Source organism: Moschus berezovskii, chromosome 6 (genome assembly GCF_049115385.1).
Source record: "Moschus berezovskii isolate FMDL1 chromosome 6, NW_MosBer_1.0, whole genome shotgun sequence".
NCBI classification, from domain to species: domain Eukaryota; kingdom Metazoa; phylum Chordata; class Mammalia; order Artiodactyla; family Moschidae; genus Moschus; species Moschus berezovskii.
Genome location: NC_142465.1, coordinates 31,803,028 through 31,941,840, shown reverse-complemented (window position 1 = coordinate 31,941,840; position 138,813 = coordinate 31,803,028). Strand labels below are relative to the sequence as shown.

Below are 138,813 nucleotides of genomic sequence, written 5' to 3'. Positions count from 1 at the left end.
GCAGTCCCTGTTCTCAGTGATTTTGGAGCCCAAGAAAATAAAACCTGTCACTGATTCCACTTTTCCCCCTTCTATTTGCCATGAAGTGATGGGACAAGATGCAATTTGTTTTTCGAGTGTTGAGTTGTAAGCCATCTTTTCCCTCTTCTCTTTCACCCTCATTAAGAAGCTCTTTTAGTTCCTCTTCACTTTCTGCCATTAGAGTGATATCATCTGCATATCTGAGATTGTTGATATTTCTCCCAGCAGTCTTGATTCCAGCTTGTGCTTCATCCAGTCTGGCATTTTGCTTCATGTACTCTGCACAGAAGTTAAATAAGCAGGGTGACAAGGTACAGCCTTGATGAACCCTTTTCCCCAATTTTGAACCAATCCGTTGTTCTGTGTCTGGTCCTAGCTGTTGCTTCTGGTTCACATACAAGTTTCTCAGGAGGTGGGTAAAATAGTCTGGTACTCCCGTCTCTTCAAGAATTTTCCACAGCTTGTTGTCATCCACACAGCCAAAGGATTTAGTGCAGTCAATGAAGCAGAAGCAGATGTTTTTCTGAAATTCCCTTTCTTTCTCTATGATCCCGTGAATGGTAGTAATTTGACCTCTGGTTTCTCTTCCTTTTTCTAAACCTCTGCCTTTTGTATATCTGGAAGCTCTCAATTCATGTACTGCTGAGGTCTAACTTGAAGGATTTTCAGCATAACCTTCCTTGCTAGCGTGTGAAATGAGTGTAATTGTATGGTAGTTTGAATATTCTTTGGTATTGCCCTTCTTTGGGATTGGAAAGAAAACTGACCTTTTCCAGTCCTGTGGCCACTGCTGAGATATGTATTGACAAACGTGTATTTCTTTTCCATTCTTGAAATTTGCAGAATTAGCTCAGGGGAAACATTAAACCTACTAAAATATGCAAAAAACGAAGCAGCAACTTCGCTGAGTAGCCAAAAAACCCAAAACCTCGCAATCCCTCAGTGACTGACTACTGGGACACCTGCTCCCCAAACAGCCCTCTCCTGGGTCCCTAGGCTACTGCATCAGCAGGGTCCTGCCCACTGCAGCTGGGGACACAGTGCTGGGGAAAAGGCATAGAGGTCCAAGGACAACAGAGTTTGGTGACTTTATGGACTAAATACATATTTATTGTATCAACAATGTGACAAAACCAGAAATTCAAGGTCATTCTCTCTTCTCTCTCCTCCTCCCTCTCCTCTTCTTTTCTCCAAGCTCTGCCTTCTTTCAGCCTTTAGGGTCTGATGGGAGGGGGCTTGGTGTTAGTGAGGTGTGGAAAGTATCCTGGTTTGCTCCTCCTCTCACCCTGAGTCTCAGAGATCATAGGCTTCTGAGCTCTTCCTAAATGTCCCACGCTGAGGTTCCTCACATAAGGCATGGCTGAAGCTGCCGCCCCAGCCCTCCCAGCCTCTGGTCTGATCCCTTGAGCTGTTTGCCCAACCCACGCCTGGCTGTCTGTCCCCAACCATCAAGACAAACAGGTTTGGCTGACCAAACTGGCTGCAGCCTTTGCTTTTAGTAAGATAAAGAGTCAGAGCTTTTGGCCACAGCTGAAATAAACATTTTGAACTTAATTTTCCTCTGAATCATGTCTAACTTATGGAAAGGCGGCAAGGATAGTACAAAGAATGTTTTTTTTCTCTGAACCATTTGAGAATGAGTTGCTGACTCCTTTACCACTCAAATATTTAATGTGTATTTCTTACAAAGACACTCTCACTCAACAACATTAGAGCCATCAAAACCAGGAGATTAGTATCGATACACTCCTGCCACCTACAAATCAGACCCCAATCTGAGGGGGTCTCAGATTTTACCAGTTGTTTCAATAATGTCCTCTGTAGGGAAAGTATCCAGTGTTAACTGCATTTGGTCATCACATCTTCTTAATCCCTTTTAATCTGAAACAGTTTCTCAGTCTTGATTTTCATGACCTTGACACTTTTGAGCATTATAATAAGCCAGTTATCTTGTGGAATGACCCATGATTTGGGCTTGTCTGGTGTTTCCTCGTGAGTATGCATTACATGCAGGAGTACCACAGAAGGGATGTTGTGTGTCTCCCTCCGTATCCTGTAAGGCAGTGTATGATTTCAACTTGCCCCATTATTGATGATGCTAACTTTGATAATAGTTGGCCAGGTTTCTCCTCTCTAAAGTACATTTTATTCTCTTTGTAAATAAAATGTATCTTGTGGAGAGATACTTTTGGACCATTTAAGTATCCTGATCCTTACCAAATTTCCTCCCACTAGGACCACTGCTGTTCCTTGGCTTCTTACTATACTGATTGCCATTTTCAGGATTACTTCTACATTTATTAGTTGGCATCGTCTGTATGGGAAATAAACCTTCTCTTCTTCATATTTATTCATGCATGCATTCATTTATGTTAGAGTAGACTCGGAAAAATGGCAACCCACTGCAGTGTTCTTGCCTGGAGAATCCCAGGGATGGGGGAGCCTGGTGGGCTGCCATCTATGGGGTCGCACAGAGTCGGACACGACTGAAGTGACTTAGCAGCAGCAGCAGCAGCAGACTCAGAAATTCCTATTTTAATTATTCTTTATTTAGAGGCTCAGATTATCTCAGCTTTGGCTGGTGGGAACCCCTTCAAGTTGGCTTCTGTGTCCTTTGATATAGTCCCTCCATTCTTTAAGCACTTCCCCAATTTCTGGAACGAGGTAGTCCTGACTCATCTTATGATTTATCTGTCCCAGCCCTAGAGCTTGTCATTTCTCCAAGGCAACTTAGCTTCCTTTAGTGGAGAATGGTGTAGAAACCAAGGTCTTGGCACTGGGTATGCTCATAGCTTTTGAAATGTTGCCAGTGATTTTCCAACTCTTCAGCCAGGAACAGAATGTTACCTTCAAGCTTTAATCTTCTGGACTGGGTGACTACGAAACCTGTTCAGGTGGTGGACAGCCTGGACATTATGAAACTTTTAATGGAAATATTGATGCTTTTGAACTGTGGTGCTAGAGAAGACTCTTGAAAGTCCCTTGGACTGCAAGGAAATCCAACCAGTCCATTCTAAAGGAGATCAATCCTGGGTGTTCATTGGAAGGACTTATGCTAAAGCTGAAACTCCAATACTTTGGCCACCTCATGCGACGAGTTGACTCACTGGAAAAGACTCTGATGCTTGGAGGGATTGGGGGTAGGAGGAGACGGGGACGACAGAGAATGAGATGGCTGGATAGCATCACCGACTCGATGGACATGAGTTTGAGTGAACTCCGGGAGTTGGTGATAGACAGGAAGGCCTGGCGTGCTGTGGTTCATGGAGTCGCAAAGAATCGGACATGACTAAGCGACTGTACTGAACTGAACTGAACGGAGGGGTTAAGACTTTGCTTTCCAATGCAGGTGGCAGGGATTCAATCCCTGGTCAGGGAGCTAAGATCACATAAGCCTCATGGTCAAAAAAACAAAGCATAAAACAGAAGCAATATTGCAATTAATTCAATAAAGACTCCCACTAGACACAATTAAAATTAAAAAATAAATATATATTTATTGAATAAACAACAGTTTACTGAATCTAAGACATCAGTGAACAGAGGTAAGGAATATATATGTATGTGTGTGTGCGCTTCAATACTTTGGCCATTGGCCATCTGATGTGAAAAACTGACTCATTGGAAAAGACCCTGATGCTGGGAAAGATTGAAGGCAGAAAGAGAAGAGGGTGACAGAGGATGAGACGGTTGGATGGCATCACCAATTCAATGGACATGAACTTGGGCAAACTACGGGAGATGGTGAGGGACAGGGAGGCCTGTTGTGCTGCAGTCAATGGGGTCGCAAAGAGTTAGACACGACTTGGCGACTGAGCAACAACAACATTCAGTTGAACACAACTTAAATCTATTTTTAAAAATTTATCTCACTATTTTGAAGGCCGAGTCCATATTTATACCTCAAATATCAATCCCAACACACCACACAGGTCATTTTAGTTTTCACACTTCTATCGTCTCTTATAGCCACTGCTCCCAGCAAGGATGCCCTCTTCTATGTAGAAACAAGCACCCCGCGCCCGTCCCTACTGCTCTTGGCATGGATGCCTGCTTCCTTTGGCCCCCTCTTACAGCACTGGGACTGAATTATACAGGCAAGTAAGAAACATTTTGGACTTCTCACTGACCAATGAATCATTACATTTCCCGATCTTTGGGAGGATTTTCTCAAAACTTGCCCTTCAAAATGAGTCTTGTTTTGCCATTGTAAGTGTTCCAGACTGCATGGTTAATATTTGGAAGACAGAAAAAAAGTCACCCATAATTTTACCACTCAAATACAGCCATTATGTAGTGTGTTAGCACATTTCCTTTCAGTTTCTCCCCTGCATGCACCTGTTTTCTCTTAAATATAATTACAGCTTTAATGTTGCTACACCTTTCAGTCTGCATGTTTACCTAAGGCAATAAGAAAAACATTTACTACTTATGAAATATGTGGTGTGTGCCAGGCTCTGTATGTGTTGTTTTCTCTTTAATCCTTACTGTATCTGTAAAGTAGATATTTTCCTGATGTTAGAGATAAATTGAGGCTCAGGGAGACTGTTAAAAGTTACACTTCTAGTAAGTGATTGAGCTAGGACTGGAAACCAGATAGCTCTGACTTCAAAGTCTTGTTTGCTACCAACCTCCCTGAAGATAAATATTTTCTTTTTACATAGTACAACACTAGTTCCATAACTCTGATGTTAAATGCAGGCATGTACTAATGAGAAATTCTTTCATAACTACACAACTGCTCCCCTCTTGGAGGATATGTGGGCCGCTGGCTCTCTCCCCCTCTCCTCACTTCTCCATCTCCCTCTTTCCTCATCTTCTCTCCCCCGTCCCCTCCCCCCCACACACTGCCTTAATGAACATCTTCAAGGATTTGTTTTTTTCACTAATTATTTTCTAAAGGTTTGACCTAATTTGAATGCCACACTGAAATGACACTGGCATATTATCATTTTAAAAAGAGAGCCTATAATTTAATAGGCAAAAAAAAACCCTTACTTGATTTAATTAGTGTATATTTGAATACAAGTTTGTTTTTATTCAAGGAGCATTTAAGGTGTATCTGCTGTTTACCAGACTGATGGCCGGAATGGAAACAACAAAGATATTTTTATTGCACAACTCAGTGAGAAAGCCAACAGCAAGGCACCTCAGTTCATTCAACCCATGGCTAAGTTGATTGTTTCAGGGACTTGGTCATTGCGCCTAAAACCAAGGGGGTATTGTGTGGGCAAATGCCAAAACAATGAGTTGGTTTAGTCAGCTCAGAAAAATGTGGTGTGGGCTAGATGGGATTCCCAGTTGGTGGGTGTAATCAGTTCAGTTCAGTTGTTCAGTCGTGTCTGACTCTTTGCGACCCTATGGACTGCAGCATGCCAAGCTTCCCTGTCCATCACCAACTCCCGGAGCCTACTCGAACTCATGTCAGTCACATCAGTGATGCCATCCAACCATCTCATCCTCTATTGTCCCCTTCTTCTCCTGCCTTCAATCTTTCCCAGCATCAGGGTCTTTTCCAATAAGTTGGTTCTTCTCATCAGGTGACTAAAGTACTGGAGCTTCAACTTCAGCATCAGTCCTTCCAAAGAATATCAGGACTGATTTCCTTTAGGATCGACTGGTTGGAACTCCTTGCATTTCAGGGAACTCTCAAGAGTCTTCTCCAGCACCATAGCTCAAAAGCATCAGTTCTTCGGTGCTCAGCTTTCTTTGTGGTCCAACTCTCACATCCACACATGACCACTGGGAAAACCATAGCTTTGACTAGACGGACTTTGTTGGCAAAGTAATGTCTGTTTTTTAATATGCTGTCTAGGTTGGTCATAGCTTTTCTTCCAAGGAGTAAGCGTCTTTTAATTTCATAGCTGCAGTCACCATCTGCAGTGATTTTGGAGCCCAAGAAAATGAAGTCTGTCATTGTTTCCATTGTTTACCCATTTATTTGCTATGAAGTGATGGGATCAGATGCTATGATCTTAGTTTTCTGAATGTTGAGTTTTAAACCAATTTTTTCACTCTCTTTTTTACTTTCATCAAGAGGCTCTTTAGTTCTTCTTTGCTTTCTGCCATAAGGGTGGTGTCATCTCCATATCTGAGTTTATTGACATTTCTCCCGGCAATCTCGTGCTTCATCCAGCCCAGCTGGATGGATCATTTCTCATGATGTACTCTGCATATAAGCTAAATAAGCAGGGTGACAATATACAGTCTTGACATACTCCGTTTCCTATTTGGAACCAGTCTGTTGTTCTGTGTCCAGTTCTAATTGTTGCTTCCTGACCTGCATACAGGTTTCTCAAGAGGCAGGTCAGGTGGTCTGGTATTCCCATCTCTTTCAGACTTTTCCACAGTTTATTGTGATCCACACAGTCAAAGGCTTTGGCGTACTCAACAAAGCAAAAGTAGTTGTTTTTCTGAAACTCTCTTGCTTTTTCAATGATTCAGCAGATGTTGACAATTTGATCTCTGGTTCCTCTGCCTTTTCTAAATCCAGCCTGAACATCTGGAAGTTCACAGTTCATGTATTGCTGAAGCTTGGCTTAGAGAATTTTGAACATTACTTTACTAGTGTGTGAGATGAGTGCAATTGTGTGATAGTTTGAGCATTCTCTGGCATTGCCTTTCTTTGGGATTGGAATGAAAACTGACCTTTTCCAGTTCTGTGGCCACTACTGAGTTTTCCAAATTTACTGGCATATTAAGTGCAGCACTTTCACAGCTTCATCTTTTAGGATTTGAAATAGCTCAACTGGAGTTCCATCACCTCCACTAGCTTTGTTTTCAGTGATGCTTCCTAAGGCCCACTTGACTTCACATTCCAGGATGTCTGGGTGAGTGATCACACCATTGTGGTTATCTGGGTCGTGAAGATTTTTTTGTATAATTCTTCTGTGTATTCTTGCCACCTCTTCTTAACATCTTCTGCTTCTGTCAGGTCCATACCATTTCTGTCCTTTATTGAGCCTATCTCTTAATTTTCTTGAAGAGATCTCTAGTCTTTCCCATTCTGCTGTTTTCCTCCATTTCTTTGCATTGATCGCTGAGGAAGTCTTTCTTATCTCTCCCTGCTATTCTTTGGAACTCTGCATTCAAATGGGTATATCTTTCCTTTTCTCCTTTGCCTTTCAGTTCAGTTCAGTTCTCTTTTCTCTATTTGTGCCTTAGCTCCAATGTGGAGTCAAGACCTGGTTTTTCAAGCTCGCTCTGTTAGGACCTGCCAGTAGGCGGCGCCAGAGGGAGACTGCAAGGTGCATTCTGCGGGCTTCCGGTCCGCACGCAATGCCCCAGTAATGTGTCTTCACGCTGGCAGCAGCTCTGTCTATCCTGTAGTTGTAGCTGAATCTAGTTGGCAGTTTTCCCAACACTTGAAGAATCAATCAACTTCACTGTGCCTCCTACTAGAGGTACTAGCGCCAGCCAAGCAGCACCTCCTCCCCAGAGTTCTTTGTTTCAGGGGCCCCTCTTCTAAGGTTCTGAGTTTTAACACTTCTAACCTCATTCCTTTGTTCCTTCAGCCCTAGTTACACTATCTACTTCTGTCAATGCCAGTTCCGTGATATCTTATGATACTCTTTCAGTCTCCCAGGTAACAACTCTACATTTAGTTAACAATTCTTTACATTAAATTCTTTCTGTATAGGTTTTCAGATTTATTTCAGAATTCTTTCTGTTCAAAAAACTAGTGTGACCCTTTTCTGCCTATTGGAACCTGACTGACAAACGGCAGGCCTTGAGCTCCTGAAGTTCAGAGGTCCTTGCTGTGCCTACGTGATTTCTTTTAAATTCTGTGTACACAGAGGTATGAGGAAGAGACAGTTCTCTGGCCAGTGGGGCTGTGGGAGCCATAGTGTTGGCTGGAAAAAAGTGGCCCCTTCCAGAACATTCTTGCTGTCTCTTGACAAGTTTCAAATAAGAAGTGTCTAGCTGCATTGAGCAATTGCTGGCTGGAGAAGTTCCAGTTAGAATGTTTGGCTGCTATATGTTCCATGGAGTTAAGGCATTTCCTGGGGATGAGAATCTATTTTAAATTGTCTTCATAAATTCACGCAAATATGTCGTCTGTTTGATGTATTAAATGGCCAAAGAACAGCTTTCATTTGAACTCTATTCAACTAACATTGCTGTTGCTGCTGCTAAGTCACTTCAGTCGTGTCCGACTCTGTGTGACCCCATAGACGGCAGCCCACCAGGCTCCCCTATCCCTGGGATTCTCCAGGCAAGAACACTGGAGTGGGTTGCCATTTCCTTCTCCAGTTCATGAAGGTGAAAAGTGAAAATGAAGTTGCTCAGTCGTGTCCGTCATTAGTGAGCACCTAATGAAGATCGGGGGGCTTCCCTGGTGGCTCAGTGTTAAAGAATCCACCTGCCTGTGGAGGAGGTACAAGAGACACAGGCTCTATCCTTGGGTTTGGAAGATCCTGTGGAGAAGGAAGTGGCAACCCACTCCAGTACTTTTGCCTGGGATATCCCATGGAGAGAGGAGCATGGTGGGCTACAGTCCATGGTGTTGCAAAAAACTGAGCAACTCAGCAACAACAGTGAGAATCAGATCCTGGGCTAGAGGCTGGGAAAATGGATATAGAGTTACTAGTACTTACCCTGGCAGGTCCCACTGTCCACTTGGGAAGTCATCATGTAAAGAAATAAATATGGCAGATTGAACACACGTCTTTACCTCTGTTTCCCTCCGAAACCCACAAAAACTGCAGTGAAGTTTGTTTCTTTGAATACAAACACAGTTGATTGTTTTGAAAATGTATGTATGTATATAGGTCTCTGCCCTTAATCTCCCATTCTCGGCACAGAGCTCCTAAAACCCTTGTAATTCCCTAAGTGATAGGAGCCATAGGAGCATCTTTCATTGTAAAGTTTGTTCTTTGTCTCTGTCTCTGACACAGGGCTGCTAAAGCCCTTGTAAATTCCTAAGTGATAAGAGCAGTAGAAGCATCTTTTGTTCTTTTGAGGAGACTCTGGGTGAGCTCCTGGATGTCAAGCCATGATTAGAAGCTTGGAATTTTTGTTTCTACCCCTCATTTTCCAGAAAGGGGAGAAGGGCTGGAAATGGAATTAATAATTGATCATGCCTATGTGGAGTCCAATACTTTGGCCACCTGATGCGAAGAACTGATTCATTGGAAAAGACCCTGCTGCTGGGAAAGATTGAGGCAGGAGGAGAAGGGGATGACAGAGGATGAGGTGGTTGGATGGCATCACCGACTTGAAGGACATGAGTTTGAGCAAGCTCTGGGAGTTGGTGATGGACAAAGGAGGCCTGGCCTGCTGCAGTCCATAGGGTTGCAAATAGTTGGACATGACTGAGTGACTGAACTGAACTGAATTGATGTGAAGAAGTCTGCATAAGATCCCAAGAGAAGGGTGTTTGGGAAACTTCCAAATTGCAGAAAACATCCATGGATGGGGCTAAAGGTGACGCAATCTAACTTCATGGGGACTGAAGTTCCTGCTCTTGGGACCTACCACACCTCAACCCCATGTGTTTCTTCATCTGGCTGTCTACTGTATTATTTTTTTTATCACATCCTTTAATAAACAGGTTAACATAAGTAAGTGTTTCCATGGGTTCTGTGTGTCACTCTAGCAAGTTAATGGAACCTGAGGGTGGAGTTGTGAGAACCTCAGATTTATAGCCAATCAATCAGAAGCATACCTGACGACCTGGACTGAAAGGAGGGGGCAATTTTGCGGGACTGAGTCCTTGATCTGTAGGACCTGATCCTATCTCTAGGTAGATTAAGTGTCAGAACTGAGTTAGATTGTAGGACTCGGATGGTGTTGCAGAATTGCTTGGTGTGGGGAAAACTTCCCACACATTTGGCCACCAGGATTATAAAAAATGAAGTGTCTGTGTGAGTAGTAGAGGAGACACACAGGAGGGGAACTCTAGGTTTTTTTAATACACTATCTTAGACCCAAGAAAGTTGACTGTTAAGGCAGCTGGGAGAAAGCAGAAGGGATCTACAGAGAGAGAGCCTCAGAAATCTGCAGGAGTTCTCCTTGAGTACATGGTTGAGTAACCAGTCTTGTATGTGTAGAGTGGTGATCCATGAGATTAGGCAAAGAATGACTGGGGAGTTGTAAGCTGAACAATTTTCAGAGCTCATTCAAGTTAGAACCAGTCAGAGAGGAGAATCCTTAATAAGCACCCTGGGCACTCAGTGGAGACCCCAGGAGCATCACACACTAGTGGAAAGCCTAAACTAATCCATAGTAAAGACTACTCTAAACTTACCCTTAATACTGAGCTTAATACTGGGGACTTGTGCTACCAAATTCCAAGACTTAATATAAAGCCACAGTAATTAAGACAGTGTGATATTGGCAAAAGGATAGACACACAGACCAATGGAATGGAATAGAATCTAAAAACAGGCCCATATATGTATGGTCAATTGATATTTGACAAAGACAAAAAGGCAATTAATTGGGGAAAGAACAGTCTTTTCAACAAATGGTCCAAAAAGAACTGGGTATCTGTTAGAAAAAAGGAGCTCAATGTATTACACAAGAATGAACTATAAATGGATCATGAATATTATCATAAAAGCCAAAACTATATAACTTCTAAAGAAAACATAAGAGAAAATCTTTACAGTCTTGGAGTAGAGAGAGAGAATTCTTTGATGAGACATAAGAAGCAGGAATCATAAAGGAAAACATTTGATAAATTAGACTTCCTAAAAATAAAACTTTTTGTTTTTCAAAAGATGCATTAAGAAAATTAAAAGTCAAGTCATCCTTGCAAATATAAACTATTCATAATCCACATATTTGACAGTGGGCTTGAATGTAAAATACAGAAAGAACACTTATTAATACAACTCAATAAGAAGACAAATGTGTGTGTGTGCTTAGTCACTCGGTCGTGTCCTACTCTTTGCATCCCAATGGACTGTAGCCCTCTAGGCTCCTCTATCCATGGGATTTCCCAGGCAAGAATATTGGAGTGGGTTGCCATTTCCTTCTCCAGGGAGTCTTCCCAACCCAGTGATTGAAACTGTGTCTCTTGTGTTTCCTGCACTGCAAGCAAATTCTTTACCTGCTGAAAACAAGTAGCTCAATTTAAAAATGGGTAAAGTATTTGATCATACACATCACAGAAAAGCTGCATGAATGGCCAATAATCACATGAAAATATGTTTTGTGTTATTAATTATTAGGGAAATCAAATTAAAACCACCATTAGACCCACCAAACCCCAGTATCACTAGAATTAGTGATACCATCAAGTATTAGTGAGTATGTAGAGCAACTAGAATGTTCATGCATTGCTGGTAGAAAAGTAAAATTGCATAACCACTTTGGAAAACCACATTGCAGTTTCTTATAAAGTTAAACATCGATTTACTTATGATCCGGTAATTTGACTTCTAGGTATTTATTCACCCAACAGAAATGAAAATGTATGTCCATAAAAATGTATATACAAGTATTCAGATCAGTTATTCAAAATAGCCCCAAATTGGAAAGAACTCATATGTCCATAGAAATTATGGATTGTGTTATATTCATATGATATAATGCTGTGTGTGTGCATGCTTAGTCCTGTCAGATTCTGCGACCCTATGGACTGTAGCCCCCGGGGCTTCTCTGTCCATGGGATTTTCCAGGCAAGAATACTGGAGACGGTTGCCATTTCTTCCACCAAGGGATCTTCCCGATCCAGGGACCAAACCTGTGTTTCCTGTATCTCTTGCATTGGCAGGTGGATTCCTCACCACTGTGCCATGATGTAATGCTACTCAGCAATAAAAAGAAATGAAGATTTATCCATGCAATAGCATGGCTGAATCTCAAAAATTTATGTTGAGCAAAAGAGGCTAGATACTAAAAAGTACCTGCTGTAGGATCCATTTATATGAAATCCTAGAAGAGACACATCCATTCCATAGTGACAGAAAAGAGATAAGTGTTTGCTTGGGGCCTAGGGTTGTGGCGGTTGATTATAAAGAGATATAAGGAAATTCTTTGGGGGTTGTGGGTATGTCCTTTATTTTGGTGGTGGTTACACGAGTAACCTTTATCAAAACAGATTCAACTTACACTTAAAGTGGATGCATTTTATTTTACTTCAATAAAATTGATTTGAAAAATCTGAAAGATTCAGTTCAGTTCAGTTCAGTCGCTCAGTCATGTCCGACTCTCTGCGACCCCATGAATCACAGCACGCCAGGCCTCCCTGTCCATCACCAACTCCCGGAGTTCACTCAAACTCATGTCCACAGAGTCGGTGATGCCATCCAGCCATCTCATTCTCGGTCGTCCCCTCCCCCTCCCTCCCCCAACCTTTCCCAGCACCAGAGTCTTTTCCAGTGAGTCAACTCGTCGCATGAGGTGGCCAAAGTATTGCAGTTTCAGCTTCAGCATCAGTCCTTCCAATGAACACCCAGGATTGATCTCCTTTAGAATGGACTGGTTGGATCTCCTTGCAGTCCAAGGGACTCTCAAGAGTCTTCTCCAACACCACAGTTCAAAAGCATCAATTCTTCGGTGATCAGCTTTCTTCACAGTCCAACTCTCACATCCATACATGACCACGGGAAAAACCATAGCCTTGACTAGACGGACCTTTGTTGGCAAAGTAATGTCTCTGCTTTTTAATATATTATCTAGGTTGGTCATAACTTTCCTTCCAAGGAGTAAGCGTCTTTTAATTTCATGGCTGCAATCAGCATCTGCAGTGATTGGTCGAAATCTATTCCATGAGCCATTGAACTTTGGAATTCCCTCTTCTGCTCAGAATGGCCAGACACTGTTCCTCCCCACCACCACGGAGGACTTCAGGTTTGTTCTCTGGAGGGTTAAACAGAGGGTCTTTGTAACAAGGCACAGTAGGGCACAGACACCTTACTGAAAAAATGATGAATGAAGGAAAGTTTACAACCAAGGGCTAGGATCCCCAGCCCTCTTTTCTCACTGGGTTTCCAGAATGCCAGAAGTCAGGCTTGTGGACTCTTAAGAGGGAATTTGGAAGATTTTTCTAGTTAACTGCAAAGGAAAGACCCAAACACGGACATTAGAATCTCTCCATGTGAGTAGCTTAGCAAACACTGCACAGAGAGCCTACCATTGACGTGCTTCACCCACACTCATGGAGTTGTTGGCGCTGCCCCTGGAAATGTGAGCTGTCAGCCATGGAGTGAGTGGTCAGTCATCTGAGAAGAGCCTCCACATAAACACTGAAGCTCAGATAACAAACATGAAAAAAAAAGTGGAGGAAGCAGAGACTCGGCAGATGAAAATATTAAAAGTGATTTTATTAGTGTTTTCAAAAAGAAAGAGAAGATACTTTATTCCTGAAACAAGAACAGGATACAATAAAAAAATGCATACTCAGAAAAGAAGCCAGCTCTCAGAAATAAAGACTATGATAACAGAAGTGAAAGCTCGAGTAAATAATGTTGAAGAGAATATGAAGGAAATATAGAAAGTAGAGAGAAAGGATAAAAATATGAGAAACAGGAGATCAAAGATAAGAAAATTAGAGGACCAATTCAAGAGGTCCAGTGTTTAAATAAGAAGAGTCCCAGAAAGAGAGAACAGGGAAAATGTCAGGGGGAAACAAAAGAAGAAACATTCCCAGAAAAACTTCCAGAACCGAAGGATATGAGTTTGCATACTGAAATGGACATGAAATCTCCAACAGATATCAAGGCATTTTACTGGGGACAGAACAGACTCTACAAACATAGCGTGGAGACAAAAACTTTTGTATAAAGAACCTAGAATCAGAATGACTTCAAACTTGTCAGCAGTACTATTACCAGCTAGAAGACAATTAAAACCGTCAAGATTTTGAGGGAAAACATTTTCCAACTCAGAATTCTATAGCTTTACAAACCATGAGTTACTCTTGAGCACAGGGAATATTCAGACATGCATTCCTATCAACACATTTACCTCACCTTTCTCAGGAAGCTACTGGAGAATATGCTCTATCAAAACTAAGGGGTAGGACTGTATAGCACTGGAAGCTACATTCAATATCCTGTGACAAACCAAAATGGAAAAGAATGTGAAAAAGAATACATATATATGTATAACTGAGTCATTTTGCTGTACAGCAGAAATTAACACAACATTGTAAATCAACTATATTTGAATAATTTTTTTAAAAAAAAAGAAAAAAAGAGAGAAAACTAAGGGGCAGGGGACTTCCCTGGTGGTCCAGTGGCTAAGAGTCCCTGCTCCCAATGCAGGGGGCCCAGATTCCATCCCTGGTCACAGAGCTAGATCCCATATGCTGCAACTAAGAATTCACATGCCACAAATAAAGATCTCGCGTACTGCCACAAAGATCAAAGATCCCATGTGCCAAAGCTAAGAATTGCCACAGCCAAATAAATAAATAATAGATAAATATTTTAAAAAGGAATAAAGAGGTAAACTTAAGAGGAAGAGACAGCATGCAGGAAACAGGGGTTCAAGTGCAAGTGAGAAAATAAGAGATCCATTCATTCTTCAATTTACCTATACCTGGGGCATACTGGGAAAGCAGTGGCTGGAGAAGGGCGATTTTCTTTTTCCCATTGTCCTTCTGGGAGACTCAACCAAGAGGATAAAAAGTGAACCAGTAATGAGAGTGGTTGGGGGAAGTTTGGCTTCTTATTGGATCCCAGAGGAGATACATCAGAAGATTTGAATACTTTGAGTTGTTAGAACCCTAGACCTTAGTAAAATTTCAGAACTTAAAAAAAAACAAAGAAAATCCTAAAAATCTCCAGACATAAAAACAATCCAACAATTCACAACAAAAACAGGTTATATGCAAAGCAAAGAGAATTGTACTAGCACTGAAGTTAGCACCTGCAACTTGGTAAGCCCCAGGGCCTTGGAAAAGACTCTCAGCTTCCAGGGGAAAGGAATCTTAGCCAAAATGTTGTTTAAGTGTGAGAACAGAAGGCAGATATTTTCAGATCTGCAAGATCCGTGATGCATTTCTCCGGAACCTAATCAAGAAGGTAGTTAAGACAAATGAAAGTTAAATTTGAATGAAAACAGAGACATCTCAAGAGAAGACAAAGAGTATGTCAAGCAGTGGAGAATAATGAATCTAGTAAAACCTATAGCAAATAAATGGATGATGATAAACAGACTTTTAACTACGTTATAAACCAGAAAAGACCTTTGAAATAGAAGACAGAGGGAAAATCCTTACTAGTGGGTTGAAATTAAAATGTCAGATTACTTTTAACCAAGCCCAGGATATGGGATGGAGAGACTGATGGAGTTGAGAGGGAAGAGGGGATGAAGAGGAGGAGACAGAAAGCCCAACAGGTGAGCACTAAGTGGAGGCCTCGTATCACGATTTAATTTCGGTGTGTTGATAGGGAAGTATGGGCTCAAATATAAATTGAAACCTTGGACTTCCCTGATTGCCCAGTGGTTGGCAGTCCACCTGCCAATGTGGGGGACATGGGTTGGATCCCCGGTCCAGGAAGATTCCACATGCCATGGGGCATCTAAGCCCATATGCCACAACTGCTGAGCCTGTGCTCTAGAGACCGTGAGCCACAAATACTGAAGCCTGTGTGCCCTAGAGCCTGTGCTCTGCAGCAAGAGAAGCCACCTCAATTAGAAGCCTGCAGATTTCACCTAAAGAAAGCCTACATGCAGCAACAAAGGCTCAGTGCAGCCAAAAATAATCAATTAATTAATTTAAAAATAAAGAGATACCAAAATATAAATTGAAATCTAATTATTAATAAACTTGAGATACATAGAAAAAAATTCCAAACACCAGGGAGGAGAAAAATGAATTTAAGAAAGGAAAAAACTGGAAGGACAGCCACTACTGCAGTGACCTACAGGGACGGGTCAGGGAGTGAGGCTGAGGGAAGTGAAGAGCGGACGCCCATCTTTCTCTGTGCTTCTTGAGTTTCTGAGTTGGTTTTAACAAGCAGGATGTGTTGATTAGCAGCCTTTGTAATTAAAGACAATGAAGTAAGAAACTGAAAAGTTAACAGTGATCAAAGGTGCAAGCAGATACCATCTGCTATGTTTTTGGAGAAAACTGTTCTGTCCTGATTCACCCTTTTTTAATACTTACTTTTATTTATTACTAATTAATTAATTAGGCTGTGCCGGGTCTTAGTTGCGGCACACAGGATCTTTGATCCAATCTTCATCATGGCATGCACGCCCCTGCATTGGGAGCTCAGAATCTTAGCCACTGGACCACCAGGGAAGTCCCCTTGACTCTGCTTTTCTTTCTCAGCATAACTGTTCATTTTCTACAAATGACTAAGGGATTTTGCTCAAGGAAAGGGCTAGGGAATGGTATGTAGATAACTCTTGAGGCCCCAGGGTGAAAAGTGAAGAAGTGCTATAAATGAAGGTGGCTACCTGTGTACTTACATGTTCTCGCTTGTTGCAGAAGGAGATGATCTGGTAGCCCTCTGGGGGATTCAGTGTTCTTGAGATTAGAAAATCAGACTCTGATGAGACTTAGGTGACCCCAGATTGGAAGCTACTGGAGGGGTGGCTTGGTAGGAAGATCTCTAGTCCAGATCTTCTTAACCTAGAAGTTAGGGTGTCTGGATTTTTGTTGCATCTCTGCCATTTTTGTGAGCCATCTATCTTTGTGTGAGTCACTTTACCCTCTCTGAGACTCATTTCTCACCCCGGAAATACTGCATTGCTACACAGAGTCAACATTCTCTAAATGTCTAAATCAGCAAATAAAGGAATGAGAGAAGTGACTTGCCCAAGGCCCATGGGAGCCATGCCTAAAGCCCACAGGTGTCTATGCGGTCCCATGCTCTACAGGCTGAGCACACAGTGAAGATGATCCCTCCTATCACTGAAAGTGGGAGTCTGGCTTCTCGCCAGTCAAAAGCCAATAAAGAAGTCAGGTGGATGGAAACAAAAGTTTGCTTTATTTTGGATGTCCACAACCTGAGGGTGCGGAGGGCAGACGCCTGTCTAAAGGCTGACTTCCTCCTTCTTCTCCCACAGTCATGGGGCAAGAGAAAGCTCTTGACAGAGTGAGGGGGTTACATGCAGAAACAGTACAGTCAGCTCAGACAGTCACCTTGGAATTGGTCACTGGTGGTTGACAAGCATTTTTTATCAGTCTGCTCTGTCTTGTCTCGGCTCTCAACACTTGCAGTCCCATTTTGGGAACTGGGGAAAGCTTTGCAAAGAAGGGCTTCCAGCCAGGGAGAGGTGGGCACACATCCAGGGTACAGACTGACCCAGAGATGGAGAAAATGACAGTATTAGTGGCTAAGTTGTGTCCGACTCTTTTCAACCCCATGGACTGTAGCCCACCAGGCTCCTCTGTCCACAGAATTCTCCAGGCAAGAATATTGGAGTGGGTAGCCATTCCCTTTCTCCGGGAGATGTTTCTGACCCAGGAACCGAACCTGGGTTTTCCACACTGCAGGCAGATTCTGTATCATCTGAGCCACCAAGGAAGCCCCTAAAGGAGGTTACTGCTGCTGCTAAGTCGCTTCAGTTGTGTCCGACTCTGTGCGACCCCATAGACGGAAGCCCACCAGGCTCCCCCGTCCCTGGGATTCTCCAGGCAAGAACACTGGAGTGGGTTGCCATTTCCCTCTCCAATGCATGAAAGTGAAAAGTGAAAGTGAAGTCACTCAGTCGTGTCCAAATCTTAGCGACCCCATGGACTACAGCCTACCAGGCTCCTCCATCCATGGGATTCTCCAGGCAAGAATATGGAGTGGGGTGCCATTGCCTTCTCCACTAAAGGAGGTTAGGGGGTAGAAAATGGAACAATTGGATTCAGGACTGGAGATGCTGCTGTGGCTGAAGAGTCCATCTGCTGACAGTGACAGTTATGAACGGTCCTGTAGTGTGAGATCAGAGTTTGAGGTTTCAGAGACGGAGCAGTTTGGGGTCTTGAGAGTGGACTCAGGCAGAGACAAGAGAAAAAGGATGGACATGGAAGGCACTGGAACTGGGGACCCTGGGTCAGGCTAAGTCGCTGAGTGGGTCATATGCCTGGAGATGAGGTTTCGGTGGGGGGAGGGGAGAGGAGCATCCAGAACCAGGATCCAGAGTCGCCGGTGCCTGTGAGGGAGTGGCCAGGGGATCAAGAGGTGACTGTGGGGCCTGCTGGGACCAGCCACAGGGTGGAGGGTGGATGTGGTGTAGCTGATGGTATGAGCCTCCTGAGAGTTTTAAAAAAGAATCACAGTGGTTTGTATGATCAATATATAAAGGTAAAATTTCAATCAGTGTACAAGGCTTTTATTCTTTTCAGTAGATAGCGTTTCTCTGAATGTGTTCAGCTCAGTGCATTGAATCAGATCCAACTGATGGGCATTTATATTGTTCCCTGTGTTTCGCTGATATAAAAGAATGGCAACAGAGACCGTGTGTGTATGTGTGTGTGTGTATGCACTTTTGGTGAGAACATCTATAGGATAAGTTCCTGGCAGTGAGTGTGCTTGGCCAAGGACAAGCATATTCGTTTCATTTGTTTCGGTTACGGAAGTAAAGGAAATGCCTTTAATTTTGATAGCTGTGGCCAACTTACCCTCTAAAGAAGATGCGCCAATAGATGACACTTAAAGAGAAGGCACCAATAAAGGACACAACAGTGTTAGAGGGTGGCCTAACACTGTTAGCAAATGATTTAGTCATTTGATAACTCAACAGGCACAAATGGCTTTTTATTGCTATTCTAGTTGTGCTTCTTTAATTTGAGTGAAGTTGAACTTTTTTTTTATATTTAGTATTTGATTTTGTTTCTTTCTCTTCTTTTTTGGAAGTAATCCAGCAGTTCAAACTGCCAAGGTTCAAACCCTGGCTTTTCGGCACACTAGCTGTGTGACCATGGACCATTTACTTAAATTCATTTGCTTTACCTCTCTTAAAATGAGGTAATAACATACACTATGCGAAGTGCTTAGAACAGAGTTGGGCCCAAATAAAGTAAGTATGGGGTAAGCACTGGCTGATATGATCCATATTCGTTGCCCACTTTTCTTTTCCTCATGGATTTGACTCTTTTGGAAAGTTGTGTGTTTTGTCAACGGACTTTATTTAAAAAAACTGTTTGGCTTTATTTTTAAAGTATTACATTGCATGTGGAAATGTTAAATGGCTTTTGTTATGATTGCAATAATTGGAATTCCAAGATAATGAAAACAAATTATGCCTTAAACATTTGTTTTCTTTAGGAATCTAAGGAGGTATTTGGAGGGGATAAACAATGAGTAATGGAGCCAGAAAGAATGTCTACTCCACTTCTCACAGAGCTCCAGTCTGTTCTACCTTTGAGGGCTGTGGGACCGCGGTTTCTGGCAGGTTTGGTGAAGCCAAGCAGGACCTGGGGCGGCTTGCTTGTTCACAGCTGTGTCCAGAGGTGCAGGGGAGGTCAGGTGGGCAGTGGGAGGACAGTGATGTGCATGGTGTGTGTGTGTGCATGGTGATGTGCATGGTGTGCGTGCGTGTGTGTGTGTGTGAGTGTGTGTGTGTGTGAGTGTGTGAGTGATAGAACACTACAGAGATGAAGCGATGGAGGAACAACTGGGAAAAGTTTTGGAAATTAATTCATCTCAAGATTCTACCCCGAATCTCCTAAGGGGGTCTCTGTGAGGCCAGCAGAGGCATCGGCTGGTGGGAGACCAGATCAGCTGGTGGGAACCCCTGGATGGGGCACTCTTGAGGGGCAGGAATTTGACCCTTGGTCTCTCAGTGTCGACAGCTCCATGTGAAGCCCTCCAGAAGGTGTCTGTGTGGACAGCCGGGCACTCAGTGGGCTCATGGTGCTGGCCTGGGAATGGAAGGACAGGAGGAGACTGGGGAGGGCTGGAGCAGCCAGAACACGTGAGGCAGGAGATGGGGAGCTGAGGGGCGAGTCCAGGGCAAGTCTGGAATGGGGAAATGTGACCAGAAGCCAGGCTGCGTCCTGGGCCTGAAAAGCCCACAGGCCTTTTCTCCTTTGTTGTGTCCTCCCAGCTCCTTCTCCCCATTAACCTGCGGGTTTCACCTCTGGAGAAGATGCTGTGGCCCAGGGTGGGGCAGTGACTTGTTCAGGGTCACCAGCCGTGCCCAGCCAGAGATTTCCCAGGCCAGGAAAGAAGTGGGGGTGTGGGGTATAGGGGGAAGAATTGCTGGCATGGATGGGGCGTAGACTCCAGAGGGCAGATCCTGGGAGTGGGAACTGCATCTGGGGGGGAGGAGGGGCCAGCTGTGGAACTTGGGTGGGTTTAGGAGGTGGAGGGATAGGGGCCTGGGAGGTAGTGGGGAGCAGAGTTGAGGGTGAACACTGAGGGATAAGGACTTTAGAGTGTGTGTGTGTGATGTGGTATACGTGTGTGTACGTGCATGTGCTCATGTGAGTGATGTGTGTGTGTGTATGTGTGTCTGTAGGTGATACGGTGTGCATGTGGGCGAATGTTTGTATGAATGTGTATGCGCGTGTATGTGTATATATGCATATATGTATGTGAGTGTGTATGTGTGTGTGTGTCTCTCTCTCTCACACACACACCCTGCAGCAGACACACTGAAGGTCTCCTTGGGCATCCCTTGGCCTGAGCTGTCCCAACACCACTATGGAAGAGCGGGAGGGGAGGAGGCCTGGGTCTCCACTGAGATCACTGAGAAAGGGTTGCTGCTGATTAGTCCTCCTTGTCTAATTGAAATGAAAACCAGGAAGGGCATTCCATGCCCACCCTCCTCCACCCAGGATGCCCCCAAGGGCTTGGTCTGAAGTGACAACTTGGCCTGTGGGGCTAGAAGTGGCCTAAAGATGACAACAGTCCTGTCAGTTGTCTTTTCCAAAGGCTTCTCTGGCTGCCTCTCTTGCAGAGCTAAAAGGGCAGCAGAGCCGTGCAGAGGGTGTGGCATGTGTGGCTGGAGACTAGGAAATGAGGCCAGTGCTTAGCTCCTTGGTCCAGCGTTCCTTGTTCCAGCACATTTATCCCCGTCTTCATCCTGGGTTTGGAACTGCTGGGGATTGTTTGGTGGTGGCTTCAGCTGTGGGAGATGCTGAGTGCTGGGGACCTTTAAACAGGAAAGTGGCAGGGGTGGGGAATAGGCAGGAGTGTCTGAGTGCAAATATAGGCATATTGCACAGATGTGCTTACAAAAGTGTGCAAGTGTGTATCCACAGACGCACCTATCCACCTGCTCGCCAAAATAGACTCCCATTTGTATAAGTTCATTCCCAATCATGCAAACACATATGTAAACACAAATGCCTAGAATGTGTATACAGCCCAGCTCAGGAACCTGCAGGCATGTACATACAAAACACACAAAACATTAGCGCCAAGTGTCTCAAATACACACAGGTGTCCCCTTCTTCTCCTGAGACAAATGAAGTAAGTGGACAGGAATGTGATTTGGGAGTGGGGGGGGGGAAGGGCAGGCCCAGGGTAACTATTATCAGGGGCCTCTGGGCTTCAGGTGGCTCCTGGGTGGGGAGGAGAGGGGCAAGAACTGGGGTCCCGCCACACTTGGCCTAGTCAAACCAGCTCTGGCAGGCCCACCTTGGTTGGGGTTAGCTGACTCAAGAAGTGAGCTGCTTGATCTCTTAAGTTGGAGATGAACTTGGTTGGGAATGATTTTCTGGTTTTCGTTAGCCTGGGGAGGGGACCAGGGTGGGTGGGAGGGCTGATTCCTGCACTAGAACATTTTGTTCACCTCTTAGCTCAATCTTTTATCGCTTGATATTTCTGCTGTCAGAAATCTGGATATTCTTCACCTTTTCCCCAAGCCTCCTCCAGGAAGCCTTCCCTGACTCTCAGATGGATTGGGCCCGCTGTCTTCCACCGCTTTTTGCATTCGCCTGCATCAAGGGGTCTGGGTGTCTACAGCCCTCCTCCCCAAGTCTGGACTGGCCCGGGCTGGGACCGAAAGCCTCGGCCAGGGGGACCGCGCGGAGGGAGGAAGCGCGGTCCCGGGAGGGGCCAACGGGCAGAGAAAGGTGGGGCGCGGCCAGCCCCGCCCCAACCTGTGTAAGGCGATCCGCTCGCGCCTAGCGGATAAAAGCAGCCCTGTTGCCCGGAGGTCAGCGAGTTCAGCCCCTTGTCTCTAGCCGCTCGTTCTGTCCGGACCCAGCTCAGCATGTCGCTCCACTTCGGCTCCCAGGTCTTCAGCTCGCGCTCCGCCGCCTTCCCGGGCCGCGGCACTCAGGTGCGCCTGAGCTCGGTGCGCCCCGGCGGCTTCGTCGGCAGCAGCAGTCTCTATGGCTTGGGCGCCTCTCGGCCTCGAGTGGCCGCCCGCTCAGCCTACGGGGCCCCCGTGGGCACCGGCATCCGCGCGGTCAGCATCAATCAGAGCCTGCTGACCCCGCTGCAGGTGGACATCGACCCCTCCATCCAGCAGGTGCGCCAGGAGGAGCGCGAGCAGATCAAGACCCTCAACAACAAGTTCGCCTCCTTCATCGACAAGGTGAGCTCCCTCACTGCCGGGAGCCAGGCTCCAGGCCCCAGCGGCCGCCCCCCGGGCCACACGGGAGCCCGGCGCTGGGAGGGCAGGTACCGGCTCTCTTTCCTCCGGGGACTGAATCCTCCCCATGAATCGTGTGGCTGTTTCGCCAACCTCAGCCTCTCTCTCCCGGCAAACTACCCAAATCAACCTGCTTTTTCCTCCCCGAACGTGTGCCGGGGGCTGTCCTGTGAGCTGGAGCTCTCGGGCCGCTTTTAACGCCCAGTTTTCCAGCTCCAAACGCCTGGGGCCAGGACTTCTTTCCTTGGGCCCCTTTCTCTGAGAGGGGGCTGTGTGGAGTCGGAGACGGGGTAGGCTGAGAACCTCACCCTCCCACCTATCCTCCCCAGTTATTATCTAGCAGTTGCTGGAAATAAAGGGCTGGAGAGAGGGAGGTTCCCAGCCCTGGCTGCCCCACCCACCTGGTCTTCCAACCCTCTGTTTGGTGGTGGGAAGCGAGGCTCTTCCTGCCCTTAGAGAGAGCCCACTGGGGGCCCTGAGTGCCCCCGGGAAGGGCCATTAGAAAGTGTTCTCTCCGTTGTTCAGGTCCCAAGAGAGTGACGGATGGAGATGGGGGTGCAGACTTGTGGGGCCGGACCCAAGAACTAAGGTCTAGTCCCCTGGAGCAGGGCCGGGGCCTCCTCCCTGGCAGGGAGCAGGCTTTTCCTTTCCGGCCTTGTGTAACTCTCCGCTTCTCTCTTCCCCGTCTCCTCCTCTCCTTCACCCTTCAGATCATACACATTCTTCAGGTTCTGGGGCAGCCTCCACAGGAAGCCCCAGGCCCAGGCTTCCTCCCCCTGCTACTTAGCTGCAGCCCCTGGGTCCTGCTGCCTGAGTGGCTGGTCTTGAGGAGGCTGGCTTCCCACCACCAGTCATACTGGTGCTTCTTAGGGCTCCTTTTACTCTGGCTTGATTCTAGAATCCTGTCCTGAGGCCTTGTTGGACAAAGATGGAAGAGGGGAAGGGAGGATATTGAGAGAGGAAGAGATAAGATCCCAGCCTGAAGGGAGGGGACCCAAGTCAGGCTCAGGGTGAAGATAGGAAGGAGGCAGCCCTTCCGAGAGGGCGGTGGAGACCATCACCTGTGGTGTGATGGGGAGCAGAGGAAGGAGGAGACCCTAAAGCATAAGCACCGGGACACGTCAGTGATCTGAGCCCTGGGCACACTGGAGACAGAGAGTCCTGGAGGAGAGGCTTGTTCAGGGTGGGCTTCCTGGAGAAGAGGGCCAAGGGCTAGGGGCCGAGCTTGGGGGAAGAGCCAGTGGGAATGTGGATTCTGCCAGGTGGCTGGAGACCCTCCCAACTGCACTGAGTGGCACAGTCTGCCCTTCATGAGTTTCCTCTTCCTGCTCCTTCTAGGTGCGGTTTCTGGAGCAGCAGAACAAGCTGCTGGAGACCAAGTGGGCGCTGCTGCAGGAGCAGAAGTCTGCCAAGAGCAACCGCCTCCCGGGTATCTTTGAGGCCCAGATTGCTGGCCTGCGGAAGCAGCTAGAGGCCCTGCAGCTGGATGGGGGTCGCCTGGAGGTGGAGCTTCGGAACATGCAGGATGTCGTGGAAGACTTTAAGCATAAGTATGGTCCCCCAGTGCAACCTGTGGGGATTCGTGCCCTGGGCCAATGTGACCCTCTCAGCTCAGCCCCTCATAATCCTTCTGGGGTCAGAGGTCAGCGGGTGCTGCTGCTCAGTACAATAACTCCCTCAAGGGAAAGAAGGTCTTGATTCATGGGTTCCCTACCTCTCCTCCCCTTTCTTCTCTTTGTCTCTGGGAGCCATTTCCAAGTCATTCTGGTCCTTTCTCCCTACTTTTTCCCAAAGAACTCTCTCAACCCTTTCCTGATCCACACTGTTCCCTTTGGGAGCCTAACCAGGGCCCAGGAGACAGCAGGGCAAGGAGCGTCCTATGACAGATGTGGGTCAGAACTTGTATGCCGCTCAGATTATTCTAGAACAACTCCATTTTGTTCCTGTGAGGATTAGAGTCCAGCAAGTTGCAGGGACTTGATTGAGATTGCAGCGTAGATCATTGGGAGTGCGGGGTCTTGTTTTGGGGCCCCTGACTCCCAAGAGGAGACATACATGGAGCCAAGTTGGGAAGGAAAGCAGCAGAGAAGATGATCACTGTGAGCGATGGGCTAGGTTGCAGAGGCTGGGGTGGGGGTGGGGATGGGGGTTCTGGTGGAGCAGGAACCAGAAAGGAGGCTATGGGGAGAGGCAGGGAGTGTGGAGGCTGGTTTTGAGGGCAGGTCTTTGAGATGCCGGCTGTTCTCACTGAATAGAAACCAAAGCCAGAGGCTGAGTGGGCATCCCTGCCCTGTGGGCACAGGGGTGGAGGGGTGGGTAATGAGTGAGTTCTGTGCTCTGCCTGGGGGTGTATGACTAAGCCAGAGCAGGGCCACTTCCTCTGACTGGAGGTAGAACAAACAAAGGCCTCTGAAGGGAGTGTCCCTTCCCCCCTCCCCCAGCTTCCCTAGGGCAACAGGATTAATCCCACAGCAGGTGGAACCAGACAGGTGCAGGGCAGGGGAGGCCTGGGACAGCCTGTGAGCCCCTGTTGTCCAGGCCTCCCCTGCCCTGGATGTGTGCACACATGCTCCCCCCAGCCAAAGCCCCAGAGCACCTTCCGGGGGGAGCCAGGCTGAGCTCCGGGCCAGGGCCAGGCTGAAGCAGGAGCTGGAAGGGGATGTGGGGAGGGGTCCTGATGCAGCTGCCCAGGGGGCCCTCATCCGTGTGCCCTCTGGGCCCTTCGGCATAGCAGGAATGGACAGACAGCCTTGTGGATGCTTTTCTAACTATTCTAGAGGCTGGGGTAGGGGAGCGGACTGTGGGGGTCTGGGCTCCTGCAGGGCCTCTGCCTGCCCGAGCACCCTGCTCCCCACTGGAGTTGCCCCACATTGCTCCTGTTGTTGGCCAGAAGCTTGTGTGCACTGCTGAGTTTCTGTTTCCGACGCCTATTTTGAATCCTCAAGTAAACACTGGGTCAGGCCCACCTGCCCTCTTGCTCTGTGCCCAGCTTTGCTACCCTCCTATGGCAAGGGGCTGGCTCCTTGAGAGAAAGAAGGATGGGAGTGGGGCTGTGAGAGTAGGGATAGGGGCTCACCACCTACTTGGGACCTGGTTCTTCTTCCCGAGTCCACAAGGTTCCTCTTCTGCAGGCCCCTTCTTCACTCTCAGCCAATGGGATTAAGCAGGTTAAGCTCAAGGGTCAGATGACCAGGCTTCTGGGCTTTGTACTTAACAGCTTGATGACTGCACAGAGTACTTTGCCTCTCAGTGCCTCTGTTCCTTTTCCTGTGAGTCACAGCACCATTGTTAACAGGATTGTTGTGGACATTAAATTAGTAAATGCACAGGAAGCACGTAATGGGGCAGGGCCATATGAAGTGGTCCATAAGCATGGCTGTTCTCTGCCTTCTCACTCCCAGGATATGCAGCCTCTGTCCTTTAATTCACATATGTTCCCTGCTCCCCCACCCCCCACCCCCTGCCAAGGCTCAAAGTCCTAGGAATAGCCATATGGACTAGTCAATTTTGTGTTATAAGTGAAAGCGAAAGTCACTCAGTCGTGTCTGATTCTTTGCTATCCCATGGACTATACAGTCCATGGAATTCTCCAGGCTGGAACACGAGTGGGTAGCCATTCCCTTCTCCAGGGGATCTTCCCAACCCAGGGATTGAACCCAGGTCTCCTACATTGCAGGTGGATTCTTTACCAGCTGAGCCACCAGGAAAGCCCAAGAATACGGGAGTGGGTAGTCTGTCCCTTCTCCACTGGATCTTCCTGATCCAGGAATCGAACCAGGGTCTCCTGCATTGCGGAGATTCTTTACCAACTGAGCTACCGTGTCATTAAGCAGGGAGTGAAGGTGATGCAGGGCAGACCTTCACACTTGGATATGAGGGGATGGAGGCAGAGTTGCACCAATACCACGCTTCCCTTCTTTGCTGCAGGTATGAAGATGAAATCAACCGTCGCACAGCTGCTGAGAATGAGTTCGTGGTGTTGAAGAAGGTGAGGGGGGCAGACAGGGAGGTTAGGGGACACTGTAGAAACAGAGGGGCCAGGGGACCACATGCCTCTCACCAAAGCAACCAATAGGGACCTGTGGTCAGAGTCTGGCTGGGTCTATAAGAGGGAAATGATGGGCTTGGAGAAGGAGAGATCTGAAAGCCAGGCCCTTTATAAGGCTGTAACGTGTGCATGTATGTGTGTGTGTGTGGCGTGTGTGTGTGTGTGTGTGTGTGTCTGTCTGGCAAGTCAGTAGACTTGTTTCTGTGCTTGGAAAGATTAGAATTAAGACTACAAGTTGGAGGTTAGAGAGGGCAATTTCAACCCCACAATAAGTAAGTGTTCTATCGGAACATTCAGTTACAGATGAGGGTGGCACATGGCAGGCCTGAAATATTGAATGAATGGATGCGCTGCCTTGCAGAGTGAGCCTTCCCACACCTGGAGGTGTGCAAGTTGAATTTGGAGGGCCTTAGGAAGAAGGGCTTGACTTAAGACTATGATTTAAAGTACACTTACTCAGTGTCCCAGGCCCATCCGCAGAAAGGTAACCTGCCCTGGAGTGCTGGGCCCTTGGAGATTCAGGGGTGAGTGTAAGTGAGCACCCCCCACAGGAGCCAACCCACAGCAGAGGATGGTACCCAGACATCATCGGGACCTGTGGTGTTATCTGTGGCCCGCCTGCTTCAGTATCACTCAGGTTGCCAGTTACACATTTGGGCTGGAGATTTCTCATCTCTGGGTGTGGTATCCTGGAGTCTGCATGATTTCATGCTCTCCTACTTGACTAATGAAAAGCTGAAGTTCATGGAGTTGCAATGATTTGTTCAAGGTGACATAGCCACTAAGGGGCAGAACCAGGGGTGTGTCTAAACCACTGAAGCCTTTAGGAACTGGTGAAGCGCTAGGTTTGGGGCTTCAGAATGCTCTGGGCTGTCAGTGCTGAGAAGGCACCTCCAGTCCTGGGGATGAGTGGAGATAATGTCCATCTCAAAGCCTAGGCGGGTCCACTGGAGGGAGCTTCCCGCTGTGGATGTGTCAGGCAGCATGCAGCTGCTGAGTGTTTCTTGGTAGGGCAGTGGGGCTTGGTCCTGGGGTTGGACAGTGTAGGCTGCCAAATATTTCACGTGCTGAGAACACGCTACCCATCTATCCCTTCTTGCCACCACCCCTCCCAGGACGTGGATGTTGCCTACATGAATAAGGTGGAGCTGGAGGCCAAGGTGGATGCCCTGAATGATGAGATCAACTTCCTCAGGACCCTCTATGAGCAGGTGAAGACCTCAGGGGTGGGAAGTGTGCCACATCCTATGTGTCCTAGCCAGGGGGCCATCTGGTCCACCCTCTGCCTCTGGGTCAGTCTGGGTGTGTGTTGGGTGCATGTAGGGGAGATGACTCTGCTCTTTACATTTTCTAGATTCAGGACTCTGTGGTGGGTGAGGAGCTCAGGAAGAGCTGAGGCAGTGCAACAGTGGGAGGTGAGGGTGGGGGGTGGGGGTGTGTCAGTCAAAATTGGCCTTCTAGAGACATGGGATGACCATTTGTAAGGAATGGGGATTGGGAGGGGCTGGAAGAAACCAGGAGGATGTTGAGGGATCTGGGCTGTGACAGGGCTTACTGGTGCGCTGGGTGGGCTGGCAGGGGAGCCAGGTCAGGAGAGACTGGAGTGCCTGAGGGTTTGCGCCCACCACCCAGCCTCTCTCTCTGCCTGTTCCTCCCATTTCCTTTCCTGCCCTGCCCTGAGCTTCCAGATCCTTTCCCTGAAGGGGGTTAAAAACCACTTCATCCCATCAGTGTGAGGCTCTGGCCTTAGGCAGAAGATAGTATGGCTGATCATCAGGCTGGTCTGGGACATAGTTACACAAGAGGCAAATTACAGACCAATTGTCACTTCTCTTCAGTCTCGTTTTTACCTGAACATCCAGCTTCCATTTGCATCTCTGAGAGAATTTCCACGTGTGTTAATTTCAGGGGCTGGGTGCTTGAAGCTGATTTTAGGCCCTCCTAGTCTCAGACGGTAAAGCGTCTGCCTGCAGTGCGGGAGACCCAGATTCGATCCCTGGGTTGGGAAGATCCCCTGGAGAAGGAAATGGCAACCCACTCCAGTACTCTTGCCTGGAAAATTCCATGGACTGAGGAGCCTGGTAGGCTATAGTCCATGGGGTCACAAAGAGTCGGATGTGACTGAGCGACTTCACTTTTATTTTCAGTCTCATTGTGGGCCTTTATATGTCTATCACACATTATATATGTGTGTGTGTATGTATATACACGTATATGTAATTATCTTCCTCTTGTTATGAAATACATACTCATTGCAAAAAATCTAGAAAATTAAGTAAAGCATAAAATTGAAAGTAAGCTTCTTATACCGGCTCTTATCATCTTAATAGCTACCTTAAGATACAGAAATATACATATTTAATAAAATAGAATCATACCTTTTTTAAATAACTGTATATCATGGATGTAGTTCCTTGTCCATAAATATGGCTGTATCATCAGCGTTAAAGGCTGCAGAGTGTTCCATCCGTAATAGGGTGGAATATGAGTTTTTACCCACCCCTAGTGATCCCCTTCATAATAGAGCTCAACCCACACAGCAACTCACAGCCAGGAGCCACCACAGCTCACCACACTCTGTCTCTTGTTTTTCCTCTGTGATCCCACAAGACCCTTTGATTTGACAAGTTGCTGATGGGCTCCTCTGGGAGCCAGGGCTGGTGGAGCCATTTAGCAGGTGCTGGATCTGTTGTGCCCTCTGGCTGCCTGGTGACTTGCTCCCAGTCTGGCCTCTTCTCCCTTTATCTTTCCCTAGTGCGAGGGATCCCAGGATGGGTGTGGGGATGGGAATGTGTCACCCAAGCCCTGATGCTCTGTCTGGTCCCTGCAGGAGCTGAAAGAGCTGCAGTCTGAGGTCTCAGACATGTCCGTGGTCCTGTCTATGGACAACAACCGCTCCCTGGACTTGGACAGCATCATTGATGAAGTCAAGGCCCAGTACGAGGAGATTGCCAACCGCAGCCGGGCTGAGGCTGAGGCCTGGTACCAGACCAAGGTGTGTGGTCACTGGAGCCATATTTTCTCTTCCTGGCAGGGTCCTGGGTGGTGGCTTCCCTCACTCCTCACCCTGTCTCGAGCCTTTGGGGCCTGTGTCTCACTGTGCTGACAGGCACCAGGGATTAAGTCTGTAGGGGTCTCCAGTGTCGTGGGAAGAAGAGGAAGAGAAGGCCCAGGGAGAGATTCCAGCCTGATGGAGGGGGCAGGGCAGAGGAAATGGACATGGAGTAATAATTATTATAGCTGAAATTTGGCGAGTAAGCACAGTGCTAGGTAACATTTCAAATGTTTTACCTGTTTTGACTCATATAACCCACAGAACAGCCTGTTAGGTAGGCAATATTATCCCTTTTTCACAGGTGGGGAAACTGAGGCATGGAGAGGTTAAGCGATTTTTCTAACTCCGCACAGGTAGTGAATGGAAGAGCAGAGACCAGATTCTGGATCCAAGGGCTCCAGATTAGGTTTAATCATTATATGCACCGGGTGAGGGCAGGGCAGGCACTGAGGGAATGGGTGGGGCTGGGGTGAGGTGGGGGGTGCTGGGGTAACTGAGGGAGGGAGCCTGAGGGTTTAAAAGTGGCATAGAGTGACGTTTCTGCAGACATAGGGGCTCAGCCATGGTGCACGTGAGAACACAGGTGTCAATAAGGACTTGCTGTGTGACTCTCAGGCAGTCCCTTCCACTCTCTGGGACTCGTTCTCTTAATCTGTGAGGTGGATGATGCTGATGAAGGGGTTAACAGGTGAGGATCTCAGACTTCCTGTGGTTCTCCAGCGTTAGGACGTGATGGAAATGGGAAGAGCAATGATATCAGTGGGGACAGGTCTGGGGAACCATCCTTGTCCTCCCTGTCCTGGCTGGGAGGAAGCTGAACCCCTGCCCCACCCCACTGACCAGGAGTCTGGCCTCTGGCGTTGGGCAAAGCTTGCTGGGAGTCAGACTGTCCCTCCCTGGCACAATAAGCTCGGAGGGCTCGTCGCTCAGAACCTGGGGCCTTCTTTGGGTGGGGAGAAGACGAGCCCCCTGTAATCATAGCCCACCCCTGCCGTGCCCTTCTATGTGGTCCCTCCAGTTTGAGACCCTCCAGGCCCAGGCTGGGAAGCACGGGGACGACCTCCGGAATACCCGGAATGAGATTGTGGACATGAACCGGGCTGTCCAGAGGCTGCAGGCTGAGATCGACAGCATCAAGAACCAGGTGGGCACCAGTGCTTATCCTTGGGGCAGGTGAAGGGCAGCCAGCTGGGACCATGCTCAGGATGAGAAGTAGGGGGCAGGGGCATCAATCCTGCCCCTGCTGCCCTGGGAACGAGGCTAGGGCAGCTCTAGTCTCTCAGACCCACCTGTGAGCTCTCCAGGATGAAATGTTCTTGGCCAGGTGCTGGTTTGGCCGAAGGGAGAACAGGAGTCCTATCAGGGCATACAGCTCGTGGAGGGAGCCTCAGGCTGCTGGCCAGACAAGAACCACCATTCATTACCACATTGGTCCTGAGCCCTCTTCTTGCACCTAGCTCTGGGTGCAATGTATACCTGGGAATGGGGGCCACAGGGTCTGGGGCCAACTCGCTGTGACTCCCAAGGCCCCGCCATATCCACTGACCTCACTCCCCACTGCTCCCTCTCTGGCCGTGCTCTTGCCACTTCCTGGAGATGATGTTTGCCAAGCATCTTCATGCTTCAGGGCTTTTGCACTCGCTGTTCCCTCCACTTGGAATGTGGTTCTCCCAGCTCTGCACATCATGCCCCTTTCTCATCGTCTTTTGTTGAGGACAATAGACGTCTTCTCAGAGATGGCTTCCTCAGCCACCTAGCCACACTCTCAGCAGTCTGTGGGAGAATCCCTGAAACACTTAACACTCTCTGAAATGTTCTGTCTTATACTGGAGTGGGTAGCCATTCTCTTCTTCAGCAGATCTTCCTGACCCAGGAATCAAACCTGGGTCTCCCACACTGCAGGCAGATTCTTTCTGTCTGAGCCACCAGGGAAGTCCATTGACTTACTAGGTAAGTCCTATTAATTAAGTGTAAGTAAATATTGTCCCCCACCTCCACTGGGATATTAAAAATGCCATAAGAGCTGGGCCACCCCTTCCATCTGGTTCCCTGCTCCTCCCTTCCCAGCACCTGACACACAGTAGGGCACAGGTCTCAGATGACAGACTGATGGGAGGAGATCCTGTAAACCTGGGGTGGGGGGCACTGATGAGAAAGGGTCCTCTAAGATCTGACGAAGGCATGGAAGTGGAGGAGGCGGCTACGCTTCAGCAGGCATCTGCAGTGGGAAGGTAAAGAAGCTGATGGATGACAGCAGGGGGATGGGATGTGAGGGTGACCTACCCAGAAATGTCCTCCCCTTGGAGCCCTGCAGGCCTGTTTACATGTGGGCAAGAATGGAGACTTCCTCCTGGCACAGATTCGGAGCCATGAGTCACTAGTGCAGTGAGCCAGCATCCAGGTCAGGAGGGGAGGCACAGAGCAACGAATGGCAGTTTCCTGAACCGCCCCCCCCGCCCCACCACTATATAGGCTCCTCTAATAGGGGATAGGCCACAAGAGAGCGAACACTAAGGCCAGGCAGGAAGTGACAGCTGATGCTCAGGTCCCTCTGGATCACCCCACCCCACCTGCACCGGGGGGGCTGTTGACTTGGAATCTAGGGGTTCCAAGGAGTGTTTCTGTGCTCCAAGTCTCCCTGTTCTGGGCCTGTTGCAAAATGGCTGCTGTTTTCAAGGTAACCTGAAAGGTGCCTGGTCAGCTGCCTGAAATTTGAGTACTACACTAGAATCCCACGGCCTTGGAGCTCCTCCAGCTAGGGGTTGGGTATGTGCGCATTTGTAAATCATAATCGCATTTACTCATAATAGCATTTATTAAGTGCTTACTGAATACTAGACACTGTGCCAAGGACTTGTGTATTATTTCATTACTTGAGCTATTCTCGTTTATATTTATATACTGTGATTACTGTTATTTTAGAAAAGAGGAGACTTTTAGGACTTCCCTGGTGGCTCAGACGGTAAAGCACCTGCCTACAATGCGGGAGACCTGGGTTCGATCCCTGGGTCAGGAAGATCTCCTGGAGAAGGAAATGGCAACCCACTCCAGTACTCTTGCCTGGAAAATCCCATGGATAGAGGAGCCTGGTGGGCTACAGTCCATGGGGTCGCAAAGAGTCGGACACGACTGAGCGACTTCACTTCACTTTGGCTTAGAACGGTTGATTCATACAAGATCACATGGCTTGTAAGTGGCAGAGCCAGAACTGAAAGCTAGGCATTGGGTATCAAAGCCCATGTTTTTAAAAATTAAATTAATTACTGGCTGCCCTGGAAGGCAGGGCATAGTTGCTGCATACAAGCTTTCTCTAGTTGCGACAAGCAAGGGCTACTCTCTAGTGGTGATGTGCAGGCTTCTCGTTGCTGTGGCTTCTCTTGTTGCAGAACACAGGCTCTAGGGCGCACAGGTTCAGTAGCTGTGGCACACTGGCTTAGTTGCCCCTTGGTGTGTGGGACCTTCCCAGACCAGGGAGGGAGCCTGTATCCTCTGCACTGGCAGGTGGATTCTTAACCATTGGACCACCAGGGAAGTCCTTCAAAGCCTTTGGGATTTAAACCCTTGGGATTTTAAACCCTTGGGATTCCCTGGTGCTTGGGGAAGGAGGCTGGTGCCAGTGAAGTCACGGTAAGCAAGTTGCCAGGTGCTCACCGCAGGATGGGGAGCAGGAAGGCAGTGACTGATGAGGCCTGCGACCCCGGTTCAGAGCCCCGTTGTTCCCCACAGCGCGCCAAGTTGGAAGCCGCCATTGCTGATGCTGAACAGTGTGGGGAACTGGCTGTCAAGGATGCACGGGCCAAGCAGGAGGATCTGGAGGCTGCCCTGCAGAAGGCCAAGCAGGACATGACCCGGCAGCTCCGGGAGTACCAGGAGCTCATGAACATCAAGCTGGCCCTGGACATTGAGATTGCCACCTACCGCAAGCTGCTGGAGGGCGAGGAGAGCCGGTGAGGACATACAACCTGGCTCAGTGGGGCTTGACACCCATCCACCTGCAAGCATTTCCTGTATCCCTCCTTCTGCAGGGCACTGAGGATGGGAAGGGCAGGGAGGGTACAGATAATGCTTGCTTCTTTGCCCTTGGTGAGATGGCTTTCTGGAGGGAAAGACCTTGTGGTATAAGCTCAGTGGGAAAGTTGAAGTAATAACAGCATTTTTGTGTGTTAGCAAGGTCATCTTATTTGATTCTCAGAACACATCAGGTAAGCAAGAGAGGTATTATTGACTTCTGAGTGTACAGAGGGGAAACTGGTTAGTTTTATTAACTGAGGGGACAGAGCCAGTATGCAATTGAGCTCTGCTGATTCCTGGTCCAACCATCTTCCTTGGCAACAGTCTGCTTCTCACTTCATAATTGAGGGCTAAGTCATGTGGTGTTGACTGAGCATAGTGAGGAGGTAAATTTCCCCTGTCCCCAGAGATATTTGCATGCTTACCTGCAGCCTGCAGTGAAGCTGGGCTGGGTTGGTCTTACAGGAAATTCTTCACAAAAGACTCAAAACTTATGTCCATAAAGTTGGGTCTTCATTCATACCTTTATGGCTTGATTGACTCATTTTGTCAACAGATAAGGGGCCTGGAAACTTCTTAGTGTCCACCTCTCTTGTCCTTGCCCTTTGCTCTATCCCCTTCCAGGACCTGGGGCTGCTGAGGTCAGCTGGGCTTCCTTCACTTGCTCCACTAAATTGAGGCCTTCCCTCCTCCCTGCAGCGTAAATTCATCCTCACGGCCAAGGGCTTGGTGACAATGGGGCTATGAGTCACAGAACAAACATACCTATCTATCTTGGATAGATTTTTAATTTCCAGTACAAGACCTGTTTCAGCTCCCCAGGCTGCTTAAAGCCACCACTCCTCCTCCTTCCCCTCACAGTTCCCACTGTAGCTGAATTCACTCAGTCAACACTTACACTTCATTAACCATTTCAACCCATATTAAGTAATTAGCATGTGCCCGGACCTCATTCTGGTGACTGGAGATGCAGGAATCAATAAGCCACAGCTTTCTTTGAGGATTTTATGACCTGGTTAAGGGAGGCAGCCATCTACATAAACAATAAGAGCAGCTACCATTTACAGAATCCTGTGTGCCCAGGGCTTTAGGTAAGTTATGAGTTTAACCCTCACAAACAACCCTGTGAGGTTGGGACAGGCCAAGACCGCATTTACAAGTGAGGAAATGGAGGCCTCTGAGACATTCCCAAGATTGTGTAGCCAGAAGTGAAAAGGCTGCAGGAAGGATGGATGTGTGGGGACACAGGAATGAATATGAGTCCTGCTTGCGGCCTGGATGGAGGGGTGCAGGAGTGCCTCCTCCAGTGCTGAGGAGACAGCAGCCCTCACAGGTCTCTCCTCTGCCCCCAGGTTGACCGGAGATGGAGTGGGAGCCGTGAACATCTGTAAGTCCTTGGCTGCAGCCCATCACCTGTGCTGTCCAGACTAGGCTGGGTCTATTAGATGGCACATTGGCCTCAAGTCCTGGCCTCATGGAGGCCCAGAGCCTCCTTCCCTTAAACAGCTTTCAGCAGGTGCCTGGAGATTCCATCCAGATAGGCTCAGCAGCCCAGCAAAGGCATGCATGAGGGCAGGGTCAGGCTGGGGCAGTGTGGAGCAGCCCTCACCTCTGTCTGAGGCTACTTCTGGGTTGGCCCCTGGCTGTTGGTGGGGGAAGGGTGGTGGGTAGAGGGAGGGAAACAGGCAGCTATCGCAGGAGGCTGGGGGCTCAGGTAGTGGGCCTCACACACTGATGGAGACCCTTTCTCTTCTCTCTCAGCTGTGGTCAGTTCCACGGGCGGCTCTGGTAGCCGGCTGACCTTTGGGGGAACCATGGGCAACAATGCCCTGAGATTCTCCAGCGGTGGTGGGCCTGGGACCCTCAAGGCCTACTCCATGAGGACCACATCCGCCACCAGCAGAAGTACCCGCAATTGAGCTCTGTGTGTGGGGAGATACATACTCCCTCCTCCCATAATCACAAGGGGACCCCCAACCCTGGAAGATATCAGAATAGCTTCCAATAAAGCAGCTGCTTTCTGAGGCCTGGATGAGTCCCTGCCTGGCACCTGGTAGCCTGGCTTCATTAGGCCTGGAGGGGAAGGTGTGGCGAGGGAGGGGCTCTAGAGAGCACCGGGAGAGCACACTGGTGACATGGGGGCACTGCTCAAAGGAAACTGGCCCTTACCCAGAGTGAGGCCGTGGCCCCTCTTAAGGATGGGGCTGATTCCAGCTCCTCTCCTGAACAAGCCAGAAAGCCCTGGAAGTTCTGGTTCTGCCAGGAAGTGGACACTGGACTCCTCTCTTGCTGAGGGGGTGGGAGGGCTGTTTGCACACCCCCTCCCCCTGCCAATGCCCTGTGCTGTCAGAGAACATTCCTCAGTGGTGAGAAGACCACAAACATTTAGCTGCCCCAGGCCTGGGTTTCGGGTGGATCAGCCAACTGGCAATTCAGCCCTTCCTGGTGCTGAGTTGGCCAGGCCCTGGGCCCTGGATGGTGTGTGTCGGAGGTCCTGGAGGGGTTCTGGGATTCTGTGGGAGTGATGGCAGTGGGAGGAGGTCTGTGTGCATTAGGGAGTACTTTAGGGTGAGGGGGTCCCAGAGTCTGGATCCCTGGTAGGGGGCTATCTCACCCTCCTCACCCAGGGACAGGCTGTGGATCTGGATCCCTGATGGGGTGGGGGTCGGGGAGGACATCGGTATGTTAAGGCTCTGCTTGATGGGACATCTGTATATGTCAGGGTCTCTGACGTGGTGTGTGTGCCTGTGAGTGTGTGGGGTGTTTGGGGGTCTGTGCTTGGGGGTATCCATCCCTGACGGACAGCAGCTCATATCTTGGGTACTGGAGGGGAGATAGGAGGTCTCTGACTGGGATTCCCTGCAGGTGGTGGTGGTGGTGGGTGTGGGGGCAGGGTTGGAGGGGACGATCTAGGGAGAGTGTTGGTTTGTGGGAAGAGGTGAAGGCTGTGTATTTGAGCCCATGGCCAGGAATTTTCATATACTGGGGTGGGAGTGGAGTGAGGGAGTAGAGGAAGTGGACCACTGGTGTTTCAGCGGCCACATGTGATGAGACCCTTCCCCTGCTGGCTACCACTCCTCCCTGCAGCCCCTCTCACTTCCCTCCCAGCTCCCCCTTATGCCTCCGTGTGTCTGGATTTCGGAGGCTGCAGGACACCCCCAGGCATTCTTCAGGATGTACAATGTGGTCCTAGGGGCAGGGTACCTCAGGGACAGCCCTCTCTCCCTCTTTGCTTAGAACAGTTTCTCTGTTCCCTTCGAAGAGGGCAGAAACGGAGCTGGCAGTCCACGTGTGCAGGGAGATTCTCAGAGAGCTTTATATTCGAGTCATGAGCTTAATTGGAAACTCGGAGACCAAGCACAAGGGAGAGAGTGGGAGGGAGGCGGGGGCATAAAATTATTCTCCCCACCCCGGGGACGCAAACTCCGGCACCATGGGAGGGTTTAGGAGGCACCCGGAGGGACCCTGGGGCCAGTCTGTCCCTTAGAAGCCACGGGCTTCCGAGCCCCCAGAGCAGCCCGAGTCAGGATGGGCTCTGCCCAGGGCTGGAGGAAACTGGTCATTCTGACTCGGGTGGGTGGCGGTGGGGGCGAGTAGCCCGCCCCTTTCCCTGAAAGAAATGAAGAGACAAGTCGGAGGAGAGATGCAGGAGGAGAAAGCAGCCGTTGGGGAAGGTCAAGCCGGCTAGTTCCAGAAGCTCCAAGACGCGCCGCCGCCCGGGGCAGGTACGGTTGGCTTGCGGAGCGGTGGATTTACAAAGCGGAAGGCGCTATGCAAAGCGCACCAGGCGGCTGTTGCCACTGCTCTGGCCGCACCGCCAGGTTCCCGCTGCAGGGGGCGCTGCAGACGCTGCCCGTCACCGGCCGCGAGCCCGACACGCAGAGGTCCCCGCAGACCACCCCGCCGCGGGAGCTGCTGACACCTGCGGGCCGAGGAGGATGTGGCTCAGTCCTCGTGCAAGGTCGTCGTCAGCGGCTCCTGCCTGCTGGCGAGTCCCCCGACCCATTCTTCTCTTGCTCAGAGCCCCTTCCCTTCATTCTATTCCCCTTTCCCCCTCAAACACCATCATACCCGGACATTCCTTCCTGGAGTCCAACCTCCAGCATCCTAGAAAAACCGTTAGACCAGGCCCTCCCTATAGGCAGGAACAGCTATTTAAGTAATTTCAATCATTCACTGCCACACCCCCCTCCTTCCTTTCAGGGTCTTAAGCTGTGGCCCCTCAAGGCCCTCCTGTCTTTGTAAATAAAGCTTTACTGAAACCTAATCACATCTATTACTTTGCCAGCCAAGGTCCGTCTAGTCAAGGCTATGGTTTTTCCCATGGTCATGTATGGATGTGAGAGTTGGACTGTGAAGAAAACTGATTGCCGAAGAATTGATGCTTTTGAACTGTGGTGTTGGAGAAGACTCTTGAGAGTCCCTTGTACTGCAAGGAGATCCAACCAGTCCATTCTAGAGGAGATCAATCCTGGGTGTTCATTGGAAGGACTGATGCTGAAGCTGAAACTGCAATACTTTGGCCACCTCATGCGACGAGTTGACTCACTGGAAAAGACTCTGATTCTGGGAAAGGTTGGGGGCGGGAGGAGAAGGGGACGACAGAGAATGAGATGGCTGGATGGCATCACCGACTCTGTGGACATGAGTTTGAGTGAACTCTGGGAGTTGGTGATGGACAGGGAGGCCTGGCGTGCTGTGATTCATGGGGTCGCAGAGAGTCGGACATGACTGAGCGACTGAACTGAACTGAACTGAATCACATCTATTAAGTATTGCTATGGCTGTGGCTGCTTTCACATTACAACAAGCAGAGCAGTTGAGCAGAGACGGCTGACCCACGAAGTCTAAAATGTTTACTATTTGGCCATTTGGTAAAAAGTTTGCCCACCAGGAACCCCAGGCTCTTATATTAGGACCCACAGTACAGATTACTTACAGACATTCAGAGCGCCGATGCCTTCACACAACCTTGTGGGGAGAAGAAAGAGACAAAAATTAGTTGGGGAGAGCAGAACCAGCAAATTCCCTCCTGCAAATAATCTTGATGCAAATTAGATATAAATAAGATGCAGACATGTTCCTGGCTCTGAACACAGGTTGGAGGGTGTCTGCACAGATGTGGTCCTCACCTCTGCTCCTCACCCTCCAGCAGGTGCCTGTAGGTGGCAATCTCGATGTCCAGGCCCAGCTTGGAGTTCATTACCTCCTGATACTCCTTGAGCAGGCAGGCTATGTTCTGCTTGGCCTTCTGCAGAGCCTCCTCCAGCTCTGCCAGCTTGCAGCAGGCATCGTTAAGGGCCACCTCACCCTGCTGCTCCGCCTGGGTCACTGCAGCTTCCAGTTTGGAGTTCTGGAGGGGAAGGTAAGGTTATTAAGGCTCCTTCTTTTGGACTTAGGGTCAGAGACCAGGTATCCACTGGCCATTGACTGTCAGGGGAAGAAGGGGCCTTACTGGTTTGTTAGGTCAGGGGTTGCAAATTAGTGCTCTTGGGGAATGTCTGCACAGTGTCCTTAACTTTTTGAAATTTAATGTATAAACCCACATTCCTGGCCTCTCTTGAAAAATCAGAGGATCTGGCCACACTGGGTCTGCTTTTCCATAGGGCCTGTCGCAGTTTGATCTGATGAGCTCTGCCCATTGTGCTTTCCAGTTTACCAAACCCTAGTGCCTTTGGTACAGCCTGCTTCACTCATTCACTAATCTCTGGGGACATCTCAGTGTGCGATCGCTGACCTAAAACAATGGGCCAGAGAGGTGAAATGCTCCCCCCTCCCCAAATCACGTGACAAGCTAGTGGCAGGGCTGGTTAGAGAGCAGAGGTTTCCAGCCCCTCAGACTGCTATTTCCTCTGCCTCATTCTGCCTCCGAGACCATGAAAGACCAGGTCATTCCATTCTCCTCCATAGCCCTCCCGCCACAACCCACATGCAGGGGGAATGGAGAGCATTGTCTATGGAGGGGACCTGCCTGAAGCTTCACGTTGCTCCTTTTCCCACACTTTGGCGAGGTGTCTGACTTCAATCTCCCTGCCTCAGGCCACCCCTGTTCTCTTTCTACACTGAAGGGTGGGCCAGGACCCTGTACCTGGCACTTGGCATTCTCGACCTCGGCCGTCAGCCTCTGGATCATGCAGTTCAGCTCGTTGATCTCCTCCTTGGTGCGGCGCAGGGTCTTCCCATGCCGGATCACCGTAGTCTTGATCTCCTCACACTGGGGGGAAGCACAGATGCTCATGAAACACAGGATATGTCATCCGACTGAACTCCGCAGATTGCACATCTGCACCCCATCCTGAAAGCTGCCTGTCCTTCCCTTGCCCACCCAGACAAAGGTCAACGCTTTTTCCGCATCCCTCCCCAGTCTGCTAATGCTTTCAGATTTTAGCATCCCTGTTCTGGGAAGGGAGTGCTGGACCACTCACCTTGCTGCGATACCAGGACTCAGCCTCGGCCCGGCTGCGACTGGCAGTGTCATCATACTGAGCCTTGATCTCAGCCACAATGCTGTCCATGTTCAGGTCCCGGCTGTTGTCCATCTTGACGATGGCCGAGGTGTCTGAGATGTGGGCATGGAGAACTTGGAGCTCCTGAGGGGAAGTGGGGGAGTGTTAAGAGCCCCTTGGACCATAGCCCCACTCTAGGCAGCCCACTTTCTCACCTCCTTTCCTGTCCCCTGCCCCTGCTTCTTCCACAGCCTCACTGTCTGAAACCCCAATTCAAAGGTGACATCTCCCCTTCAACCCTGGAACCTCTCAGTGCTCCTCAGGACCAGAGTCCTGAGGCTGAGAGGAGTCCAGCTCTGGGGCCTGTTTACCTGGCTTCAGTCAGGGCCTCCTGTCTTGACCCTTTGGATCTAGGACTAGAACTTAAAATCTGTGATAATTGTCACCACACTAACTGGGAGCACCAGCTTGTCTGGGCTTAGCAGATAAGACACGAAGCTATGCCTTTCACCTTCTGACAGTAAACCTGCCTCGGGTCCCTCAACTCTGCCCTGTGTCCCCAAACCAAGAGTTTCAGGAGCCAAATGGTGGCAAGTACTTTCCAGTGTCTAACTGCCAGCCTCCTTGCTGCATAGCTGCTTTGTGGCCCCTTACCTCCTCATACATCTGCCGCAGGAAGTCAGTCTCCTGCGTCAGGGCCTCCACGTTGGCCTCCAGCTCTGATTTAAGGAGGTAGGCGCCATCCACATCCTAAAGGGAGAGGGAGGAGCAAGAGTCTCAGTGGGGAGACAGCACAGAGCTCTCCCCACCAGGGAGGCGCACTCCCTGGACCCTCTTTAGCTGCTCATTCCGGTGCCTGGTGTCATGGTGTTAGTGAAGTCATTTACTCGTTTTGAGGGGTCAGGAGCAGGTCTGGGTGAGAGAGGGGGTCCCAATGTTTCCAGGCAATCCCCTTAGTACTAGGATGATCCCTCTAGAATGCACTATCATGACACTTAGGATCTGATGTAAAATAGCTCAGTTCTAATGGCAAGCCACTCCAGTACTCTTGCCTAGAAAATGCCATGGATGGAGGAGCCTGGTAGGCTGCAGTCCGTGGGGTCGCTAAGGGTCAGACACGACTTCACTTTCACTTTCACACATTGGAGAAGGAAATGGCAACCCACTCCAGTGTTCTTGCCTGGAGAATCCCAGGGACGGGGGAGCCTGGTGGGCTTCCGTCTATGGGGTCGCACAGAGTCGGACACGACTGAAGTGACTTAGCAGCAGTAGCAGCAGCAATGATGATCCACCTCTCCCTGCTCTGGAATATTATGGAAAGAAATCTAGAGATGTGTGGTCAGAAGTCATCCCAGGGATCAACTCTGCTCCCAAACCAATGTGACTCAGGACAAGACCCTTGCTTGGTCTGTGTCTCAGTGTACTGAGGGCGGTGTTGCTGAGTCGAGTCCTAAGAGGTGGGGAGCAACAGCTCTGTTCATGCCAGCATTTCCCAACCGTTGTCGGCCAAGGATGGAGCCGCCCCCAAGCATTCAGGTGCTCTTCCGTTCACACAAATTTATGCAGTGCCTATTTTCTGCCAGGTTCAGAGCAGGAGGAGGTGGGAAGCCATTGGGCAGATGGGAGTTAGCGTGGATGGTGGAAGACTGCCCTGCTTGAAGCACTGTGCTCCCTGGCCACCCAGGGAGCACTGGGACATTTGGAGAAAGAAATAGGGGAGAGGTTGGGCTGTGTGATTCCAGGGAAGTCACTTAGCTTCACTGAATCACAGAGTGCTCCCTCCACCTCTGTCCACGGTTCTGAGTTGTGGGATGTGTATTCTGGGGCCACTCACCTTCTTCATGGCCACGAATTCATTCTCAGCAGTGGCCCTGAGGGCCACCTCCTCTTCATACCTGGGGACATAAAAGGCACAAGTTTCAGTGGCTAGAGTTTCAATAGGCTGGGATTTGGAGAGAAGCAAAGAGAAGGAAGGCTCAGACAAACACATTCCAGGAACTGGATCTTTTGGACGTGGTCATGGAATCAAAAAGTGTCCATCCCTCTCCTCTGGGCACCCAAAGCAGCCATGTCACCCACTGTTCTTCCTGTTTTAGAGGTAGGGTGGGTGCCATGCACATTTTTGTAGGCTTCCTTTCTGTTCCTGAAGCTAATTCCCTGGTATGGCGGCACCCTGATCTGGTTCAGGGGTCCCCCTTTCCTGTCCTCTTGACTTTCTTATCCTCACCCCTCTTCAGGGCCCCACACAGCACCCAGAACACAGAATAAATGCTCAATACACGCTTGATAAATCAAAATAAAATAACACAGAGTGATGAGGTGGCTGGAGAAGCACAGACTCGCCAGTGTTTCCTCTCCCATCTCAGAAAAGAAAAAAATTTCCCCACAGGCTTTCTGTCGCTCTCTGCTTCCTAGTGGAAAGTTCTTCTAGGGGTCTAACCCAAATCTATCCCGCTTTGACTGCACCCCATTTCCTGTCTCCACAGCCTCCTTCCTGAGGCACTCACTTCTTCTTGTAGTCCTCCAGTGTCTCCTGTATGTGGCCGGACTGTGAACTCAGCCTCCCGCCGTCAGCCTCCAAACGCTCGGCCTCCCGCCTCAGCGTTTGGATGTAGCCCTGGTAAAGGGCCTCCAGGTTGCTCTCGCAGCACACGTGGTCCTGGTGGAACTGCAGCTTGGTCTCCAGCAGCTTGTTCTGCTGCTCCAGGAAGCGCACCTGGTGTGGAGGCGGGAGAAACAGTGAGAGGAGCCAATAAGCCCAGCCCTCCTGCAAGAGCAGGCAGAGTGAGAGAACTGGAGCTCACAGCGAGGTGTGCAGAGGCAGAGGGTGGGTGGATGGCATAGTCCTTGCTGGGCTCTTCTGGCCTTAGGAGGCAGCTGGAGACTCCTTGTTTCCTGATTGCTTGCTTGAATCTGAGTGAGGGTCTGTCCAGTTGGGCCTGGATGGGGTAAGTGAGACACTGAAGGGCATATGGGTTGTGCTGGGTTGGGTTGGGGTGGAGACAGATAGGGGTTGACAGTAGTGACAATCAGGGAAGGCTTCCTGGAGGAAAGCAGTGTAGAGGAGGGTTGAGAGGGTTAAAGTAAGAGGAAAGCCTTTCACTGTGAACTTCGCCAGTGCAGGGGAGCTCTGTCCTCAGTGGCCAGCCTGGGGCTTGAATGGATGGTCAGCCTGTGCAGGGCTTTCTAGCTGGGGAGGGAGGTTGGAGAGGGCAGTTTCTCACCAAGGAGGATGGCTGGGGTCTGAAGAGACCTGGTGGAGGATGACACACACTCCTGGGTGAGGAGACACACACTTTTATGTGTCTGGAAGTCAGGCAGGTAATGTGAAGGGGGGATGATTTTCAAAAATAGGGAGGGTGGGGGCTGTAGGGAAGTAAAGCATGCAAACCTCTGCTGGAAATCATTCAAACTGGAAAGATGTGACAGCAGCAATCACTGTGCTGCCAGAAAGGACTTTTCTAAAAGAAAAAACTTTCAAATCCTTTTCGAATCAGCTTTTAGAATCAGCAAACAGGACCAGGATCTTTGGTCTCCAGTTTTCCCCTTCTGAGATTTTTTTTTTAGCTGGATTTGAGACCTTGCCTTGCCTTTTATAGACCTGGTATCCTTTCATCCAACCCAATGAATGCAGCTAGGAAATCCCTGTGGAGCTCCCAGAAATGGGGAAAGGGGATGCTGATATTATGTGGGATCATTTTAGGGGGTCTTAGCTGGCAGGTCTTGAGCCATGGTAGTGAGTCGCTTGCCTGTCTTGATCCCTACGTTTCCGTTCAGAGTCATGGCCAGCACACACACTGCACCTAGCACAGCTTTGGGGCTAAGAGGGGAAGCCACCGGCCAGCATCACATAGAGAATCAGCGGAGAGACTGGACACAGAGCCCATGCTGCCTGCTCCTGGGCCAGGACCCTTTCTGCTCCACTCCCCAGCCACTTTTCCCGGGTGTGAGCTCCAGCACACAGCATAGAGTGCCTGCTGAAGTGGGCCAGCTCTCGCTCGAGAGGAGTGGGGGAGCTGGGCCCCAAGCTTTGAACTCTCTAGCCCCAGGGACCTGGAGAGCCTGGGAGAGCCAGGCTTGGACTCCTGCTCTGCCACCCACTCTCGGGGAAGGTGGGTGGGGCTGGGGCCGGTCCTGCCGTAACTCTCCATTGCCTTTCTCCTCTACGTGCACTCAAAGGACTGCTCTGGTGGCAGTGATTCTCAAACATGAACCCTGCACATGCCAACTTCAGGATTTTGTCTGTTTTACTCATGATTTATCTACAAATGGATTTGTTTAGCATTTTACTAAACACTTAAATGGGGCTTAAAGGGGTAACTTTATATTAGTATCATAGCTGTAAAACCAGTATCACTAGGCATACCCAAGAGGAAAACAGAAAGCATGAAATTCTAGCTGAAACTGTTGCCCCAGACAACTCTGAGCTGAGGCTCTCTCTCTTTCATTAAAAACATGAGAGTAGCAAGTATTAAAGGGATATTTCATGTATGGATGTGAGAGTTGGACTGTGAAGAAAGTTGATCGCCGAAGAATTGATGCTTTTGAACTGTGGTGTTGGAGAAGACTCTTGAGAGTCCCTTGGACTGCAAGGAGATCCAACCAGTCCATTCTAAAGATCAATCCTGGGTGCTCATTGGAAGGACTGATGCTGAATCTGAAACTGCAGTACTTTGGCCACCTCATGCGATGAGTTGACTCACTGGAAAAGACTCTGATGCTGGGAAAGGTTGGGGGCAGGAGGAGAAGGGGACGATAGAGAATGAGATGGCTGGATGGCATTACCGACTCTGTGGACATGAGTTTGGGTGAACTCCGGGAGTTGGTGATGGACAGGGAGGCCTGGCATGCTGTGATTCATGGGGTCGCGGGGAGTCGGACACGACTGAGCAACTGAACTGAACTGAAAGACATATTAATACCTCATGAGATTTCCCCCATTTGATCTTAAGGATAAAATTAAATAAATTAAATCAATAAATTAAAGAGATGAATTTTCTCATCAGGTATTTTGATGTTATTTAATGCTTCAATGGAACATCTAAAACTATCACATAAAATATCAACAGTCCTCATTCCCCATTTCCAGGAGAGTTCAGTTCAGTCGCTCAGTCATGCCCGACTCTTTGCAACCCCATGGACTGCACCACGCTGGGCCTCTCTGTCCATCACCAACTCCCAGAGCTTGCTCAAACTCATGTCCATCGAGGCGGTGATGCCATTAATCATCTCATCCTCTGTCGTCCTCTTCTCCTCCTGCCTTTAATCTTTCCCAGCATCAGGGTCTTTTCCAATGAGTCAGTTCTTCGCATCAGGTGGCCAAAGTATTGGAGCTTCAGTTTCAGCACCAGTCCTTCCAATGAATATTTAGGACTGATTTCTTTTAGGATTGACTGGTTTGAGCTCCTTGTGGTCCCAGGGACTCTCAAGAGTCTTCTCCAACACCACAGTTCAAAAGCATCAATCCTTTGGTGCTCAACTTTCTTTATAGTCCAACTCTCACATCCTTACATGACTACTGGAAAAACCATAGCTTTGACTAGACAGACCTTTGTTGGTAAAATAATGTCTCTGCTTTGTAATATGCTGTCTTGGTTGGTCGTACCTTTTCTTCCAAGGAGCAAGTGTCTTTTAATTTCATGGCTGAAGTCACCATCATAAGTGATTTTTTGGAGCCCAAGAAAATAAAGTCTCTCACTGTTTCCATTGTTTCCCCATCTTTTTGCCATGAAGCGATGGGACCGGGTTCCATGATCTTTTTTTCTGAATGTTGAGTTTTAAGCCAACTTTTTCACTCTCCTCTTTCACTTTCATCAAGAGGCTCTTCAGTTCTTCACTTTCTGCCATAAGGGTGGTGTCAACCTGCATATCTCAGGTTATTGATTTTTCTCCCTGCAATCTTGATTCCAGCTAGTGCTTCACCCAGCCTGGCATTTTGCATGATGTTCTCTGCATATAAGTTAAATAAGCATGTGACAGTATACAGTCTTGACGTACTCCTTTCCCAATTTGGAACCAGTCTGCTGTTCCATGTCCAGTTCTAGCTGTTGCTTCTTGATCTACATACAAGTTTTTCAGAAGACAGGCAAAGTAGTCTGGTATTCCCATCTCTTGAAGAATTTTCCACAGTTTGTTATGATCCACACAGTGAAAGGCTTTGGTGTAGTCAATAAAGCAGAAGTAGATGTTTTCCTGGAATTCTCTTGCTTTTTTAATGCTCCAAAGATGTTGGAAATTTGATCTCTGGTTCCTCTGCCTTTTCTAAATCCAGCTTGAACATCTGGAAGTTCTTGGTTCACGTACTGTTGAAACCTCGCTTAGAGAATTTTGAGCATTACTTTGCTAGTGTGTGAGATAAGTGCAATTGTATGGTAATTTGAACATTCTTTGGCATTGCCTTTCTTTGGGATTGGAATGAAAACTGAACTTTTTCCTGTGGCCACTGCTGAATTTTCCAAATTTGTTGGCATGTTGAGTGCAGCACTTTCACAGCATCATCTTTTAGGGTTTGAAATAGCTCAACTGGAATTCCATTACCTCCACTAGCTTTGTTCTTAAGGCCCCCTTGACTTCAGACTCCAGGATATCTGGCTCTAGGTGAGTGATCACACCATCATGGTTATCTAGGTCATTAAGATCTTTTTTTGTATAGTTCTTCGGTGTATTCTTGCTCTCCAGGCAAGAATACTGGAGTGTGTTGCCATTTCCTACTCCAGGGGATCTTGTCCACCCAGGGATTGAACCAGGGTCTTCTGCATTGCAGATGAATTCTTCACCACTGAGCCACCAGGAATGTATTTCCAGGAGAGACTGGCATGTAAATTCTCAGGTCCTGCCAGGACTTCCAGGCTCAGGAAGGGTGGGATCTTGTCTGTGTGTGGGGACCCTGCCTGTCTGGACAGAGGTTGTATACAGTAACAGTGCTCTATTCAGAAGCCCCTGCTCTAGACTCAGTTCTCTGGTCTGTCTGTGCCCTGGAAGTGTGTCCATCTCCTCCATCAGCCTGGAGGCTCACCTGGCCCACATCTCTCCTGCCCCGCTGACTAACCCTTGAGTGCCCAGCCAGGAAGGGAAGGTTCAGGAAGGGTGTGATCAAGGACACCCACCTTGTCGATGAAAGCAGCGAACCTGTTGTTGAGACACTTGATCTGCTCCTTCTCCTCTTGCTTCACGCACTGCGCATTGGGGTCGATCTCCAGGTTGAGGGGCGTGAGGAGGCTCTCATTGACTGACACGGTGGTGATGCAGGGAGGGCTGAGGCCGCCCACGCCGCCGGAGCGGTACCCGAAGCTGCGGTCGCAGGACCCGGCGCGGAAGCCCCCGCAGACGCTGCAGCTGCCGAAGCCCCCGTAGCAGGAGATGCCGTGGTAGGGGGCGGCCGTTATGCAGCAGCGGCCGGGCCAGGGTCCGCAGGCGGAGGCGCAGCTGAAGGCTCGGACCCTGCCGGGGATGCAGACGCGCGATGAGAGGCAGGCCATGGTGCGGTGGAGGCGAGCGGAGGTGGCAGCGGGCAGCTGGACCCAGAAGCCCACCATGTGCCTTATATCGCGGCCCGCGGGCCGGAGGGGGGAGCGCGCGGCCCACTCGTTTATGAGCTTGGAGGTCGGGCTGCGAGCCTCTGCGAGCCGGAATTACACAGCAGCAGGCCTCCCGGCTGCCTCCATAAAACGGCGTTCGCCTCCCGCCCGCGCGCGCTTTATGGGGCCGGGTAGCGCCTGTTCAGCTTTGCCGGCCGTGCGCTGCGGGCTTGGGGCCGGCCGCCCGCGGTCCTAGGCCGGGACGGGGCCGGGAAACTCAGGGGCACTGGTTCTAGTCCCAAACTGGGCAGCTAGGCACTCCCGGCCCCACTAGCCTGTGCCACCTTCCTGCAGGCTGGGAAGCTTTGGTCTTAGCTGCCTGTGCGGCTCTGCGAGGTCTGTGTGTGAGGGTGTGTGAGTTGTGTGTCTGTGTGTGTGTTGAAGGGGAGACATTTTAGAGGTCAGTTTTGGAGATTCTTGTTGTGATCTGGGAAAGGTGAATAACCTTTCTGAACCTCAGCTTCCTCATGTGCAAAATAGGGATCCTAACAACACCCGCGGCAGTGCAATGGACAGGGTAGTATTTAGGCCCCTACTTAGCTCTTAAGAAGAGCTCCATAAATGTTTGTTTGTTTGTTATGTTTATTCTACTATTAATTTGCCATTCATCCTGTTTCCCCGGGACAAAAACTCTCTCTCCTCTGTCAGAGCTCAGCTCATAGCCCATCACCCAGTAAGGTTGGATCCTCCACTCCCACCCCTCATACCTCTCTCCACTCTACTGGTGAGGAGAAAGGGAGTTTGCATTTATGAAGTATCTATAATGTGTGGGCTTCCGGGGTGGCTCAGCAGTTAAAGAATCTGCCTGCAATGCAGGAGACGCAACAGAAGTGAGTTCAATCCCTGGGTTGGGAAAATCCCCTGGAGGAAGGCATGCAACCCACTCCAGTATTCTTGCTTGGAGAATCCCATGGACAGAGGAGCCTGGTGGGCTACAGTCCATGAGGTCAGAAAGAGCAGGAGACGACTGAAGCGACTGAGCACACACCCACGTACAATGTGTGAGGAATTTATACTGCATTATTTCATCTAACCCCCCAGGGCATTCTTCTGAGGTCAGAATTACTGTGCCCATTTACTTGATTAGGAAGGTGAACTCAGAATGAACCTGTGGCTTATGTAAGATTAAGCATGGGGGCTTCCCTGGTGGCTCAGTGGTAAAGAATCCACCTGCCAACGCAGGAGACACAGGTTTGATCACTGGTCCAGGAAGATTCCACATGCCGTACGGCAACTAAGCCTGTGTGTCACAGTTGTTGAATCTGTGCTCTAGAGCCTGAGAGCCACCGCTACTGAGCTTACTTGCTGCAACTGGAGAGTAGCCCCTGCTCTCCACAGCTAGAGAAAGGCCCTCGCAGCAACAAGGACCCAGCACAGCCAGAAATAAATAAATAAAAATAATGATAAAAAAAAAAAAAAACAAACAAGGTAAAGCACAGAAGGGTCCATTAGGGGCAAAGTCAGAATCTGGAAGGAGGCTCCCAGCCCTCTGCCAAGACTCAAGTGTCTGAGTCTTCAGAACTGAATGAGAGTTAAGTTCCCCATGGAGGCAGGAGCCCAGACTGCTAGGCTTTGGGGTCTTAGAGAAATCAGCCTGATCCAAAGCCTTCTCCTCAGCTGATGCTTGCTCATGGCCACCAACCCTAGAAGGCTACGAGCCGTCATAATGGTAGTTAATTATGTGTCCAATTATGGACAGAGTAAAACAGAGTGTGAACTCAGCAGCTTGCATTAAAGAGAAATATGCAAATCATCTTTAGCTTCCTTTGCTTTTAAATATGACTTGTTATTATGCAAGGGGGTAATTAAATCCTGGAACACCAGAGGTCACCCTGGCCAGCCATGCCTGGCTTTGGCTGCCCGGTGTCCCATTTCTAGGGAGTGCCTCGTTACCCCATTTGCTGTCTTTCCCAATTGTCTTGTGGACCTGAATCCCTTTGGCCCAGCTTTGATTTTGCGGGGTTTCAGTGTAAACTTAGTGCCATCCTCTGTAGAAGACAGAGCCCACCTCCAGTGTCTGTGCTTCTGCTCCCAGCTCCAGCTGTGTGACTAATGGCTTCAGGATTATGAATTTCTACTCCAGTTTTCTTTCTTCTTTAAAAAATTATTTATTTTTGGCTCTGCTGGGTCTTTGTCACTGTGCGGATTTTTGTCTAGTTGTGGAGAGAGGGGGCTACTCTTTAGTTGCAGCAAGTGGGCTCAGTAGTTTGTGAAACATGGGCTTAGTTACTCTGCATGTGGGATCTTTCTGGACCAGGGACTGAACCTGTGTCTCCTGCATTGGCAGGTGGATTCTTTACCACTGAGCCACCTGGGAAGCCCTCTACTCCAATTTTCTTTAGGGAATAAGTTGGTATTGAAGAAGTTTTCCCTTGGTATCTCCCTCACAAAAGGAAATGGATTTACCCCAAAGTATTTAATTTCCTTAATTTAAAGTTTTAAATTAGATTTACAGAAGCACTTTCATGATGCTTGCTTGGATCTCCTTCTGCATTTTGGTGGATGGATGGAGCAGATTTTCTGTGCTATCACAATCAATGAGGAGGTTAATAATCAGCTTTTGTTCACACTGATAATTAAGTGCACTTAAAGTCCCAAGAGACCAGAGGGCTGCAGGCTGAGTTGTGCTAACATGACCGGAAGGATGGAAATGACAGGTTTGACAACTAAAGTGCAGTGGTCCCCCAAGTGTCAGTACCAATCCCTGACCCAGCTCCAATTTCTGATACATTCAAGGACAGACTTCCCCATAAAGACGGTTGGTGGTCACAGTGATGGGGAAGAGGGGGGCTGCTCCATTTTCAGCCAGATCTTCTAGAAATTGATCCCTTGCCCCCTTTATCTCCAACCCACCAGTCAACTGATGGAAAGCTAACTCTCTGTCTTGGTGTCGTGTCTCTTCTTTACCCCCACTGTAGGCCCCTGGAACCGATACAAGGCAGGGAGCAAATAGGTACCCAGCGGGAGCTAGGCTCAGAGTTGGAAGGAGTCTGCAGTCCCCAGGGAGGGCAGGCACACACTAAGGACTTTAATACGAGGTTGCAGGGGGTCTGACTTTAATGCCAGGGTACTCGGTGGGAGAGTCAGCCTCCAGGGCCTTGGGGCCAGAGGTCAGGGCATGGTCTTACAGGAAATGACAGCTTGGTTGGGGATGAAGAACACTGAAGAGCTGGATGTACAGAGAAGAGAGAGGGGAGGAGGGTTCAGGCAGAGGGAAGACACAAAGCGAGGGAGGCCGGAGGATGTGGGAGGAACAGCTGGCAGCGAGTCCACTTTGGTTGGAAAACAGGGGATGGATGAGCTTAGGGAGAAAGGAGGCAGGGGGATGGTGAATATGGTGGATGAGTAAGGTGGGCTTAGACTGTCAAGCTGAGTGTGAGAGGCAGTTGACCAGGAGAAGGCCATATTCACTGTGTGTGAGCAAATGGGATATGGGGATAGTGCATGGAGGGTGTGTGTGTGTGTCTACTTTTGGTAACCCAAGGCATCCTTATGAAACATCTTGAACATCAGCATGCCCATTTCAGAGACACACTTCTGTTTTCTCCGTGGTATAATGGTCAAAGTGTTTCTGGAATCAGACATACCTGGGTTCAAGCCTGGGCTCTGCACCCTGCAATCTGGGTGAAAATTCCGTAACCTCTCTGAGCCTGTTTCCTTTGTATCTAGAATGAAGATAATGAAATATATCTGGGGATGTGATATGAATAAAGTGAGTACATATGTAAAGCATTAATACAATGCCTGGTGCATAGTGAGTGGTCAATAAATATCAGCTGTTATTATTATTGTTGTTGTTATTATTATTTCCCCTCTATGGCCCATTGGTTGCCCCAGGTACCTTCCCTTCCAACCATTCCGGCCTCCCCACTTGCCTCACCCCCACCTTGGGCCTGCCTTGTCTTCCAGGTCTGGGAGCTGGGGCCTCCTGCCCATTGAAGTTTCTTGGAATGGATCCCAGGTCCCACCATTCAGTTCAGGCTCAGAGTTTATTGGAGAAGCTCTTCTGAAAATGCGCCAGAAAACAGGGAGGCCTTTGAAAGAGACTGGGGAGTATGGCCTTGCACGTAAGGTCTAGCTGAGGGAGACACTCTGTGTTAGGTGTGGGTGAGGAATCTTGAAGGCACACAAAGAGGGCTGGAGGCGGGTAGACAGAGGGGGCTTCAGGGATTCAGATACCGAACTCTCACACCGCGCTGCTCACACACATCTGCCCACTGCGTGGATCCCCCAGCATGAAGCAGCTAAACAAATACTTTTTTTGGTTGTGTGACTGGTGGAGTAAACACAGTCTCCTGGCCATGCCAAGGGTCAATTATCATAGTTTTCCCTGAAGAGTTGGCCCCCAAGACCCTACCTGTGAAGCCCCTGGAAGACTCTTGCTCTCAAAGCTGCCAAGGTCCACCCCCACCTTCCCACCCCAGGCTGGCCCATCCTTTGTCCCTGGTCTTAATGCATCTTGTGACCCATACTAAAAGTTGGAGGTTATGAGTCCAGCTGACCTAAAACCGTCATTCCAACCCAGCTTCGAATCCTCTCCTTAATTATCTCGCAAAATGCAGAGTCTCCAGGCCTTGGTTGACCTAGGCTCCTTGGCACCCTCAGGCCCTGAACTATGGAAAAAATTCTGCCAAGGCTTCAGAGTTGCCTGAGTGTAGGATTTTCCAAAGCCCCATCTTGATGATATTATCCCAGGAGAGGAGAAATGACTGAGAAATTCCCCAAGCCCATAAAGGTGACAAGAAGTTTGCTCCATGTGGCAACGCAGACAGCCCCAGATGTCTGGGATTATAAAAGGTGCAGACAGTGAGGGAGAGCTCAGAACCCTTCTCCTCTTCCTCTGGCTTCACCTCCTCCAGCCTTGAGTCACCATGACCTGTGGATCGGCTTGCTTTAGCTCCCGTAGTGGAGTCCGCAACTCTAGCTCCTGTGTGACCACTCAAAGGTACAGTTCTGGCCGCACCTTCAGCTGCGCCTCGGCCTGTGGGCCCAGGCCCGGCCGCTGCTGCATCACGGCCACCCCCTACCGCGGTGTCTCCTGCTACCGCGGTCTCACTGGGGGCTTCAGCAGTCGCAGTGTCTGCGGGGGCTTCCGTGCTGGTTCCAGCAGCCGCAGCTTCGGGTACCGCTCCGGCGGTGTGGGAGGCCCCAGCCCTCCCTGCATCACCTCCGTGTCAGTGAACCAGAGCCTTCTCACGCCCCTCAACCTGAAGATCGACACCAATGCACAGTGCGTGAAGCACCAGGAGAAGGAGCAGATCAAGAGCCTCAACAGCAAGTTTGTTGCCTTCATTGACAAGGTGGGTGTCCTTGATCACACCCTTCCTGAACCTTCTTTCCTGGGTAGGCACCGAAGGGTTAGTCAGGGGGCAGGCAAGATGTGGACCAGATGAACCCCGAGTCTGATGGAGGAGATGGACACATTTCCAGGGCACAGACAGACCAGAGAGATGTGAGCATAGTGCAGGGGCTCCTGGTATGATAGCACTGTTATAACGTGCAAGAGAGACAAGAACGGGCATGTCAGAGGGAGGCGGACACAAGGGGAGGTGTCCCCTTGGGACACATAAGGAATTTACATCAGAAATAGAAACAGAAGAAAAAAAGAAATAGAAATAAGACTATTCGCTCACACACTCTCACATTGAACCCTGGGGCCAGCTGAGGCTTCCCCAGTAATGTTCACTTCAGACAGGAATGGGCCAGCAGGAGACCTAACTGGGGAAGGTTTTCCAGGGGAAAGCTTGGTCATTTGGGAGGGGCTGATCCCTGGCACAGTGAAGTCAGACATGAGAAAGGACTTTTCCACTTGATCATGGATACTTGGACTCAGATCTGCAGCCATCTCAGTGACAGAGATCCTCATGTATGTGTTGGGGTGGGATGGGGGAAAGGAATGGGCGGAAGTTTTGGGGGATGGATCCTGTAGGATGATAGAATTACGGCTGTCTGGGTGACTATTCGTCTGGGTGACTATTCCTCTGGGCGGCAGGTGCGCTTACTGGAGCAGCAGAACAAGCTGCTGGAGACCAAGTGGCAGTTCTACCAGAACCAGCGCTGCTGCCAGAGCAACCTGGAGCCCCTGTTCAATGGCTACATTGAGACACTGAGGCGGGAGGCTGAGCGTGTGGAGGCCGACAGTGGGAGGCTGGCCTCAGAGCTCAACCACGTGCAGGAGGTGCTGCAGGGCTACAAGAAGAAGTGAGTGCATTTGGGAAGCTCCACTTCTCTCAGAAGGGTTGACATGATATGACATCTGGGGAACCACTGAGCACACTGGCCTTAGAAACTTCTTTCTTCATTAACCCACTTTTTGCTTTTGTCAGCTTTAAAGGCAGTGACAGGAAGACACATGAAAAGAAGAGAAGCTGAAATGTTAGCAAAGAATCTTTTTTTATTGCATTATGAACTTCTTAGGATAGGGACCATATCCCTGTTCATCCATCCATCCATCCATCCATCCATTCATTGACCCATCCCATAAGCCTGTTCTGAACACTTACTCTTTTGCTTTCCTGTGCTAGGTACTGGAGGTACAAAGAAATGACACTATGTCTTCTCCACTGTTCACAATCACTGGTTCAAGTTACTAGTTCCATCCACCATTCCAGGCAGTTTATTATACTTGAGTAATAACAAAATCAATATCTGTAAAGTAAATCATGTCTAAGAGAAATGTGTAATTAGGGATGTGGGTGAGTGGGATGTTTCAAATATCCTGGGGGTGGATGTGATGGGTCAGGTTGAGCCCTCCTTTCCATTACTAGCTAAATCTCTTGTTTCAAATTCATTCCCTTGTGGAGGTATGAAGAGGAGGTCACCCTGAGGACCACGGCAGAGAATGAGCTCGTCAAACTCAAGCAGGTGAGTAGGTCTGCTTGTGGGATAGTCGCCTGGGAGTCTGGTAGCCCTCAGGGCATCGGTATGCCCTTGATCAGTTAATAAACTTATATTTTATTCCAACTGATAGAAGGGCATTTCCCTTCTCACACTCTGGGAGATCTACAGGGCAGGAATTCTCTGGCTCTTTCTTTATAGGGTGGCCCAGAGAGATGGAAGGACTTTCTAAAGTCACACAGGATATTTTGCTAGAGTTGGTGGGAGACCTTAGTTCCCTTATTCTTGACTTCCTGATCTATGGCTGTGACTTGCTTTGCAGGGCTGGGGATGGGGTTGGGGGACGTGGCGCCCCCCTGGGAAGCCTCTGCAGTGACCAGGGACTGCTCTGTCTTTGTATCTGCAGGATGTTAACTGTGTGTATGTGCGCAAGGGAGATCTGGAGGCCAGCGCGCACAGCCTGGTAGAGGAGGTGGGCTTCCTGAAGACCCTGTATGAAGAGGTGAGCACCAGCAGAGAGGACAGTACTCAGCCCTCCTGATTCCCAGGCCGGCCTGTGTACAGAGGAAGTAGACGGGGGTGCCTGCAGGTGTCAGGGTTTTGGAAATTGTGGGCTCGTGTGTGGTTGTGTGTGTGTGTGTGTGTGTGTGTATGTGTGCAAAGGTGGAATGTCAACTCTGTTCTACTTGGCTCTGGATGGTGTATGTATTGGCCCCACAGGAGTTGAGAGTCATGCAAGCCCACATCTCAGACACCTCAGTTATCGTCAAGATGGACAATAGCCGGTACCTGAACATGGACAGCATTGTCGCCGAGATCAAGGCTCATTATGATGAAATCGCCAGCCGCAGTCGGGCCGAGGCTGAGAGCTGGTACCGCAGCAAGGTGAGTGGTCCAGGACACCTGCCTTGAGACGTGGCACTGGAAAGGATTCAAGGTATTTATTAAAAAAGGCTACTTTTGTCTGGGGAGTCTGATCCTTAGGGATGGTAAATTAAGTATTGACATCTCTCAGACTAGGGTAGAAAGGCAGGGCTGCCGTGTATGGTTGCACAGGCTGAGCACTGGACAACTTACAAATCATCTATGTTGTCCTGAATGTGTGGGAGGTCCCGTCCTGAGTTTCATGAACCTCTCTGCTTCCTCTCCCAGTATGAAGAGATCAAGGCCACGGTGATCCGGCATGGGGAGACCCTGCGCCGTACCAAGGAGGAGATCAACGAGCTCAACCGCCTGATCCAGAGGCTGACAGCTGAGATTGAAAATGCTAAGTTCCAGGTAGGGTTTTTTTGAGGCCCACCCAGGGTCCCACAGGCAGTGTGTATGCTCAGCTGGATTTCACCATTCACTTTCCAACCCATTTGCATGACTCGAGTCTTAGGTTATGGCCCTTCAGGGAGCCCCAGTTGATGAAGGGGAGAGGTCTGTTCCTGGGGTGATCTCATCTGGGTGGAGAGACTAGACACATCCAGGAAATGGACACACAGACCCAGAGGCCATAACCCACCTTGTTCTCTCCTGGGCCCTTAGAACTCCAAGCTGGAGGCCGCAGTGACCCAGGCGGAGCAGCAGGGTGAGGCGGCCCTTAAGGATGCCCAGGGCAAGCTGGCGGGGCTCGAGAAAGCCCTGCAGAAGGCCAAGCAGGACATGGCCTGCCTGCTCAAGGAGTACCAGGAGGTAATGAGCTCCAAGCTGGGACTGGACATCGAGATTGCCACCTACAGGCGCCTGCTGGAGGGAGAGGAGCAGAGGTGAGTACAGTCTGCACAGCTGGGGCCTCAGTTGCATAGACCTGGCCCATTTTTTTCCCTTTTACTACTTCCCCATTCTTTCTTCTGCTCGCATGTTGGAACCCTTTCTGGCTCCCTCTCTGCTCCGAGGAAAGGCTAAGGAGAACAGTCTCAGTTGAGCCCACTGTCTGATTTCCAATGGCCTTCTACATCATTTGGTTAGGGACAATAGTTTGATGGTTCTCTGAAGGAATAAAAAGTCTATGATCTATAACATTTGCGTATTTTAGTGGTATAAATACTTCTATCGTGGCTGGGCTCAAGCTATTACTGTGACTTCATGCAGAGTTGGCTAGAAATGTGCAAAACAGTATCTGTGAACTAACTGGTAGGAGCTAGTACCAGAACACCCTTGCTTAAGGGGCAGGATAAAAATGGCTTCAAACTGAAAGGGCAAATAGAAAAATACATTTCTATTAGAGAGATGAAAAGCTTGTGGCGCAGGGAGACTGGATTGTTCAGGATGGTAGAGCCAGTCAGTAGGAGTGGGGTAGGCAGTCTGAAGCTGGAGTCCTGGGGGCAGTCCCACTGTACTTCAGTAGGACCCTCTTCCTAGAGGGACCTGGGAGATCCTGCCTCTTGTGCTCTCTTGAAACAGAGCTGGGGAAACGCTGAGCCTCTAGGTGTGCTGGACCCCAGACCTTCTCTGACCTTCTGGGGAGGGATTTGGGTGGCTCCTTAGGTGACTGGGTTCAGCGTGGGTGACCATGTGACTTCTGGGGTCGTTGTCAGAAACTTACACCCAGTCCTAATGTTCTTTTCTCTCCCACAACAGGCTGTGTGAAGGCATCAATGCTGTGAATGTCAGTGAGTAATTGGGACCCTGAAGGGGAGACACTGAAGTGAGACAGTGGGAAGAATGTCTTAGCTCTGAGGGTGAAAAGACCCAGGGAGAAGAGTTCCATTCATTTCCAACCACACAGTTACAAAGAGGGAGCTGGTTGACAGGTTATGAGTGGAATAATACTTCACTCCACGCCTGTTAGAGTGTCAGTCTTATTTTCCCCATCATAGGAAGTTCTGACTTTCTCCTTGTCCAAATACACTTGTCCATACTCCAGTTGTCTTGTTCCAGATCAAAACAGGTATTTTATCAGTGTGGTTGTCCCCATGGAGGTCTTCCTGAAATCAGCTACAGAAGAATAGATTAAGAAAGATTGAGGTCATTCCCGTCCAGTGAGAATGGGAGTCCTGAGACCACACGGGAGTTCAGATTGTCTTTCTCCCTGGAGATATGGGTGATCTAGAGACATCTTCCTGGGTGTTAGGGAGGGAGTTATGTTTGGGACCAGCTCCCTGCCAGCCCCGAAGGTTCTGACTTACCATTATTGTCTCTGTGCAGGTGTGAGCCGCTCCCAGGGTGGAGTTGTATGTGGTGACCTCTCAGTCACCCGTGCCTGTGGCATCAATTCCTATGGGGTGGGAGCCTGTGGCAGCAGCTGTAAGAAGTGTTGAGCTGGCAGGACTTGAGGAGGCACCCAAGCCCCAGCCCATCTCACCCTCTCTGAGCCTCCCAGCTGGCCCGACTGCCCAACCCTACCATGTGCAACCCATCATTCTGACTCACCTCTGCTGTCCACCTCTCAACTCTTGTGTGGGAATCCCCTCCTCCCTTCCTTGTCTCCTGCCTGCCTCCGGCTGAGAAAGGCTGCTGGGAGGAGTGATCCGTGGATGAAATCTGTTTGAGGATTCCGGGCTCTCTGAGCCCACAGAGAGGGCAACACCTAAGCCCCATCCCTTCCCTCCTTTCTTTCCTTTGCATTCTTGAATATTTATCACTTCCTTGCCCAAATCTTTCTTCCTTGCTAACTGTGCTTAAAATAAAGTCATCTAGTTTCCATCATATGTGTGCATCTTTCTGTCCATTATTCCAGGCCTGGAACTTGTGGGTGGGATCTCCAGGAAGCGGGGGGTGGGGGTGGGGGGCGGGAGGGACAGGCCTGCTGCTCGGACCATGCTATTATGTTCTCAGGGCTGGGAAATTGAGGAGGGGTTCTCTGATGGCTCAGGGCTCCCTGAGTTAATTCTCTAGTGCTAGAAAGTGTCTGACACAGTGTTGGCTTATAAAAGGTGCTGAGCAGTATTAAGAGAATGAATGAGGTCATCTCTGAGGTTTCCGGTTGACCACAGGGCACCTCCATGTGAATGTTGCACTAACTGAAATTCAAAAAGCCTTAGAAACATCTCATCATTTTTCCCACCTACAGATGCCCATTCATCAACTTTCCTTCTTTCTGTCAGTTCTTTCTAATATCTCCAGCTTAAAACTCTTTGACACCTATTTCCCCTATCTAATGAGTCACCAAACTCTGTGAATTGTTTTCTCTGAAGAATGCCACCAGCAACTTCTTTTCTTTCAGTAAGTCAGACTAGGAACTCTGAATAAATTTTTTGTCATTAAAATTCTAGATAATATACTTAAAAAATATTTTAATGCATCATGAGCTAGCAAGAACACATGGGAGATGATCAGAGTTAGATACCAATAACAATAAGCATGACTCCAGGGAAGTATGTGAATGATGAAGCCTGATGGCATGGAAGGGGAATCTGTTGGTCATTGGTATTCAATGGATGGAAGCCCACTATGGTTAGGGGACAGGACACAAAGCCTAGGCCCATAAAAGGGAGAATTGGGTCCAAGGTCCATAATAGACAACTGGATGATCCTCAGTGAAGGGGGAAGCAGGAAAAGAATCCGCAAAAAGAGAGGAAAGAAACATGTACATCTTGATCTTGGCTTTGGTAAAGAAAAGTTTTTCCTGATAACTTTAAACCACAAGTTTGCCCTCATCTAGCTCTGGGCTGGAGTTCACTTTTTTTCCTTCTTTTGGTGGCAAACACCCATAGTACCGTACATGAGAACATTGTTTAAAATGAGCCCAAGTTGGTGGTTCTCCCCTGAATCTGGCAAGAGCAAATACAAATCCCTTCTAGAAGAATGCCATTCAAACTCAGGCTTCTAGGAATTCTTCCAGAAAGTGTTACAATAAGTGGAAGCTCACAATTAATCAAAAATCATGAAATGTGAACCAAGATGCTATCATAAGAGGGGTGAACAGAAGCATCTCACATCAGCCTAATCCCCAGGAAGATGACTTGTGTGTGTGCTCAGATGCTTCAGTCGTGTCCGACTCTTTGCGACCCTAGGGACTACAGCCCTCCAGGCTCCTCTGTCCATGGGATTCTCCAGGCAAGAATACTGGAGAGAGAATTGCCGTGTCCTCCTCCAGGGGGTCTTAATTGACTTTGATAAATTAAGGACGCTTTTTTTTTTTTTTGATCAAGTTGCATGGCTTGTAGTATCTTGGTTCCCCGACCAGGGACTGAACCTCAGCCCCACCAGTGGAATCAGAGTCCTAGCCACTGAACCACCAGGGAAGTCCCAAGGATGCACAATCAGTTTTAGCTCTAGAGCAATCACTAAAACAGTGTTTACTGTTAAAAAAAAAAAGTGCTAAAAAGCCAATAGAATAAATAATCTTGAAATATTTTAAAAATGTTTGATTAAATCAAAAGAAGGCAGGAAATGAACTTCAGAGAACAACAACAACAAAAAAACCAGACAAATGTGAAACAGACAACAAAATTGTTGACTTAAAACCAATCATATCAACGATTACATTAAATGTAAATGTAAATATAAAGAACTCAGCTCTCAATAAGAATAAAATGGAGCAGAACCCCATAGTCCTTACCCTTTCATGTCCTCTGCCTACATTTTGTCCACGGAAAAACTTTAGCCAAAGAATAAGTTTAATCAGAGAAGTCAGAAAATGCAGAAACAAAGGAAAGCAATCAAAGGAGACAACATAATAATAATGTAGTCATTAAGGATAATCAGGAACATTTAGTTCCCTCTCAAGGACTGTGGATAATATGTTGAGCCATATCCTGTGAACCATCTTATAGATACTGAAACCCTCACCAGGTGGAAGAAGTTAACTATATGATGACCAGACTGTAGCCATGACATGCTGCTGCTGCTAAGTCGCTTCAGTCGTGTCCGACTCTGTGCAACCCCATAGACGGCAGCCCACCAGGCCCCTCCGTCCCTGGGATTCTCCAGGCAAGAACACTGGAGTGGGTTGCCATTTCCTTCTCCAATGCGTGAAAGTGAAAAGTGAAAGTGAGGTCTCTCAGTCGTGTCCGACTGAGTGACCCCATGGACTCAGCCTACCAGGCTCCTCCATCCATGGGATTTTCTAGGCAAGAGTACTGGAGTGGCTTGCCATTGCCTTCTCTGAGCCATGACATAAGCTGCTGTAATTCCAAGAATTGGTCTCAAGGAAATGAGAACAAACCGACCATGGAACTGAAGATAAACTATACCTAGAACAGTCAAGTTGACACTGGTAGACCACTGATGACCAACCTCAGGATGACTGTCAGAGCTGACTGTGCTATTTCTGCATGTAACCTTCTCCTTCTGTCTATAAAAGCTCTTACCCCCTGTCAATGGTTGGGGGAGTAGGCTTTTGGACAGGTGTCGACCTCCCCCACCCCCCACCCTGCCTCCTTGCTTGCTGGCATGCAAAATAAAGCAAAGTTTCTTTCCACCAGCCTGGCCTCTTTAATAGTTTTTGAGCATTGAGCAGTCAGACTTGGGTACGGTAACAAGAAGACAACTCAATCAAAATGGGTAAAAGACTTCAACTGACAATTTACAAACCTAATACAAAGATGTATTAAGGTTCAGTAAGTATGTGAGAATCAAGATTGCTGGGAGAAATATCAATAACCTCAGATACACAGATGACACCACCCTTATGGCAGAAAGTGAAGAAGAACTAAAGAGCCTCTTGACGAAAATGAAAGAGGAGAGTGAAAACATTGGCTTAAAACTCAACATTCAGAAAACTAAGATCATGGCATCCGGTCCCATCACTTCATGGCAAATAGATGAGGAAACAATGGAATTGGTCAGGGATTTTATTTTTTGGGGATCCAAAATCACTGCAGGTGGTAATTAAAAGATGCTTTAATTTCATCCATGAAATTAAAAGACGCTTGCTCCTTGGAAGAAAAGCTATGACCAACCTAGATAGCATATTACAAAGCAGAGACATTACTTTGCCAACAAAGGTCCATCTAGTCAAAACTATAGTTTTTCCAGTGGTCATGTATGGATGTGAGAGTTGGACTGTGAAGAAAGCTGATCACCGAAGAATTGATGCTTTTGAACTGTGGTGTTGGAGAAGACTCTTGAGAGTCCCTTTGACTGCAAGGAGATCCAACCAGTCCATCCTAAAGGAAATCAGTCCTGAATATTCACTGGATGGACTGATGCTGAAGCTGAAACTCCAATACTCTGGCCATCTGATGTGAAGAACTGACTCATTGGAAAAGACCCTGATGCTGGGAAAGATTGAAGGCGGGAGGAGAAGGGGATGACAGAGGATGAGATGGTTGGATGGCTTCACCGATGCGATGGACATGAGTTTGAGTAGGCTCCGGGAGTTGGTGATGGACAGGGAAAGCTGGTGTGCTGTAGTTCATGGGGTCGCAAAGAGCTGGGCACGACTGAGTGACTGAACTGAAGTATGTGAGAAGCCGTTCAACATTAGGAGTCATCAGAGAAACTTAAATTAAACCACAATGAGAACAAACTTACCCACTAGACTAATCATTTAAAAGACTAACCATCAAGTAGCTGGTGTAGCTGGAACTTTCATGGAAGATAACATGATATAGTCACAGCCAAAAACAGTTTGCCAAATTCTTATAAATTTAAACATACATTTGCCAAATGGCACAGCAGTTCCTCTCTTGGGTATTTATCTACAAGAAATGAAAACAGGTCTACACAGAGACTTGTACATGAATTACTTAGGAGCTTGAATCATAATAGCCCCAAAGTAGAAACAATAAAAACATTTTATTAATAGGTGAATGGATAAACAGAGATATATTCATGTGATGATTATCACTCAGCAAGAAAAAAGAATGAACTACTGATTCATGAAACAATACGGATGGTTCAAAAACATTATGCTAAGTGAAAATAATCAAGTATGTACTGTGTGCTTCTATTCATAGGAAGTTCCCCAACTGGCGATACTAATTTCCATTGCTAGAAATTGGATCAGTAGTTGTCTTGGATGAGGTGGGAAGATTGCTGCAAAGGGGTATGAAGGTGACTACTGAGATGCTTGCTAGAATGTTGTTTATCTTTATTCAGTGATGGTTGAATGAGGGCAAACATCTATCAAAACTTGTTGAACTGCACACTTGAAATGTGTGTATTTTACTGTGTGTAAATTATCTCCCAGTAAAATGGATAAACTAATGACTAAAACCCATAAGATACTTAGAAATAAATCTAACAAATATGTGAGAGAATTATACCTAGAGAAATAGAAACATTTTATGAAATGTTATAGGAAATGAAAGTTAAAATGCAGACCTAACTAAATGAAGAGATACAGCATTGTTGAGAGAAAAGACATTAATTCTCCTTAAATTGGTTTACAGTATCAGTGCCACTACAATTGAATTCCAAACAAGGGTTTCCATAAATCTTAACAAGCTGTTTCTAAAATTTATGGTGAAGAGAAAAGTTTGAGAATAGGCAAGGCACTGATGTATAAGAAACAATGCATATTTGCCCTTTCAGAAAGCTACAGAAATTCAGTGCAGTATCTATACAAGATTAGACAAATTGACCAATGAGACAAAACAGAGAGCCCCTAAATTGATGTGTATTGTATACATTCGTATAAAAAACATATGTATTGCATAATTTATGCTTATGACATACTATATAATATATTGCATCATATATGTATATATGAAATATTTATATATATATAATACATACCAATTTGGGGGCTCTTTATTTTGTTACATTGGTCAATTTATTCTTGTGTGTATATATGATATAAATATATTAAATAAATATGACAAATAAAATTATATATAATATATAAAGTTAAACATACCTTATATCTATATCTATATAGATATATATCTACATATATATTTGATCCACAGATCAATAGCAAAGAAAGAACTATACATTGGTTATCCACATGGGAAAGAATGAAATTGGATCCCTGACTTCTGTGATACACAAAACCAATTTCAAGCAAATTAAAATTATACATGTCAGATGCAAAACTTTAAAACTCTAAGAAGAAAAAAAATGGAGAACACCTTTCTGATCTTGGTATAGAAAAGAACTTTTAAGCAAGTCACAGAGTGCTTAATATAAAAGCTTGATAAGTTAGATTACATTAAAATTAAGAACTTTTATTGATAAAAATATGCCATAAAGAAAGTAAAAAGATGAGCTATAAATTTGAAAGTGCTTTTTGCGATAAATATAAGTGATAAAATAGTAATATCTAGAAATATAAAGAACACCTGTAATCCAATAGGAATAAGGCAAACAACCCAATAGAAAAAATGGTCAAAAGAAAGCAAATCCATATGGATAATAAACATTTAAAGAGCTATTCAACTTCAACAGTAATCATGAAAATTCAAAACAAAGTCAAAAATAAGATTGATTATACCATTTAATTTTTTTTAAAGATATTTATTTATGTATTTGACTGTTCTGGGTCTTAGTTGAAGCAAACGGGATCTTTAGTTGCTGCATGAAAACTCTTAGTTGCAGTATGTGGGATCTAGCTCCCTGACCAGGGATTGAACCCAGTACCCTGGCATCGGGAGCATGGAGTCTTAGTCACTGGACCACCAGGGAAGTCCCCATTAAATTGTTGAAAACTAAGATATGTGGAGAATGTATGAATCTTTCATACAGTGCTGTCATGCCATGCCATGCCTGTTACTCAGCCGTGTCTGACTCTTTGCGACCCCGTGGACTGTAGCCCACCAGGCTCCTCTGTCCGTGGGATTCTCCAGGCAAGAACACTGGAGCGGGTTTCCATGTTTCACTCCAGGTGATCTTCCCAAATCAGGGATTGAATCTATGTCCCTTGATTCTCTTGCATCGGAAGGCAGATTCTTTACCACTAGCACCACCTGGGAAATCATACAGTGCTGACCAAAGTGTAAATTGTTACTATAACAACTTTGGCAAATCATTTTTGTTGTGTCATGTTGAACATTTGACCATCTTAAGATCCCCAAGAAGTGAAAGAGGAGAGTGAAAAGGTTGGCTTGAAGCTCAACATTCAGAAAACAAAGATCATGGCATCTGGTCCCATCACTTCATGGGAAATAGATGGGGAAACAGTGGAAACAGTGTCAGACTTTGTTTTTTGGGCTCCAAAATCACTGCGGATGCTGATTGCAGCCATGAAATTAAAAGACGCTTACTCCTTGGAAGGAAAGTTATGACCAACCTTGATAATATATTAAAAAGCAGAGACGTTACTTTGCCAACAAAGGTCCGTCTAGTCAAGGCTATGGTTTTTCCCGTGGTCATGTATGGATGTGAGAGGTGGACAGTGAAGAAAGCTGATCGCCGAAGAATTGATGCTTTTGAACTGTGGTGTTGGAGAAGACTCTTGAGAGTCCCTTGGACTGCAAGGAGATCCAACCAGTCCATTCTAAAGGAGATCAAAGTGTTCATTGGAAGGACTGATGCTAAAGCTGAAACTTCAATACTTTGGCCACCTCATGCGAAGAGTTGACTCACTGGAAAAGACTCTGATGCTGGGAAAGGTTGGGGGCAGGACGAGAAGGGGATGACAGAGAATGAGATGGCTGGATGGCATCACCGACTCTGTGGACATGAGTTTGAGTGAACTCCGGGAGTTGGTGATGGGCAGGGAGGCCTGGCGTGCTGTGATTCACGGGGTCGCGGAGAGTCGGACACGACTGAGCGAATGAACTGAACTGAACTGATCTGAAGATCCCCAAGTTCCACTCCTAGATCTTAGATGTGTATCAAAGAGAAATTCTCACATATGTGCATCAGGGGTCATTTAGAAAAATGGTTGTAGAACCAACTTTGTAAAAGGGAAAAATAAAACAGAATAAAAACAGAATAACATAGAAGTGTAGTATATTCGCTCAATAGAATACTATGAATGCTAGGGGAGGAATCCTAGCTAATAATGTTAAAAGACAAAATAAAGCAAGCCCTGTGTAACTGATACCCTTCTTATTAAAAAACAAACAAGAGACAGATATATTTTTAGATAAATGTAATGTATGTGATAAAACTAAAAAAAAAAGGGGGGGGGAATGTTGACACAAATTCAAGGAAGTGGTTACCTCCAGAGTGAGAGGGAGAGGACAGAATGGATTCTTGTGTCAGTAAGTTAGTTCATGGATATTTTATTTTCATTATATTATTTAACAAATAATGAGATTAACATGCTATTTATAAGAAATGAAACCTAAACATAAGGCTTGGTGAAAAAAACTAAAACATATGAAGACATAAACATGAGCCCTTACTGAAAACCTAGGTCCATAAATTGAAAGTGAAACATTAAAGTGGTCAATTAGAGATCAGAGGGCACTTTATAGTAGAAGTAATTTTTCATAAAATTTATTTCAGTTTATGTGTGTGGATATGTATATAGGTACCGATTCATGATATAAAATATATATTTTTAAAATTTATTTAATTTTTTAAAATTTAACTGGCTGTGTTGGGTTTTAGTTACAGCACATGGGATCATCACCGAGTCACGCGGGGTCTTTGGCTGTGGTGTGTGGGCTTCAGAGCCTGTGGGCTCAGTAATTGCAGCACTTGGGTTTAGTTGTCCCGTGGCATGTGAGATCTTAGCTCCCTGACCAGGGATAGAGTCTGTCTTCCTTGCATTGCAATACAGATTTTTAACCATTGGACCACCAAGGAAGTCCCTAAGATGTATTTTTTATAACTTGAGCTATGGCTACAAAAAAAGTTTGACAGTCAGTACCCTAAAGAAACTCTTGCCAAAGTTCACTAGCAAATACATACCCCAAAGTTCATAGCAGCACTGTTTGTTATGAACAAAAAAAAAAAAAAAAGCACACATGTGTATACCCCTAGGAGCAATAATCACACTGGGAGACTCTACACCACTGCAACACAAACTAAGCTACATGCAGCAGAATGGTTGGACCTCACAATCAGAATGTTGAGAAGGGAGAAGCAAGTCATAGAAGCCTGCATGTAATTCTATTTACAGAAAACTTAAAGGCAAAACTAAAACAGTTGCTTAGGGGTTCACACATATATGATACAACAATAAAGAAAACACAAGGTGGTGCTTAACGCAAAAACCCAAGATAGTGGTCACCTTGGAGACTGAACGGGGTCAGAGGGAGAGGATGCTGTGAGCAGGAAGGGCCGGTCCCACAGCAGGCTTTGGAGGTACTGGTGGGCACACAAGGGCTTGTTTTATTATGTCGCTATGTAAATCACTAAATGCATGTTATATATACTCTTGCACGTATGAGAAATTTGTCAAACAGAAGAAAATGCCGATCAACCTGTGTTCTCTGGTCCCTGTTACTCCTTCAGTTTAGAGTCCTGTCTTTCCTCAGATTTCCTACCTACTGGTGGAAATGGACTCCCAGCCGTAGTCTCTCTCCCTCCTATCTGTCTTCTGCATTGCTACCAGACAGGCCTTCCCACACTGCATCGTACATACACCAGGCTGCTGGCCTCTTCAAGCACCTTCTGTGGCTCCCTGTTGCCCACTCCCAAAGCCCAGACTCCCCAGCTCCACACGTTTCCCCCACCTGAAGTCTTTTTCCTTCTCCCACCCCACTTCCTCCTCCTCCTCTTTCCTTGCAGGTCCTTTCCAGCTCAGAGACTGTCATGTTCTCCTCTGGGCTCACAGGACGGCCGCTTCCACCACTCCCCCCAATCAGAACTCTGCAAATGTAACAAGATGAGGTCACAGAGCCCCCAGGAAGAAGAGGCTTTGTCCCTCAGAACTGAGCATTCTCGGAGCTCTCTGGGCTAGAGCTGAGCTTCAGGGCCCACGGGAGGCTTGGAGGAGAGAATAGCTCTACTCATCATGGTGAGACTTGTCTACATGGCTCATTAGTTCACACAGGAGGAGGGGTCTTGAACTCCACCCAGATCTGTTGGACCCAGCCAGGCACGGGCTTGCCTGCTGTTTCTTCAGCTTTTGGGAACGAGAGCGGGTGCGGGCAGTAAGAATAGGGCAGAGATTGGTGGGAGATGGAAGATTTGCAGTCTCTTTTCATCCATTCCCCACACCCTATATATCAATACCTTGGAAGGAAATTCACACTGGGCTGGAGTGAACAGTTCCTATTCTCTGTGTTGAAGGGCCTGTGTGACTTTATCTGTTCCTTGGGGAGTAGAGCAAAGTGCGTGGACTTAAGGTGCAGCCAGGCTCAGCCACTGACTGGCAGGGTTGGTCATATCCCTCAGAGTCCCTACTTCTCTCATGGTGGCTGAGCATCAGCTTGCCCGAGGGAAGATAATAGAGACAGGAACATCTCCCTGGCCTACTTCACAGGTGGTCCTGAGCCCCAGGGAGATGGTGGAGGGAAAATACTGGCGAGTGTAAGCACTGTGAAAGCATCGGTCACTGTACCCAACTGGTTAGATGTTGGCATGTACAGACAAGATGCAGGAAGGGTAAAGACCCGCTGATTTTGTCCCTTGTCATCCCATAATGTTGTCCCAGAGTGGCCTGGGGTTTGGGGAAATAGCTAGAAACTGGATCTCTCGTCACTGATTAATAATCTTCATCAAATTAGGAAAGTTTCTTCATATTCTTAGATTTGAAAGGGCATTTTTAAAATTCGGGAATGCTGAATTTTATTAACTGCCTTTTGTATTCAATTAGATGATCCTATGTAGTGAAGGATGCGAATTGATTTCCTGGGGTTAGCTACCCTGATTCTTGGGGTCAGCTCTGGGTGGCCTCAGTCCAAAGACTCAGACTGCTGCACTGTCACCCCTTGTGGCTGAGTTCACACTACCTTTGGCATCCTTAGGCCTGGTGGCCCACGTGCCATGGTGCCAGCCAAGTGCACTTCCTTCTGTCAGCCACCTCTGGGGACAGAAAGGATGACCATTCCCATCTTATAGATGGAGAAGCAGAGGCTCAGAGGAGTCAACTGATCCACCCATGACAGCAAGTGGGTGGGTGGGTGCTGGAACGGTCGTGCTGGTCTCCAGTGAGTGTACCCGCTGCTCCCTCATCTTCTTGATCAACCCCCCACCCCACTTGGCTGTCCCCACCTCACAGTGCGCGGAGACAAAGGCAACAGTGCAGAAACACATGCAGAACCCGCGACACAGTAAGGAGGAGCTAAACAGGCTGAACCAGGCCATCCAGTGGATGACAGTGGAGGTGGACGGCACCAAGAGCCAGGTGAGGGGCAGGCGGGGTGGGGGTGCTGAGTGGTGATGCTGGAGATGCATCCTAGACTAGTCTAGACCCCCCACCCCCATCCTTTGGATATAGTTTCTCTTCGTGAATGTCTGAGCAAATAGGAGTGTGGTTATGTGTGTGTATACCATGCTTCCATCTGCCCAGGACTTTGAGTTTTTTTAATGTGGATAAGTAATTAACATGGAGGTAAAAATCTATGCATATGGATGCTTGTTTGTATATCATTTTTCATGTATATATATATATGTCTGTATGTTTTGTGATTGTCCTACAGTGTGAACTTTGAGCCCACCTTCAGAAATGGCAAGATCGTACCTAGAAATTCAGTATCGTGGGTTCCCTCTAAAAACATGCAGATCTGGCAATATTAAACTGGTCTCACACAGTGACATCTGGTGAGAGAAGAGAGGCCTCTGTCTTCTCCTTCATCTTCACATGGGGGTCATGCTCCTGCAGTGTGCTGCAGACTCCACCACTCCAAATTGCATCCTTTGACATCGAGGCAGAGGGGTCTTTGCCATTTATCCTCACCTTGGCTAGTACTCTTGTCATCCTTGTCAAAGAGATACAGCTAGGCTCTGGATCCAGCTCTCTATCTAAGGTGAAGAAATGAAAGACTGAAAACAGGAAAGACATCCTTGTGATTTCAGGAAAATTAGAGTGTGTATATTTCTTTGTGGAGCTGGGTACTATCCATATGTAGTTTATATTTGGCCTTTATTCCCTCCCCCCTCCCTCCCCCCAACCCCGCTGTGCCCAATCTTAGTTACAGCATTCCTAGTTCCCTGATCAGGGATGGAACTGGGCCCTGGGCATTGGGAGTGCAGTCTTAACCACTGAACCACCAGGAAAGTCCCTGGCCTATACTTTTTGATGTCTCCAGCCAGGCTCTGTAGGCATTTGTATTTCTCAGGCTTTAGGTTCCAGAAAGAGAAGTTTCCCACATGCATGCCCTCTTTCTCCCCACTTCTTTCCCTCCCACTTGCTCCTCTTTCCTCTTAGCCGCCCTCTTGGTCAAGCTCCAGCCCTGGCCCATGCGCCACCCCGCAAAGGGAAGAGGTTCTGCTTCCAGTCAGTTCTTGTTTTCTGCAGAGACAAGTGTCTCAGGCTTTGCAGGATATTCATGGGGGTTCTCCCTTCTCCAGGAAGCCCTGACTTTGAGGAGGGACAAACTGTTCAGGTTCCAGGGGTGACAGAGTGGTGGCTGGGTGGGCCCATTGTTGGCAGTCTCCCAGCAGCCTCAGCTGCTCTGATTCCCCGACTGGTTCCCTAAGCAGCAAGTATGCCTCACCAAGGCAGGCCTTTATTATCAATATTTTTTCCCCTAGAGACTACAAATTCCAGTCTCTTATGAGGAAAGGATACTCTTCATGTTCATTTCCCTGATGAAACAATAACCCCAGAATGACATGGAAAAATGTATTTGATGCTTCCCAGACCCTAGCTCATTTTGGAAGTGTTACTATACTAGATGTGGGCTTCCCAGGTGGGCTAGCGGTAAAGAACCAGTCTGCCAAGGTGTGAGCTGCGGAAGACATGGGTTCAACCCCTGGGTTGGGAAGACCCCCTGGAGGAGGGCGGGGCAACCCACTTCAGTATTCTTGCCTGGAGAATCCCATGGACAGAGGAGCCTGGTAGGATTCAGTCCATAGGGTTGCAAAGAGTTGGACACGACTGAAGTGACTTAGCATGCACACACACATACTAGATGCAAAAGGCTCTCAGTCACCTAAGATGGCTGGTCCCCAACCTCCAGCCTGGGAGTGGGGCAGACACACCAACACAGATTTCAGAACAGGTACACTCATTCCTCTTAACCGTCTCTAATTTCTCTTCGGCCCTCCGGCTGTGGAGAAAGGTCTGGATCCTTGAGTGGGGAGGGGCTGAGGATGTCCTCCTGTCTGTGGTCTTCCCTTTTCCCCCAGCCCTGTGAAGCAGAGAGAGGCAAGGACCCAGCCACTCTGCAAGAGGAAAGTGCCTCAGGGAGCGCCAAGGGCAAGCTGGTCTGGCTGGAAGCTGCCCTGCAGAAGGCCAAGCAGGACATGGTGCGGCAGCTGCGTGAGTACCAGGAGCTCATGATCGTCAAGTTGGGCCTGGAGTTTGAGATCGCCATCTACAGGAAGCTGCTGGAGGGCGAGGAGAGCAGGTGAGGGCTAGGCGGTGCTTCAGATGTGGTCAAGGCGAGGAGTAGAGAAGCTTAGGGAGGATCCCGCCTGGGTCCTCGCCAGTTGGGGTGGGGGATAAGGTGAGGAGAGGTGAGCTGGGTATCCAGGGATCTGTTCTCCTGGAGTCAGTTTTTTCCCCTCCATCTCACAGACCTTTAGACCAAGGGTCCCAGCTAACAAGTAAACTTAGCACCTGTGATGACTGACTCTTTCACTCCCAGGATCAGAAAGCAGGAGCCAGTTTGTCTATTGAGTCTTGGTCTGAAAGGACCAAGGCCCAGCCAGGGGGGAGTAAGATCCCTGGTGTGGGTGCCTTCAACTCTGCTCCTCTCTCCTTCAGGCCTGGGGGAGGCAGGGTTTATGGCAACAGGTAGGGCCTGGCTTTTAACATTAGGCAGGTAGAAACCCAAGGGCTTCCAGCTCCTGGTGGGCCCACTAGGCTGAGGGGAAGGAGAGGGAACCCATTGTGCAGCAAACAAACTGCATTTATTGTCTCCTTTAAACTCCTGGGAGGGAGGTTCTATTACCCCCATTTTACAGATGAGGAAACTGAGTCTCAGAGAGTAAAAGATCACCTTAAGGACCCACAGGTAGCAACTGACTGCGTGAGGCTTGAACAGTATTCTCCAGACAACTGACCTATCTCCTCTGGGATCTGCCTTCAAAATGCTGCCATCATGGGGTCTAATTTCAAGATAAGTTTAGGCTATCAGTATAGATCTTCTGCCTTCTCCCTTCTCTAAGAATTCTTCAGTAAAGAATTATTTGAATTTGAGACAGGAGGGTTGAGTGTAAAGGTCCAGAAGGAGTCTTTACTCAAAAGGGCTGAGGGGATCTGAGAGACCCAAGTAGCTTTCAGAATGGAAGGATTTCTGCCTGTCTGGAGAGGGCCAGAAGTGCTTTGTTTTGAAGAATGGTGAGTATTCTGCCTGGTAGATGGATTCAGTCACCTGCTCCCTCCTTCTCCCTGCAGGCTTGGTCTGGGATTTGGGGCAGGAAATGTCAGTAAGTAAATAAGAGAGTAACTTGAGGTGAGAGGGGTCACATGTTATCCCCTCCCCACCCTGGGTACGTATCCTCTCTGGGAAGGGGGTAGGGAGCCTCTTCCTCTGTGTGTCTCCCATTTGGGAGGGCTGTTTTTTCTCTTGGGGGTGGTTTATTGGTGTTTGTGTGTATCAGGAAGGGGGTTCTGTGGTCTGTTCTTTGGCGGGGGATCTGTTGGTGTGTCCTGGGGTGTGGGAGGAAAGTCCGTGGGTTTATCCCCGTGGAAGAGACTGTTTTCTTCTCGCGTGGGGGAGAATCTGGGTCTGACTCCTGGGAGGGGACATTCCCGAGTTTGTTTCTTAGGGGATGTGGTCTGTGTATCTGCCACTTTGAGGAGTTTGCACGTCTGTCTCCTGGTAGGGGGAGGTGTCTGCGCATCTGTATATCTGTATGTCTGTCTGCTGGGGCAGAAAGGGCAGGGGAGACGATAGAGTTTTTTCCTCCAACAGCCGCTCTCCGCTCAGCCCTGGGAAGTGCTCCCACCGGCGGGCCGGGCTCAGCCTCAGGCCCCGAAGCACTGCTGCCGCCCGGAGCGGGTCCCAGAGCCGTGGAGACGGGCGCCCCTGGCGGCGGCTGTGCGCTCTGCAGCTCCCCCAGCTGTGTCGGGGGTTTACGCTGCAGCGGCTCACGTGGATGCTGAATCCTTTCTGCCCTACTCCGGAGAAGTCAAGGAACCCTAGCTTCCTCCCCAGTGACTTGGACCTGTGTCTCAGATGCCCGCTCCCACGGTTCCGACCCTCGTCTTACCTCTCCCTCTTGTCCCCCACCCTAGAGTATAAAGTCTCTGAATGTAGTTTACTGGACCACGGTAGACCCGTCCCCAGTGTGGGGATAGGCTGGACGCTGTGCCACTGGGAAGCATGACATTTGTCTTCCCTGGACCCAACACCTCTCCCCTCTGAACTGCCCCATCCCTTTCTTTTCCTGGGACTGCTCCTCTGCAATAAAAAGTTATGTAGCAGTTGGAGCCTTCCTGCTGTTTGCTGTTTGTGCCTAGATTCTTCAGGTTCTCTATCCCCAGAGCAAAGACAAAGCTGGCTGGATTTGGGGGAGGGAAAAGAAAAGGGGAGACATTACCAGGAAGCAACCCTGCTTTGGGTGTGTGGGTCCGCATGACTTCAGTTGATGGTGATATCAGAGGACCAGGATCTTAAGGGTTGGGGATGTTCTGTGTGTGTGTGTGTGTGTGTGTGTGTGTGTGTGCGCGTGTGTAAGGGCCCCTGGAGCTACCAGGAAAACCCAGTGAAAGGGAAAGAAAGGGTTGATTCATGCATGATGGTGGACTGATTCCCAGTCTGGGGTCCACAGGCAGCTGATCTTGCCAGAGTTGCTGAGAGCTGCGTTTATTGATCCACTCACTCTACAAGCGCCGAATGGCCACTGAGGGTCGGGCATAGTGCTTGGTGGGCTAGGCACTCTAGTCCCGGGCAGTGGTCTGGTGTTGGTGGGGGCGGGGCCAGGCCATAAACCAGGAAATGGAGCAGAAAGAAATTCAGCGATGGGATTGAAGGTGAGCCTCCCTCTATTGCCCTGGTGCGGGCACTTGAGGACAGGCCCTGGGGGAAATGACCCTGGCAGATTAGGGCTGGAGGACATGGACACAGTTGGGTGATCCAGTCTTTAAATGAACAAATCATCTGACCGTGGGCTGGGAACAACATACCACAGAGGAGGAAAACATGAGCTTTGGAATCAGAAGTTCCAGTTTGGCTATTTCCAAATCTCTGGTATAGTTTGGTCTGCATTTTCACAAGGCACCTTTGGCAGGGGGTGCAGAAGGTAGGCCAGTTTGTGGCAGTGGGGTGGCCTGAGAAAGGCTGGGTTTCTGGGTTCTTTCCGTGCCACACAGGCCTCAGAGAAGCTCCTTTCAAGGAGCTCACATTCTTTTCTGTTGCACAAAGGATTACATCACCAACCTATCTGGCGGACAATGGTCCCTGCTTTCTATGTCCCTGGGTGGGGCTATGGTGAGTCACTGGCCAGAGGCCCCAGGTTTACCTTTTAAGGTTTGCTAGTGCCAGAATGTCTGCTGTGTTTTGTTCCTGCCAGAGAACAGGTACCCAAAAGGCCTACCTCCTGGATAAACAGAGCAGTCTCATGCAAGAGGAATGGGACCAGAACTTGACTGGCAGCCTGCCATCTACCTGAGGGACAGGGAACAGGGCCTCACTGGACTCACACATCAGCCCCCTTGATCCTTTCTGACCAACACACCCAATGCAAAGCAACTGCCTGAAAGCAGATCTGTTCCTCCGCACACTTTTTCAGGTGGATTTTGTGTTCCCTGAATTTTGCTAGGTGATGAGATTCTCTGATATTCAAAGTCAGGTTTTTCCACCTTCTGCCGTGCTGATCATGTCAATGAAGGAAGATTATGGGAAGTGCAGAAGGAAGAGCTATGCCCCTCCCTGCTCCCCCCCTACCCCATGCACCCCAGGAGCTGTAGGCAGGATTGAAGGTGAGCATCCTGCATCCAGCATCACTGAGGACTGGTTGCAGACCACAGGTTTTCTTTCCAAATCCCAAGCCTGATGTCAGGCTAGAGACGCCAAGGGCCATGGGGTCAGATTTTAGTCACTTGTTGGGCCCAGGCCAATGCCTGTGGTCTGGGGACCAATTTTCTGAGTGACTTTTCTGGCCATGGGCCACATTCCAGCCTGGGGCATTTATGGAGAGTCAGTCCTCATCTATTTACAAAGCTTTGTGAGTCGAGTGACTTCTGAAGGGAAGAGAGGCGTCACCAGTTGCTTCTCATCGAAAGAGATCCTGAGGGGTCAGCCCCATCTGCCCCCACACCTGCCTCACACTCGATAGCAGCACCTGGAGTGTTGGATGCAACTTCATAGCATCCCTTGAGGACCGTAACCTATCTCATCCATCCATCTCCAGAGTCTGCCATGTAGTAGATATGAATGAGCTGAAGGCCTGTGGTCCTGTGTGGTCCACTCTGTCCTTGGATGAATTGGGCCCTGTTCTTCCACTATTAACCCTAGGGACCTCCATGGGAGTTTCTTGATGCATCTAAACGCTGTGATTCTACCTACAGTATATCAACCAGTCCAGCCTGGAATAAGAAGAAAGGGCCCAGATTCTGTTCCCAATCTTGCTTTTAGTTTTCGACTGTTTCTGGGCCTCAGTCCTGCTCTCTGTACACCTAATGAAGATTCATTTATCCCTTGTATTTTTCCTCCCTAATTAATCTCTCTACTGTTGATCTGTAAAATAAGAATAGTACCTAACACAGGGAGGTTTCAGAATGAAATATATTACTATATGTAAGGAGCTGAAAACATAGTAGGAATTCTATGAATATAATCAATATTTCATTTACTGGAGTTCTTGGGGAAAGTTTTGAGCACCTTTGAAGAAGGCTGTCCAACTTCAAGAAGGCCAGTTGGTCTCCCTCTGCCCTGGCTGGAGCTGCAGTAATTGCAGGGCAGGAGGGGTAGGTATAGGAGCCCAAGTTAGAGCTAGGGTTCCCCAGTCAGAGGGTACCTCCCCAGCATGACCCCCAGCGGCACCTGCCTATCACCACTCCCACCATAGTGTGGGGTCCAGTTCTTCATATGTGAGCCCGTCTTACCAAAACCAGTCCACTTGTGCACTCACACTGCAGTCATACCCTCATGTACCCACAAATGTCCTCTCTTCAGCACATACACACAGGTATACACATATTCACACACGGACATGTTTCCACACAGATGCCCAGACACATGCACGTACCTGGATGCAATCATTCTGTGCCACCCATAGACAGAAACCCGCAGAGAGTGAGCTGTGAGGGATGAGGCACCGCGCACGGCACCGTGGCCCTGCTTCCCTCCAGCTCCTTGTCCTGTCCCACGTCTACTAAAGAGTAACAGAGCTTTCACTGACTGAACGAGCCAAGACAAGGAAGAAACCCAAACGTCCATCGACAGGTGGATGGATGAAGATGTGGGGCATATATATACTAGAATATTACTCAGCCATAAAAAAGAATGAAGTAATGCCGTTTGCACCAACATAGATGGACCTAGGGATTATCGTACTAAGCAAAGTAAGACAAAGACAAATATGACAGCACTTTTATGTGGAGTCTAAAAAAGTGATCCTGATGAACTTATTTACAAAACAGAGTTAGACTCACAGAGTTAGAAAACAAATGTGCAGTTAGCTAAAGGGAAAGATCGGGGGAGGGATAAGTTAGGAGCTTGGGTTTAAGAGATTCAGACTACTATATATAAAATAAACAACAGGCCTGACCGTATAGCACAGGGAACTATATTATGTAACCTGTAATAACCTAGAATGTAAAAGAATCTGAAAAATAATATCTCTCTATCTATATATATACTGAATCACTTTGCTGTATACCTGAAACTAACCAACATTGTAAATCAACTATATTTCAATTAAAAAAAAATAACTGTAAATGGCTAAGGGACCTTAGCATCTATCTGGTCCAATCATTTTTTTTTTTTTCCCACTAATGAATACACTGAGGCCCAGAAAGAAGTGACTTGCTGAATGTCACACAGCAAGATGTTTCATTTTCTTTACCATCCTGCATCGTGGGCAATGTGTACGTGATTCATTCACCCTCATGCCTCTGCCTGAGCCTGTTCAGGACTGGGAACATAGAGGGAGCTGAGGATTGTGGAGCTGGAGTAGGTAAGAGGTCAGAGCCAGAGGGAGGGTGAGAGAGTGAAGTATGACAGGTCATCAGGGTCCAGCTGGGCTGATGAGACTAGTGAGACGCAGAGGGAGGGGTCAGCTGATGCAGCTGTCTCTCAGGACCGGTGGCTCCTGAACCGGGGGTGGGAGATGGAGCTGATACTGGGGCCTTGGATCTGGACTCCAGACAAAGTCTACTTCTGAGCTGTGTGATGTCATAGCACAGAGGGCTGCTTAGAACAGTTGTGGATTCTGGAACTCTCCGAGGGCTCTGTCCTCAGAATTCCATTGGAGGGTGGAGGGGACACATTGGTGGTCAGAAGACCTAGGATTAATCCTGTCCTTTAAAAGAGCCTGTGTCTTTCCAGACCTCTCACTTCTGGTCTCAATTATTTCTATTGGCCTTAGTGATGGCATGGGGACTTCCATTTCCGTTAGCTTCCTAGGCCCGCATCCAGAAGTTTTGAGATTCACTGTGCTGTACACGTGCATATTCAGGTACTCAGTTCAGTCTCTAGTGAAGCTGAGGGGCCATCGTCCCACTCGCACCAGCACTTGTAATATCCTCATCAGTGTAGGGGGGACAGTTTACTGCAGGGAGGAGCTTGATGGCCCAGAAGAGGTGGGGATTTCTCTGTATGCTTGCATCTCTGATCACAGATATAAGTGTAATGATAGGCAGGCCATGGCCCTTATCCCAGGAAGGATTTCTATTTTATATTCTGCAAAAGACTACTACTGACAATAAACGCATGTTGCGGTTATTTTGTGGCAAGCACTAACTATTTTACATATATAAAATTCTTTCATCCTACAACCCTAGGAGGTGAAAGAGAGGTGCTCTTTTTATCATTTCACTTTAGATGTATGGAAACTGAGGCACAGAGAGGGTAAGTAAACTGCTCAAAGTCACTCAGCTACGAACAGAGCCCAGTTTTGGACTCATGCAGTCTGGACCCAGGGTCTGTGTACTCACCTCTGGGCCACATAATCGTTTTGCTCCTTGTTGTTGTCTAGCTTTGAGGTAATTTATCAGTGATGGCAGGTCTCCAAACCCCAAAAGGACTCCATTTTTAAAAAAGGCAGTCATATCAAAGGCTTTTGGAAAGCTTAAGTCATGTTCATATATTCACTCCTTAAAGAATTCTCATGAATTACTCAGGCATGAGTCTTCTCCACCAAAGCCAAGAGTGATGTTTCCTTAAGCTCTGAGTGACTGGGGAATCTATTCATAAGCTTACAGATGTGCACAGAGGTGATTTCTGGGAGGCAGCTGTGGTTTAGTGACATGACCACTAAGCACGCACATGAGGTTCAAACCCCAGTTGTGTGCCACTGATCTCAGGGTAGGGCCTGGCCCCTGCTACTGTGGGTCCCTGAGCTCTAGTTTCTTCCTCTGCAAGACACAGTGTGAAGGTGGTGTGGATAAAATTACAGGATACAGTGGGCTAGCACTGTCCTTGGCCAAACCGGAGACTGCTGCGAGCCCAGGGACAGAGGACTCTAGTGGAGACCCCAGATCTGGGGCTTTCTCTGCTTCATGTTTGGGGACCCTCCCAAACCTCGACCCTGAGGAGGATAACAGAAGTACAGACAAGGCTCAGGGGTGGCTACATTGGTTTATTGGAAACACAGGTCTTGGGAGAGATGAACACAGCAGAGAGGGAAGGGAGATCTGGGACAGGGTGGGGACTCTGGCCATCGGCCCTACGACAACCCAGAGTAGGGTCTTGGCCCTCCCTGCCCTGGGGTCCCTTCCTGTGGTGGCCAAAGGGGCTTTTTTCTAGGGTAGCCTTTCCCAGAGCGGGCGGCAGAAGCCAGGAAGAAGCCAGGAGTGGGACGGACCTTTCGAAGTACCGTAGAGGTAGCCTAGGGCTTGCTCCACCCAGAGCTGGGGCGGGGGCGGGGCGATGCAGGGCGGGCGCGGCCGGGCTGCGCGGGAGGGATGCCCGGGCGGGGCCTGAGTTGGGAGGCTAACATTTGCGACAGACGCTGGCGCAAGAGCCCACGCCGCCCGCGCCCAGGCCGCAAGACGTGACGGAATTGCAAGGGCCGCAGGGCGCGCACAGGCCGGTGCTCACCGCCAGGTTCCCGCTGCAGGGGGCGCTGCAGACGCTGCCCGTCACCGGCCGCGAGCCCGACACGCAGAGGTCCCCGCAGACGACCCCGCCGCGGGAGCTGCTGACACCTGCGAACCCCAGAGACTGAGTCAAAATTCTGGGGGGCCGAGGGTGCCGCCTCTCCGACTATGACCCTCTCCAAGCATCTTAACAACTCTAGTCCAAAAGAAGTGGTCCTTCCTGCTGTCTGACCCCAAATCCCTCTTCCTGTGATGCCAGCCCACTCATTTTTAAGTGTCAGAGAAAACACTCCTTCCATCCTTTATAGGAAGCGAGTAAACCCATCCACACAGGGCCTAGGATACTCACAGACATTCACGGACCCAACGCCTTCACACAGCCTGAGCGGGAAGAAGAAAAAGGCAACATTAGTGACTGAGCCAGAGCTGCAAACAGAGCTCCACAAATTCTTGGAGTGGGGTCCACGAGTGGTAAGAAGGAGCAGAGTGTCAGAAGGAAGAGTCCTCAGAATACCCCACCTCAAAGTGATAAATGATAGGTTTGCCCCAGACCTGGCCATTGCTCAGCCAGGATCAAGGGAGGTATTTATGTAAAGGGTGGGAATGGGTAGTCAGGGCCAGGCTGGGATGGTCCTCACCTCTGCTCCTCGCCCTCCAGCAGGCGCCTGTAGGTGGCGATCTCGATGTCCAGGCCCAGCTTGGAGTTCATCACCTCCTGGTACTCCTTGAGCAGGCAGGCCATGTCCTGCTTGGCCTTCTGCAGGGCCTCCTCCAGCCCGGCCAGCTTGCACTTGGCATCAGTGAGGGCTGCCTCGCCCTGCTGCTCTGCCTGGGTCACTGCAGCCTCCAGCTTGGAGTTCTAAGGGCCCAGGAGAGAACAAGGTGGGTTATGGTCTCTCCACACAGCAGGGATCACCCCAGGAACAGGCCTTTCCCCTTCATCACCTGGGGCTCCCTGAGTAATCACAAACTGGGTCTCAAGTCATGCACGTGGACTGGAGCATGAATGGTGAGATCCAGTTGGGCACACACACTGCCTGTGGGAATCTGGGTGGGCCTCAAACAGCTCCTACCTGGCACTTGGCATTCTCGACCTCAGCCGTCAGCCTCTGGATCATGCGGTTCAGCTCGTTGATCTCCTCCTTGGTGCGACGCAGGGTCTCCCCGTGCCGGATCACCGTGGCTTTGATCTCCTCACACTGGTGGGAAGCAGAAAGGCTCATGTAACTCAGGATGGGATGTACCACCCACTCAGAACAACAAGGATGATTTTCAGGTTGCCCAGTGCACAGCCTGTGAAACCATAATGGCAGCCCTGTCCTGCCACTATAACCTGAGAGCTGTCTGTATATCTTTCACCACCTCTAGGAATCAGAATCCCCAGACAAAAAAAATCTTGTTAATATGTACCTCACATCCCTTCCATAATGTCTAGAAGGCAGGTGTCCTGGACCACTCACCTTGCTGCGGTACCAGCTCTCAGCCTCGGCCCGGCTGCGGCTGGCAATGTCATCATACTGAGCCTTGATCTCAGCGACAATGCAGTCCATGTTCAGGTCCCGGCTGTTGTCCATCTTGACGATGACCGAGGTGTCTGAGATGTGGGCTTGGAGAACTCGGATCTCCTGCAGATGGTGGGGCGGGAGGATGGAAGGGTCTTGTTTACACCATCGCTTCCTCCACCACAGCGTGTACCCGCCTTCTCAGCCCTTCCTGGTCTCCGGCCCCGGCCCCCTCTGACAGTCTCATGGACTGTAGCTCCTGCCCAAACCCCAACTCTGATCGCAGAACAATGCCCTCTCTTCCAGGCCAGCTACAGCTTTCTGCCTGGACCACAATCACTCACCTCCTCATACAGTCGCCGAAGGAAGTCGGTCTCCTGAATCAAGGCCTCCACATTGGCCTCAAGGTCTGATTTGCGGAGGTAGGCACAGTCCACATCCTGGGAAAATGGGGAGTCTTTCAGCAAAGAGGACCCCTGGTGATCATCACCTGAATTCCTCTCTCCTCACACAGTACATGGAGGTAAGGGGGAAGGATTCCCTGTGTTCCTCTTCCTGTCTTACCTCCATGCTGCCATTCCCTGGAGGCATCTCACAACCTCCTCCCCTTTTAAGAACAAATGCTTTGTGCCTTGGATGTGGACCACTAGCCTTTCACTCCACCTACCTGAGATCGCTTACCTCCCATGTCTCCTTCTTACCCTAAGCTTGCCAGACTGGCTCCCTCGCTCAACCACCTTGACCCTTCCCTGTTTCCCTTCAATCCTCCAAAACTCCACCTGGCCGCTGTTGGCTCTGCTCCATCCTTCCCCCAGACCCTGGGACTGTGCGCCTCCTCTTAACCAGACACCTGAATGAAACACCAGACAGGACAACAACCCTCAAGAGAGAGACTGAAGCTTGCAATGCCTCCATGGGACCCCAGCCACAGACTATCAACTCTGAAGCAGCACAGAACATCCAGAGATCAATTCAGTCATACCTCTGCATCAGATCAGGGTGCTACTGAATTTTCCAAGGTTACTGCCCTAGTCAAAGCCCTGAATGTGCCTTTCATGACCTGGTCTATGGGAATTTCCCATCCTGACTCGGCAAGGTCATTGCACCCCACAGGGAGGTTGAGAACATAGATCTCCCCAACAAGAGCCTGTCATTCTGATATCCCTCATGTCTGTGCTTCCCAATCCCATTTTACTCACCTTCTTCAGAGCCACAAACTCATTCTCGGCTGTTGCTCTCAGAGCGACTTCCTCCTCGTACCTGCGGGAAGAGGACAGAGGGAGGTCACCACCTTATAGGGGTGAAGGGGACAACACTAGGTATCTCCCCACACAGCCAGATCCCTGGCAGCCCTGCTGGGTCCTCTCTGGTTGGACTTGGGGTGTGTCTATGATTCTCTCTCCACTTGGAGTTGAGGGATCCAGGGGGTGACTCTTCTGGAACCTCACAACCCTGCTGCTCAAACTGCTCTGAGGCCATTTCTAGAGGAAAATAAGGACTCAGCACCAGCCAGGACTGGACAGCAGCCCCTCTGGGACACTGCAGCCCCAGCCTCCCCCCACCTGGGTGTCCAACCTAGCTCAGCTGGGGGAGGACCTATGAGTCTCAGAGGCCATCAGCACTGGAGCAACCTAGACAGTGGGAAACCCAGAGACCCAGGATCTGGCAGCGCTGAGAGACACTGAGACTCATTTCACATCCAGCTGCTACAGGTGGGAACCCGAGGGGCCAGGCCTGGGAGAATGCAGACACCTCCTCCCCACAGAGCACAGGGCGCTGTTGCTGGGTGATCAGGCTTCAAGAAGAGAAGCCTGAAGGAGGGGAGAGAGACCTCCTAGGGAATCACGGCCCTACTCATAGGTATCTGAGCAACAGCTGCCTGATGGGAAGATCCTGCTGCATACCACCAACTTGCCCTGCATGGTCACATCCCCTGCTTTGAAATTCTTCTCCAATCTCATCCAGTGGGTCAAATCCATGTCCATTTCCTGTGCCCGACATCACCCCCAGCCACACTCACTTCTTCTTGTAGCCCTCCAGCACCTCCTGCAGGCTGTTGAGCTCTGAGGACAGCCTCCCGCTGTCAGCCTCTGCACACTCAGCCTCCCGCCTCAGTGTCTCGATGTAGCCATTGAACAGGGGCTCGAGGTTGCTCTCGCAGCACTGGCGGTTCTGGTAGAACTGTAGCTTGGTCTCCAGCAGCTTGTTCTGCTGCTCCAGGAAGCGCACCTGCCATTTGGGGGTAGGAGGAGGGGTCAGATGGCTCCTACTGCCCCAAAGCCTATTTGGGGGATGGAGGGGTTTGGGGAGAGTGCTGATTGCTTTAAGGTAAACCCCAAAACCATTACTTTTTCTGACAAAGGTCCATATAGTCAAAGGTAAGGTTTTCCCAGTCGTCATGTACGGATGTGAGAGTTGGACCTTAAAGAAGTCTGAGTGCCAAAGAATTGATGCTTTTGAACTCTGGAGATGGAGACTCTTGAGAGTCCCTTGGACTGCAAGGAGATCAAACCAGTCAATCCTAAAGGAAATCAACCCTGAATATTTATTGGAATGACTAATACTGAATCTGACACTCCAATACTTTGGCCACTTGTTGTGAAGAGTTGACTCATCGGAAAAGACCCTGATGCTGGGAAAGACTGAGGGCAAGAGGAGAGGGAGGAGACAAAAGATGAGATGGTCGGATCGCATCACTGACTCAGAGGACACAAGTTTGAGCGAGCTCTGGGAGATGGCGAAGGATAGGGAAGCTGGTGTGCTGCAGTCCATGGGGTCGCAGAGTCGGACAGGACTGAGTGACTGAACAACCACCACCCAAACCAGGAGCTCAGCAGAGGTTAGACAGAGGGGACTGTGACAGACAAGGCAACTTCTGGATTTCAAGATAGTGATCCTGTTTGGATTTTCCATATTAGAGGTGAGAGCAAAGGGTTGGGAAAGATCATTCCCTCCTCAGGTCAACTGAGTTATCCTGACCTGCTGAGTCGAGATGGCATGTGGTCTGGAGCCAAGGAGAGCTCTCTTTGCATTTGGCTGCCCCATCAGTGTCCAGCCCAAGTTTAGTATGGGTGGGTTCAGGAAAGGTGTGATCAAGGACACCCACTCAAAGGCTGAACTGTGCTTCTGTTCCTATATCTTGTGTGCATTTCTTGAGTCTTGTTTGCATGTACGCTTCTCTGACAAGTGGTCCCAACCCTTGTCCTTTTCTGTGTGTGGGGACCTTGCCTGTCTGGACAGAGGTTGTATACAGTAACAGTGCTCTATTCAGGAGCCCCTGCTCTAGACTCAGTTCTCTGGTCTGTCTGTGCCCTGGAAATGTGTCCATCTCCTCCATCAGCCTGGGGGCTCACCTGGCCCACATCTCTCCTGCCCCCCTGACTAACCCTTGAGTGCCCACCCAGGAAGGGAAGGTTCAGGAAGGGTGTGATCAAGGAAACTCACCTTGTCGATGAAGGCAGCAAACCTGTTGTTGAGACACTTGATCTGCTCCTTCTCCTCTTGCTTCACGCACTGCGCATTGGGGTCGATCTCCAGGTTGAGGGGAGTGAGGAGGCTCTCATTGACTGACACGGTGGTGATGCAGGGAGGGCTGAGGCCGCCCACGCCGCCGGAGCGGTACCCGAAGCTGCGGCCGCAGTAGCCGGCGCGGAAGCCCCCGCAGACGCTGCGGCTGCCGAAGCCCCCGGTGAGGCCGCGGTAGCAGGAGATGCCGCGGTAGGGGGCGGCCGTGATGCAGCAGCGGCCGGGCCGGGGTCCGCAGGCGGAGACGCAGCTGAAGGCGCGGCCACGGAATCCTGATCCGCAGGTCATGATCCTTCTGGAGGTGGAGGTTGCAGAGTACAGGAGAGGTGAGCTGGAGTCTTGTGGAAACTCCAATGTCCTCCTCAAAGAGCCGGGGTCCTATTTATGCTCAGATCGGAAGGGGCTTGGCTATGCAGATGCGGTTGTGGCAATTTGTGCTTTATGGGCTTGTGTGGCTAGCTGAGTTCAACGCCTCTCTAGAGTGTGCGTTAATAGTGGCCCGCACCCTCCTCTGTGTAAAGGATGCCAGTCCCTGGGCTGTAAGGGACTCTGCATGTTTCATCTTCAAAGTGCCTTGCCAGCTGGGCATGCAGTCATCTGAGGAGACTGGAAAGAGAAGGGCAGGGCAAGAGAGCCGAGGGAGGAGCAGGGAAGTCATATGTGGCAGAAGCAGCTGACCTGTGTGTGCAGGTGTGAGCGGGGGGCCTAGGAGAGACTGGGTTATTAACAAATAACTTCTAGAAGTTTCCATCCCAGTAGTGGGCAAGGCCCCACTGTTACGTAAAGCTGTGTTTTCCCAATCTCCAGAGAGTCCAGTTGGCTGTTGAAAAACATCTGACTTTTCCTGCCATGACAGCAGTCAGCAGGTTATTAAATATTTTTATGTTTTCTTTCACTTTTATTATGAGAATTTTCAAAATTAGGAAAGTTGAAGAAATGGTACCTGTATAACAAACACCCTGATGTGCTCCACCCAGGTGCCCACATTCAAGAGTTACTAACATTGTGGCATATTTGCCTTCACATTTTCCCAGTTATTTGATGATTACAGAAAGCATAGCTTGGAACCCTTAAATACGTTAGCGTGCCTTTCTTACGAATAGAGACAGTACCATTTTTCATATGCAAGAAGAAGAATGATAATTCCAAAAAATCATTTACTGTCCATTCATGTTAAAATTTCCTAACTGTCCTGTGATTTTTAAAAATAGGTTTTCTTGATTTAACTTATGGCTAGATCTCTTGTATTTTCTATACACTGAAAATGAACTCTTGAGCTGGGTTGTTCAACATGGTAGCCAATAGACACATGTGGCTATTTAAATTTAAATTAGTTAAAATTGAATGCATTAAAAATCTAGTCTTTCAGTCACATGCCATGCATGACTAGCGGCTACATTATTGACAGCACAGAAACATTTCCACCATCACACCAGTGTCTTTCAGATAGTGCTGATCTGGAGGCTTGATTGGGTTTAACTGAAACACTTTTGGGCAGCATACATCATAAACAATGCTTTATAACGCTTACTGTATCACCCCAGAAAGCACAATCAAGTTGTCCTGTTACTCAGATCACTTGAGTATGTTTTCCCCTTTACAATTAGAAAGATCTCTGTAGGGCAATATAGGTTCTATTTTCTTTTTACTGGCCACCTCCTATGTTACCAACACTATGTGCCATAAATGATCTCTAATTCTCACATCCACCATATGAAGTAGGTATCATTATCCCCATTTTACAGATGAGGAAACTGAGGCTTGGAGAGGTTAAATAACTTGCCCCACACCTCCCAGCTATTACAAAGTGGAACTGAGGAGATGCCAAACCTTCTCACCAATAGGTTATGACAACCCTTGGATTTCCTAGTCCTTGGAGACTTTCAAGAGGGTAGAGAAACTTATTGGGAGAGGGTTTCTGTGGATATAGGGCTCCTCTTGTGGCCCAGTGGTAAAGAATCCTCCTGCCAAGGCAGGAGACTTGGGTTCGATTCCTGAGTCAGGAAGATCCCCTGAGGAAGGAAATGGCAACTTACTCCAGTTTTCCTGCCTGCAAAATCCAATAGACAGAGGAACCCTGACGAGTTACAGTTCATGGGGTCACAAAAGAATCGAAAATGACTTAACAATTAAACAACAATAGCAATCTGTGGATACAGGATTGAGGAGAGTCAGTCAAAGAAAACTGTGCAGAGTCAGGGGGTGTTGGAATGGTTGGAACCAGGAGGGCCAATGGGCATGCATGTGACACAGGGCAATGAGAGGCTGAGGAGAGGAGATCTGCAGGACCCTGTGGCTGAGAATTGAAGGAAAGGGATGGAGAATAGCAGTTTTAGCTATTTGCTTGCGTCTGGTATATTGTAAGTACCTTGATAAGATTATACCGTGTTCTACATACATGAAACACCCCATTCCAATAGAACAAGACTAGAAAAATGATCCCATAAAATTACAGGGGTTTGTTTTAAATGGATGGGAAGAAAAGAGAAGAGAAACACTGTAGTTGGCGGCCCCTGGTAGCTGGTGTGCTGTAGGGGCAAAGGGCAGGCAAAGCAGCTTAGGGCAAGAGGTGAGGGGGTTGGTAGGAAAAGAGGAGGAAGGAGGAGAAGAGGATGTAGAACATTCAGGAATGGGGACTTGCAATAAGATGGACATGGGGTCATGGACCATGTCAGCAATCTGGCCATCCCAGAGGAGGGTGTGGCTCGTGATGTCACTTTATGTGTTTGGGGACCTGGACTGGCTCTTTTGAGGCCCTTTATGCCCTCATCCACCACTCTGGGCACTGCCCACAATGGAGTTGTGGTGCTTCCAGCCAGCCAGTTGGCTGGGTATCCCAAGGAGAAGCCCTGTGAGTCAGAGTGCAGCTCACACACACTTTGCCTTTTCTACTAGTATAACTCCCTATAAAAGTGACACGCATAAACATAAGCTAATTACTAATGGTTGGTCTTTGCTAAGCAATTTGAAAGAAGCAATTTAAACCAGGATATAAAAAAATTCAAATGTGTCACCATTTAATTTAACTCAGGTATTACTAATGGCTGCTAATTTTGAAGACCTAAAAAAACATTGTATCTGTAGGTTTTCTTGGAGTGAAAAAAAGCTCTTGGTGAGGGAAGGCGAGAGGGGAGGGGGAAGGGTTGGCAGAATGACTGCTCCCTGGTCTTGGCTCTGGCAACAGTAGCTTTATGGAAGTTAAGCCCAGTTGTGTCCAACTCTTCGTGACATTTTGGACTGTAGTCCGCCAGGCTCCTCTGTCCACGGGATTTTTTCAGGCAAGAATACTGGAGTGGGTTGCCATTCCCTTCTTCAGGGTATCTCCCTGACCCAGGGATTGAACCCATATCTCCTGCATCTCCTGCATTGCAGACTGATTCTTTACTCACGGAGCCATCAGGAAAGTCAACATTGCTTTTATTGTGAAGTATACCACCCCTACAAAAGAATGTACAGGTGGTATGCCTACCACCTGTGGGAAGAAATAGAACATATGTATAACTTAGGAACTTTCTCTGAACCTCATTTTCACTGCACCCCCTTCCTTTCTGAACCAGGGTGCTTCTCTGGGATTTTGTGAATGATTCCTTTGCTTTTCTTTAGTTGAAGGACCAAGGAATGCATCTCTAAACCATACATTCCAGTTTTTGAACTTCATATAAGTGGAATCATATAGTGTGTATTCTTTTGTTCAACATTGCTTCCTGTAGCTGTATTGTGTTCATGTTCACTGAGGATTGTACTCTCTGTAGGAATATGTCACAGTTTATTCATCTTTCCATCTCCAAGGCCTCGTGGCTGGTTCCCAGAGTTTGTATTATGAACAGATCTGCCATGAACATTATTTCCCATGTCTTCTGGTATATCTGTACAAGAGTTTTTCTAGGGTATGTGGTTATTTAAAAAAATTATTCAGGTAGCATATACTTAGTGTAGAAACCTATTTTATGAACAGTCTTCCAAACTTATAACAACATCTGTTGATGTTCATCTTATTTCATAGTAGATACTATACTGATTGCCCCACTTGCATTAATGCATTTAATTTTTACAAATTGCCCTTTGATGCTGGTGTTATTATTCTTGTTTTACAGATGAGGACTCTGAGGACTAGAGGGTCAAGAGATTTGCTCTGGTTGCAGTTAGAGGCAGCGCTGGCACTCAGCCTGGTGTGTTTGATCACAATGGAAAAGCTCGATCATAGTCCTGTCCATCCACTGTCTTCCATCACTAAAGCAGCACATGGTACAGGGCACATTCACACATGCTCACTATTCCTCTCCCTCCAGTATCTCTTCTGGGTCCTTCGGCATGCTCTCAGGGTGCAGGACCAGAGGATAAGGAGAGCTCACTCTTATTTGCTGTGAGCTTCCAATTCCAAGGGAAAAGTTTTACATATACCCAGATCATGAACAAAAATGCAAACCCTGCCACATACCAATGGGTATAAACATTTGGTTCATGGCTATATTCCAAGGACTTGGCACACAGTAGGTGCTCAATAAATATTTGTTGCGTGAATGAAATGAATCCCAGATACACATTAGGTGCTGAGTAATGGAGCCATCAAAGCTTGATGGTTAATTATGCAAAGCTTTTTCTGGTAAGATGGGGTGGGGACCAGATGAAGCAGATCAGATGGCGGCCATTCCTAAGGGTGGGGGTGGGGTGGGGAGAGGTTCTTGGCTGGGGCCGGAAGGAAAGATGAAGTGAGTAGATGTGTCCTTTACCAAAGCAAACTCCTCAACCTGAGTGATGATGGGAGTGGAAGGGAAAGGCAGACAACAAGGCAAGAATTCTGAAGGCCATGGGTCAGAGATGGGGTAGGGTTGAGGAAAGAGAAATGGATGGAAGGTAGTTTTCTAGAGGAAAGGAGGAAGATTTACTACTCTTCCTACTTCCACTTGGAAGAAGGATGGAGACTGGCTGGGGTGAGGAGAATGGCATGGAAGGGAGAGTGGGGGAAACAAAGGGGAGAGGAGGGAAGTGGAGGACAGTGGAGGAAAAAGAACGGCAAGACCATGGGAGAATAGTGGGGGACACTCCACGGCGGACGAGCAAAGGAGGTTCATGGGGGAAGGGGCATAGGTATAGACCTACCTAAAGGGTCGGCTCCAGCCCTCATGGGGCAGGGACATGGGCTGGGGCAGGTGCGGGGGCTCAGCTTGGTTGGTGGGAATGGACCTCACCAAGGGTGGAGCTCCTGAGTCAGGCTTCCTCCTCTGCCAGATTCTCCAGGACTGCCTTTGGCCCTCCCTCCTTTGGTGAGTTCACACGGACAGTTGGTCACTGTCCCAGGCTGTCTTGGCCGAGGGACAGAGCTCTGGCACAGCCTCTTGGATACCTGCAAGCCTAAAGCTTTGGTATCTTCCACATATAGAATTCACAGGCTGCTTCCCAGTCTGGAGTCATGCAGCAGAATGACATGGGCCCTGCTTCGGAGGTCTCTGTCTCCACTGGCTCTCCACTGTCACAGCATCTCATAATCCCTTCCTCTTCTGCAAGGGCCTTCAGATTGCCCCCACTTTCTACTCTCTGAAATACCTCCATGCACATCTTTTTACCAACACTGTCCCTCCTGCTGCTTTATGAAGCCTCTCCTCACCCTTTCTAGGGATCCGTCAGAATGGGCACTGTCGATAGGCATTGAGCGCCTGAGGATCTGATGGTATAGCTAAAAACAAGCTCTCTTCAGACCGCTGCCTTTTCTCATGAACTTCTGAACTTCTGGGTCTGTCTTCCCCGTCAGATCAGGAGTTCCAGAATCCATATTTCCTTCCTCCTCTTAGTGCTTTCCTCTCTCCTTCCAAACTTAAGGTAGTGTTCAGCATATTGCAGGGATACATCAATCAAAATTCTTGAATCTAACAACCAGATGTTACCTTGTCTAACCCACCGTCCATCTTGGGGCATCTGCTTTGCAACATCCTTCACAGGAGCAGGATGGAATAGAGAGAGTCTGAACAAGAACTTCTCAGTGCTAAAATTACCTGATTTACCCCTTCTCTCCAGGCATCCCTTGAAACAAGATCTACTTGGGCTAAAAGAAGAGGCTCTGATCTCCAGATATAAAAGTCTTTTGGCTCACCCTGTCTCCACAAACATGATGGCCACTCCAGAATAAAGAATGTTTCTCTTTCACATACAGCTCCCCTAAATGGGAGACATAATGCAAGCTCTTTAGGAAGGCATGACTTGCCCTCCTTCTGTCAAGTTTTTCTTCAAATCCAACTTCCATTTGTCCAGCCACAGTGGAAGTCCTGCTCTCTTTAGAGTTCCATTATACTTTGATTGTCAACCTCAACCCAGTGATATCCCTGTGCTACTGACCAATCAGGAGGTTTTGGAATTAGGCGAAAAAAAAAAAAATCACCATTAGGCAAAGTGAATGAGCATGTCATTGATTTCTGGCTAAAGATTTCTGATGGTCTGTTAAGGCCAAATAAGGAACACAAATTTATCAGTTATAACAGATAACATATTTTATGGACTGTCCAAGCTTTTCTTTTCACCCAGCAGTGTGGTTGCCTGAGGATTGGTAACACTTTCCCTTTGCCTAAGAAGAGAGAGTCTCACTGGGCCTTCCCTGGGGTAGTTGGGCTTGAGGATGGACCTTTGATTTTGGGTTCTTTTTCAGGATAAAGGAAAGGTCTCCAGTTCTATTTGCCCCTAAGACTAACCCCATGGTAGAATAAGAGTTGATAACATTTATTGAGCACTTGCTATGTGCCAGCTGTTGTGTTAAGAATTATCCATGTATTTTTAAATTTAATCTGTCTATTCCACCTGCAATGTGGGAGACCTGGGTTTGATCCCTGGGTTGGGAAGATCCCCTGGAGAAAGGAAAGGCTACCTACTCCAGTATTCTGGCCTGGAGAATTCCATGGACTGTGTAGGTCATGGGGTCGCAAAGAGTAGGACATGGCTGAGTGACTTTCACTTCATTTCACTTCATTTTTCCTTTAAGATAGGCATCATTAGTGGGTATTTTACATATGTGGTTTAGTAATGTGGGTAGGTATATTCCATCAAACCTGCTGATGTATCCACAGCAGCAGCAGTAGAAACAACAATAATAATAACACATCTCTACCTCCCCATCAAACCTGACATTATAACTGCAGCAGCAGCGACACCTACCACTAATATGATTACATCCTTCAGAGTGTGTCAGGCTCTATTTTAACTGCTTGACGTGGATTAATTCTTTTAATCCTTATAAAAGCTTTATGAGGTAGGTAGCATTACCCCTATTCTACAAATCATGAAATGAGATAGGGAGAGGTTAAGAAATTGCCGAAAGTTACATAGGTAGAAACTGGCAGAGGTGGACTTTGAAACTAGGCAGTTTGGACTCTGGGTCTGTGTTCTTAACTGATAAGCCATGTATTTAAACTTTTTAGTTTCAATTATAGTAAATAATTTTGCATAGTGATTAAGTGCACATATATGTACATATCACATACTATTGAAATAAAAGACTCTGAAATGTTTTTATTATGTATGCTACACTCTGATGTTTTCTACTATATTCTACTCTACTTGATTTTGTCCTAACTTGTTTCATTAAAATTCTCGTTGCTTCTCCTTGTGGGTCATGATGTGAACTCTGAGAAAATGCAGTCCCAGAGCCTCTTGCTTATTAATGGTTACAACAAAGCACATCTGCACAGTCCTCTGGAGTTTACTGAGTGCATGTACATCTCTATAATTCTCCAAGGCAGCCCTGGGAAGAAGATTCTTAATCCATTTCCCAGAGGAGTGAACTACCTTGCCCCCCTAGATCACATAGAGCTAGTCATGGAAGAACCCTGGCTCCTACCCAGCCTTTTAGATTTCAAGGACCAATTTAACTATGTTGGATGGATGGCATACACCAATATGGATTTGTTCTGACAATATGGATTAGCATCTTCCAATGCTATTGACAAATTGCTGTAAAGGGAAGGATGTTGCAGGGTTGTTAGAACATGGAAAGCAATATAGGCTTGGGGGGAGTGTGATGGCAGGGGGCTGGATGCTCCCCCTATATGGCTCTATCTAGAAAGATTCTCTTGTATTCTGAGCCAAAAGCTATAAAGACTTATAATAGCTGTGTCTACCCCAGTCCTTCTGGGCCCTGGAGAAATCATGGACAGGTTATCCTTGCTTGGGGCCTTGTTGGAAATGGTTGGGCATTCCCGAGACCGCTGAACCAAGGTGTGCCCGCTTAGGCCTCATGGAAGACTCTGTGGGAGGGAGTGCCTACTCTCAGCGTAGGCTGCCAAATAAGGTCTAAGAAGTGGACTTGTCAGTGTGCGAGTGGCGGTAGGTATATGTGTGTATGAGCACGTGTGAGTCTCTGTGAGACTGTTGATGGGAAGTCCAGCATGTGAGTTTACAGTGTGTATGTGTGTGTGAGAGAGAGAGTGAGACGAGATCAGAGAGTTGGCTGATAGGTGCAGGTGAGGAACTTGGGAGCAGGTGTGTGAGGCTTTGGTGCTGTAAAAACAGCCATCCCTGTAAGGGAAATCACGAAGCCGTCTCAAGTTCCCTATCTGTTGACCTTACGCTCTCCCAGTGTTTCAGTGTCGATGTGATCAGCACCACGGACAGCGGCACGAGAACATCAAATGGGTGGTACGGAAGAAGCCGCAGCCCCGCCTTCCCCCGCCCTCCTTTCAAACGTGAGTCACCGCTCCCCTAACCTTTCGCCAACTGTGTATGAGGAGGTTGGGGTGGGGTGAGGAGAGGTGAGCTGGCCCTTTGAGGACAAAAATTGTGCAGTTTAGGGTAAAAGGCCATAAACATCTGGCCGCATCTGGCACCCAATTAAGCATATTAAGGAAGGAGCAACAGCGGCTAAACAACCCAAGCCCATAAACATGTCTAATTGCTCCTAACACGTGGGTACATCAGGCTCCTCACATATATAAAAGGCTCAGTGATGTTCAAGAGTGAACACCACGTCCACTAGCCCTCCATTAGGCCATCTGCCTCCTGAGACCCTCCCGTGCCCCAAAGAAGCACCATGACTTGTGGATCTTACCGTGCTTTCCCAGCATTCAGCTGCGTCTCCGCCTGCGGACCCCGGCCCGGCCGCTGCTGCATCACGGCCGCCCCCTACCGCGGCATCTCCTGCTACCGTGGCCTCACCGGGGGCTTCGGCAGCCGCAGCGTCTGCGGGGGCTTCCGCGCCGGCTACTGCGGCCGCAGCTTCGGGTACCGCTCCGGCGGCGTGGGCGGCCCCAGCCCTCCCTGCATCACCACCGTGTCAGTCAATGAGAGCCTCCTCACTCCCCTCAACCTGGAGATCGACCCCAATGCGCAGTGCGTGAAGCAAGAGGAGAAGGAGCAGATCAAGTGTCTCAACAACAGGTTTGCTGCCTTCATCGACAAGGTGGGTGTCCTTGATCACACCCTTCCTGAACCTTCCCTTCCTGGGTAGGCAGTGAAGGGGTAGTCAAGGGCAGTAGAGATTTGGTCCCTTCAGGTCCCAGTCTGATTGATGAAATGGACACACATCCAGGGCACAAACAGACCAGAGAGATGTGTATAGAGCAGGGGCTCCTGAATAGAGCACTGTTATATACAATCTCTGTCCAGACAGGCAGGATCCCCACAAACAAGGACAAGGCTTGTCAGAGACAAGCACATGTCAGAGAAGAAAGCATACAGGCAAACAAGACTCAAGAAATGCACACAAGATATAGGAACAGAACCACAGTTCAGCCTTCAAGTATTTGTCCTTGATCACACCTGTTCTGAACCCAACGTCCCCTCCCCACCCCCACCATGCCCAAGTCCGGGCTGGGCACTGATGGGGCAGTCAAATGCAAAAAGAGCTCTACTTAGCTCCTGGTCACATGCCATCTAGACTCAGCAGGTCAGGATAACTCAGTTCACCTGAAAAGTGAATGATCTTTCCAAATACCTTGCTTTCACCCTAATATGGAAAATCCAAACATGATCACTATCTTGAAATCCAGAAATTGCCTTGTCTCCCACTGCCCCCTCTGTCTAATCTCTGTTGAAATCCTGGTTTTGGGGTTTACCTTAAAGCAATCAGCACTCTCCCCAATCCCCCCCATCCCCCAAATAGGCTTTGGGGCAGTAGGAGCCATCTGACCCCTCCTCCTACCCCCAAATGGCAGGTACGCTTCCTGGAGCAGCAGAACAAGCTGCTGGAGACCAAGCTACAGTTCTACCAGAACCGCCAGTGCTGCGAGAGCAACCTCGAGCCCCTGTTCAATGGCTACATCGAGACACTGAGGCGGGAGGCTGAGTGTGCAGAGGCCGACAGCGGGAGGCTGTCCTCAGAGCTCAACAGCCTGCAGGAGGTGCTGGAGGGCTACAAGAAGAAGTGAGTGTGGCTGGGGGTGATGTCGGGCACAGGAAATGGACATGGATTCGACCCACTGGATGAGACTGAAGAATTTCAAAGCAGGGGATGTGACCATGCAGGGCAAGTTGGTGGTATGCAGCAGGATCTTCCCATCAGGCAGCTGTTGCTCAGATACCTATGAGTAGGGCCGTGATTCCCTAGGAGGTCTCTCTCCCCTCCTTCAGGCTTCTCTTCTTGAAGCCTGATCACCCAGCAACAGCGCCCTGTGCTCTGTGGGGAGGAGGTGTCTGCATTCTCCCAGGCCTGGCCCCTCGGGCTCCCACCTGTAGCAGCTGGATGTGAAATGAGTCTCAGTGTCTCTCAGCGCTGCCAGGTCCTGGGTCTCTGGGTTTCCCACTGTCTAGGTTGCTCCAGTGCTGATGGCCTCTGAGACTCATAGGTCCTCCCCCAGCTGAGCTAGGGTGGACACCCAGGTAGGGAGAGGCTGGGGCTGCAGTACCCCAGAGGGGCTGCTGTCCAGTCCTGGCTGATGCTGAGTCCTTATTTTCCTCCAGAGGTGACCTCAGAGCAGTTTGGGCAGCAGGGTTGTGAGGTTCCAGAAGAGTCACCCCCTGGATCCCTCAACTCCAAGTGGAGAGAGAATCATAGACACACCCCAAGTCCAACCAGAGAGGACCCAGCAGGGCTGCCAGGGATCTGGCTGTGTGGGGAGGTCCCTACTATTTGTCCCCTTCACTGGTAAAATGAGGAGAGAGTTCTGGGGAGACCTGCCCTGCCATGATTCCCCTCTCTGCCCTCTTCCTCAGGTACGAGGAGGAAGTTGCTCTGAGAGCAACAGCCGAGAATGAGTTTGTGGCTCTGAAGAAGGTGAGTAACATGGGATCATGAAGCAGAGCCATGAAGGATTTCCCAGAATGACAGGCTCTCATTGTGGAGAACAATGGTCTCATCCTCTGTGGGGAGCAGTGACTTGCCAAGTCAGGATGGGAAATTCCCATAGACCAGGTCATGAAAGGCACATCCAAGGCTTTGACAAGGGCAGTAACCTTGGACAATCCACTAATACCTTGCCCTGAAGTAGGGGTATAGCTGAATTGACCTCTGGATGTTCTATGGTGTTTCAGAAGTAGTAGTCTATGGCTGGGATTCCGTGGAGGCATGGTAGCTTCAGTCTCTCTGTTGAGGGATGGTGTCCTGTCTAGTGTTTCAGGAGTCTGATTAAGGGGAGGGGCACAGTCCCAGGATCTGGGGGAGGATGGAGCAGAGCCAATAGTGGCCATGTGGAGTCTTGGAAGACTATAGGGAAACAGGGAAAGCTCAAGGTGGTTGAGCAAGTGAGCCAGTCTGGCAGGCTTTTTGGTACAGGGAAGGGGAAAAGGAGAGCTGGAAAGTGAGAGGTCTCAGGTAGGAAGGGTGAAAGGCTGGTAGTTCATCTCCAAGGCACAAGGCATTTGTTCTTAGAAGGGGAGGAGGTTGTGAGATGCCTCCAGGGAAGGGCAGCATGGAGATGGACAGGAAGAGAAACCTGCTTGTAATGGGTGAGAAGAGAGAGGAATGCAGGGTGATGATGATCACCAGGGGTCCTCTTTGCTCAAAGACTCCCCATCTTCCCAGGATGTGGACTGTGCCTACCTCCGCAAATCAGACCTTGAGGCCAATGTGGAGGCCTTGATTCAGGAGACCGACTTCCTTCGGCGACTGTATGAGGAGGTGAGTGATTGTGGCCCTGGCAGAAACCAGGATCTGGAAGAGAGGGTACTGGTTTGGGGTCAGAGTTGGACCGGAGTTTGAGCAGGAGCTGCAGGCCATGAGGCTGTTGGAGCCGGGGGGCCTCTGGGAGGACCCAGGGAGATAGGCAGGGATGAGAAGGCGGGTACACGCTGTGGTGGAGGAAGCAATGTTGTAAACAGACCCTTCCATCCTCCTGCCCCACCATCTGCAGGAGATCCGAGTTCTCCAAGCCCACATCTCAGACACCTCAGTCATCGTCAAGATGGACAACAGCCGGGACCTGAACATGGACAACATTGTGGCTGAGATCAAGGCTCACTATGATGACATTGCCAGCCGCAGCCGGGCCGAGGCTGAGAGCTGGTACCGCAGCAAGGTGAGTGGTCCAGGACACCTGCCTTTTAGACATGATGGAAGGGATGTGAGGTATACATTAATAAGGCTTCCTTTGTCTGGCGGTTTGGATTCCTAGAGATGGTGACAGAAGTGCAGACAGTCCTCAGGTTATAGTGGAAGGACTGGGCTGCCATATATGGTTTCCCAGGCTGTGCACTGGGCATCTGTGGTGTCTTGAATGGGTGGAATGTCCTGTCCTGAGCTTCACAAGCCTCTCTGCTTCCCACCAGTGTGAGGAGATCAAGGCTACAGTGATCCGACACGGGGAGACCCTGCGTCGCACCAAGGAGGAGATCAATGAACTGAACCGCATGATCCAGAGGCTGACGGCTGAGGTCGAGAATGCCAAGTGCCAGGTAGGAGCTGTTTGAGGCCCACCCAGATTCCCACAGGCAGTGTGTGTGCCCAGTTGGATCTCACCATTCATGCTCCAGTCCATTTGTATGACTTGAGACCAAGGCTGTGGTCGCTCTGGGTGATCCAGGTGATGAAGGGGGGAGATTCCTGCTGTGTGGAGAGACCATAACCCACCTTGTTTTCTCCTGGGCCCTTAGAACTCCAAGCTGGAGGCTGCAGTGACCCAGGCAGAGCAGCAGGGTGAGGCAGCCCTCACTGATGCCAAGTGCAAGCTGGCTGGGCTGGAGGAGGCCCTTCAGAAGGCCAAGCAGGACATGGCCTGCCTGCTCAAGGAGTACCAGGAGGTGATGAACTCCAAGCTGGGCCTGGACATCGAGATCGCCACCTACAGGCGCCTGCTGGAGGGCGAGGAGCAGAGGTGGGTACTGTAGCCAAATTTCTCTCCCAGCCCTGCCTGGGTTCTCATCACGTGGCGTCCCTGACTTTCCTACTTGACAAAACTCCCCATCCTGCAACTGGACAGGTAATTTGAGCAATTTCTTTAGGTATGTTTCCAGCCCCATTTCAGTTTCTCATGCCCGCTTAGGTGCTGATCTGGGATTGGTGTCTTTGCAAATCTGTTTCTCACAGCCCAGAGTCAAGGTCATAGTAATTGCTGTTCCTGAGTAGCCCTGTCTGGGCTGGGTCGCCTTCCCTCAAGTGATCCTTCTCTCCTGGCCCTCGCTGCACATGACCCTCAGGGTTCCAACTCTATTCTCAAGCTTGGCCTTGGCTCCAGCCCTGGGAGTTCAGATTTCCTTCCAAATGACAGCTTCAGTAGAGGATTTTATCAACACACACTTATATATTCTAACTACATATTGCCTTTGCCTAAGTGTCTGTTCATTGCAGCAAATGAAATTAAAGGTAGACAGATAACAGGGACTGGTCCCTTGAAGCAGCTGTAGCCTGCTCTGGGCATTTTTACTTGTCGCTTTTGAGGGCAAAGGGAGACCCACTGGTCATTAGCCGTCTATGTTCAGTGGAGGGCTGCTGAACCGCTTCTGTGAGGACAAGTCACAGGCTGTGCCCTTTGGTTCTTTCCCCTGGAAACAGAAAGGTCCATCCCTCTGCCACAAAACACTCTTGAAATGAACTCAGAAGCTTTGCTGTGGATTCCCTAGGAAACGTAGGCTTGGGAAGATAGATTGTGAGCTGCAGACTCTCCTTGTTTCTGAAGCTGATTAAGACAACCCTTTGCTTTGGTCTCTCAGAGGGACTCTGTGTTTTCCTTAAGGAGACAGTATTGTGTGGGAAGGAAACCCAGGCTGGATGGAGTTAGGTGGCTGGAGTGGCACTGGTTATTTCCTCTTTCTGGGCCTCAGTTTATCCATTTGTTAAGTGAGGGACTAGATGTAGCTAATCTCTGAGTCTGCTCTCAATGTGTTCTAACATCCTATTCATTCAAGCAAGTTATTTATTGAGCCAAGCATCATCTGGAAGCACTGTCGATTCTGCAGCGGGGGAAAAAGGATAGACAAAAAAATTCTGTCCTTCCGAAGCCCATGTTTTAGTGATACCAGTCAGGCCAGATTCAGGAATTTAAATCTGCTGCTCCTCAGATACATTTACAAGTCAATCAGAACGGAAAGAAACAGTCGGAGCTACCATTCCCGAAGCACTACCATTCCTGATGGCAGAAATCAGGCACTTACAGGCGCAATTTGAGTTCATCCTAGCAAAGCTCAGGGAGTAGATTTTCCCCAGGAGGCTGGCTGTGTGTGTGCTAAGTTGCTTCAGTCGTGTCCAACTCTTTCCGACCCAATGGACTGTAGCCTGCCAGGCTTCTCTGTCCATGGGATTCTCCAGGCAAGAATACTGGAGTGGGTGGCCATGCCCTCTTCCAGGGCATGTTCCCAACTTAGGGACTGAACCCGAGCTAGTAAGGGCTAGAGAGAACCCATACATCGACCCGGGGCTACCGCTTAATGGCGCCTTTCCGGGGCAAGTGCTCAGAATGAGGGCGGGGGACCTCACCTTTCACCTTGGCTGTGTGGACCAGCGGCTTTTCAGGGCACTGACCTTTCTCTTTTCCTTTCCCCGCAGGCTGTGCGAGGGCGTCGGGGCTGTGAATGTCTGTAAGTAGCCCGCCCCTCCCCATTCTCCAGCCGGGTGGTCACAATGCCTCTAGGGAGGGAGCGTATTCGCCGCCCCACGCCGCCGGGCTGGGGCAGCGTCTGACCCGCGTCTCTGCCTGTTCTCCCCCCATTCAGGCGTCAGCAGCTCCCGCGGTGGCGTCGTCTGTGGCGATCTCTGCGCCTCCGGTGCTGCCCCTGCTGTCACCACCAGCGTCTGCAGCGCCCCCTGCAGCGGCAACGTGGTGGTGGGCACCTCCGACGCCTGCGGCCCCTGCTCTAGGGTGGGCGGCAGCATCCTGGGCTGTAGGAAGTGCTAAGGTCGCCCTCCGGCCCAGCCAGGACCTCGCGCCACCGGAACGCCCCTTCCGTTGCACCCCCGCCCCCCGCCCCCCGGGCAGCCCGCTGGCCTGCGTGGTCTGCCTTCCCTGCTCCCTCTCTGCTCCCTCCGCGTGCCATTCGCCAGGCCCCTGAGCCCCGGGGAGGCTGGGGCGCACCCTGACCTCTTTCTGTAGCCTTTCCTAGTAGTCGTTTTGCTGTCGAGGATTCACGCCTTCTTCTGCCTTCTGTGTTTTGCTGGATTTGTTGGTCCTGCCTGATCCCCTTCACCTAATCTTGGAGGAACGGGGGACAAGCCCCGGAATCTCCCGATCTGCACATCCTGGGGAATCTGCGAGTGTGCTGGTACCTGTGGCATGGACATGGGGAACACCGATGGTGGTTTTCCTGTAACTCTTTGAGGGCCGTGCCCTGTGGGAGGGGAGACCATCACCTTTCAAGGATGCCCGCGGAGGCGTCTACAAAGCCAATGAGTCAACGGCCTGCAAGCTCTTTTGTCTTTGTTTCACTCTTTGTTTCCAATAAACTAATTGTGGCTAATCAGCCCTGGTGCCTCGGAGTCTCATAAATGCCAGGGCCCTCCTGAGATAGGTGCTCCCTCTCAGAGATGTCCTCAGGACCTCTCATGCACTCAGTTATTTTTCCTTACGTGAAAATGATGTAGTAGAAGCTGCCCATCTGGCCTTGAGCAAGCAGCGCCTTGAGAAAACAAGAAAAGACCCATGGAGATGGGGAATCCCTCCCTGCCTCGTGTGGTCATGGGTTTCTCTAGACCAAGGATTCTCGACTTCAACGCTACTGACATTTTGGGCTAGAGACTTCCTTATTGGGGGGCAAGTAACCTGTGCATTGTAGGCTCAGTGATTTGCTCACAGTTACCGCACTAGTAAATGACTGAATCAACATTCAAACATGGGTTTAACCAACTCTTCAATACGTAATTTTACTTAGGGAGCCAGAAGGGCAATAGACAGCTGAAACCTCCCTATAATCCAGTGGGTGTCATTATTCCACTTTACAGACGAAGAAGCTAAACTTTAGTGAGGATCAGTGACTTGCCCACCGGCCTCTACCCACCGCATGGCAGTAGCAGTCCACCCGCTCCCAGCTGTGACAACCAAAGCTGTCCCTAGACATGGCCAGATGTGCCCAATGGCTTCCCAACCAGCGTGATCCTTCTGTCTACCCTGCCAAGGACATTCCTGGAGGGGAAAAGTACATGGGTGAGGGTAAGAATGGAAGGAAGGCATGAGGGACAACGGTGTGAGGGAAAGGAAGAGCTTCAGGTTGAGGGTAAGGAGAACCAGGCTTCTAATTCAGAGTCCCGACTGCCATTTCCTAACCGGGTGACTTTGGGCAAGTCGCTTCTGCCCTTTGAGTTTCAGTTTCTTCGGCTAGAGAATGAGGGATGGTGGACACTATTCCTAAGGCTCCTTCTAGCTCCCTAAGTGAGACTGTGTATTTAAAGGAATTTGGTTAAGACAAGCCTATGTTTGAATATTGGTTTAGCAGTTTCCTAGTTCTGTAATTGTGGGCAAGACACTGATTGTCACTGAGCTTTATAGTTTATTCATCTGTAAAATGGAACAATGAGACCTACTGGGTTGTAGGGAGGTCTCAGGTATCTATTGCACATAACATACCACTCCAAAATTTAGAGGCTTGAACCACTATGCTTTATTTTTTCTAATGATTCAATAGGCTTACTGGACAGTTCTACTTTGTGATGTTGTTTGGGATGCTAGATGTCTGGAAGGTCCAAAATGGCCTCATTTCACACAGCTGGATTTGGTGCTGGATACCATGGACAGAGGAGCTTGGCAGGCTACAGTCCAAGGGGTCATATAGAGTTGAACATGACTGAATGACTAAGAACACACACTAGCTAGGAGTTCAGCTGGAGCTGTTGGCCAGGACATGTCAGTCAGGAGACAATCATTTGAACAGATGAAGTTTAATATAAAGAATTATTAACTGTAATAGGTGACTGAGTCATGAGAGCTTTTCTACTAAGAAGCAAGAAATCTAAAACATACAGGGGCTGCAGTTATAAGGAGCAGCCCTTACCTCTAGACCTAAGGGATCACACCCAAGGAAGTGGACCCCATTGCCAAGATCCAGACCTCAGATACAGGGAAAACTAGGGAGCCCTGTTCGTGAAGACATGTCTCCACCTCAAAACCACCCGAGGGGGATGCTGGAAACTGCTGGTCATGGTATACTGCTGACCACTGTGCACTGCAGCAGTAAAGCTATGGCAACACAGGAGTAGTTCTGGAGAAACTGTGGGTGCTGCAGGAGTCTGTCAGGAGGAACCTGGAGCCAGGAAGGAAAGCCCCTTCCCCTTGTGCTATCTCTACATCACCCTCTACTGACAAAGCTCAATCTTGTTCCAGTAAACAAAGAAAAGTGTTTAAAGGGCCCCTCTAAATTTTCACAGAGCAGGCCATGACAGGTGAATCTGGAGCTGAGAGATAATGCATTGATAACTGGAGTCCAGGGACTTGGTTCTCCTCCATATGAACCTTTCTTATATAACTGCTTGGTGGCTGGGTTCTAAGAAGGAAGGTAAGGAGCAGAAGCAGCCAGGCCTCTTTAGACTTGAGCTCAGAAGTTCACTTCCACCATATTCTACTGGCCAGAGCAGTCACAGGGCAAGCTCAGATTCAAGGGGAGGGGAAACAGACTCCACCTTGTGTTGGCTTATATGTGAACAGAAGAACAGAATGGTCAGGTCTTCTTGTGGACACTAGATCCTCTGGTCACAATAATTCATGTCCCTTCCACAAACAACATATGCTTACTCCTCCAAAGATCCCCCCAAATTTCACCCCATTATTACATCAGCTGAAAATTCAGAATCTCACTGGTTGGATTAGATCCATTAACACATGAGACTCTTGGGATATGCTTCTTTTGTTGTAGCTCCTCCATTATTATCTACCTCAGGCTGAAGTCCTGTGAATTAAATGGCAATTATTTATGTCCACCACACCTATCATGCAATCACCACTGCATCCAGTTATTACAGAATCCTCGCTAAGTCCCTGGGAAGGAGGTGTTACAATCCCAGAGCAGAGTCCAGAGTCACTTCCCCAAAAGGTCAGAACTGAAAAGGCCCTTGTAGAGCCTCTGGGGTAGGAATGCCACTATCTGCACTTCTGTTGAGAAAGAAGAAAAATTTGACACACTGAGAAGTCCCTGATTCATAACAGCTCTAAGTACAGCCAGGCACCCATTGCTAATTCCTCCTGTTGCAGAGACTGGGAGTGTATCTGATTACTGCCTAGTTTTGCTCCCTGGAATTGGTTCTCCTCTGTCCTTGTCTCTATCCTTTGGAATCTTGGCTTCACCTTCTGTATCATCCTTTCTTTTCCATGATAAATAGCCCATGTGTTCTTAGCCTGTTTCTTGTCTGTAGGAGGTTAGGAACCCAAAGGCCTCTTTTTACTCTGAATGGTTTCTGTTCCTTGTAGTTAGATCTGCTATAATTATTTTAAAAATTTTGTAAGATGTGTGGTGGAGCTCAGGGCCTCAGGACATGAAGCTCTTACAGAAGTTGAGTGTACAATGTCAGTCCTGCTTGGTCCCTTGAGCTGGTAGGTGGAAGGCAGGTGCATCACCTCCAGAGGCGTGGGGTGTCCCTGGACTCCCCCAGGTGGCACCTTGACAACCTCCCAAAGTTATTACAGAATCCTCCCTAAGTGCCTGGGAAGGAGGTGCTACAATCCCAGGGCAGAATCCAGAGTCACTTCCCCAAAAGGTCAGAACTGATATGGCCCTTCCTCAATTTTTTAATATTGATTTTTATGGCAGTATAGTTGTTTCACAATGTTGTATTAGCTTCTAGTGCAGAGGAAAATGAATCAGTCATACATAATACATACATATATGTTGTCCCTTTTAGATTTCCTTCCCATTTAGGACATCACAATGCAGGAAGTGGAGTTCCCTGTGCTATACAGTATGTTCCCATCTGTTGTCTATTTTATACATAGTATCAATAGTGTATATGTGTCAATCCAATCTCTCAGTTCCTCCCACCCAACCCCTTTCCCCCTTGGAAGCCATTCAATTGTTGTCTACATCTGTGTCTCTATTCTGCTTTGCAAATAAGATTATCTATACCACTCTTCTAAATTCCACATGTATGCATTCAGTTTCAGTTCAGTTGCTCAGTCGTGTCTGACTGCGACCCCATGAACCGCAGCAAGCCAGGCCTCCCTGTCCATCACTAACTCCCAGAGTTTACCCAAACTCATGTCCATCGAGTCGGCGATGCCATCCAGCCATCTCATCCTCTGTTGTCCCCTTCTCCTCCTGCCCCCAATCTTTCCCAGAAACAGGGTCTTTTCAAATGAGTCAGCTTTTCACATCAGGTGGCCAAAGTATTGGAGTTTCAGCTTCAACATCAGTCCTTCCAACGAACACCCAGGACTGATCTCCTTTAGGATGGACTGGTTGGATCTCCTTGCAGTCCAAGGGACTCTCAAGAGTCTTCTCCAACACCGCAGTTCAAAGGCATCAATTCTTCAGTGACCAGCTTTCTTTATAGTCTAACTCTCACATCCATACATGTGTGCATTAATATACAATATTTGTTTTTCCCTTTTTGACTTACTTCACTCTGTATGACTGTGAACTTCCAGATGTTCAAGCTGGTTTTAGAAAAGGCAGAGGAACCAGAGATCAAATTGCCAACATCCGCTGGATCATGGAAAAAGCAAGAGAGTTCCAGAAAAACATCTATTTCTGCTTTATTGACTATGCCAAAGCCTTTGACTGTGTGGATCACAAAAAAGATAATGTATTAATATCTACTATAAAAAAGACTCTAGTAAACAGAGAAGTATGTGGAAATCATTCTGGATTTGTAAAGGGCAAACTGACATAATGTTAAGCTGACTTTGCTCACTCTCCCCTTTAGAACTGTACTAGTTTAGGGTATATAAACACTGATGTAAAAAAATAAAATAGTCTTGATTCAGCACTCAAAAAAAAAAATAAAATAAACTGTGGAAAATTCTGAAAGAGATGGACTACCAGACCACCTGACCTGCTTCTTGAGAAACCTATATGCAGGTCAGGAAGCAACAGTTAGAACTGGACATGGAACAACAGACTGGTTACAAATAGGAAAAGGAGTACGTCAAGGCTATATATTGTCACCCTGCTTATTTAACTTTTATGCAGAGTACATCATGAGAAACGCTGGGCTGGATGAAGCACAAGCTGGAATCAAGATTGCCGGGAGAAATATCAATAATCTCAGATATGCAGATGACACTACCCTTATGGCAGAAAGTGAAGAGGAACTCAAAAGCCTCTTGATGAAAGTGAAAGAGGAGAGTGAAAAAGTTGGCTTAAAGCTCAACATTCAGAAAATGAAGATCATGGCATCTGGTCCCATCACTTCATGGGAAATAGATGGAAAAACAGCGGAAACAGTGTCAGACTTTATTTTTTGGGCTCCAAAATCACTGCAGATGGTGAAATTAAAAGACGCTTACTCCTTGGAAGGAAAGTTATGACCAACCCTAGACAGCATATTAAAAAACAGAGACATTACTTTGCCAACAAAGGTCCGTCTCGTCAAGGCTATGGTTTTTCCCGTGGTCATGTATGGATGTGACAGTTGGACTGTGAAGAAGGCTGAGTGCGGAAGAATTGATGTTTTTGAACTGCGGTGTTGGAGAAGACTCTTGAGAGTTCCTTGGACTGCAAGGAGATCCAACCAGTCCACTCTAAAGGAGATTGGCCCTGGGTGTTCATTGGAAGGACTGATGTTAAAGCTGAAACTCCAATACTCTGGTTACCTCAGGCAAAGAGTTGACTCATTGGAAAAGACTCTGATGCTGGGAGGGATTGGGGGCAGGAGGAGAAGGGGACAACAGAGGATGAGATGGCTGGATGGCATCACCGACTCGATGGACATGAGTTTGAGTGAACTCCGGGAGATGGTGATGGACAGGGAGGCCTGGTTTGCTGTGATTCATGGGGTCTCAAAGAGTTGGACACGACTGAGTGACTGAATTGAACTGAACTGACTGTATGACAGTCTCTGGGTCCATCCTAAAAGATGATGCTGTTAAAGTCCGGTACTCAATATGCTAGCAAATTTGGAAAACTCAGCAGTGGCCACAGGACTGGAAAAGGTCAGTTTTCATTCCAATCCCAAAGAAAGGCAATGCTAAAATATGTTCAAACTACCACACGGTTGCACTGATCTCACACGTCAGTGAAGTAATGCTCAAAATTTTCCAAGCTAGGCTTCAGCAGTACATGAACTGTGAACTTTCAGATGTTCAAGCTGGATTTTGAAAAGGCATAGGAACCAGAGATCAAATTGCCAACATCCACTGGATCATAAAAAAAGCAAAAGAATTTCAGGAAAACATCTACTTCTGCTTCATTGACTATGCCAAAGCCTTTGACTGTGTGGATCACAGCAAACTATAGAAAATTCTTAAAGAGATGGGAATACCAGACAACCTTACCTGCCTCCTAAAAAATCTGTATGCAGGTCAAGCAGCAACAGCTAGAACAGGACATGGAACAATGGACTGGTTCCAAATTGGGAAAGGAGTATGTTAAGGCTGTATATTGTCACCCTGCTTATTTAACTTTTATGCAGAGTACATCATGTGAAATGCTGAGCTGGATGAAGCCCAAGCTGGAATCAAGATTGCTGGGAGAAATATCAATAACCTCAGATATGCAGATGACACCACCCTTATGGCAGAAAGTGAAAGGGAACTAAAAAGCCTCTTGATGAAAGTGAAAGAGGAGAGTGAAAAAGTTGGCTTAAAACTCAACATTCAAAAAAATGAAGATCATGGCATCCAGTCCCATCACTTCATGGGAAATAGATAGGGAAACAATGAAAACAGTGACAGACTTTATTTTCTCGGTCTCCAAAATCACTGCAGATGGTGACTGCAGCCATGAAATTAAAAGATGCTTGCTCCTTGGAAGAAAAACTATGACCAACCTAGACAGCATATTAAAAAGCAGAGACATTACTTTGCCAACAAAGATCTGTCTAGTCAAAGCTATGGTTTTTCCATGTCATGTATGGATGTGAGAGTTGGGCCATAAAGAAAGCTGAGCTTTGAAGAATTGATGCTTTTGAACTGTGGTGTTGGAGAAGACTCTTGAAAGTCCCTTGGACTGGAAGGAGACCAAACCAATCCAAAAGGAATTCAAAAGGAATTCGGTCAATTCAAAAGGACTTCAGTCCTAAATATTCATTGGAAGGACTGATGCTGAAGTTGAAGCTCTGATACTTTGGCCACCTGATGCGAAGAACTGACTTGTTGGAAAAGACCCTGATGCTGGGGTAGATTGAAGGCAGGAGTAGAAGGGGAGGACAGATGGTTGGATGGCATCACTGACTCGATGGACATGAGTTTGAGCAAGCTCTGGGAGTTGGTGATGGACAGGGAAGCTTGGCGTGCTGCAGTCCATGGGGTTGCAAAGAGTCAGATATGACTGAGAGAGTGAGCTGAAAGGCCCATCCATGCCTCTAGAAATGACCCAATTTTGTTCCTTTTTATGGCTGAGTAATATTCCGTGATATATTTGTATCGTATCTTTATCCATTTCTCTGTTGGTGGACACTTAGGTTGTTCCCATGTTCTGGCTATTATAAACAGTGCTGCTATGAATATTGAGGTGCATGTGTCATTTTGAGTTACTGTTTTCTCTGCGTATATGCCCAGTAGTGGGATTGCTAGGTCATATGGTAGTTCTATTTTTAATTTTGTTAAGGAGCCTCCATATTGTTTTCTATAGTGTCTGTATCAACTTACATTCCCATCAACAGTGTAGAAGGGTTCCTTTTTCTCCACTTCCTGTCCAGCATTTATCATTTGTAGATTTTTTAACGATGGCCTTTCTGACCCATTTGAGGTGATACCTCATTGCCATTTTGATTTGCATTTCTCTAATGATTGGCAGTATTGAGCATCTTTCATGTGTTTTTGTTGGCCATCTGTATGTCTTCTTTGGAGAAATGTCTATGTAGTTCTTTCACTCATTTTTTTGATTGGGTTGTCTATTTTTTTACATTGACCTGCATGGGCTGCTTGTATGTTTTGGAGATTAATTCTTTGTTAGTACTTCATCTGCAAATATTTTCTCCTATTCTGAGGGTTGGCTCTTCATTTTGTTTATGGTTTCCTTTGCTGTGTAAAAGCCAGCTCTCATTTAAGAGGTGTTCAGGGCTCCCAAGTCAGAGCAGGGGAGTGATAAGAGACACTGAGATATGGGTCAGAGCCAGATACACGGGACTGGCACGTCGTGGTCAAGAGTTTTGACTTCATCCACTGTCAGATCTGTGTTTTGGAAAAATGTCTCTGGCTGCTGCACAGTGTAGATTGGAAGGGGAGACCAGCAGGTCTCCAACCAAGATGGCGGTGGCTGAAATGTGGATGGTAGCAGCAGCAGAGAGAGGAAAAAGATGGATAAGAGGAATACTTAGGAGGTAGAAAGGAGAGCACTTAGGGGTTATTTGGTTTTGAAGGGGAGAGTTCAGGCCTGGACAGATCATAGAGGCTCACAGAGGCTTAGATTTGGGCAACTGTGATGATGATCTTGACAGGTGAGGCAGGAGGAGACCCCAGTGGAGGGAATGAGGCATAGTGAGTTCAGCTGGAAGGTCTGTTGCGTTGGAAGAGTCTCCAGGACAGCCAAGTGGAGAGGTGTTGGAGGAACTGGGGTGAGTGGGTCTGAAACTGAGGAGTGAGATCAGAGCCACGGAGAGCCATAGGGACTCGAGCTGAGGATTTGAACCAGGGAGGATACTAACTGTGGTGGTAACGGAAGACAAGGGGTGGAGGTAATTGTCCAGGGAGTGTGCTCAGAGTGGTGAGGGAAGGGCCCTGAGGCATTTTCATGCTTGAGGGTGAGTTTGCCTGGGTGAGGGAAGTGAGCCAGGGAAGAGCTGAGAGCCTGGCCTGCAGAGCAAGGAAGTGAAAGGCCAGAGACTCAGAGTTCAAGACAGGGGAGGGGGCTGAGGGTGACAGGGAGTAGAAGGGGCTTGGGTAAGGAGCCAAAGGGATCCTAAACTCCAGGAGGGAGTGAGGGAAGGTTCTGGGTCCTCCAGAGATAGTGTGGTGAGCTGGGTAGAAAGGTCAGGGCTTGAGGAAGGACCAGCAGTGGGCTCTGGGATAAGGCGGGGCAAAGGAAGACAAGGAGAGGGCCAGTGGGAGGGAAATGGGCAACACAGAAGAGGGGTTACTACAGGCCTGGTGCTTCCAGAATGGGGCTGGGGCTCCTCAAAGTCTTCCTCCTAAGACCTCCCAGACACTTCCTGAACAGAGGACATGCAAGGTTAGGCCACACAGGGGGCAGGGGAGTCATCTTAGCCTCCGAATTGAAGCTCTGAGGTGTGTGGGGGTGAGGGCAGTGAGTGGGCCGGTTGGGAGAGTCAGTAGACAGTATCCCCTTACCAGCTACAGGGCTTTGCTGGGAGGCTGTTCCAGGTGCTGATGAGAGGTGCGTATGAGAGAGGGGCCAGTGTCAAGGCTCTCATCTCCCCTTGTTTGATGGACAGCAGTGGGGATGAGGTGGGGTGGGGTCCAGGATGACACAGGGTGGCCCCCCTGAGGTGGCTGTTGGCACTTGTGACAGTTACTGCTGTGGTGCGTTGTGTGGTGGAGGTGGGAGAGCAGAATGAAGGTGTGCCCAGAATGCACGGTGGGTGGGAAGGGGGCTAAAAGTGTGCAGGCAAGCGCACACACAAACAAACATACACAGCATTCCAGGGGATTCCCCTGCCCTCCTTTGGGTCCCTTCAAAACAGGTCGGAGGAATGAGTCCCAGCTACCCCAGACCCAGAGGTGTAACTGAGGAAGAAGGTCAGCGCTGCCTGGCCAGGGGGAGGCCGGCAGCATCCGGGACAGGCCCTGCAGGAGCACAGGCTGAGGGCAGGCCAGAAGCACTCCAGTCCTCAGGCCTTCTCCCTGGGCTGGGGTGCTCACCAGTCGGTGCATGGGGCTCACTCCCAGAAAACCAGACATCACAGCACAGTAAGCGGGTCCCTCGGTTTATTGGAGAACCGGGGGAGACACGAGGCCAGAGAGTTAGGGGACATGGGAAGGAGGGCTCTTCTTCCCGGGCGAGGCCAGAGGCCATGACAGCGGAAGGGAGGAGTCCCTCCCCAGGCTGCATCCCTTTCCGGTGCGACGAGCCGAGCCTAGCAGAGGCTGATGGCAAGGGGGGCGTGGTGTATTCTCAGAACACGAGGGGACGGCTACCGAGGCGCTGCTGTTCTCAGCCAGCAGTGGGCGCGGTGGCACTTCCGGCAGGCCGAGGGGCCTCTCTGGCTCTCCCTGGGGGCCGCCTAGCACCTCCCCAGGCTGCAGGAACCCCCTCCGCAGGTGGTGTTGAGCTGGCCGCAGGGTGCGCACAGGCCGGTGCTCACCGCCAGGTTCCCGCTGCAGGGGGCGCTGCAGACGCTGCCCGTCACCGGCCGCGAGCCCGACACGCAGAGGTCCCCGCAGACGACCCCGCCGCGGGAGCTGCTGACACCTGCGGGGACAAGGGCGGTGTCAGGAGGCCTGCTAGTGGCCACCGCGTCTGGCCACCTTCCTCTGGCTTCTCTTATCTGTTAAGCCCTCCCAGGAAGGACACATAGGGCCTTCAGTTTTTGTTCTGAAGATGTGGACTGAAACAGCCTGCAAGTCAGGAGCCCTGGCTTCTGGCCCTGGGTCTCCTTTGTGACCTTGGGCAAGTCCCTTCCTTGCTCTGGGCCTCAGTGTCCTCACTATACAAGGTGAAGGTTGTACTGTGTGACATCTGAGGTCCCTTCCTGCAGTGAATTTTTTCCAGTCTCATTCATGCTGTGAGGTTCTTCCTGTTAGCTAACCTCGGTCTCTCCTACTGTATGACTAACCCACCCCCATTTACTGAGGGAGTTATTTGAAACACTCCTCCTGGTATCTCTATACACTCATAGCCAGGACACTCTTATTGCCCAATCTAGAAGTTTCCTTTTCATGGCTCAGAATACTTACAGACATTTACAGCTCCAACGCCTTCACACAGCCTGAGTGGGGAAAAGGTGAAAAAGGGAAAGAGAAAACAGGTTAGAATAAGATCCTCAAGTTTCCCCTGGGTGCCAGGATGGGTCAAATGGGCTATTTCTGGCCTATATTTATGCCCTTGTGTTAACTTTTATAAAGTGATGTTCTGGCAGTTGCAGCAATGCCAGGGCACACTATTTAGCAAACAGAGTATATATTGAATTTCAGCCTCACTTGCCCATCAGTTGTCTGCTTTTGTGCAGTGCACAGCCAGAGCAACAATGCCTGGCATACCTGGCTGGGCTCAGCTTTAGGAAGGGGAAGTTTCCTTTGGGGAGTCACATGAGGCCAGGATCAGAGTTTGGCCAGCATCTCCACCCTAGGGCAGGATGACTGCCAAGAAAGCTGGCAGGGAGTTTATCTTACTAGGGCTGAGGATGGAATAATTTGAGGATGCTCTGAACTGGGAGGTAGGGCACCTAGATTCTAAATCTAGGAAGGCCCTGGGCTCTCTGGGACCTTGGACACTGCAGTGGCACTGGCCTTCGTTTCCTCTCTGTGTGCTACTGACCGTGTTCTAGTCGTTTGAGATATGGGTTTCAAACACCTCAGAGTCTAGCTTGGGACCAGTTCTTAGGACTGAGACTAGGATGAAGAAAAATTAGAAGTGGGCAGACCTATGCAAGTGGAATTCATGGGGCAATCAAGATGATCCTCACCTCTGCTCCTCTCCCTCCAACAGGCGCCTGTAGGTGGCGATCTCGATGTCCAGGCCCAGCTTGGAGTTCATCACCTCCTGGTACTCCTTGAGCAGGCAGGCCATGTCCTGTTTGGCCTTCTGAAGGGCCTCCTCCAGCCCGGCCAGCTTGCAGCGGGCATCATTAAGGGCCACCTCACCCTGCTGCTCAGCCTGGGTTACTGCAGCCTCCAGCTTGGAGTTCTAAGAACCCAGGAGAGAATAAGGTGGGTTATGGCCTCTGGGTCTCTGTGTCCATTTCCTGGATGTGTCCAGTCTCTCCACCCAGATGAGATCACCCCAGGAACAGACCTCTCCCTTTTATCACCTAAGACTGTCTGAGTGGCCATAATCAAGGACTCAAGTCATCCAAATGGGCTGGAGAGTGAATGATGAGATCCAGCTGGGCACATACACTGCCAGTGGGACCCTGGGTGGGCCTCAAAAACTTCCTACCTGGCACTTGGCATTCTCGACCTCAGCCGTCAGCCTCTGGATCACGCGGTTCAGCTCGTTGATCTCCTCCTTGGTGCGGCGCAGGGTCTCCCCATGCCGGATCACCGTGGCCTTGATCTCCTCACACTGGGGGGAAGCAGAAAGGCTCGTGAAGCTCAGCATGTGACATTCCACCCACTCAGGACAACATGGATGATTTGCAGGTTGTACAGTGCTCAGCCTGTGTAACCATACATGGCAACTGTCCTGCCACTGTAACCTGAGAACTGTCTGCCCTTCTGTTATCATCGCTAGGGATCAGAATCCCTGGGAAAAAAAAGGTTTTTCTAATTATATATACCTCAAGTCCCTACCACTGCTGTGTCTAGGAGGCAGGTGTCCTGGACCACTCACCTTGCTGCGGTACCAGCTCTCAGCCTCGGCCCGGCTGCGGCTGGCGACATCATCATACTGGGCCTTGATCTCGGCGACAATGCAGTCCATGTTCAGGTCCCGGCTGTTGTCCATCTTGACGATGACTGAGGTGTCCGAGATGTTGGCTTGGAGAACACGGATCTCCTGTGGATCGGGAGTCAGGAAAGAGGAAGTATAAGCAAGTTATCTGAGCTTTTCCTCACCCGCCAATGGCTGTAATCGCTTTGGTCCATCTGGAGCCAAAGTCTTGTTTGCAGCAGACAATTCCCTGATGAAATTGCATCGCTTTCCATACAGATAAGAAATCCCATTTAGAAGAACATGCAATTACTTCTCAAATGATTGCTTTGGGGATTTTTCAGACCCCTGTAAATCTTGTCCTGGCAGCCAGCATGCTGGGGACACTTCCTTGGGGTCCAGGCCCCTGTGTGGGGACCCATTTCATGTTCTCATGGACCAGCCACAGGCTTCTGGCTGCCAGAGAAAATTTGAGCTAGAGAAAATGCGGTCAAGGTGTGTGCCTGGGCTTTGGTTTTCCAAGGCACAGCTGACCTAGAGGTCATCACCCTTACTAATTCCATGCCTCTTACTAATTGTGTCCCGTTTTGCTTCTCCATTCCTCTGCCTAATCCTTCAATCTCAGCCTGTGTTCCCGCGTCAGCCGGCCAGTGAGGGGGCTGGACCGGGGCTCAGGGATGCCCACCAGGACGGAGAACCCTCTCACCTCCTCATACAACCGCCGCAGGAAATCGATCTCCTGGATCAGGGCCTCCGAGTTGGCCTCCAGGTCCGACTTGCGGATGTAGGCGCAGTCCACATCCTGTGTGGGGTTCAAGGGGCCGTGAGATTCAAGGGTGCTCTGCGGGCTTGGCTGCAGCATGGCAGGACAGAGAGGACAGCGTGGCCAGGGGCTCAGGGAGGGGCTTGGCTTAGGCACTTACCTTCTTTAGAGCCACAAACTCGTTCTCTGCTGTGGCCCGAAGAGCAACTTCTTCTTCATACCTGAGGGGTATGGGGAAAACAGGGCCCCTTCTGAGCAACTCTCAACTTGGCCATGAAGCATGCAAGCAAACAAGCCTGATTCCTAGCTCTCCCCGCATCCTCAACTTGTTTCCCCACCTCCAAAAGAAATGGGGTGGGACCAGGGAGGAACCAGGTGGTTGGTCCAGGCCTCCTGGGGTACACAGGACTATTGAAACCCCTACTTTCACATCACCTCTGGCTCCTTAGTGGGGTGGGGGATGAAGGGGGGCGCCGGGGGCAGGATCTAGAAGCTGTGTGTGTGCATGTGTGTGTGCGTGTGTGTGTGTGTGTGTGTGTGGCTGGGGCTGGGAGGTGCCTTATCTTCTCACCCAGGTCTGTATTTCCCTTTCCTCTGACTCCGAACCCTTGCCCCAGGCTTTGCTACAGGTGGTAGGATCTCCCCTCTGTCATCCTCCTCCTGGCTCAGCCAAGGGAAGTGGAGCCTGCTGCTTCCTCCTGCTCTGTGGGCAGGCCTGCTCAGAGCCAGAGGCAGGGAGCACGGTGGCCTGGCAGTGCATGGCTGAGGGTGTAACTGAAGGAAGGTGGCCAGCTCTGGAAACTAGATTCCTTTAGAGGATCCAGTGTGCGCCTTCGTATTCTGTGTTGCTCTTTGTCATCGGAGGTCTCTGTCTGTGACTCTGCCATCTCTGCCTGCCAGGGGACTGTAAGTCCCACAAAAGCACGAGCTGGGTCTATCATTCACCCCTGGATTGCTATCACCCTGTCCAGATCTGCCTGGTGCCTGGTAGGTGCTCAAAAAGTGTTAGCTGAGTGAAGAGGTGAACTTCAAAAGAAGGTCCAGGACTTTGAAAGCTAGACTCAAAAGGATCAGCAGTGTTAGTTTTTCTGGGGTCCTAAGAGAAGGATCTATGGGTAGAAGAAAGGGAGAGAACATCATTTCCCTGATCTGCTGGTAGGAAGTCAGGCTGAGCTCCGTCCCCAGGGGGCCAGGACCCACCCATGGAACCCATGTGCCACGAGGAGGGGGAGAGGGCACAGGCTCTTCCTGCTCCTCAGGCAGAGACCCAGACACAGGTCCGGACTCTCCCCTGTGCTGGGAGCCACCTTCAAGCCCTTCCCAGAGCCGGCGCCTCCCCACACTCACTTCTTCTTGTAGCCCTCCAGCACTTCCTGCACGTGGTTGAGCTCCGAGGACAGCCTTCCACTGTCGGCCTCCACGCACTCAGCCTCCCGCCTCAGTGTCTCGATGTAGCCCTCGAACAGGGGCTCGAGGTTGCTCTCGCAGCACTGGCGGTTCTGGTAGAACTGCAGCTTGGTCTCCAGCAGCTTGTTCTGCTGCTCCAGGAAGCGCACCTGCCGCCCAAAGGCAGAGCCTGAGAACCTCTTCTTGTAGGACGGGTCCCAGCACCAAGACCCAGGATCCCTAACTCTCTGACCCAGAGTTCTCAGAAGCATTATGTCCCCTCTCTTAAAACCATGTTCGGGCTTCAGTGGCTCTCCTGGAAGTCCTTCCTTGGAGCTAATGTCAGTCTCTTCTAAGGCAGTGTACCTACTGTCATGGAAAGCACTAAAGCCATGCAGAGTCCAGACCCTGCTGCTCTTGTTAATAATGTGTCCTTGGGCCCAGCACTTAACTCGTGTCCTGAGTGCCTGCCTTGCTAAGAGTTTAATGAGCCCTGGTGCAGAAAAGCACCTGAATGCAGAATGTCTACTATTCCAAGATAGGTGTGACTGTCAGTGTGCAAATAAACAGGTCAACTTTTTAGAAAGACCGACTGTAAAAGTTAACAAATAAAGTATGCATCAATAATCAAAATCCTACGACAAAAATGCAATGAGAATAATAGTCACCTGGACTATTAGTGGGGATGTGGTGTGTGCCAACCCCCTTGTTTTACAGATGAGGAAGGTTTATAGAATTGAGAGGTTCCCTAACTGCCTGAGATCTCATAGTGGCAAAGAATTCAAACTTTGATCTTCTGCCCTGCGGGGTGGGGGGTGGTGTGGGGGGAGCAGGCTTCTCTTACTACAGTAATTGCCGACAATTGTGCCAAGGAAAATTTCACATCCATTCTTCTTCCGTGTGGTTGGCCCACCACCCCATTCAGATCCTTTTGTGTAATAACTTTGCCACATCCCTGGTAAGTCCTTTCTTGTGCTACTCTTGGTCTCTCATGCTGTTAAGAGCTCAGATCCTTTTGGCCCTTCCTGGTGGGTATCTCTGTAGCATGAATTCTCATAAGTTTGGCTCTGGATAACCTTCCCTGGCCCCAGAACTTTTTCAATGAAGCCTTCTCCCCTGGCCTCTTGAACCACTGCCTCATGGCAGTTGCCTGGATTCAGTGGAGAAGACTTGAGCTGGACACTTACATCTGCAGATGGTTTCAACCAGACCACATACTACCTTCCTCTCCACAAGGCCAAGGAGAGTGGGAACCAAGTCTGTCGCTCACCCCTGGATCCCCAGGCACAGAGGCATAGATAAACCACTCTGGCCCCTGCTCCGTGGCCAAGTAACCACTGTTTAATAAAGGGCTCTGTGTGAACCAGGAGATTCCTTCTGGGCAGTCTTCCAGTATCACACTCACCAGCCCTGCTTGGACATGGGGAGCACCTCCTTGCCAAGTAAGCAGCTGCTGGTCCTCAAATGCATTGAACACCCACACAGCAGCCCTTTGCTCACAAGATGTTATCTCTCAGCCCTAGAGTTTCTGCCCTTAGTTCTGTTTTTGTGTTTTCAGTTTGTCTCCGCCATTAGACTAGGCAGCTTCTGAGCCTATTCTTGTCTTTCTGTCTGTGTCCAAGAGGTATTACTTCCTCTCCTTATGGACTGAGGGCTTCTGTGGGCTTGTTTCTGACTCCTTCCTTAGTGCCCAGCTGGGGTCCTGAGCAAGTGTGGGATTCAGGAAAGGCATGATCAAGGAGACTCACCTTGTCGATGAAGGCTGCGAACCTGTTGTTGAGACACTTGATCTGCTCCTTCTCCTCCTGCTTCACGCACTGTGCATTGGGGTCAATCTCCAGGTTGAGGGGAGTGAGGAGGCTCTCGTTGACTGACACAGTGGTGATGCAGGGAGGGCTGGGTCCACACACGCCACCGGAGCGGTACCCAAAGCTGCGGCTGAAGGAGCCAGCACGGAAGCCCCCGCAGACGCTGCGGCTGCCGAAGCCCCCGGTGAGGCCGCGGTAGCAGGAGATGCCGCGGTAGGGGGCGGCCGTGATGCAGCAGCGGCCGGGCCGAGGTCCACAGGCAGAGGCACAGCTGAAGGCGCGACCGCCGAATCCAGAGCCCACAGTGCTGAAGCCACAGGTCATGTTGGAGACAGGGAGGTGTCTGAACAGTGGAGAAGCTGGCAGAGGACGGAGCCAAAGGCTTGTGCTCCCTGAGCTGTGGCAGGCCCTTTTATGCACCAGGGCAGCTGGCAGTAAAAGGGGCAGCAAAGAGACAATAGCTGCATTTTATTGGCTTGGCATCACCCCGGCCTCTTAAGAGCCAACTGCTTGCCTATTCAGTAGAGCTGTGTCAACAATCTCGGCCTCAGGCCTGTTTCATCTTCAAAGCCGTTTACAAGCTTCCTCATGGCCTCTCCCTCTCCCATTGCTACTAGAAGTGGAGACCTCCTAGAAGTATCTAGTTGGACTCCGTACTCTGAGTGCAGGCAATAGTTGCAGTGACCTGGGGTAGAGTTCTGCTCCCCAAATCCTTTTCTGGGAGGCACAGAGCTGGACTATGGGCCCTGGACCTATGACCTGGCCTTGGGGTAGAGTGGTTGGCCTGTCCCATAGAGGTGGGGTTGGCTTGTCCCAAACAACCTCTTGTTCTGGGCTTCTTTGCCTTTATCTCTTAAAGTATGTCCCATTCTTCACTGTCAAAATGAGCTTCTCTTAAGCTATTCCTACCCAGAGCCTATTCAGTGATGGGGGTTGGGGGAGAGAGCATGGCCCCTGCACTTTGGATATTCCTAGGAAGGCAGGAGCCTTCTAGTCAGAGCCTTTCTGAGTCAGAGAGTTCAGGAGAGAACCAGGGTTGTTCTTCAGAGCTCTAGGCACCACTACTGGTGGGCTTCCCAGGTGGCGCTGGTGGTAAAGAACCTGCCTGCCAATGCAGGAGACTTCAGAGATGCAGGTTTGACTCCTGGGTCAGGAAGGTCCCTTGGAGAAGGGAATGACAGCCCGCTCCAGTATTCTTGCCTGGAGAATCCCCATGGATAGAGGAACTTGGCGGGTCCATAAGGTCCAAAGGGTCACAAAGGGTCGAACACGACTGAAGCAACTAAGCACACACTGGTGGGCCGGGGGCAGGAGGGAGAGTGAACACCCCAGAGCTGCAGGATTCATCCAGGGAGCATCCTCGGAGGTGTGTTTAAGGAGGCCCAGGGCGGGGTAAGGCTAGGGTTGGTGGGAGACAAGGGAGGAATTCAGTTTTGATTTGGAAACTGTGCCATCACTAATTCTTTCATTCATTTAGTACATTCTTATCCCGTGCCAACCATGCACCTCGCTAGGTCCTGGGAATCCAGCAGAGACTGGAGGTATTTGGAGGTAGGAGAGGGCTGGCGCAGAGGTCACAGGTAGGAGGAAGCCCCTAATGCCCAGGTTGAGTTGGGGTCAGATGTTGGTGGGGTGGAAGTCTTTCGGTTTCCTAGCAGGGAAGCTGAGTGATGACTGTAGGTGTGTATGTGCCCACTCGGAAGAGTGAAAGGAGTTGGAGGTAGCGGAGGTCACCAGAGCCCTGAAAAGGTGTCACTTCCTTCCTCAGGGGAGCTTTGGGTGAGCAGCGGTGGGGGTTCGTGTGGCTGTCCTGAAAGCCAAATTCCCTTATTATGCCCCTCTCCTTTTGAACCTGGACCACTGATGACTCTGATGGGTGGACTATGGGACTGAGCCAGGAGGTTTCCCTAATCTGAGAATTTGAGCCTATAAACCCTTCCAAGCGTATGTCCCTTGACCACCTTTGTACTTGAGGATGACTCCTCTGATGAACCTGTTTCCTGACCCACTGCCACCAAATGCTGACCCAGTCTGGGCTAAAAATAGCCTTCCAAGCATCCTCCCAGAGCCTCACCTTTTGCCCTCCCTACCACCTCTCAGGTGAGGGGTCAGTTATGTCCCAGGGTGAGGGAGGGGCCATCTTTTCTGGGAGGGCAGGGAATGGGCGGGCTGTGGAGATCTGGCAGGGAACTGGGCGACATACACATGGAGCTGAAAACAGACCTTCCCAGCCCCTCCTCTTGAGCCTTAGGCACAGATTTCCACGGCCTCCTGTGCCTGGGGTGGGCTCTGTGGGATAGGGGCATCAGCTGTGAGAGACACACAGGAGGCAGCCTGGGAGTTTGGGAGTGACTGAGTCCAGCTGAATGGCCAGTGGGACTTTGGGGGTGATTCTGTGGGAGGCATGCTGATTGGTACTTTCTTGCTCAGCCCTTGCTGGCTCAAACATCTGCCAAGAGAGAACCAGATATTTCTCTCCTCTTGTCTCAGATGGAACTGGTGAGCTTCTGGAAGGTTCTCACTGCACTATGGTGAGATTAATTCTTGGTCAAATGCTGAGGGATGCAAGACGGTGGATCCTCCATCTGTCGCCGCACTCCTAATTGCCTCTGTCCTCTGATCCTGCTCATCTACCTGGATCCTGTGGGCTCGGTATCCAAACTGGACTCTTCATTGAGGGTCTCTGTGTAGACACACCCATCTCCTTGGGTTGGGGGAGCCATGAGTGTACCCAGGTCCTGGTCCTGATGGGAGCGTAGACTCTGGAGATGAAAAGCACGGTTGGAAGCTCAGCTCTGCCACTTACTAGCTTTGTGACCTGTGATAAGTTATGCTTCCCCAGATTCCTTATCTGTAAAATATGAGCGCAATCCAGACCTTGCTGGAATGTTGGGAGGATGAGGAGTGTGCCTGGAGGCAGGAGGTGCTCTCCCTTACACTGTATACTAACAGGGGCCAGCAGGACCTTGCAAAGGGTCAGTGAGCATCGGCTGTGAGGTGGCATCCTTGTGTGAGCAGAAAATAGCCAGGCAGCTTTATGAGGCAATCAAGGCCACCTCAGCAAGCTTTAATTAAAGCACTTATGTGTAAGTGGTCCAGAACAAAGAGAACTGAGACCTGGTGATCCCCTTAGAGAGGAAGCTGACAAAGGGACAGCAGCATCCTGCCAGGCTTCTTCCACCTGGGCCCAGGCTGGACTGGGCCCCGCCCTCACCCTGGGCTATAAAGGTTCTGGCCGAGCCCCAGGCTGGTTTGGTCTCCAAGGCCTGTGCCCTGTGTCTCCCCTTCACACAGCTGGCCTGGGTCCGCCTGGGGACTGATCTGCCTCTGCTGTCTGGAATTGCAGCTTGCCCTGTAGCTCTGATTCCTGCCTACCACCTGGGATGGCCAGCATCACCCAGCCTTATTCATACCTGTGAGGTTTTCTGGTGGTCACCTGCCTGTCTGCCTGGCATTTGACCCATGGATGCCCTGACTTTGGTCATTTCTTCTCGCCTTTATATCTACAAGTCCTTTAATTCTTTTTACTTTAGGTAAAATCACTAGGTGCTTAGGACCATCCTGGCTCGGGCTGTGCCTGTGTGCTACCTGTCTGGAAGTGATGAGGCTGTTGCGGTGAAGCCGAGGATGTGAGAGTCAGGAGATGTGGATGCAAATCCCATCTCTGCCTCTGACTAGCTGTGTGACAAGTAAGTCCATCTCTGTGTGCCTTGTTTCTTCGTCTGCAAAGTGAGGATTGGAACACTGGCCTCCTAGGCCTCCCTGAGGATGAAGCGAGATGGTCTCCGTGAAAGCCCCTGAGGCTAAGCCTGCATTGCCTGTGATCAGGAGGGAACTGTCTCCCCTCCCCTTTGCTGCTTTGTTCTCCAATCTTGCCACTTCCAGATTTGCCTTCTGGCCTTGAACTTGCAATACACTGAGGCCTAGCGGCTGGAGCTGATAAATCGTGGCACTGTCACATACTCTACAACTGTTTATTCAGCGAGTACTATGTCCTGTAAGAGATGAGGAGACATTTTCCATACTTCCCTGTCTTCCAAAAGAAGAACGTACCTGTTTAATCAGGTAGGTTTGGAAATGAGCATACGTTAAATGGATAGTAGATATAGTCCTTTTTTCAAGGCAGTTTGCGATTGATTATGATTGATTGTCAATTGCCTGATAAAGTGTATCTGATAAAGGGACTGAGCTCACTGTGAAAGTCGCTCAGTCATGTCTGACTCTTTGCAACCCCATGGACCATACAGTCCATGGAATTCTCCAGGCCAGAATACTGGAGTGGGTAGCCTTTCCCTTCTCCAGGGGATCTTCCCAACCCAGGGATTGAACCCAGGTCTCCCACATTGCAGGCGGATTCTTAACCTGCTGAGCCACAAGGGGAGCTCACTGTAGGCTGGTGCAATCAGGGAGGCTCTGTGGGAAAGACCACACTTGAGCTGGGTTTTGAAAGCTGGGTAAGGCTTGGGGAAGTCAGAATGGTAGAAAAGGGCAGAAAAGCACAGAAATATTTGACGAGCACTGGTGGATCTCAAAGGGTGTCATACCTAAAGGGTGAACTTTGGGCTCATTCCAGTGAAGGTTGGGAACAAGACAAGGACACTGGCTCTCAATGCCATGCTTGCTTGACATACTGGAGTTCCCAGCCAAGAAAAGAAATATATGCGATTAATGTAGAAGAGAAAGGACTGGTATTATCTGTAGACAGTGGGGTCAGCTGCATAGAAAACTCAACAAAAATCAACCAAAAAGCTCTAGAAATGACAGGATGTGCTGAACAGTACTGCTAGTTACAAGATCAACTTACAAAAATTAAAAGTGTGTTTCTATATCAGTGTCACCAATGAGAAAATAAATAGAAAAATAGATACCATTCCTAAGAGTGATAAAAACAGTGCAATAGCTGCCATGTAACAATAAACTATTCATACAGTCTTTATGGAAGAGGTTAGACTCTTATAAAAGAATACAAGAAAATCTAAGTAGAATTATATCATACTCAGAAATAATCTGACCTAATATTTTAAAGATATCAATTTTCTCTAAATCAATTTTAAGTATAATGCAATATAATTCCAGCTGAATTTCTTTTGAAGGGCTTGATAAAATCAATCTAATTTTTATGCAAAAGAATAAAGTCCATTTACAGTGAAGTTGGTTATGAAAAAAGGAAAGCAAAGAAAATATCTGAGGATAGAGAGTCACAGTAATTAAAAAGCCTAGTACCTGTGTAGGGGCAGGTAAATGGACCATCGGAACAGAAAAGAGAGCTCAAAACAGGCCCTTTAATGTAAGATAAATGTGGTATTTGATGATGGTGGCCACAAGAGTTATTTATTCAGCTGGTGAGATAAGTAAAAATAGACCCACTGCATAGAAAGCATCGAGCTGGTGTCCAGTTTGTAGCATATGCCCTGGGAGACCTCAATGAATGCAAGGTCTGGACAGGAAACCTGCAAGTATAAAGCAAACAGAAGATATAAAAGGAAATCCTTGTAACTTAGGGGTGGGAAAAGACTTCTTAAGCTAACTTTAAAAGTCAAAATCACACAAAAAAAGGAAAAAATCAAAACAACAGGAAAAAATAGATTGACATAATCACATCAAAATTAAGAATTCCATTTCAATGAAAGACTATAGAGAAAAAGTTGAGAGCCTGGAAAAAGCTTAATATTTAAGGAGCCCTACTGAACTGAACTGAACAGAACAACAAGTGAAGGACAGGAAATCCAGTGGAGAGCTAGCCAGAGTCTGCACAGACAGCCCCCCAAAGGGAAAGACCAAATGGCTTTGAGGATGCTCCTGCCAGTCCTTAGAGGATGAGACTAGAACCATGAGATATCCTTCTACCATCAGAGTGGCAAGTGTTAAAAAGCAGGTACTACAACAATGCGTGCAGAGTTGGGAGAATGGGGACCCTAGGGCACTGGGGGTGGAATAAGAGCTGGTGCAGGCATTCTGGAAAGCAGGGCAGCATTGTGCATGTATTTGCTGCTGCTGCTGCTGCTGCTGAGTCGCGTCAGTCGTGTCCGACTCTGTGTGACTCCATAGATGGCAGCCACCAGGCTCCGTCGTCCCTGGGATTCTCCAGGCAAGAGCACTGGAGTGGGTTGCCATTTCCTTCTCCAGTGCATGTACTTAGGCATGTGTAAAGCCTAGGACCCAGCAACCCCACTTCTGAGGGAAATCCAACCCCACATCTGAGACCAGTCCCTCTGCCAGCACCAGACAATTCATGGTGGCGTTGTTTGTAGCAGAAGGAAGTGGGAGTCAGCCTAGATGACATAAAAGGTGATAAAGGTGTATTATGGAAGTTAGAAGCAACAGAACTGATGTACTTACAGACAATACAGTGTTGAGTTATACAGTGTCAAAACCATACCATTTATGTAAATAAAATATACACTGTCCAAAAGCACTGCTACTTACTTCACACTGTGTGTGTGTAAGCTTAGTTGCCCAGTCGTGTCCAGTTCTTTGCGACCCCATGGATTGTAGCCCACCAGGCTCCTCTGTCCATGGGATTCTCCAGGCAAGAATACTGGAGAGGGTAGCCATTCCCTTCTCCAGGGGATCTTCCCAACTCAAGGAGCAAACCCAAATCTCTGGCAACACAGGCAGATTCTTTATCATCTGAGCCACCAGGAAAGCCCTACTTTACACTAATAAGGCTATAATACTTTATACAATTTGGAGACATCATCACATGGATTACAGTGGGTGCCTTTGGTGAGGACAGTGAGGGGAGGGATAAGAAATGACGGGGAACAGATGAGTGAAAGAGGGAAGAGCTTTCTATGGGCTGGTGAAGACACTGTGCCAAGAACTGGCAAGTGTGATGGACTCAACTCTGGCCAAGAGGTCTAACAGAGAAACCAGAAATGAAACAAAGGAAGTGGGAAAGACCTAGGAGATGAGAAAGAGAGCTTCCTTGGGGCCAACCTGAGCTGGGCTGAGGCGCCTTCAGACATCTTCTTCTGAGCCTTTGGTGCCTAGGTAGATGTGTCTTGGAAGCAGAGTTTTAAGGAGCTGAAATTGACAAGGCATAGGAAGGACCAGAGGAAGGAGGCCTGGTACACAAGATCTGTTAGAAAGTTAACATGTTGGGGTGATGACTGTGGGTTGTCTAAGGAGGTTACCCCATGAGGTACTGAGAACTCAGAGGGAAGCTTCTGGGAGAGTGAAAAAATCCAGGCTGGGAAGAGTCAGGGAAGATGTACTTTGTGTCCGTCAACCTTTGAAGGCTTCATGGAGGAAAATGGCTTTTCCCCAATCATGGCATTGGGTGTCTTTGGTGGCCAGACTAGGATGCCCTCTAGTGGGGAAGCATGGCAATGCCGGCAGTCCAGGAGCATCTTCTCTAAGGCACCTCAGGTTCCAGAGACGCATGCATCTCTGTCGGATGGTCTGAAGCACAGAGCTCAGAGTTTTGATCTGTGAAATGGATTGCACATCAGGCTAGTATGATGCAGCTGGATAAGAGCCTAGAACTAGATAGGGAAAGGGCTAGTTATAAGTGTTTCTGGGCCAATTTTTTTTTTTTTTTTTTCTGTTTGGCTCCTGAAATTTCTCCTCTGGCAAGCCTCCTGAGCTGTTGGAGTTGGGGAACTCTGGAGGACACTGAGTCCCACCACACCCTCCAGGCAGCTAGCTGCCTCCCTGTCTCGTGATGAGCAACCTGGAAGCAACCCCTAAGTGGAACCCGAAACCGGGTCCCCTGTCACTGCAGCCTCCTGGGTATCCTCACCTCTTTGGGAACCAAAGCATCAGTCCTGTCCCCTAGAAGCCTGACAGGATCTGTGGGCATAGCTGCCTGTCATGTCCCCATCAACTTTCCCTCACCCCAACACAGACACCGAACCTCTTCTTCTTCAGGACTTCTCAGTTGCCCTTGACCCCCATGGGCTGCTATCCTGGCCACCAGTGTTCCTCCAGAAGCAGTGAGGGGGCTGAGCCTGGGCACTCTTCCTCCTGTGTGGTCTGAGCAGCAGAGGGCAAGGATGGCTGCCACTTTGGGCACAGATCATCCGTGGGTGCTGCCTGAGAATTCGGGAGCTCCTCGAGACAGAACGTGAGCTGACCCTGCTGATTACTGCCCGGACCACAGATTCATAAGTAAAACAGATGGCTTTTAAAACTGCTGTGTGTCAGACGTACAAACTTTGTGTACAAGATTATGGCTGCTGGGAGTGGGAAGAATGGAGGAAGGAATAGGTAGGGAGTTCGGGATGGACATGTACACACTGCTATATTTAAAATGGATAACCAACAGGGACCTACTATGTAGCATGTGAACTTTGCTCAACATTAAGTGGCAGCCTAGATGGGAGGGGAGTTTTGGGGAGAATGGATATAGGTATTAATATAAGTGTGGCTGAATCCCTTTCCTGTTCAACTGAAACTATCACAACATTGCTTGTTAACTGGCTATACCTCAATAGAAAATAAAAAGTTTTTTTAAAAGCTGCTATGTTTTAGGGTGATTTACTATGCTGGCTGGATTCCATAGAATGCAGCCACTCTTCATGATTAGAATCATCTCATTTCAGAATTTAAGACATTTTAAATTCATTTTAAGATTTCAGTTTTAAGCTCTGCTCAAACCTATTCTCTCACCCCACTTTTAAACCACCTGCCCAGGGCCCAGCCAGTCTGCTCACAGCTATAAGGGCTTGGATGGGTGGGTCAGGCCCCTCTTAACACACCCCCACCTCCTTCTTTGAGGAGGTTTTCAATGAGTGTGGCACCAAGGGGAAGCACCGTTGAGCAGGCCTCTGCCCAGGTGGCCGCTGGTGGGGTGCAGGCTCCGTGGTGGCCTGCAGTTGAGCAGTGGTCCCACACGCTCGTTTGAGGGCTGATTCCTGTGTGGTACCCCAGTACTGCTGCTACCTGAAAACATTTGGCCACGCTTTGCCTTCCATGCTGCTGGGCACTGGCGAGACTGTGGCCCTTCCACCTCAGCTTCCTCCCAGAACATCTCTGGGGCCTGTGACCATGAGGAGTAATGGCCAGGTCCAATATGTAGCTCTCTTAGACCTTGGGGACTAACATCCTTTGGTGCTGAGCTTTGGGACTTGGCTGCCATTCTGGGGTCTCAGGAAAAATCCCCTGGATCTCCATTCCTCATGCAAAACCATAATGGATAACTTAGTTTTTTGTATATCTGAATCATAGGTTTTTAGCAGTTCTTTTGCCCCAGAAACCAGAACAGCCTGTTTCTCCCTCTGGCATCAGATACAGGAGACTCAAAGCTGTTCCCCCAGGTCCCCTTCTGTTTTCCCCAGTGATAGGATGCTCTTCTGATAACCCCACACCTCAGAAACCCTGCTCCTGCCTTCCACCTGCCTAGGACACTAGCGAGCCCTGCCTTCTTGTCCTGGTTCCAGGCTTTTATTCTGGGCCCGTCTGCCTGTCCTCTCCCCATCTCAGCACGTGTCACTTAGCTTGAAAGCCTCTTAGAAACAGGGATCTAATCCATAGGCATGAACCTTCTGCTGATCTGGAATTGTGAGGGAAGAAAGTGTTACATTTAGTAAAACTCTAAATACTTGAGGGTTGACCCAAAGCTTCTGCATGTGTGGAAAGATTTCTAAGTCTGTTACATTAAAGTCTATCTAAGATGATGTGAGGTTGACCCAGCCCAAGGCCAAGATGGAATCAGAAACGCCAGCCCCCTCCAGGCTGTGAGGTCAGGCCACCTCATTTCACTTCGGGCAGCAGGAGTGTCTAATGACTGTATTCCTTGGTGATTAATCCAGCATCTAGCACCCACATGTCTCAGACAGGCGAGAACGACAACACTGATCAGAGCTGGGGTCTCTGAACTCCTGTGTGGATGGCTATCCTACTGACCGGTTTACACCTTCAATGGTGCTAAGTGGTTAAGGAACCAACTCTTACTGTATTTGAGCCACTTGGTGACTTGGGGTGGGGTGGAGATACAGTGAGACTGATCTCCCCTGGGTGTAGGCCATAGGGGTGTATTTTTTGGTAAGGCATTTAAAAACCAATAGCAAAACTCACTAAAAATCACTTTGTTCTTATTATCACCAAGCACGAGCAATTCTAAACAACGTCAGTGACAAAATACTCTTCCCCACTGGAGTACACTGCTGCCACTCACCCCCCACCTCCCACAACCCTGCCACCTTGGCGTGACTATACACATTTCCCTTCAGCCCTGGACGCTAACTTTCTTTACAATAAGGAATACAGGAATGCACCCAGTAATCCGGGACGTTCTGCCTTCCCTGCCGTTAGGTCCTTCTGGGGCAAGAATGCTCATCTCTGTGTCCTGTAATTTTGGCTGCAAGATTAACGAGATTAGGTCAGAATTTGTAATTGGGCCAAAGGTATCATATATCAGGGAGCAAGCCAGGCTCCATGAGAAACTCCGCCTAAGGGATGCTCCATGTGAGATGCTGATGAACTAGCCTAATCTTCTCTACCTTTGAGAGTAAACACATAAGACCCCCTGAGAGAAGGCAGCATGGGCCACTTCTGAGATGCCACCATGCCTGGGTCACCACTGGTCCTGAACAGTGGGAAGGCTTCTGCCCCGAGTCCCTGCACACCCCGGAGTGACTCGGTGCCACTGCTGAGGTGCAGCCTGCCCCCCTCTAACGTCCTCCTAGGAAGCCACCGTTGCTCAGACTGCCGGGACATGCATCTTCCTTAAATCCTGAACAAGCACAACAGATACAGGGAATTAGCCTAGACAGAATGTTAACAAAAGGAGATAATTGAGAATTCACCAATTGTTGGGATGGAACTCAGGACTTTAAGGGCAGTTGACTTTATATGGAAGAAACAGCTTTAATGTAAAGGGAGGAAGTCACGCTGTGCATAAAGCATGAAAAAACTCCTTGGAGTTAAGGAAGGATGTATTTCAGTGAAAAGGAAAGAGGAGAAGAAGCAAAGCTGGATAGAACCATCCATTTCATCAGATGTTGGAGATGATGCTTTAAAAACACAGATGGTAAGACTTGAATATTGTTGAGTGAAGAATTTCACGTGTTGGACACCTGCCAGGTACATGAACACAGATGCTAAGATCAGAGCGTCTGTGATTTTTGGGGTCCCTCCTCAACAGTTCTGTCTCCAGAGGGTAGAGGAAACCATAAGGCTTAGTTTTCTTGGTCCAGGAAGCCCTGGTTGGTGTGTGAACAAAGTAGCAGGAAGAGTTCTTGTCCCTTGCCAGTCCATGATAGCAATGGAAGGACATTTTCTTTAAAACACACTCATCATTTAATAGGGTTCTAGAAAAGTATATTGTAAAATTAAATTTCAAGGAATTATTGGTATGGTATACATACTCAGAGCCCTAAGAAGGAATAGAAAATGAAATTCTGACAATATTGTCATGAATAATGTTAATGAAAAGAGACAGAGCTAGGCATTCAAACAAATCAATGTTGCTAAAGACAGAGATTTTAACTCAGATTTTTTCATGTTTTTATTATTTATTTTGTGCATGAGATCAGCTGTTTTTCAAAAAAACACTTTTTATTTTGTATTGAGGTACAGCCGATTAACAAACAATATTGTGATCATTTCAGGTGAAATTTAGATTTTAAAAGATTAGCTTCACAAGGGTTTGAGGGCAGGTCACATGATTTCAGTTCCAAAGACAACAAAGTAGGTTTGCTCTTGTTTCTCTCAAGCAACGCTTGGGACCAGAAGCAGCTCAGGCACACAGGGAAGGGATGGGACGCAGCGAGAAACAGGCCTACTGGCTGGAGAGGAGGGCTCAGCATCTGTCTGTCTGTCTGTCTCTCATCTAAGTGTTCATCACCTATTTATCTATCATCTGTCCAGTATGCTCAGCCGGGCCCTGTGGAATGATGAACTCTAATGGATTCCTGACAAAACTGAGATCCCATTGCTTCCCTAGGAAATGTTGAAGGCCATCCAGTCTGACCCTGGCATGCTCTGTTGGGAACACGGGGGACTAGATAGGGTGGGTGACTTGTGCCAGGCTATAGAGTCAGCAGAGCCAGGATGAGCGTTTGGGGCACTGATCTTGGCATTTTCCTCACTGCTTCACTGCTTTTCTTTGTTGTGGAGCCGGCTTTGCATGCACATGAGCTCAGTCACCTCGGTCGTGTCTGACTCTTTGTGAACCCACAGACCGTCGCCCGCCAGTTTCCTCTGTCCTTGGGATTCTCCAGGCAAGAATATAGGAGTGGGATGCCATGCCCTCCTCCAGAGGATCTTCCTGCCTGAGGAATCAAATCCCTGTCTCCTGGACTGTAGGCGGATTCTTTCCTGCTGAGCCACTGGGACAGCCCAGGGACAGGTTTACCCCACCTGAAAATGTGGAGACATCCTTGACCCTTCCCTTTCTCTCACATCCTGAATCCACTCTGTTGAGAAATCTGGTTGGCATCTAGACCAGGGTCCTGCTCTGGTGGGACATCAGCACTCACCCCCAAGAATGAAGGCACCTCCTCCAGGCTGGCTCCCAGGCTTGGCACACAGTGGAGGGCCAGCCAGTGTCTGTGGACTAGACGGAGGAGTTCTCCACACATTGGCCCTTCCTCTTGTGTCTGGGCTATTCAAGCAATACTTCTTGAGGAGCTAGTATGTTCTGGTTGCCGTGGGGGCTAAAAAAGTGGATAAGACATGATTTCTGAATTGAGAGGCCACTACTAGCTTCAGTAACTCTACTATAAGATGGGATGTTGTTGTGCACTGAATGACCTGCATGACCCCGCAGGTGTCTTCCTTGTGCCAATGGAAGGGATTAGTGGCTGGCCAGCCAGCAGCACGTAAGAAGAGATGCCAGCATCTTCATCCATGCCGGGCTTCCCTGGTGGCTCAGCTGGTTAAGAATCCACCTGCAATGCAGGAGACCTGGGTTCGATCTCTAGGTTGGGAAGATCTGGAGAAGGGAATGGCTACCCACTCCAGTATTCTGGCCTGGAGAATTCCATGGACTGTATAGTCCATGGGGTCACAAAGATTCGGACACGACTGAGAGAACTTCACTTTCATCCATGCCAGGGAAATGCTCGAAGATGACCCCTTACCCATGCTCACCTGGAAGGATGCTCCAGGCATCAAGTGCTCTACTGGGAAGGATGGTCCCAGGGACCTCAGTGGGACATGGGACCTTTCGAGTCTCAAGAATGCACTGGTACAGGCCTCCACTCGCCTGTGTGGGATCATGATGTCAGGTCTGATCCCAGGGCTGCAGGGGAATTAGGGGCTTCATGGATGTGTCTAGGCCTGTGGGGCTGAAAAGGCAGGGGCAGGTTTACTGTGATGCAGGGTCTCCTTGACACATCTATTAAGGGAGGCAAGTTTCAGCTTTCCTCTCAGCCTGCCTAGCGGGAGATTCCCACGCTCGTAAATGATGTTAATAACTTTCTCCTGATTTTTATGTTGTCTGGAGGCCTGCTGTCTGCCTGATAAAAGGCAGGAGGGCTAGCGGGTCCTGGCATCCTTGGATTCTCCCCACCTCCCCGTCCTGGCTCTGGCCTGGCGACCAGAGGCATGGCGAGCCATTCCTACCGCAACAGCTCCAGCTGCAGGGTCAGGGACTTCAGCTCCTGCTCAGTCGTTGTGCCCAAGCCCGGGGTGCATGGCTTTGCCAATGGCCTGGCCTTCCGCCGGGGCAGTCCCGGGGGCCCCGGCTACCGGCGTCTTGGGGGCTTCGGCAGCCGGAGCCTGTGTGCAGTGGGGTCCCCGCGGATCGCAGTGAGTTGTGCGTGGCCCCCCCAAGGAGGGGGCAGCTTTGGCTACCGGGCAGGGGGCCTCTGTGGGCCTACCCCACCCTGCATCACCACCGTGTCGGTCAACGAGAGCCTCCTCACACCCCTCAACCTGGAGATCGACCCCAAGGCACAGTGTGTGAAGCACGAGGAGAAGGAGCAGATCAAATGTCTAAACAACAAGTTCGCTGCCTTCATCGACAAGGTGGGTGTCTGGGTTGTCCCCTGGCCTGTGGCTTAGGAAGGGAAAGGTACTTGGAACCTGGTGACAGACTGGGTTCCAATACCTGGAGACTGCCCGGTTCCGAACTAGCACACGGCCCTGAGAACATGACTGGATCAGGGTCTCAGTTTTCAAATGTTGCCATGAGACTCCAAAGTAATCATGGATGTGAAACCAGCAGACAGAAAAGGGAGGTTTATCACTGCTGCTCACCTTGCCCAGCAGGAGCTGACTGTGTATCTGGGGCCCCATCTTCTGGATCTCAGCCATCAAGGGGTTGGGCGAGCTGAGCCTCTCTACCGAGGCTGGTGCCTCACCCTTTCCTAGAGGAGATGCTGCCAGCTCCCTTGTGGACAGGGGAGCTGCGACAGAGAGGGAGGCCAGAAGCTCCTGTCCTGCTGCTGTCTGGCGGGCACCTTGTGGGAAGGCTGGGAATGTCTAGGGCTTCTGACCCTGATGCACTCCCCTATCCTCACATTACAGACAGGTGAGAGACAGGAGACCCCCAGGGGCCAGGTTGGGGGATGCAGCGTGGTGCTATTCTGGCGTTTCCGTCTCCAAGCCGGCCTTCTGGTTGGATACACAGCTCTGGTTCCCCTTGTCCCAGTGAAGCTCCCTCTGCAAGTCTGATAGCTCTGGGAAAGACAGCCACCCATGTCCACTGGAGGAAAGCCTCCCTTTCCAGGGTGATTCCTGGGCACATCTGCACCTTGGACTTTGTAGTAAGGTGCATTCCAAGGGGATGGGGGCGGGAGGGGTGGAAACTTTGTTCTTAGACAAATGCCTTCATCAGGAATAGGCATGCCTGCAAGCTAAAGTGCTGGACACCCATTCTTAACATGCTCTTGGCTGTCCAAACCATTCTTCCCTCACATCGGCAAAATGAAGGTGACCTTTTATCATGCAGGTCACTCCTTGCCCAAGGCCACCCACCAGGGGTTGGGCGAGGTTGAAATCCAGTTCATACCCAGCATCATCCAAGTTTCAGGCTTGTTAAGGTGAGGGAAAGCCAGATTCTTGTACCAAATCACTCGCTTGTTAGATGCTGGCGATGAATCGGATTTTTATAAAACAGTGTGAAGGTCAAATAAAACATGCTTTTGGGCCAGATAGCACCTAGGGGCTGCCAGTGTGCCCTTGCTGATGTGTTCTCACTGCCTCAGTTTAAAATGAGGCTCAGAGGACTTCCCTGGGGATCCAGTGGTTAAGAACCCACCTTCCAATCTTGGGGACACAGGTTTGATCCCTGGTCCAGGAGGATTTCACATGCCTTGGGACAACTAGGCCCGTGAGCCACAACTACTGAGCTCAGACTGTGGAGCCCATGCTTTGCAACAAGAGCAGCCACCACAAGGAGAAACCCACACACCACAACTAGAGAGTAGCCTCTGCTCATCGCAACTAGGATAGTCCTTGAGCGGCAGCGAAGACTGAAGGCAGCCATAAATAAATTAAAAAAAATTAAAAAATAAATTGAGGCTCAGAAAAAATCAGGCTCAAAGCCATGGTGAGTGGCAGAGTTAGGCAATGAGAAATCTTCAGATTCCTGGTCTAGTCCCTCTGGACCCCTTGCCTTGCGGTCAGAGTGAAGGAGAGTCATGGTGGGTGCATTTTTGAATCACTGCCATAAAAATACCCACAAACTTTAGCTTAAAAGAACACAAACCTATTACCTAATGAAGCCAAAATTAAGGGGTCAGCAGGGTTGTACTTCCTCTGGAGGTCCTGGGAAAACTTACATTCAGGGCCATGCAGACGTTGTACAGAATTGAGGTCTGTGACTGGAGGACTGGAGTCCCTGTTCCTTGCTGGCTTACTGCCAGAGGTTGGTCTCGGTGTCCAGGGGCCGCTATATTCCTTGACTCAAGGCCTGATCTCTATCTTCAAAGATGATAGTGGTCCAGAGCTTCTCATGGTTCAAATCTCTCCTCTGCTTCCTTCTTTTGAGGATATCTTTTACTCTTCTGCCTTCCCTTCCACTTTAAAAGGCCCATGTGACTATCTTGGGGCCACTTGGATAATTCAGGCTAATCTCTTGATCTTCAGTTTCATAACCCTAATTCCACCCGCAAGGCCCTCTTGCATGTAATGTGACCTATTTACAGGTTCTGAGGATTGGGACATAAACATCTTAGAGGGGCCATTTTTGGCTTACCACATGAGGTCTGGGATATTTTTGCAGGATGAGAAGTTATTTCATTCTGTGCTGAATAAATAAGTCACAAATAAATTGTGTATTCTTTCTGGAAGGAGGGATGGAGTGACGGGAAGTTTTTTGGGGGAACAGTTATGTCTTGCATTTTCTGACTTGGCCAGATCATTTGGCCACTGGGGGAAGGTCACGGGCTGGTGTGGGTCAGGGATCATCCCCAAGGGCAGAGGGAGCTCTAGGGGACCAGTCACCTCCTGGGGCTCCTCCTGAGTCTCTTTCTCCCATTCTGGATGGCAGGTGCGCTTCCTGGAGCAGCAGAACAAGCTGCTGGAGACCAAGCTGCAGTTCTACCAGAATCGCCAGTGCTGCGAGAGTAACCTGGAGCCCCTGTTCAATGGCTACATTGAGACCTTGAGGCGGGAGGCCGAGCGCGTGGAGGCCGACAGTGGGAGGCTGGCCTCAGAGCTCAACTACGTGGAGGAAGTTCTGGAGGGCTTCAAGAAGAAGTGAGTGTGGCCAGGCTGGGAGTGGTTACAGGTTTGCAGTGGGTCTTGACTGAGTTCATACAACCTTCCTGGAGATGGAGGTGGCTGAAGATTAGGGTCACCCCAGCCTACTTACCAAGATGGTTCTGCTTTATTAGCCTGCTCTGTCTTGTCTCAGCTCTCAACACTTGCAGCCCCACTCTGGGAACTGGGGAAAGCTTTGCAGGGAAGAAGAGCTCCCAGCCTGGGAGAGGTGGGCACACATCCAGAGCACAGACTGACCCAGAGGTGGAGAAAGTGACAGTGGAAGTGTTAGGCACTCAGTCGTGTCCAACTCTGTGTGACCCCTGGGCTGTAGCCCACCAGGATTCTCTGTCCCTGGAGTTCTTCAAGCAAGAATCCTGGACTGGGTAGCCATTCCTTTCTCCAGGGGATCTTCCTGACCCAGGGATTGAACCCTGGCCTTCTGTGCTGCAGACAGATTCCTTACCATCTGAGCCACCAGGGAAGCCCAAGAGAGATGGAGAGTGAGGAACGAAGGGAGCAGGAGGATGGGGAACAGACACTTGGGAGCTGTCAGCGCTAGGATGGGAGGAAAGGAGAGCTCTCTGGGGAGTTACCTTGAGGGTGATTTGGCAGATACCATTCAAGTGTCTGATGAACTTGGGTCATTCTTCTGTTTACTCAGCAGACAAGTTATCAGGCTCTTGTTCTGCCAGGCTCCACAATTCAAAGGTCCATGTAAATCTTTTGTTTTAATTCGATTTATTTAGTCTGGCCATTACCTTATTTAAATTTACTGGGTCACTGTTAACTTGCTCTTCTTTACTTGGTAGATATGGACAGAGTGACGGGTGATTTTGACATAATCAGTGCTGGTAATTTCACTGGGAAGTAATTGAAATTCTGGTCTTGGAAGATCAGGCTCTACCATCCAGAAGGATCCAGCAATGGGTTTTTAAACTTTGCCTGGGGGGATGCAAATGCAGACACAATTGTGTTTGCAGATGTCAGGGTCTGTCTCCCACTCTGGGGGTGTGAGGGCTGGTAATTATAGAGCTCAGAGTTTATAGCAGTCCCAATTACCCTGTCATTAAAAAGTTGTGAAAACCATGTTCTGGGAACTCTGGTGCTCCTTGTCAGGTTGGGGCAGGACTGCTCCAGGGATAAAACCTCACAGGCAAGAGAGAGAGACTAGACCAGGCTGGCAGAGGAGGGCTGTGGAAACGCTCCCAGCAATCTGGGCACCATAGGTGGCTTCTCTGATTTCAAGGTCTTGGATGTTGAAGGAGCGGGGAGAGAATGGCCTCCTGGGTCGCTACATTTTTTACAGTTTTAGGGTTGAAAGGCCCCCTGGAGCATCTTTCATTCATTTGAAATGAACAAATAATTACTGAGTACCATATCACACACCGGGCAATTTAACCCAAGACGCAGAGAGATTCAGTGACTTGCCTGAGGTTTTGCAGGGACTTCAGCCCAAACTTGGACCAGAAATCAGGTATTTGGACTCCATATCCGGTGTCCTTTGGTGGGTTCTTTGTGGCTGAGAAACAGAAGTCTAGAGAGGCCAAGACGCTTCTCTTAAGACACACAGGAAGTCCAGGGCAGGACCAGGGAGTTTTGATAACTTAGGACTCTGCTGGCTAGCCTGAGTCGGCTGGCTAGCCTGGCTAGGCCCCTTGGGTGGGGCCTCTCCAGCTGTGCTGTCTCTCCTCAGATATGAAGAAGAGGTGGCTCTCAAGACTACGGCTGAGAATGAGTTTGTGGTGCTGAAGAAGGTAAATGACTCGTTGCACATGAAGAGGAATTAAATCTTGGATGCTGCACGCTTGGAGACTGGGCATCTTTCTAATTTCTAGTCAGTCCAGTTGTGGTGGTCAGACCAGGTTCCCTGGCAAACAGAGGCTTGTCAGTGGGTCAGTCTGCCAAAGCCATCTTGTTGCTGTGCAGGAACCCAGATTGTGCTGATGGAAGCTTCTTAAAAAGAGACCTTGTCATGCTATTTGGCTTTTTATAAACTTCCCAAAAGCTGAAATGGTCGCTTTCAAATCAGTTTCACTCTCCTATGCCCTTTGCTTCCCAGATGGGGAGGTATTAGTTCTCAGTTTGCTAGTGACTATGGGAGCTGTGGTCCTTATTCAGTGCAAGTGGAGACGGTGGAAAAACCAGGGGAGATAACTATTAACGATTTCTCTTTGATTTTAAATTGGTGAGTTGAAGTGTATGCTAATGCTCTTCATAAATACTGTGCTTACCAGACACACCTCATTTGTTAGTAATGGAATGGAAAGAGGGCTTTTAGAAAATCTGCCAGGACAGGTGTGGCCTTGGTTTCAGATGGGAGAGCCAGCTGCTTGGGTGTTGAGTGGTGCCTGACGTGGGGGCCAAGGACCACCCCTGACTCTGTGCTCACCACATGGCCATGCTCTATGGACCAGTTTGGCTTGGCGGCTGCAGCCTGACATTTTGGGTTGTCATCTTAGGCTCCCTGCTTCTGCGGGATCCCTAGTTCCAGAGGAAGTGGAAAGAAGTCTCTAGGAGTCTGAATCCTCCCCACTTCGATCCCAGGGGGTCCCACTGATGTTTGGGTGATGGGAAAGGGGTGGGCTGGGAGATGGCCTCAGGGCCTCCACAGAGGCTGAAGGCTCCCCTGTCCCACCCTCCTCTGTGTCTCCACCAGGACATTGACTGTGCCTATCTGCGCAAGGCTGACCTGGAGGCCAACGTGGAGGCCCTGAAGGAGGAGATGAGCTTCCTGCAGTCCCTGTACGATGAGGTGAGCCTCTTCCCATCTCCAGAAGGGCAAGTGGAGAGGGTGGAGGAGGGTTTTCTAGGTTTTCTGTCGCGGTTCCTTGATTCTAGGAAAAGTTATTCATTCCTTATTCTTCTAGGGCCTCAGCATACTTTCCTTGTATGACAAGAGATTTTTCTCTTGCTCAAATCTTTCAAAATAGAAACGAGTAATGCCCTTCCTTTTCGGAGTGAACGGATATACACTGCTGCTGCTGCTGCTGCTAAGTCGCTTCAGTCGTATCTGACTCTGTGCGACCTCATAGATGGCAGCCCACCAGGCTCCTCTGTCCCTGGGATTCTCCAGGCAAGAACACTGGAGTGGGTTGTCATTTCCTTTTCCAATGCATGTATGCATGCTAAGTCGCTTCAGTTATGTCTGACTCTGTGCGACCCTAAGGACAGCAGTCCACCAGGCTCCTCTGTCCATGGGATTCTCTAGGCAAGAATCTTGGAGTGGGTTGCCATTTCTTTCTCCACAGATATACACTGCTGCTGCTGCTAAGTCACTTCAGTCGTGTCCGACTCTGTGTGACCCCATAGACGGCAGCCCACCAGGCTCCCCCATCCCTGGGATTCTCTAGCCAAGAGTACTAGAGTGGGTTGCCATTGCCTTCTCCGTAGATATACACTATATCTAAAATAGATAACCAACAAGGACCTACCATAGAGGGCAGGTACTCAACATTTTGTAATAACCTATAAGAAAAAAATCTGAAAAGAAATATATATGTATGTATAACTGAATCAGTTTGCTATACATATGAAGTGATCATAACATTGCAGATGAACTATACTGCAATTAAAGAAGACAAGAAACAAAAATAATTTGACAGACTATGATTCTTTTCCTATCTACACAGCATAACATGGAGATTTGACACTGTAAGTTTAGGCATATGAATATAATAATCACATCTTATTAATTCAAATAGTGTGAAAGCCCAATTAGAAAATTCAGGACTCTGAACCGATCTGTTGTCTGGTGGATTAGGTTTATACAGACAGTCAAAGCTGATTTGGGTAGTTGTGGCCCCAAGTGAGGTGACCCAATTTGACTTTATCCATAGAAATCTACCTCGATGATCCAGGCATTAATGAAATTCCACCTTACTCACTGCCTTGATATTATGATCCAAATTCTAGCCTTTTATTCTTAAAGCAGCACTTAAAAAAAATTTCCTGACTTGTCAGAAGTTTACTAATTAATTTTCTAAAATTTCAGAGTTGGGGTTTATGTTTTGAGTTACCTGCAGAGAGGATAATCGGAGAGGGCTTTGGAGATGAGGGCACTGGTTGTTGTCTCCTACAGGAAATCTACCTCCTTCAGTCGCAAATCTCTGACACCTCGGTGGTGGTCAAGATGGACAACAGCCGGGACCTCAACATGGACTCGGTTGTGGCTGAGATCAAGGCTCAGTATGATGGCATCGCCAGCCGCAGCCGGGCTGAGGTTGAGTCCTGGTACCAAACCAAGGTGAGCTGGAGGGCAGACTGCCCCACTGGGCAGACAGGACCACTGGAGCTGGAACTTCCCTGGAAAATGCACCCATGCACTCAGAGGGGCTACAGTGGAGGTCCATGCAGAGCAGGGCAGGAGGTGGGACAATCCCAGAAGAAATGTGGGTTGACTCTGCATGACAACATCTCAGTACCTGCACTCACCTTGCAGTCATTGGTTCTTTCCTCCTGTCTGTCTCCCAACCTGCAGTGCGAGGAGATGAAGGTCACGGTAATACAGCAGGGTGAGAACCTTCGCAGAACCAAGGAGGAGATCAATGAGCTGAACCGTGTGATCCAGAGGCTGACAGCCGAGGTGGAGAATGCCAAGCAGCAGGTCGGTGGGCTGCTGCTGGGGTCTGCTCTCTGCTTTCCTCCCATTGCTGCTAACTTTGGAGGGGCATAAGCATATATATAGGCTTTCCAGGTGGCGCTAGTGGTAAAGAACTCACCTGCCAAAGCAGGAGACATAAGAGATATGGGCTCGATCCCTGGGTTGGTAAGATGCCCTGGAGGAGGGCATGGAAACCCACTCCAGTATCCTTGTCTGGAGAACCCCATGGACAGAGGAGCCTGCAGGCTATAGTCCATAGGGTCGCAAAAGAGTTGAACACAACTGAGGCAATTTAACTCACATGCACAAGCACATATATTTAATTTTCATTGTGGTTTATTAAAGGATATTGAGTATAATTCCCTGCACTATACAGTGGGACCTTGGTGTTTATCCATTTTATATGTAGTTGTTTATATCTGCTAATCCCAAATTCCTAATTTATCCCCTTCCCCATCCTCTTCCCTTTTTGGTAACCATGGTTTGTTCTCTGTGTCTGCGACTCTTTTGCAGATAAGTTCACTTGTGTCCTATCTTTGATTCCACGTGTAAGAGACATCATATGGTATCTTTCTTTGTCTGACTGACTTCAATACATAGCCTCTAAGTCCACTCACGTTGCTACAGGTATTATGTTACTCTTTTCTATGGCCAAGTAATATTCCTCTCTCTTTCTCTCTCTCTGTATGCCATATCTTAATCCACTCATCTGTCGATGGACATTGAGGTTGCTTCCATGTCTTGGCAATTGTAAATAGTGCTGCAGTGAACATTGGGGTGCATGTACCTTTTCTAATTAGGGTTTTCTCCAGATGCAAACTCAGGATTGGGATTGCTGGATCATATGGTAACTCTATGTTTAGTTTTTTTAAAGGTATCTGCATACTATTTTGGGCTTCCCTGATGGCTCAGCTGGTAAAGAATCTGCCTGCAATGCAGGAGACCTGGGTTTGATCTCTGGGTTGGGAAGATCCCCTGGAGAAGGGAATGGCTACCCACTCCAGTATTCTGGCCAGGAGAATTCCATGGACTGTTTAGTCCATGGGTTGCAAAGAGTTGGACACAACTGAGCAACTTTCTCTTTCCATACTGTTTTCCATAATGGCTGCTCCAACTTATATTCCCACCAACACTGTAGGAGTGTTCCCTTTTGAAGAGGCTTGTGTTTTAACAACCTGCATCTGAATGGCCAAGAGTGCACAAGACATTCAGAGAGAGGCTGCTTGGTGAACCTTCTCTGAATTCTGTTCTCCTTGCCCTCTGTATTCCTTCACCGTTTCTCTCCTCTAAACACACCTTCGACAACATAGCCTCGTGCTGGGCTCGTCTCCTGCTCTCTCTCTCTCTCCCCGCTTCTCTTGCTGGACTTGGGGTGCACAGGCCTGAACTAGTGACACACCACTCTGTCAAGCAGAGCACTACCGCCCTCTGTGCATTTCTCTCATTTAAAACTGTCCATCCTTCATCTTCAGTTCCATCCTAACTTCATCCCAGCACTCACTCTCGTGCATTTAATATAGTTCTTTATAGTCTCTCCTTCATCTATATATTTCATATGTATATTAGATTCATTTAAACCTCTTAGTGTTTTAAGTTTACAAAATGTTATTATACAATAAATTTCATTCAAATTCTGCCCCTTGCCAGTTGGAAGTCTTTGAAATCCATGCACATCACTATAAATTGTCTGTTTCATTATTTCTGTCCTGTTTATAAACCATGGTTTCCTATCCATTCCCTTATTGATAGATGCTTGCTTAGTTTGCCTCCAAGACTTTGATGTTACAATTAGTTGTATTATGAACATTTAATACATATGTCTACAGGTTTCCATGTGTAACCACATGAGGGATGTTTTGAAGGTATAAAGCAAGAAATGAAATTGTTGAGTTGTAAGATATTCACTAATTTACTTTCCATAAGTGCCCTCGGAATTCTGGACCAGAGTGTGCTCCCAGTATGGGCAAGCGAGGACTTCTATTTCAGCATTTGCTATTATCAGACTTTGGAACTCTTTTGGATCTAATAACGTGTAAATGGCATCTGTTACTATAATTTTCATTTCTGTCATTAACTAGAATGACTGTCTCTTCATTTACTTACTACTCATTTGCATTTTCCTTTCTAAGGGCTTCCCTGGTGGCTCAGAGGTTAAAGCGTCTGCCTGCAATGCGGGAGACCTGGGTTTGATCCCTGGGTCGGGAAGATCCCCTGGAGAAGGAAATGGCAACCCACTCCAGTATTCTTGC

At 49.0% G+C, this 138,813-nt stretch overlaps 8 protein-coding genes across 8 annotated transcripts in view; 5 read left to right on the top strand and 3 right to left on the bottom strand.

Moving 5' to 3' along the window:
* Nucleotides 1-22,020: 22,020 nt before the first annotated feature.
* Nucleotides 22,021-35,605, top strand: KRT7 (keratin 7). Its single transcript, XM_055394453.2, has 9 exons — nt 22,021-22,410; nt 23,806-24,017; nt 26,395-26,455; nt 27,631-27,726; nt 29,346-29,510; nt 30,589-30,714; nt 33,297-33,517; nt 34,934-34,968; nt 35,343-35,605. The coding sequence occupies exons 1-9, from the start codon at nt 22,084-22,086 to the stop codon at nt 35,498-35,500; spliced, it is 1,401 nt and encodes a 466-aa protein (XP_055250428.2). The 5' UTR covers nt 22,021-22,083; the 3' UTR covers nt 35,501-35,605.
* Nucleotides 35,606-37,942: 2,337 nt separating this feature from the next.
* Nucleotides 37,943-48,833, bottom strand: LOC129535813 (keratin, type II cuticular Hb3-like). Its single transcript, XM_055394454.2, has 9 exons — nt 47,134-48,833; nt 42,535-42,743; nt 41,862-41,922; nt 40,682-40,777; nt 40,007-40,171; nt 39,670-39,795; nt 38,714-38,934; nt 38,521-38,552; nt 37,943-38,147 (listed from the first exon to the last, which is right to left on the bottom strand). Coding segments are annotated over exons 1-9 (1,341 nt in total). The 5' UTR covers nt 47,563-48,833; the 3' UTR covers nt 37,943-38,145.
* Nucleotides 42,619-58,066, top strand: LOC129535811 (keratin, type II cuticular Hb1-like). Its single transcript, XM_055394452.2, has 11 exons — nt 42,619-42,975; nt 51,514-51,671; nt 52,464-52,904; nt 53,597-53,805; nt 54,408-54,468; nt 54,848-54,943; nt 55,162-55,326; nt 55,594-55,719; nt 55,972-56,192; nt 57,007-57,038; nt 57,574-58,066. The coding sequence occupies exons 3-11, from the start codon at nt 52,476-52,478 to the stop codon at nt 57,684-57,686; spliced, it is 1,452 nt and encodes a 483-aa protein (XP_055250427.2). The 5' UTR covers nt 42,619-42,975; nt 51,514-51,671; nt 52,464-52,475; the 3' UTR covers nt 57,687-58,066.
* Nucleotides 58,067-68,254: 10,188 nt separating this feature from the next.
* Nucleotides 68,255-72,658, top strand: LOC129535975 (keratin, type II microfibrillar, component 5-like). Its single transcript, XM_088836983.1, has 4 exons — nt 68,255-68,500; nt 70,447-70,667; nt 71,660-71,691; nt 72,195-72,658. Exons 1-4 carry the CDS (start codon nt 68,255-68,257, stop codon nt 72,368-72,370), a joined length of 675 nt encoding a protein of 224 aa, XP_088693109.1. The 3' UTR covers nt 72,371-72,658.
* A 5,704-nt stretch (nt 72,659-78,362) lies between these two features.
* Nucleotides 78,363-83,784, bottom strand: LOC129535950 (keratin, type II cuticular Hb1). The gene is made up of 9 exons (XM_055394720.2): nt 83,416-83,784; nt 81,992-82,200; nt 81,171-81,231; nt 80,316-80,411; nt 79,930-80,094; nt 79,543-79,668; nt 79,108-79,328; nt 78,819-78,850; nt 78,363-78,577 (listed from the first exon to the last, which is right to left on the bottom strand). The coding sequence occupies exons 1-9, from the start codon at nt 83,782-83,784 to the stop codon at nt 78,363-78,365; spliced, it is 1,494 nt and encodes a 497-aa protein (XP_055250695.1).
* An 8,722-nt stretch (nt 83,785-92,506) lies between these two features.
* On the top strand, nt 92,507-98,738 carry LOC129535948 (keratin, type II cuticular Hb1-like). The gene is made up of 9 exons (XM_088836685.1): nt 92,507-92,875; nt 93,630-93,838; nt 94,627-94,687; nt 95,435-95,530; nt 95,763-95,927; nt 96,178-96,303; nt 96,502-96,722; nt 98,390-98,421; nt 98,557-98,738. The coding sequence occupies exons 1-9, from the start codon at nt 92,507-92,509 to the stop codon at nt 98,736-98,738; spliced, it is 1,461 nt and encodes a 486-aa protein (XP_088692811.1).
* Nucleotides 98,739-108,806: 10,068 nt separating this feature from the next.
* On the bottom strand, nt 108,807-115,727 carry LOC129536574 (keratin, type II microfibrillar, component 7C). The gene is made up of 9 exons (XM_055395579.2): nt 115,306-115,727; nt 113,519-113,727; nt 112,332-112,392; nt 112,115-112,210; nt 111,370-111,534; nt 110,977-111,102; nt 110,504-110,724; nt 109,776-109,807; nt 108,807-109,290 (listed from the first exon to the last, which is right to left on the bottom strand). Exons 1-9 carry the CDS (start codon nt 115,687-115,689, stop codon nt 109,103-109,105), a joined length of 1,482 nt encoding a protein of 493 aa, XP_055251554.1. The 5' UTR covers nt 115,690-115,727; the 3' UTR covers nt 108,807-109,102.
* Nucleotides 115,728-128,839: 13,112 nt separating this feature from the next.
* LOC129536573 (keratin, type II cuticular Hb5-like) overlaps nt 128,840-138,813 on the top strand; it is a 15,438-nt gene continuing 5,464 nt past the window's right edge. The window contains exons 1-6 of the mRNA XM_055395578.2: nt 128,840-129,282; nt 131,750-131,958; nt 133,658-133,718; nt 134,621-134,716; nt 136,043-136,207; nt 136,442-136,567. Coding sequence (XP_055251553.2) covers nt 128,860-129,282; nt 131,750-131,958; nt 133,658-133,718; nt 134,621-134,716; nt 136,043-136,207; nt 136,442-136,567 — 1,080 coding nt within the window. The 5' untranslated portion in view covers nt 128,840-128,859. The remainder of the gene's footprint in view (nt 129,283-131,749; nt 131,959-133,657; nt 133,719-134,620; nt 134,717-136,042; nt 136,208-136,441; nt 136,568-138,813) is intronic.

What these genes read in the sequence shown, in the direction of transcription:
- LOC129535813 (XM_055394454.2), bottom strand. Translation starts at nt 47,562, where the DNA reads ATGGTGGGCTTCTGGGTCCAGCTGCCCGCTGCCACCTCCGCTCGCCTC. An exon ending in AATTCGTGGCCATGAAGAAG is followed by an intron (nt 40,778 to 41,861) that starts GTGAGTGGCCCC and finishes CTCTCCCTTTAG; the next exon opens with GATGTGGATGGCGCCTACCT. An exon ending in CTGGAGGGTGAGGAGCAGAG is followed by an intron (nt 38,553 to 38,713) that starts GTGAGGACCACA and finishes TCTCCCCACAAG; the next exon opens with GTTGTGTGAAGGCATCGGCG.
- LOC129535811 (XM_055394452.2), top strand. Translation starts at nt 52,476, where the DNA reads ATGACCTGTGGATCGGCTTGCTTTAGCTCCCGTAGTGGAGTCCGCAAC. An exon ending in CTGCAGGGCTACAAGAAGAA is followed by an intron (nt 53,806 to 54,407) that starts GTGAGTGCATTT and finishes TCCCTTGTGGAG; the next exon opens with GTATGAAGAGGAGGTCACCC. An exon ending in CATCAATGCTGTGAATGTCA is followed by an intron (nt 57,039 to 57,573) that starts GTGAGTAATTGG and finishes GTCTCTGTGCAG; the next exon opens with GTGTGAGCCGCTCCCAGGGT.
- LOC129535950 (XM_055394720.2), bottom strand. Translation starts at nt 83,784, where the DNA reads ATGACCTGCGGATCAGGATTCCGTGGCCGCGCCTTCAGCTGCGTCTCC. An exon ending in TTCGGCGACTGTATGAGGAG is followed by an intron (nt 80,095 to 80,315) that starts GTGAGTGATTGT and finishes CACCATCTGCAG; the next exon opens with GAGATCCGAGTTCTCCAAGC. An exon ending in AGAGCTGGTACCGCAGCAAG is followed by an intron (nt 79,669 to 79,929) that starts GTGAGTGGTCCA and finishes GCTTCCCACCAG; the next exon opens with TGTGAGGAGATCAAAGCCAC.
- LOC129535975 (XM_088836983.1), top strand. Translation starts at nt 68,255, where the DNA reads ATGACAGCAAGTGGGTGGGTGGGTGCTGGAACGGTCGTGCTGGTCTCC. An exon ending in TGGACGGCACCAAGAGCCAG is followed by an intron (nt 68,501 to 70,446) that starts GTGAGGGGCAGG and finishes CTTTTCCCCCAG; the next exon opens with CCCTGTGAAGCAGAGAGAGG. An exon ending in ATTTGGGGCAGGAAATGTCA is followed by an intron (nt 71,692 to 72,194) that starts GTAAGTAAATAA and finishes CTCTCCGCTCAG; the next exon opens with CCCTGGGAAGTGCTCCCACC.
- LOC129535948 (XM_088836685.1), top strand. Translation starts at nt 92,507, where the DNA reads ATGACTTGTGGATCTTACCGTGCTTTCCCAGCATTCAGCTGCGTCTCC. An exon ending in CTGGAGGGCTACAAGAAGAA is followed by an intron (nt 93,839 to 94,626) that starts GTGAGTGTGGCT and finishes CCTCTTCCTCAG; the next exon opens with GTACGAGGAGGAAGTTGCTC. An exon ending in AGAGCTGGTACCGCAGCAAG is followed by an intron (nt 95,928 to 96,177) that starts GTGAGTGGTCCA and finishes GCTTCCCACCAG; the next exon opens with TGTGAGGAGATCAAGGCTAC.
- LOC129536574 (XM_055395579.2), bottom strand. Translation starts at nt 115,689, where the DNA reads ATGACCTGTGGCTTCAGCACTGTGGGCTCTGGATTCGGCGGTCGCGCC. An exon ending in CTGGAGGGCTACAAGAAGAA is followed by an intron (nt 112,393 to 113,518) that starts GTGAGTGTGGGG and finishes CATACCCCTCAG; the next exon opens with GTATGAAGAAGAAGTTGCTC. An exon ending in TTGGAGGGAGAGGAGCAGAG is followed by an intron (nt 109,808 to 110,503) that starts GTGAGGATCATC and finishes TTCCCCACTCAG; the next exon opens with GCTGTGTGAAGGCGTTGGAG.
- KRT7 (XM_055394453.2), top strand. Translation starts at nt 22,084, where the DNA reads ATGTCGCTCCACTTCGGCTCCCAGGTCTTCAGCTCGCGCTCCGCCGCC. An exon ending in TCGCCTCCTTCATCGACAAG is followed by an intron (nt 22,411 to 23,805) that starts GTGAGCTCCCTC and finishes TGCTCCTTCTAG; the next exon opens with GTGCGGTTTCTGGAGCAGCA. An exon ending in TCAGGACCCTCTATGAGCAG is followed by an intron (nt 27,727 to 29,345) that starts GTGAAGACCTCA and finishes TGGTCCCTGCAG; the next exon opens with GAGCTGAAAGAGCTGCAGTC.